At 59.9% G+C, this 106,721-nt stretch overlaps 5 protein-coding genes across 13 annotated transcripts; 4 read left to right on the forward strand and 1 right to left on the reverse strand.

Moving 5' to 3' along the window:
- Positions 1–6,305: 6,305 nt before the first annotated feature.
- On the forward strand, positions 6,306–36,724 carry CNTNAP1 (contactin associated protein 1). Of its 2 annotated transcripts, none has more exons than XM_039516974.1 (24): positions 6,306–6,456; positions 11,003–11,104; positions 11,445–11,638; positions 12,234–12,381; positions 14,452–14,655; positions 15,426–15,610; positions 16,110–16,253; positions 21,703–21,964; positions 23,052–23,201; positions 23,285–23,456; positions 25,468–25,574; positions 25,671–25,790; positions 26,297–26,500; positions 26,755–26,911; positions 27,544–27,671; positions 27,810–27,977; positions 29,398–29,616; positions 31,427–31,666; positions 32,276–32,503; positions 32,728–32,855; positions 33,164–33,257; positions 33,921–34,151; positions 35,177–35,224; positions 35,525–36,724. In XM_039516974.1, the coding sequence occupies exons 1-24, from the start codon at positions 6,348–6,350 to the stop codon at positions 35,716–35,718; spliced, it is 3,936 nt and encodes a 1,311-aa protein (XP_039372908.1). In that variant the 5' UTR covers positions 6,306–6,347; the 3' UTR covers positions 35,719–36,724. The 2 variants fall into 2 exon arrangements, with proteins under 2 accessions (XP_039372908.1, XP_039372909.1); XM_039516975.1 differs by having other exon boundaries at positions 35,528–36,724.
- Positions 36,725–37,544: 820 nt separating this feature from the next.
- Positions 37,545–60,930, reverse strand: EZH1 (enhancer of zeste 1 polycomb repressive complex 2 subunit). Of its 5 annotated transcripts, none has more exons than XM_039516711.1 (20): positions 60,831–60,930; positions 58,175–58,295; positions 57,459–57,587; positions 57,012–57,131; positions 54,045–54,165; positions 53,164–53,337; positions 52,309–52,411; positions 50,986–51,149; positions 50,010–50,101; positions 49,174–49,354; positions 48,416–48,612; positions 47,026–47,117; positions 46,438–46,478; positions 45,835–45,960; positions 43,632–43,810; positions 42,966–43,061; positions 42,136–42,217; positions 40,754–40,834; positions 40,381–40,465; positions 37,546–39,819 (listed from the first exon to the last, which is right to left on the reverse strand). In XM_039516711.1, the coding sequence occupies exons 1-20, from the start codon at positions 60,839–60,841 to the stop codon at positions 39,759–39,761; spliced, it is 2,256 nt and encodes a 751-aa protein (XP_039372645.1). In that variant the 5' UTR covers positions 60,842–60,930; the 3' UTR covers positions 37,546–39,758. The 5 variants fall into 5 exon arrangements, with proteins under 5 accessions (XP_039372648.1, XP_039372645.1, XP_039372644.1 ...); XM_039516710.1 differs by lacking the exon at positions 60,831–60,930 and adding an exon at positions 58,540–59,957; XM_039516712.1 differs by lacking the exon at positions 60,831–60,930 and adding an exon at positions 58,428–58,446.
- Positions 60,931–68,738: 7,808 nt separating this feature from the next.
- Positions 68,739–72,891, forward strand: LOC120392161 (receptor activity-modifying protein 1-like). Its single transcript, XM_039516716.1, has 5 exons — positions 68,739–68,821; positions 69,902–69,940; positions 70,357–70,383; positions 71,132–71,273; positions 72,508–72,891. The coding sequence occupies exons 1-5, from the start codon at positions 68,761–68,763 to the stop codon at positions 72,860–72,862; spliced, it is 624 nt and encodes a 207-aa protein (XP_039372650.1). The 5' UTR covers positions 68,739–68,760; the 3' UTR covers positions 72,863–72,891.
- Positions 72,892–75,879: 2,988 nt separating this feature from the next.
- RAMP2 (receptor activity modifying protein 2) lies at positions 75,880–84,465 on the forward strand. 3 transcript variants are annotated; one of them, XM_039517033.1, is made up of 4 exons: positions 75,880–76,181; positions 79,445–79,564; positions 81,327–81,429; positions 83,226–83,481. In XM_039517033.1, the coding sequence occupies exons 1-4, from the start codon at positions 76,115–76,117 to the stop codon at positions 83,479–83,481; spliced, it is 546 nt and encodes a 181-aa protein (XP_039372967.1). In that variant the 5' UTR covers positions 75,880–76,114. The 3 variants fall into 3 exon arrangements, with proteins under 3 accessions (XP_039372967.1, XP_039372969.1, XP_039372966.1); XM_039517035.1 differs by having other exon boundaries at positions 75,904–76,181; positions 79,448–79,564; positions 83,226–84,465; XM_039517032.1 differs by lacking the exon at positions 75,880–76,181 and having other exon boundaries at positions 78,396–79,564; positions 83,226–84,465.
- Positions 84,466–87,001: 2,536 nt separating this feature from the next.
- Positions 87,002–96,669, forward strand: VPS25 (vacuolar protein sorting 25 homolog). 2 transcript variants are annotated; one of them, XM_039516280.1, is made up of 6 exons: positions 87,002–87,258; positions 89,205–89,350; positions 93,695–93,748; positions 94,173–94,261; positions 95,322–95,397; positions 95,977–96,669. In XM_039516280.1, the coding sequence occupies exons 1-6, from the start codon at positions 87,017–87,019 to the stop codon at positions 96,090–96,092; spliced, it is 723 nt and encodes a 240-aa protein (XP_039372214.1). In that variant the 5' UTR covers positions 87,002–87,016; the 3' UTR covers positions 96,093–96,669. The 2 variants fall into 2 exon arrangements, with proteins under 2 accessions (XP_039372214.1, XP_039372215.1); XM_039516281.1 differs by having other exon boundaries at positions 87,190–87,340.
- Positions 96,670–106,721: the final 10,052 nt, after the last annotated feature.

Below are 106,721 nucleotides of genomic sequence, written 5' to 3' on the forward strand. Positions count from 1 at the left end.
GCTGCCTCAGTGCCAGGCTGGGGCTGCTGGTTTGGGGGCGCCCTCCTGCCGCTCAGGCAGGGGCCTGGCCAGGTGGCTTCAGCCCCCGCACAACCCAGCCCACAAGCCAAGAGCTGCTTCGCTTCTGAGTAACTAACGGTGTCCCTGCCGTGGGCCCGCTGCACCTGGGATTCTCTGTTCTCTCTTTCACCCTCCGACCAGGCCCTGCTAACAGGAAACAGCCACGTCGCCCACCGCCGAGCAGGACCCAGACATCCTCCCAGGCCCAGCCCCGTCTGGCTCCTGGCCCCCGCCTGCCCCTGGGTGCAGGGATGAGCTCCCTTCAGCCGGGCTTGGCTCCCTGGGGCGAGACCCCAGCTCCATGGGTGTGGGGGAGCCCCCAGCCCTCTGCACAGGAGGGCGGCCAATTGGGGCTGCCATCTCTGACCCTGGCTACCGGTTCTGAGCCCTCCCTCAGAGGCCACGCTGGGGCCTGCAGCTCTGGAGCCCTGGCCCCACAGACATCCCTGAGTGGCAGCCCGCTGGGAGGGGGTCTGGGGGCATGGCCAGAGCCCTCCTGCAAAGAGACCAGAGACCTCAGCCCAGAGCAGAGCAGGGCTCCTGCTGGACCGCGACTGGGGGCTGCTCTGAACGCCAGGGTGCAGACGGGAGAATATCAGGGCGGCAGCGACAGAGCTCATGGCAGGGCCGGGGGGGGGCACGAGGAGTGGGGGCATGAGGGGTATTTGCGAGTGACAATCAGCCCTCGAATCCCCCAGGTGAATGCACTCAGCTTGGCCTGAGTCCAGAGCTGTTCCCCCGCCCTGCCCTGCCCTCTCTCACAGTGCTGACTCGGGGAGCTGGCCTGAGCCCCTCATCTGCTGGGCACTGGGTCCCTGACAGCTGGGGTCCCCTTGCACTGTGCCCCTCTCACCATCAATAGCCGGGGGTGGGGGGCAGCCAGGGGCCGAGGGAAAGCCAGGGTGACAGTGCTAAGCTGCAGGGCCCAAGGGTGCTGAGGAGGCTGGGGTGGGATCCTAAGCCATGGTGGGGGCTGGAGGGGGCTGGGGTTCTTATGTAGGCCATGCAGCCCGCTTGCTGCAGCCCCCGCACTCAGCACGCCCAGGGACAGCTGACAATGGCTGTTTGGGAGCAGACCAGCTAAATCCCCCGTCTTTTTTGCACCAGTGGAGAGAGACAGGCAACTCCAAACCCGCAAGGCTTAATCTGCTTGTTGATTACAAGCCAGTCCCACATCTGTCACGGCGCCTGCTTTGCAAAGGTTGTGGTCACTGTTATCCTGCCCTCACTCCCCACTCTGCTGGGACCGAGCCTCGCGGCCACTCAGAGCCAGACCCTTGCTTATGGTGTCACTGGAAACACCCCGATGGCTGGAGGCGGGAGCCGCTGGCATGGGCTGCCCACCCCTCGTGCCCCTGCAGAGTCCCTGCGGCACAGGGCTGTGGCCCGCCAGCTGGGCCGAGAGGGCGGGTGTGTGGGGAGCCTGCCCAGCCGTGTCCCCAGGCAAGTTAGCATTGCAAGGGTTAATTTGTGTGGCCTTTCCCCAGCATAAGGCCTGCAGGGGCCTGACAGAGACTCCTGGAGCAGCCCCCGGCCTGTCCCCCGCTCTCTCTGAAAAGGGCTTTCCTGCCCCGGCTGCCCCCCCCCCCCCATCCTCACAGGCCCTGGGGGAGGGAGGGGGCGGTCGCTCTGCTCCAGAACAAAAGCCCAACTCAGCCTGTGACACAAAATGGCTCATAAATTCAGGCAAAGCTGGAGCCCAAGAGACTGGGACGGGGGTGTGGGGAGGGGCTGCAGGGAACATCCCAGGGGCTGTGAGGGTCTAGAGATGGGAGGGAATCACCGCTCTGGGTGGTGACCAGCTCCCGGACGTTGTTTATCGGGGCGGGAGTCACCACCATACCTGCCAGCCATGTCCTGAGACCCCGGGCACTGCTGGGCTTCGTCGTCCTGGTCCTGGTGACACCCTGGCCAGAGCGGGCCAGGCAGAAGGACCCGATGCTACCGCCACTGGCTCCTGCTGAGTCTGAATGGCACCTGGGATGTCAGACTTGGGGTCCTGCTGTCAGCCCCCTTGGGCCATTTCCCTTTGTTCTCCTCTCTCCTGACCCTCTCTCTGTCTCAGGCTAAGGAGAGTCTGGCTGAGCCGGCCCAGACAACCGCACCTTTTGCACCAGCTGTGAGCCTGCACCCAGAGGCAGCTAAATGCAATACCACAAGCAGCCCAACGCTGATACGAGTTTGCCAGGTCTCGGCGCAGCTGGTCAGACCATGGGCTGGGCCTGTGATTCTCCAGTGCTGAGGTTAAGTGAGGGTCAACGCCAGAGACAGAAGCTGCATTTTCTCTCTTAGCTGTTCCTTTCTCTCCCCTCCCCTGTGCGTTGTTTTGTTTTGTAGGGAACAAGCTCCCAGAACCCACCTCAGCTCCCTATGGCTCTTTTCCCCAAGCGGCAGCTATCACCATCTTTAACAGGCGGTGGGGGCTTTGCCTCGTACGACCTCTCTACCCTTCCAGGGGGGAGAATGCGGGAGCTGATTAGAACAAACCCCTCACTTAACGCTGCACATTTCAAGTGTCTGGCCTGGTTTCCGTATCTGTAACACAAGGTTAGAAGGGGAGCCACCCACCAGCGACGGCTCTCACAGGCCCCCGCGGAGCCGTTCAGGATCGCACCAGGGACTCATTACGCCTGGCTGGGAATGTGGGAAACATCTCACCCCTGCACTCTTCCCACCACGGCGTCTGACGCAGCCCAGCCCCGCTGCCTTGCACTCAGAGGCTCTCCGAGGCCCCTTTGAATCTGGCGGCCCCCCAAGCCGGCCTGGAGCACTCCAGCCCTGGCAGTGGATCGGCTGAGAGCCCTGCTCATTGTGCTGCGTCCTCTGTCTCCGGGGTGGGGCTGATGCTACTGCTAGGCCGTGTTACTAGGCAGGCGGGCTCCGAGGCCCTGCCACTGAGAAAGGGGGCGCGTGGGAGCCGAAGGGCTGTTCTCCGCACAAACGAGCCGGCAGTCCCCTTGGCCCCGGCTGTCGCTGCAATGCAGGAGCCCGGGAGGGAGCGCGTGGTGTGTGCGTCTCTCTGCTCCAGGCCAGGCTGTGCCCAGCTGGGCACAACATGGCAGCCAGTCTCAGCCAACAGAAATTGAAAGGTGCAGCACCCAAAGTGGGGCCCACGGCTGAACCCGTCACCGCCGCTGGGAGAGGGGCCCAGGGCAGAGCCCACCGAACCCTGGGCAGGCTGCACTCACATCAGCCAAATCCTTTGCCTGCCCCCAGCAGCTCCCAAGCCAGGATCCCAGCACACCGGGCAAATGCCTACCCAGGGATGGCAGCGGGCACAGTGCCCCCTTTCACTAGGGCAGTGCATACTGCATGGCTCCCCTCCCCCAGCCTCCATGGGGTGGGGAGTGGCCTGCACTGAGACACACAGAGGGGGGCTGCCGCAGCCCCGTGAGAAGGATCAAGGTCACAGGGTGCTGAAGGTTTGGTTTCCGGGTCAGACACGGCTTAGGGCTTGTCTGTCGGGCACTCAGTGTAGCCAGCATGAGTGCCATTGGCCTGTGAGCGGGGCTGTGTCACACCCACCCCCAGAGCGAGGGGCAGGCAGTCAGGCTCCAGATAGGGCCGGCCCTGCCCTATTCTCAGCTCCTTGCAATGCTCAGTTCACACATTACGCTGAACCAGTCACTGCGATTCCCATTGCAGCCCCCCATATCCCCTGGGTCTGATGCTGATCAGTGCTGAGCAACAGGGCTGCCCCGAGCCCCTCTCGCCCGTGTGGCTTGGCAATGCGTCAGTCCTGCTTCAGGCATTACCAGACAGAGCCCTCGCCGGCCGCTGTGCCCGGCTCAGCCACACGCGCCCGCTCCATAGCTCAGGACGCTGCTCCCTGCACAAACCTCTCCCACACTGGTTCTTCTCCAGCCCCCTTTGTCCCCTTCCCCACTGCTGTGTTACTAACAAAGCCAGAAAGGAGGGTGGCTTGGAAGAGTTTCCTGCCGTGTGGCTGCCAGCCCAGCCCTGGCTGTTCCCGTGTGCTGTGGAGCCAGCAGAGGGTGCACGAGATCGTCAGATGTTGTTCATCTGCCAGCCGGACATAAAGACGGGCAATGTCCAGGGGGGTTAGTTTCCCATGGCAGTGCAGATTATGCGGCACAAACATGGGGGCTTCTGCCCAGACTGTGCTCCAGGCAGGACTCAGCTGCATTCCTGGCTGGTGGGTTGTTTGCCCAGTCCCTGCTGTGTGCATCAGGCAGTGTGGAGGTGCTGCCTGGCCCCGGGCCCCTCCCTGGCGAAGGAGGAAATGAACCTGTGTGTAGCACGGAGGGGGTCTCTGGCCAGCCATGTCTGAGCCAGCAGGCAGGTCCCCGGGCCAGGCCTGCAGCACAGGAAGCAGTGCACTCGGCCCTGCTCCTTGTGTTTCTCACTCTCCCGGGGCCCTGCGACAGGCACCGACCTGCCCCAGCCATGCCAATGGCACTTCTGCCCCAGCACCAAGCCTGCGAGGCCCCCACCGGTTCACCCGCCCTCCCAGCATTGGCACAGCTGCACAGGGCCGCTCGCCCTGCCAGTGCCCACCCCAGCAACGGGCAGCACAAGACCCAGAGCTGGGGCTGAGAGCGACAGGGGGTGTCACCCTGGGGGAGGGGAGAGGAGGGAGTCTCCACTGTGGGGTTGGAAACCCAGACGCCTGCACGGCAGGCGTGGGACACATCTCAATGGAGGGATCCTCGTGGACCCCTCCCCCGCAGCCATGGCCTCGTGGACCTCCCCTCTCCTGTTTCCTGTGCCCAGCCCCCCTCCAGACGCATGGACACCCCCTTCCATTTGACATGCCCAGCCCCCTCCAGACCATTCCCTGTTCCCTCCCCAAGCGGGAGGCCCAGCCTGGACCCCCTGCCTCAGCAGGGAAGTGTCCTGAGGCCTCCCCTCCCTGACTAGCACTGGGGCAGCCAGGAGTGGGGGGAGGGGCCCTCAAGGAGTGGATACCTGTGGTGGGGGGACTCAGCCCCTCTTTCCCCTGAGCTGCAGTTCTCAGGCACATCGCTGTGACCCCTGGCCCTGTCCAGACAAGACTCCTCTGAATCAGGCACACTCCCCCGCCCCCCCGCCCCCCCCCCCCCGTTGTGTCCAGATGGCCCCAGAGCTCAGGCTGGGGACCTTGAGCAGCAGCCCCCAGACACCCCCAGAGCCAACAACAAGGCGCCCTGTGTTTGGCCTCGTCCCCAGCCCAGCCTCAGCAGGGGCGCGGGGGCAGCACCCCACAGGAGCTGCAGTGCAGGGGCAGGGGAGCTGCTAGGAAGAAGGCCACTGGCTCCTTGGAGCCCAAATGTTTGGGGGGGGAGCCATTTGGGGCCAAGCTTGAGTCCTGCGAAGGGGCTGGGCACCCACCTCCCAAAATCCAGACCTTGGGGATTGCACTGGGCACCCCAAATAACTGACCACTTCTGAAAACATGCTCAGCTGCACAGAAGTGTGAGCTCCCCACCCCCTTCTGCACCCCATCCTCCGCTCTGTGCCCCACCCCCTTCTGCACCCCATCCCCGTTCTGTGCCCCACCCCTTCTGCACCCCCATCCTCTGCTCTGTGCCCCCACCCCCTTCTGCACCCCATCCCCGCTCTGTGCCCCCACCCCTTCTGCACCCCATCCCCGCTCTGTGCCCCCACCCCTTCTGCACCCCTATCCTCTGCTCTGTGCCCCCATCCCTTCTGCACCCCATCCCCGCTCTGTGCCCCCACCCCTTCTGCACCCCATCCCCTGCTCTGTGCCCCCACCCCCTTCTGCACCCCCATCCCCTGCTCTCTGCCCCCACCCCCTTCTGCACCCCCATCCCGTGCTCTCTGCCCCCACCCCCTTCTGCACCCCATCCCCCGCTCTGTGCCCCCATCCCCTTCTGCACCCCCATCCCCTGCTCTCTGCCCCCACCCCCTTCTGCACCCCCATCCCCTGCTCTCTGCCCCCACCCCTTCTGCACCCCATCCCCTGCTCTGTGCCCCCACCCCTTCTGCACCCCATCCTCTGCTCTGTGCCCCACCCCTTCTTCTGCACCCCATCCCCGCTCTGAGCCCCCATCCCCTTCTGCACCCCATCCCCGCTCTGTGCCCCCAGCCCCTTGTGCACCCCCATCCCCTGCTCTCTGCCCCCACCCCCTTGTGCACCCCAGCCCCCGCTCTGCGCCCCCATCCGCCGCCCCTGGTGCCCGGTGCTCCCCGCCCGTCCCGCTGCAGACGCTGCCGGGGGCAGGAGGCAGCGGAGCACGCGCGGGGCCGGTGATCGGCGCGTGCAGCATCAGCACCCGGAGCAGCCGCGGCAGCAGGAGACGCATCGGGCTGGGCTGCAGCGGGGGATGCTCCGAGCGCTCCCCGCCGCCTCCGGCATGGACACCCGCCTGCTCTGCCTCCTCCTCGCAGCCTGCGCGGCCGTCCTGCCGCTGGACCTCCGCCGCTGCCCGCCTCGTAAGTTCCGCGGCCGCCCGCGGGATCTGCCCGGCTCCGCAATGCGGGACGAGGCGCTGCAGCGGCCCCGCAGCCCTGCTGCCCCGCTCCCAGCCCCAAACAGCCGCCAGCTTCCCTGCCCTTTCCCAGCGCCTGGGGCCCAGGCAGCCCCCTCCCCGCCCCGCTGTATAGACAGGGAAACTGAGGCACCGCGAGGGGAAGGGACTTTCCCAAGGTCACCTGGCCAGGTGGTGGCAAGGTCGGGGATAGACCCCCCGAGCCCTGCCCCCAAGACCCAGGGCCCCTTCCCCCGCTGGGGAGGGCTGGGATCAATAGTTCTTGTGCCATGGATCCAGCCCAGCCTGGTGGGTGCAGAGCAGCTGCCCCCCCCACTCCCCACTGCAGCACCTGCCTGCGCTCGCTGCAGTCCTGAGACCAGCAGCCAGAGACAGGCTGGGCCCCAGCTCCATCCCCTGCAGAGCTGCCCAGCCCAGAACCCCCAGCAGCCCACCCGCCCTGCCGGCAGCTGTGTGCAGAGCCCCTGCACCCTGTCCCCCTCCCCAAGTTACTTCTCCTCGGCTCCCTGGAGCAGCAGCAGCTGCTGCAGAAAAGCTTCCCCGGGAGCTGAGGGGCATGGGGGTGCCTGGCTGGTGTCACGGGGTGCCCCCTGGGTGCCCATGCAGAGCGATTTTGGCCCTGGCTGTGCCCAGGTGTTGTGACCCTCCCTGTGCAGTGTGGAGCCTGCATGCGAGGTCACTGCCACACTGGCTGGAGTGGGGCTGCAGGGGACACAGCGCAGCTGCCAGGGCCTCTCTTGTGAAGGAGGCTCCCACGCCGGGCCTTTGCTGTGGGTGGGGAGGGGGGCGCTCAGGAATACCCCCCCCCCCCAGGGCAGGAGCCCAGGCAGCCCCGGAGGAGACAGGACGGCCTCCTGGGGCTGGCGTGTTCCTGGCCTGCTCCACCCAGCCCCGGGACCAAGGGGAGATGGGCTGGGTCAAGGAAGCTGTTTCTCTGGCTGTTCCTCTAATGGTAAGGGGTGGGGATGGGGATGGGGGGATGGGAAGACTGGGCAGCTGGGGGAGCCTGCCCCACAACGGCCCTGGGATTTCTCCCCCTACAGGTGCCGCACGCAGGTACATGTAGCTGCTGGGCAGGACCCTGGGGGTGTTGGCCTCATGCCAGAGCCCAGCCTAGGCAGGGAGTGAATCCAGAGGGGCTGGCTGCCCAGGGTCTCCGGAGAGGCAGGTGGTGCCCGGGGCCATGCTGGTGGGCACATGGGCTTCTCCTGCCCTGCTGCCCTGGGGGGAGGATGGCCATGGGGGCCGGTCAGTAATTGCTGATCTGGGTCTGTTCTTTGGTCGCGCGTGTAGCAAGCCTTGTTTGGGGTCTCTGGGGCATCGTCTGCTCAGGGAGAGAGCAGGGCTGGGCTTGGGGCAGGGCTGGCCCCATCCCAGCGGGAGAAGCAGGCGGTTCCCATGGCGCTGCCAGGATCCACCCTCTGGCACATGGGCCGGATTTTCTGACCTGTTCAGCCACTTGGCAAGGCGGCTGCAGGGTGCTGCAGCTGAGCACGTGGCCAGGTCTGGCCTCGGGTGTGGCTCTGGCACCTCAGCAGTAGCCTGTCCTGGCTTGGAGCTGCAGAGCACGCCCAGGGCCCCTTTGGGTTCCTCCCGGCTGTGTGGCTGTGCCATGTTGCCAGTGCCGGCTGCTCCCCGGCCCGTCACCCTCTGGGGCTGCGCTGAGCCCTGCTGAGAGGCTCTGCTGATGCCTGGGATGCCGGCAGGTGGTCAGGGACCCCAGGATTGCAGCTGGGGTGTGTGGGGGCACAGCCCCTCTCCCATCGCGGATGCCTGCTCTGCCAGAGCCCGAGAGGCACTGGGGCCTCACTAGCCGGGTGTCCCCAGGGAGAGGTGCCCAGGGGTTGGGGTGCTATGGGTGCCACAAGGGGGCTCTGCAGAGCACAGTGGGGCTGGCTGGTAGCTCCCCCCAGGAGAGGATGATTGAGGTTCAGCGGGGCCCTGGGCCTGACTGACTCCCTGGGCTCAGCTGGGGCAAGGCGCTGGCCCCAAGCAGGGCTGGGTGCCTTAGTGAGGGGCCCTGTGCCCCTCCGACACCCTGGCCCTGAGCACAGGACGGGGAGGTGGGGAACCCTGTGTTCAGATTCCAGCACCAGCACTGACGCCCCCCATGCCATGGGGTGAGGGACGTGGTTCTGGACTTTCTCTCCCCCTCCCCTGAGAACAGCGCGGGGGGGTGTGTGAATGTGGAGCCTCCATCTCTGCTAGGCACCACCCCAAGCCTGTGCAGGGCCCTGGATCCTCCTGGGTAACTGCCCCAGCTGCTCCCCACCTGTCTGTGCCCCAGCCCAGCCCAGCCCCCCCAACCCTCCCCCACTGAGAGGAGAGTGTGCAGCAGGGTCCCCAAAGTGCTGGAAAATGGGGGAGGTGAGCGCAGCTCCTGCTGTCCCCCCTTAGCCCCTCGTTGAGCTGTGGCACAGGGCACCCATCAGCTGGGACACAGGAGAGGCTCGCCCGGCGGGTGCCCCGTGGGATCCAGCCTGAGGCCAGCACATCAGCCTGTGTGTGGAGCCAGCTGGGGCTGCCCCATCTGATACTGGGAAGGGGCTGCGTGGCCCCATCGGGAGATTTGCATAACCCCCTCCAGTGCAGCCCTGGGCTCTCCCCTGCCAGCGCCAGCCCAGCGGCATCCCGGGCCCCACTAGCCTGAGGCTAGCACCGTGGGAGTATGTTGGGTGCCTGGCTGACACAGCAGGAACATGGGGCTTCCCTCCCTCCCCCGGCCAGGGTCTCCCCAGAGCCACCAGGCTGGCAGCCGCCTGGCTGGTGCGGGTAGGCGCGGAGCTGCAGGGCGTGTCAGCTCTCTGCAGTGGGAGGAAAGAGAGAGGGTGGGTGAGAGCAGAGGGAAGCCGTGCTGCTCCAGGGAGCCCAGCCGAGCCACCCAGAGCCCTGTGTGAGGCTGAGCCCAGGAGCCCCGCTTGGGGCAGACCCTTCCTGACCAGCTGTTGTGCAAGCAGCAATGGTCACTGTCTCTGGCCAGGGTCACTGCTCCCCAGAGCTGGGCTTTCCCCTCCGCGTCCAGGTGCTTGGGACCAGCCAGCCTTCGTAGCTCACTGTGAAATCACTGTGAGAACGTGGCAGGGGCAGCGTTCCCCAGGGCGTTGCAGCCCTGATGGCTCCGGGGTAGCAGCAGGGGCTAGCAGGAGGGATGCACAAATGCTGAGTGATCCAGGCGTGTACCCCGATGCCCTGTATAGCAGATCACTCACTCACCGGAGCAGCGCCTCCTGCTGGTCATCCGGGAATTAGCTCGATTCCAGCCTCCGGAGCGCCTCTTGCTGGCTGGTGTCTCACCTGCCTCATGTCCCTCGCAGACCCCAATGCCCTTTACTCAGGGTTCTGCTCCAGCAGTTCCCCCTCACGCTGGGTCTCCCCTCCCACGGGAACCCCCAACCCTCTAAACCCACCTTGCCTCAGTGGCTACTGCCAGTCGTCATCCAGCCCCGCTCCCTGGGGCAGACACAGTGTAATGGCCACTCATCACTGGCAAGGGGGTTGGACCAGCTGCCTCTGCCCATCCCTGGGCTGCCCTGGTACCTCTTTAGGCCTTAAACAAGGCCTCAGGCTGGAGCTCCCCAGCTCCTCCAGCCTTTCCCCAGCCCTGCTCTGCATCAGGTGCCCTCTACTCCCAGGCCCGTCTCCACCCAAAGCTGGAGAGAGACTCTGACCTTAGCCCTTTTATCAGGGCCAGCTGTGGCCTGATTAGGTGTGGGCCCAGCTGTGGCTGCTTCCCCAGTCAGCCCAGCCTTCCTCCCTGGAGTGGGGTAACTGCCCCGCTACACCCTGCGAGGCCAGATTCCTAGAGACACCCTACCCCCTCGGGCCTCTAGCGCCTCCATCGCCAGGGCTTTGCAATGGGCCGTTCTGTCTTCCCTATGCCCCCTGGCCCGGCTGGGCCTGTGGCTGGACTCGTGTGCCTGTGGGTGCTGCATGGGGGCGGGGAAGGGGGTTGCATGTCATGACACAAGGACCTGAAGGGGCTGGGGATGCTGGTGAACTCGGGGGGGGGGGGGGGTTAGATGAGTTGGGAGCATCGCACAGGCTCAGCCCCCAGGTCCCACAGGGTCGGGGTGGGAGCCTGGCCCACCCTGCACACGGTCAGGGGCACTGAGGGGAGCCGTCGGGTGACCCTCTCCCAGCCAGGGCAGCATCTCAGTTACTCACCTGCGCCGGAGACCTGCCGGGGACGCGGCGACCGTGAGCTGGTCCCGTCTCGAGCTGCCGGGGACGCGGCGACCGCGAGCCGGTCCCGTCTCGAGCTGTCCTGTGGCCAGTGTCAAAGGAGTTAATGGGCCCCATCGAGGCCAAGGGCTGGCGGGGGCTGAGGGAGGGGAGGGGGGACCATGCCTTGCTGCTGCCCAGCCAGGGGGACAGTCCCAGCGGCTGCAGGGCTCTGGCAGCTCATTTGTCAGCTGGGGAGAAGCAGAAGGGCCAGGCTGGAGCTGGGCCAGGCCGGGCGAAGCGGCTTTAACGCAGCCTCTTCCCTGCAGAGCACTGTTACGACGAGCTGGTCGCTCCCCTTTACTCCTCTTCCATCGGTGCCTCCTCCCGCTACAGCATCTTCTACTCGTCCAGCTTCGCCCGGCTGCACAGTGAGTCCTGCCTGCCGGGCCCGGGGAGAGTGGGGCCCAGGGGCCTGCCCCAGCCACTGGGCAGTCGCTGGAGACCCACAAAGCCTGGCGCAGGAGGGAGGGTCCCCAAACGCCCCAGAGCAGCGCCTGGGCAGAGTGGGGAGGTTAGTAGGGTTCCTATGGGATCCCCCTGTCAGTGATGCCCTGGGGTCCCCGTGGGGTGGTGCGAGGCCCTGGGGCAGCTTGGAGGGCGTTTGCCCTGCTGCCCTTGGGTGGCTCTGGCCCCATTTCTGAGCTAAGCGGGGAGTGGAAAGGCCAGAGCCGCGGGTGGCGCCGGGTCTAACCATGGCCCCTGGCACAGGCAGCAGTGGCTGGTCTCCAGACCCCAGCGACAAGCAGCCCTGGCTCCAGATCGACCTGATGCAGAAGCACAAGATCAACGCGGTGGCCACGCAGGGGACGTACAACACGTATGACTGGGTGACGCGTTACATCGTGCTGTACGGGGACCACCCCAGCAGCTGGAAGCCCTTCTTCCAGCTAGGGAGTAACTGGGTAAGGAGCCACTGCTGCTACATCCGGGGGGCTCCCACGAGCGCCAGCGCCTTGCCTGGCTCCCGAGCGCCCCAGTCTGCTCGTGGCGCTGAGGGCCTGGGACAAAAGTCTATGACATCGTGCCAGTCGAAAGGAGGGAGCGGGAGCTGCCGACTTTCCTGCCCCACGACACAAGAACGAGAAGACAGTCGCTGACAGGGGGACATTCAAAACAGATCTAAGGGGAAACTCTCCCACCAGTGGGGGGTTGGCCTGTGGAACTCCACACCACAGGACGGTGGTGAGGCCAAGAACCCAATAAGGCTCCAAGGGGGGCTGGCCAGTTCTATGGCTAGCAAGAGAGTCCAGAGTGACTGCAGTCTGTGGTGACGAACGTGGGAGGGAGCGTCACTCCTCCCAGCCCCGCCACTGTGGGGGTCTGACACCCTCCTCTGAGGGGCTGGGCCCTGTCAGAGAGAGGCCACGGCCAAGCCAGGCCGAGGCTGGCCCAGGGGAGCGTGGTCCCCCCGGGTGGGAAGGGGCTGGTGGGGGGCACAGGGGAGGGGGAGCTGGGCGCGCTGCGGGGGCTGTGTGACAGGGGCTGTTTCTCCGCCAGACGTTCTTTGGGAACGTGAACGAGAGCGGGGTGGTGCGCCACGACCTGCACTACCCCATCCTGGCTCGCTACATCCGCATCATCCCCAGGGCCTGGAACCCGCGAGGCAAGATCGGCCTGCGCCTGGGCCTCTACGGCTGCCCCTACCGTGAGTGAGCCCCAGGCCGCCCGGGGGAGCCGCTGGCACTAGGGGGGGGGAGGCAGGCCTGACGCTGCGGTGAGAGGGCTTGGGGGGCTCCGAGCAATGAGCCTGGCTTGGCTGGGCGCAGTGTGGCACAGAGCCCCGGGGCCCCAGGCGCCATTCGGCCCATCGGGTGATTTGGAGCCCATGCAGCTCCCCAGGAATTCAGCTCTGGTCTCCCCCAAGTCCTGTCCCAACACCCCACTGCCCCCAGACCTCCCCACTGATCCTGGAGACCTGCTCCCCTTCCTCCCGCTGGCGCCCCCGAGGCTCCTGTCCCATCCCCTCCCTGCTCCGCCCCAACCCCTCCTCTCCTGCCCCACTCAGGACAGTTTCATTTTTTGTTTAATATTTAAATAAATCTGGTGACCAAAACACCAAATCAGCCCTGGAGAGCTGTAGACAGGGGCCATCCCATGGCCCCCCTTGTGCCCCAGGGTGGGCCTGCAGGTTTCTGACCTCAGTTTCCCTCTGAGTCCCCAAAATAATTCACAGTCACCAGTGTCTTCTAAATAATCTTCCCCCTCTCTTGGGGTCTAATCTACTCAGCTCTATCAGCTCCCCTTTCGCTTCAGGGCTTCCCAGCCCTTCTGGGGAGCTGGGTGCCCCCAGTCCTGGCCCACTGGCCTGGAGACTCTCCCTCAGCTTGGGGGGTGCACAGCCCTTCTTCCTGGGGCTGGTCCAGGCTGAGCTCTCCTCTCTGCAGCTCTCTCCTTGACTGGGCTGAAGTTACCTGACCACCTTGACCCAGCCCAGGGGGGTCTAATCACCCCAAAACCGGCCGGGGGAGCCTTGCCCCACCCCCTTTCCAAGGCTCCTGAGCCCCCAAAGGAACAATGGCCTGGGTTTTCCCTATACCTCCTCACCAGACACCAACTGGCCCATCTTCCTCTCCTCTGTGTCTGCTTTCGGTTATTCCAGACACCTGGAACAGGGTAACTGGCCCCTCACGTGATCTTAACGAGCCACTGCCTTGTTATAGAACCCAGAAAACTCCTTGCTTGCTGGCAGTTCGGATTCTTTGGGCCAGGACTCCCGGCTTACAGCCCAGGAGCTAGTCCTTCCATCGGCCATGGCTTCTGCAGCACGGATCAACCCCCTGTTCATCCCAATCGCTGAGGCGAACGCACAGCCCGAGCCCACAGCCTCTGCTCCGATTTAGGCCTGTGGATTGGTATAGCCACAGGAACGCGTCTTAGCAGTGTTCAATGTTTTACACTTGGGAGCTACAGTTTAGAATCCCCAGGTGTTACTCCAGCTCCGACGTAAAGGAAAATCCTACGGATAGGAGGAAATCAAATGGTTGAAATAATTACTATGGTGTGAGACTCAGGACCCTACGCTCCCTGCTGCATAGAGCATCTGACCAGCAGAGACCGGCTAGTCTGACACCGCCTGGATAACCTGGCCAGAGACTCATGAAACTGCAGCACAAACCTGAAACAATTAGAAAACCAAACGCCTTGTAGATGTTTGCAAACATCAAGCATCCCCTAGACAACTGGGAAGTCTCGTCTTACCTGGGTCGTACGTTCCAGTCAATGAGAGACAGTCCGAGTCCAGGCTGTGGGTTGTGGCTAGCAGGTTTGCTCAGCAGTTAGCACGGCCCCTGGAACACCCGGGAGCTGGGGTCGGGTCAGCCCATGCGATCCGAGGGAATGTTAAACTGGCTGCTTCCCGAGTCCTTGGGCTGGAGTTACGTTTGCCAGCTGCCTGGATTTCCAGTGGGCCGCGTTTGTCTGGACTCTGTTCCAGTCTCGAGCTTATTTCGATTCTTAGGCCTCTCAGCTGCTCCCCCAATAGGCCGGGGCTGGATTCTGCTAGGTGGGAATGCAGGGCCAGGGCTGAGAACTGCGGCTGGCACAGCGTCCCGGCCCCCCACGGCCAGCCTCGCCCCTATGGCTTGTGGCCCAAGGAGCCTGCTCTCTGCAGGGTCGGGCCCGGGCTCTGGCTCTCAGCAGGGAGGGTAGGGGCCAGGCAGAGGGGTGTGGGCAGGTTTGGCCAGTGCCCTGGATGACGTTGGGTTTCGTCCCCCAGGGTCTGATGTGCTGTACTTCGATGGGGACGATGCCATCTCCTACCGCTTCCGCGGGAAAACTGTCCGCACTTCCCAGGACGTCTTCGCCTTCAGCTTCAAGACGATGGAGCGGGAGGGGCTGCTGATGCACGGCGAGGGCTCCCAGGGGGACTACGTCACCGTGGAGCTGAAACAGGCCCAGCTGGTGCTGCACATCAGCTTAGGTGAGTCTGGGCCTGTCTGGGGAGCTGTGGGGCTGCTCTTTGCTTGGGTGGGGTACTGGGGATGGGGGGCTTGGACAGGGGTTGGGGGTTACACGGGGCTGCACAGTAGGGGGGGAGATTGACAGGGGCTTCTCTGTACTCGGGGGAGCATTGTTGGGGGTTCGGCAGTGGGATGGGGGTCAGCAGGGGCTGGCCTGTACTGGGGGGAGGATTGGGACCATGGGGGGCAGGCAGTGGGATGGGGCTCGGCAGGGGCTGGTCTGTACTGGGGGGAGGATTGGGACCATGGGGGGCAGGCAGTGGGATGGGGCTCGGCAGGGGCTGGTCTGTACTGGGAGGAGGATTGGGGCCATGGGGGGCAGGCAGTGAGATGGGGCTCGGCAGGGGCTGGTCTGTACTGGGGGGAGGATTGGTACCATGGAGGCAGGCAGTGGGATGGGGCTTGGCAGGGGCTGGTCTGTACTGGGGGAGGATTGGGGCCATGGGGGCAGGCAGTGGGATGGGGCTCGGCAGGGCTGGTCTCTGTGGGGGGAGGATTGGGACCATGGGGCAGGCAGTGGGATGGGGCTCGGCAGGGGCTGGTCTGTACTGGGGGGAGGATTGGGACCATGGGGGGTGGGCAGTGGGATGGGGGTTGGCTGGGGCCGATCCATACCTCGTAGGGGGGTTGTTGGCGGTGGGTGGCAGGAGGGGGGTTGGGATGACCCCTGAGCGGCACTGGGGAGGTTGGGGCCCCTCCCTGTCAGTAGGGTGACTGGCCGCCCCCCCAGGCAGCAGCCCGCTGCACTCCAGTCAGGGACACACGACGGTGACGGTGGGCAGCCTCCTTGACGACCAGCACTGGCACTCGCTGCGCATTGAGCGCCACGGTCACCACGTCAACCTGAGCCTGGACGGGGAGGTGAAACGCTTCCGCTGCAACGGGGACTTCCAGCAGCTGGACCTGGACACCGAGGTAGAGCCTGTCCCGTCCCAGCGGGGCCGGTCGGGGTCAGGGTCAGGACCGGGGGCCTGTTCCTTGGGGCGGCCTGGCTGGACACGGTGCTGCAGGCAAATGCCCAGTGCAGCTCTGCCCGGGCTCCCAGCCCTCTCCCAGGAGCAGCTGCTGAGGGGACAGAGCCCATCCTGTTGCTGTGCTGAGCACCGCGGGCAGCGGGGCCCCGTGGGCTCAGGCTGCACCCGTGTGATGTCCTCCGAGCTGGGACCAGGAGCTAAGCCAGTGGCAGATCACAACCAGGCCCCTCCTTGCCCCTGTGGGGCTCTGCTCTGTGCTGGAGGGGGCTACCGGGCAATACCCCCCGTCCCTGGGAGCCCAGAGGGACGCAGCCCAGACCCACTGGTGCTGAGCTCCCCACTGTTCCTCTCCCTGCCTGGCAGGGGCATGTCCCATCCACACTGGGCGAGCGGTGCCCCTGACCGCTGGGGCTCAGCCCAATCCTGCTGACTCCCCACAGCTGTTCTTCGGCGGCGTGATCAGTCAAAAGAATCGGAGCCTGGTCTATCGACAGAACTTCCGGGGATGCATGGAGAACATCTTCTTCAACAGGGTCAACATCGCCGACCTGGCCCGCAGGAGAGCGTCCAACATCCACTTTGAGGTGTGGGGCGTGGGCAGGCTGGGAAGGGTGGGGAACCCCAGGGAAAGGGAGTGGGGGTCCCTGGGGAGCAGGGGGAGTGCACATGGGGTCCCTTTGGCCTTGGCAGATGCTGTCCCAGGCACGCCGTGAGGCAGGCAGCTCTGGCTGTCAGGATGAAGCTCAGCGACCCGAGCCCGGCCATGGGGCTCGGATTGCAGCTGGCTACGGGCCAGGAACCGGCTGCTCCAGCGCTCACTCATCCAGCCCCAGATCGATAGTGCCAGGTCATCCTGGGCCTGGGGCCATCGGCTGCTGTCACCAGGCGACGGGTGCGAGCTCAGAGCGGGGGCCTCGGCTGTGGCTGCCTCATGGGTTTGGCTCTGGTGGCTTCAGGCTCGAGTCCAGCAGAGCTCTCTGTGCCTGGTTTGTATCTAGAGCTCGTAGGAACACATGACACCAGAGGCAAGTAACACAGACAGTCACAGGAGCAGGGTCCACTCTCTCTTATGGGTGTGATTAAAGTTACTAGCACAGTGGTAAGTGTCACTCAGCTAGATCTAGCCAGGCACCAGGGGTAGCGACAGACACACTCACATCCTCCTAGACAGTGTTAGGGGCTGCTGGGTCTCATGCATTGATCATCAGGTCCCTGCTGGATCCTCCCATAGGAAGCTCCTTTTTCCCCGCTCTGGGCACATCCGCTTTGTAATGTGGTTCTGCCCTCCCATTGCTATAGGTCGCGTAGGCTCCTTATTTCATTAGCACCGACGCACAACCTGTATCCTGTGGTTGAGACACGACAGCGACAGATGTGCCTCTACACCATTTTTGTGATTTAAAGTTAATCTTCCAGCTAATGTTTTGCAGTATTACCCTCTGTGCCCATAATCTTGGGGCATCGGGTTATTCTTCGCTCACTTACTTCTGTCAGCATTTCTTAGCTCCAAGGCCTAAATTAGCTAAGCTAAAATCGTGCAGGCCCCAGCCTAAAGGTCTTGCATTTCAGCCTTTCTTACTTAGCTACCTAATACAGGATTATTCCTTCTACACACTGATCAGTCTTATACTTCTATCATCCTACAACTTACCTCTCTTTAACATACATTGATTATCTAGAGCATGACATGGTGTTAATCAGAACATCACACAATTTTGGAATAATAAACTACAATCACTGGCTACATCTCCCCTCCCCCTTGACAGGGTGAGTGTCATCTCACTGCCAAGTGATAATAAGACAATAAAAGCCCTGCCATGTACATATTACACGACACTATGCAGCAATGATTAATACACAGCCAACGTCACTGGTCTAATGTTCAAAATCTCATATGTAACTTACCTCCAGACCTAAGGTTTCTGTGTAGTGTAACTCTAGACCCGTGCCATCATTCTGTACATATCAGGGGTTCGTTCTTCCTCAGGTGGTAGCTCTCTTACTTCTCTGCACTGGGGTACGCAATTATAATCATAGGGAGCTTCTGGACCTTGATGTGGGCTTGTGTTACGCATGTCTTCCTACACAGCCACGTCCTCATCTGCTTCTCTCACGAGCCCTGGCTGCTGCGACAGTAGTTGACAACAAGAGAAAGAAAACAGGCTGAATTACACAAGGCAGGGGTTTAACCCTTTCACATGGTTCCAAGTCTTCCTCCCACGTAACACAGTAAGGAAACTATGGCCAGTAATCCATCCCTTCCAGCCAATTCCCATTCCTCCAGGTGTACTGCCTTGGGAGCTGCCACTAGCTAACATTTCAGATACTGCTTGATTTGCCTTATTCATTTCATTACTCATTTCAATGAAATGTGACTCTTTTCTTTAGAAGAGTTGTTTGAGTGGTAAGGTCCGTGGCGGTGTCTATGCATGAAACGCTGGCGCACTTTGTCTAATAAGATCCCGATAATCAGGGTTACTAAGGATAATGGTTTCATTTTCAGAAGTGGGTATCGGAGACACCGTTGCGTGCCCAATCATTGCAGGTACTTGTGGTTTAAAACAAAAATTTGGAGTTTTGACCACACATCTGTATTGGCAGTGACAGAATTCTTTGCGATTGGTTACTACAAAATACTGTCTTCCTCCAGGATAGGCTATTCACTCCATAGGAGATCTCCATTTGGTTAGTTGTAGGGTGACCAGATGTCCCGATTTTATAGGGTCTTTTTCTTATATAGGCTCCTATTAAACCCCCCCCCCCCCACACACACACACACTCCGTCCCAATTTTTCACATTTGCTGTCTGGTCACCCGAGTTAGTTGTATCCTGGACATGCTATCTGTGTTGCATTCGCTGCCAGTAAATCCCATTGGTACATTTCCAGCTGACCACATAGAGGAGTTATTACCTCAAATTACCACAATTGATATGCTTTTTGACTCTCTCAACATCAACCTTAATCCAAATTAACATTCCTGTACCAAATAACCCCGTAGTGCTATTCAGAACTTCCCAAGGACCAATTCCTCATTTTCTTCTAGGATCATACAGGTTAGTTGGGATGTCCAGACCCAAGTGAGCAATATTCTGCACTCATAGTTGATAAGCAGTTATCCTGTCCACAAGGAGTACGGAAAAGAAAGATGCAACTTTAGTATCTCTACATTAGCTGAATTTACTCATTGCCAATTAGATACATTTAACACAACAAGCAGAGGTGCCAACTTTCCACTTCCCCTGGGGGTGCTCAACCCCCGCTTTGCCCCCACTCCACCCCTTCCCCCAAGGTCCCACCCCCAGCCGGTGACACCTCTTCCTGCCCCCATTCCATCCCCTCCCCCAAGCATGCCTAATTGCGGTGGATGGGAGGGAGGGGGCGGCGCAGATCGGCAGGGCTGCAGGTGGGTGCTGAGCACGCACAATTTTTTCCCCATAGGTGCTCCAGCCCCGGAGCACCCACAGAGTCGGCGCCTATGACAACAAGGAAATGCATGAATGGTACTTGGTTAATTAATACCCCTGGGATAGGTGTAGCTGTGAGACCACTGACAGGGCCTTCTTGCAACTCTGGACATTGCACTGAATTCTGTGACTCCTGGTCTCCCACTAGCATTGCCTGCACCTCTATTTTGAAGTATTTATTGATAACTTTTGTTCTATCCAAAAAACGAATTTGGATTCAGGCTTCGTTGTTTAGGTTACATATGGTCCTTGCTCCATTTCTTACTGGGCGTTGTCACTTGGTTCTGTTTTTCCACGATCCATAAGGAATTCCATCACTTATTGGCCAAGAGTGACTTCCACCCAACTTTACACCCTCCCCCCGCTAGATTCCTCCAGATCTTTTTCCCCATCTACAAAAGGCTGAAAATTCATTTTCTTCTATATGATATGCAAGAACAATTCCTTCCCCTACTACTCCTTTAATGGTTTGGTAAAATTTGTTATGAGTAGTTGGACCAAGTAGTTGACTGCCTAATTTTTTTGGCAGATAATGCACATACCTTCCCCCCCGTCTCTGGACCTATAGTGGAAAATCCTTCCATAATACACATTTTCGCCATCTTTCAATACTAGACGTCATTCCAATCTATACAGACCTGACATGATTTTGTACCTATGTATTGTCAAAGTTGTACTATTAGTTCATGCATTAAACAAAGTTTTATCCCAAGTCTTAAATATAAATTGTCCTTGTTCTGGTTGATAATCCCATTCAAAGAAAATTTCAGCTAAAAGGCATGGCATCCCATCTTGTCCTTCATCGGGTCTCATTCTCTCGCACCCAAATCACTGTTACCTGACCATCCTTAATAGGCAAGTCTGAGTCCTGTCCAATACAACAGCCTGATGTACTGCAATGATCGGTGTCGCTTATGGCTAAACAGTCTGTGACATAAGAACATAATGGCCAGACTGGATCAGACCAAAGGTCCATCCAGCCCAGTGTCCTGTCTTCTGACAGCGGTCAATGCCCGGCGCCCCAGAGGGAATGAACAGAACAGGGAATCACCAAGTGACCCATCCCCTGTCACTCATTCCTAGCCTCTGGCAAACAGCTTGTAAGGCAGCATTCAAGCAGAAGTACAGGATTAGTGTGGTTACACCCCACATGTTTTTTTCTTTTCCTGTGACTGGGCTGACTCTCACCGGCTCTTGGGTTACACGCTTTTGCAGTCAATGGCTCTGCTTCCTCTGCCTGTGGAGAAATCTCTCTTTTCCGGTACAATTTCAACTGATTTGCATGATAGAACTGATCTAATTTTCTGCTCCCATGTGAGATTCTAATTTTGTATACGGCGGCACAGAGTCTATCCACATTTGGCCCAGCCTTTCGGCTACATAAATTGTGTTCAGGTGCAGCATATGATCGGAGCATAACCTGGGTCTCCAGTTTCCCAAGCATTCTGTCTTTGGCTTTTATCCAAATAGGCTTTTGCCTTCCGTCTGGATTTCCTCAGTTTGATCGCTACCTGCAAGTGAATCGGCTTCCAGTGGTTTTGTAATGCTTGCAGAAAGGTTTCAGCTTGAACTCCCTCTAGCTGGGAGCCTCTGGCATGCCACAAAAGATGCTCTGGCATTCGCCCATCATCACCTCAAAGGGTTTATGGTCTGTGGAGGCAGCGGGAGTTGCCCTGAGTGACATTAAAATGAGTGGAATCAGAGTGTCCCAATTGTGTCCATTGGCATCTACCAGTTTCCACGGCATGAGTGTGATGGTGCGATTTGTTCGCTCTGTCATCCCTGGCGATTGAGGCCTGTATGGAAGGTGCCATTTTTGTTGCACTCCCAACAACTGTAAACGTTTTTGGAACACTTGCCCAATAAAATGTATTCCTCTGTCTGACTGCACCCTCGCAGGGAGTCGCCAGCGAGAGGAGACTTGTTCCACTAAGATCTTTGCTGTAGCTCAGGCAGTGTTTGCTTTCAAAGGAAATGCTGCCACCATTTGGAGACTGGAGCAGAAGGCCTTGGTTTCCTCTCGGAGTCTTCTGTAAGGGTCCCACAAAAGCCATGTGCAAAGCTTGCCATGGACCCGCTTAAGGGAGCATTTCTTTTTGTGGGGCTAGGATTGTTCTGTGCAGAGACCAAACCGTTTTCACAGCATTGTTGCACAATTGCCTTTGTGCACGGCCACCAACCCACTGAGGTGAGGCGCCGCATGGTTCTGTCTAGCCCTGGATGTCCTCCTGAGGGTGTGTCCTGCACCAGGAGGATCATTTCCCTGCAAGCTGGGATGGGACTCCCGCACTGGGAAACGCTCTCCAAGGTACATCAATACGCCCTCTTCTACGTACAACTCTGATTTGTACTTTCGATACGGGGAACCTTGCGACAATGATGTCCGGGTCCCTTGTTTGTCCCCTGATTTTGATCCCAGAGAGCCCCCGGGCAGGGCCGATGTGAACGGGCCTGCGATGCAAGTGCCCCACTCCTGCCCCGGGCAGCAAGAGGGGAAGCAGCAGGGCCAGGGGGCTGGATGGGGCTCGGCCGGCGCTCGCTCACCAGGCTTGTGTGGTTATTCCCAGGGCCACGTCAGCCACTACTGCCAGGACCAGCCCTACATGCCCATCACCTTCGCTGGCATCAACAACTACCTGCAGGTGCCAGGCATCCCGCGCCGGAACCGCCTCTCCGTCAGCTTCAAGTTCCGCTCCTGGGACGCCGTGGGGCTGCTGCTCTACACCAGCTTTGCCGAGCACCTGGGCTCCCTGGAGATGGTGCTAAGCAATGGCCAGGTCAACGTCTCCATTGCCCAGCCCGGCCGCAAGAAGCTGGAGTTCGCTGCAGGTTCATAGCTCCCCGGGCTGCCCTGACCTGCTGCCCCGACCCCGACCCCCCCCCCCAACGGTTCATAGCTGCCCAGGCTGCTCTGACCCCGACCCCGGCCTGGTTCATAGCTCCCCGGGCTGCTCTGACCTGCTGCCCTGACCCCGACCCCACCCCCCAACGGTTCATAGCTTCCCAGGCTGCTCTGACCCACTGCCCTGACCCCGACCCCACCCCCCAACAGTTCATAGCTCCCCGGGCTGCTCTGACCCACTGCCCTGACCCTGACCCCACCCCCCAACGGTTCATAGCTTCCCAGGCTGCTCTGACCCACTGCCCTGACCCCGACCCCACCCCCCCAACGGTTCATAGCCCTGACCCCAACCCCGACCTGGTTCATAGCTTCCCAGGCTGCTCTGACCTGCTGCCCTGACCCTGACCTGGTTCATAGCTCCCGGGGCTGCCCTGACCCCGACCCCTCCCCCCCACGGTTCATAGCTCCCCGGGCTGCTCTGACCCACTGCCCTGACCCCGACCCCCCCCCCAACGGTTCACAGCTCCCCGGGCTGCTCTGACCTGCTGCCCTGACCCCGACCCCGACCCTGACCCGGTTCATAGCTCCCCAGGCTGCTCTGACCTGCTGCCCAGCGCAGCCAATGGGACCCCTGCCCCTTAGCCCCCCAAGCAGAGCGTCATGAAGAACAGCCAGGCTGGGACTGGGAGCGACCGGTGCCAGAGAACCTCGGCCCAATGTTAATTACTCGCACGTTAACAGCGCACACCTTTGAGTTTGTCTAGCCTCCACTTCCAGCCATGGCCCCGTGTGGGACCACCCTCTGCTAGACCAAAGAGCCTGTTCCCAGCTATCAGTTCCCCATGTTGGCACTTACAGGCTGGGATCCCGACCCCCCTTCCCCTTCTCTTTGTGACGTGACCAAGGAGAGGGCTGGGGGAGGAGGGGCTGGGGGGATGGCAGGGCCTGTCTCCCCATGGCCACCTGCTGGGGGGGTCTCAGGCCCCGGCATCGTATTGTCCCGCCAAGGGGGTGCAGGAGGTGATGGGAACCAGCAGCCCACTCGCCCCCCACCCCCACTCTGCCCCCATCCAGGGTACCGGCTGAACGACGGCTTCTGGCACATGGTGGAGCTGGTGGCGCGGGATGGCTCGGCTGTGATCACCATCGACGACAACGACGGGGCCGAGTTCCGGGTGGCCCACCCCTTCCAGCTGCGCACCGGGACCCAGTACTTCTTTGGAGGTGGGTGGCCCGGGCCGGGGGGGCAGGCGGGGGGGGCAGGCGGCAGGCAGCACTCACCTCCCCCGCCCCCGTGTGTGTTCCAGGCTGCCCCAAACCCGCCGCCGTCACTGGCTGCCTGTCGAATCAAACGGCCTTCCACGGCTGCCTGCAGAGCATCAGCGTCGACGCCCAGCCCGTGGAGCTGGACCTGCTGAGGCAGGAGCGGCTGGGGAAATACTCCAACGTCTTCTTCAACATGTGCAGCATCACCGACAGGTACGTGCCCACCGGCCGGCCGCGCCAGGAGCCAGGCCGTGTCTGCGCTGGGGGGCCGGCCGGCCAGACGGCTGCCTGACCCGCGCCAGGAGCCAGGCCGTGTCTGTGCTGGGGGGCCAGACGGCTGCCTGACCCGCGCCAGGAGCCAGGCCGTGTCTGCGCTGGGGGGCCAGACGGCTGCCTGACCCGCGCCAGGAGCCAGGCCGTGTCTGTGCTGGGGGGCCAGACGGCTGCCTGACCCGCGCCAGGAGCCAGGCCGTGTCTGTGCTGGGGGGCCAGACGGCTGCCTGACCCGCGCCAGGAGCCAGGCCGTGTCTGTGCTGGGGGGCCAGACGGCTGCCTGACCCGTGCCAGGAGCCAGGCCGTGTCTGTGCTGGGGGGCCAGACGGCTGCCTGACCCGCGCCAGGAGCCAGGCCGTGTCTGTGCTGGGGGGCCAGACGGCTGCCTGACCCGTGCCAGGAGCCAGGCCGTGTCTGTGCTGGGGGCCAGGCGGCCGCCCGACCGCGCCAGGAGCCAGGCCGTGTCGCTGGGGGCCAGGCGGCTGCCTGACCGCGCCAGGAGCCAGGCCGTGTCTGTGCTGGGGCCAGGCGGCTGCCTGACCCGTGCCAGGAGCCAGGCCGTGTCTGTGCTGGGGGCCAGGCCGCGCCAGGAGCCAGGCCGTGTCTGCGCTGGGGCCAGGCGGCTGCCTGACCCGCGCCAGGAGCCAGGCCGTGTCTGAGCTGGGGGGCCAGACGGCTGCCTGAGCCGCGCCAGGAGCCAGGCCGTGTCTGTGCTGGGGCCAGGCGGCCGCCCGACCGCGCCAGGAGCCAGGCCGTGTCTGCGCTGGGGCCAGGCGGCTGCCTGACCCGCGCCAGGAGCCAGGCCGTGTCTGCGCTGGGGCCAGGCGGCTGCCTGAGCGCGCCAGAGCCAGGCCGTGTCTGCGCTGGGGGCCAGGCGGCTGCCAGACCCGCGCCAGGAGCCAGGCCGTGTCTGCGCTGGGGGGCCAGACGGCTGCCTGAGCGCGCCAGAGCCAGGCCGTGTCTGTGCTGGGGCCAGGCGGCTGCCTGAGCGCGCCAGGAGCCAGGCCGTGTCTGTGCTGGGGGCCAGGCGGCTGCCTGACCCGTGCCAGGAGCCAGGCCGTGTCTGTGCTGGGGCCAGGCGGCTGCCTGACCCGTGCCAGGAGCCAGGCCGTGTCTGTGCTGGGGCCAGGCGGCTGCCTGACCCGCGCCAGGAGCCAGGCCGTGTCTGTGCTGGGGGGCCAGACGGCTGCCTGACCCGTGCCAGGAGCCAGGCCGTGTCTGTGCTGGGGGGCCAGACGGCCGCCCGACCCGCGCCAGGAGCCAGGCCGTGTCTGCGCTGGGGGGCCAGACGGCTGCCTGACCCGCGCCAGGAGCCAGGCCGTGTCTGTGCTGGGGGGCCAGACGGCCGCCTGACCCGTGCCAGGAGCCAGGCCGTGTCTGCGCTGGGGGGCCGGCCGGCTGCCTGAGCCGCGCCAGGAGCCAGGCCGTGTCTGCGCTGGGGGGCCAGACAGCTGCCTGACCCGCGCCAGGAGCCAGGCCGTGTCTGTGCTGGGGGGCCAGACGGCTGCCTGACCCGCGCCAGGAGCCAGGCCGTGTCTGCGCTGGGGGGCTGCCCCAGGGCAAACCGTGGGGGAGGGGCATGGGCTTGTCCTCGGTGCCTAGGGCTGGGCCTGAAGGGACCTGAGATCGAGGTTCTGCCCTGCCGCCAGCTTTCAGCCCCCCCATTTCTGCTTTGTTCAGAGTGAGCTAGTCGGGGCAGGGACGTGTCTGCGCAGTGCCCGGCCTGACGGGGGCCGCGATCTCAGCCGGCATCCGTGCAGCGCTGCGGTCGTTAAGAACAGCTCGGGGCAGAGCGATCCGGTTTGAGGCAGGGCCTGGCTGCGCTGGGCCAGAGGGCGGGTTTGCCTGGGCAGCTCTGCCAGTGGCTGGAGTCATGGCCGGATAGCTGCACCCCCTGCTCACCCCGGCGTCCATGCGCCCGGCCGTCCTCAGCTGCATCTGTCCCCGCCAGGTGCACCCCCAATCTGTGCGAGCACGGCGGCCGCTGCCTGCAGTCCTGGGATGACTTCGCCTGCGTCTGCGACCTGACGGGATACAAGGGAGAGACCTGCCACAAATGTGAGCTCCGGCCCAGCCAGGGGAAGCTGGGGAGGGGCGGAGGGTGAGTTCCTGGCTTGCTAGTCTCATCCCAGCCTCCTGCTTTGCCTGTTCCAGCCCTTTACAAAGAGTCGTGTGACGCGTATTGGCTCAGTGGGAAAACGTCTGGGAACTTCACCATCGACCCTGACGGCAGTGGGCCCCTCAAACCCTTCACCGTCTACTGCGACATCCGAGGTAGCCGGGGTGGGGAGAGGGGGAGGAGAGATGGCAAAGGGTCTGGCAGGGCTTGGGATTTGGGGCTTTTCCCCTCTAGGGGGTGCTGGCCCTGATCCGGTCCCGGGGCAGGGACTGGCTGGCTCGGGGGGCAGGGAATGGGGCACAGGGCTTTTCCCCTCTAGGGGTCACCGGCTCTGACCCAGCCCCAGGCAGTGGTGACTGGAAGTCGTCCCCACATGCAGCACCTGCGTGGTGGGGTCTCAGCCCAGTTCCTGGAGGGCCGGTGACGGTGTCCATTGCAGAACCGGGCCCAAGAGCGACTGACCCCTGCCTGCAGAGGGGCCCTGGGGGCGGCCAGGGCTGAGGCCCATTGGTAGGGAAGGGGATTGGACCTTGTCACGGTGCCTGGGCTGCCCCCATTTCCCCCCACCCCTGAGTGATGCCGGAGAGAGGGGCTGGGGTGCAGGGACACCCAGGCTGCTCCCTCGCTGACTCCGTCCTTTCTCCTTGCGCGTCGGCCCCAGGGGATCGGGCCTGGACCATCGTCCGGCACAACCGGCACTACGCCTCGCGGGTGAGGGGCTCCAGCGTGGACCGGCCCTTCCTGGGCGCTGTGGAGTACTGGAACGCCTCGTGGGCGGAGGTGGCCGCCCTGGCCAACGGCTCCGAGTACTGCGAGCAGCACCTGGAATTCTCCTGCTACAGCTCCCGCCTGCTCAACACCCCCTGTGCGTGCCTCGGGGGAGGGAAACGGGGGGCTCTCTCTGCCCCGCCCCGGCAATGGGATTAATGGGCGGGTACCGGGGGGTCACTGCCCTGCCCCAGCAGTGGGGGAGGGCAGGGTCATGGGGTGAGTCTCAGGGTCCCTGCTCACCCTCTTGGCACCTCCCCTGGGCTGCTCTCCGTCCGCTCCCCCAGCCCCTTAGCCCAGCTCAGCCCACCCCCCTCCCCGCCTCACCCGCGGCTCTGTCCCCTCCCCCAGACGGGCCGCCCGTCAGCTTCTGGATGGGCCGCCACGACCAGCGCCATTACTACTGGGGGGGCTCCCCGCCGGGCGTCCAGCGCTGCGCCTGCGGCCTGGAGAAGAACTGCGTCGACCCCAAGTACTTCTGCAATTGTGACGCCGACCATGCCCAGTGGTGAGCCCCGCGGGGGGGGGAGCATGGGCTGGCTCTGGGGCACACATGGGGAGCAGTGCAGGGCAGTGGTGGGGTGCCTGGGGATGGGGTTGCTGAGGTGATGGGGCAGCGCAGGGCATGGGGGGGTCGGTGGAGTGGGGCGGCACAGAGTTGGGGAGGTTGGGGAGGTTGGTGGAGTGGGGCGGTGCAGGGTGCCACTGGGCAGGGGGGCGAGTAGGCAGCGGTAGTGGGGGCAGCTGAGTGGGGGCAGAGCAGGCTGTGGCAGTGGGGGGCAGAGAGGCTGTGGCAGTGGGGGGCCAGGCAGTGGGGGGCGGAGAGGCTGTGGCAGTGGGGGGCCCGGCAGTGGGGAGGGGAGAGGCTGTGGCAGTGGGGGGCAGGCAGTGGGGGGTGGAGAGGCTGTGGCACTGGGGGGCAGGCAGTGGGGGGCGGAGAGGCTGTGGCAGTGGGGGGCAGGCGGTGGGGGGCCAGGCAGTGGGGGGCGGACAGGCTGTGGCAGTGGGGGGCAGGCAGTGGGTGCGGGGGCAGTGGGGAGCATCCAGCTGGGGGTGGGGAAGGAGGGCAGGGGCGTGGAGTGGCCGGGGGGCTCCTGTCCCTCTCTGACCCCGGCTCCTTCACCCCCGGCTCGGCTCTAGGAGGACGGACAAGGGGCTGCTGAACTTCGTGGACCACCTGCCCGTCACCCAGGTCGTGGTGGGAGACACCAACCGCTCCCACTCCGAGGCCCAGTTCCTGCTGGGGCCGCTGCGCTGCTACGGAGACCGTGAGTGCCCTGCTGGGCGGGGGGCCCGGCCGGGGCCCTTGCACGGTCCCTCTGTCCTGCAGGGGAGAGGCTGGGCCCGGGTCACCCCCTTGCTGGCTCTGCGGGGCCCAGGTCTCACCCTGCCCTGGTCTCTTTCAGGGAACACCTGGAACACCGTCTCCTTCAACAGAGGCGCCTCCCTCGTGTTCCCCACCTTCCTGGCCAACCACAGCCTGGACATTTCCTTCTACTTCCGAACCACCGCCCTCTCCGGGGTCTTCCTGGAGAACTGGGGCTGCAGGAACTACATCCGCATCGAGCTCAACAGTAGGGGCTGGGCGCGGGGCCAGGGAGTCGCAGACGAGATCTTCCAGAACTTGGCTGGAGTAGTGGGGGGCTGCGGGACGGGAGTGAGGGGCACCGGCAGAGCCGTCGCAGGGTGATTGGGAGGGGCAGGATTTAGGGGCACCGGCAGAGCCGTCGCAGGGTGATGGGGGGGGGGCAGGATTTAGGGGCACCGGCAGAGCCGTCGCAGGGTGATGGAGGGGGGCAGGATATAGGGCACCGCAGAGCCGCCGAGGGTGATGGGGGCAGGATTTAGGGGCACCGGCAGAGCCGTCGCAGGGGTGATGGAGGGGGCAGGATTTAGGCACCGGCAGAGCCGCCGAGGGTGATGGAGGGGCAGGATTTAGGCACCGGCAGAGCCGCAGGGTGATGGAGGGGGCAGGATTTAGCACCGGCAGAGCCGTCGAGGGTGATGGGGGGCAGGATTAGGGGCACCGGCAGAGCCGTCGCAGGGGTGATGGGGGCAGGATTTAGGGGCACCGGCAGAGCCGTCGCAGGGTGATGGGGCAGGATTTAGGGGCACCGCAGAGCCGTCGCAGGGTGATGGGGGCAGGATTTAGGGGCACCGCAGAGCCGTCGCAGGGGTGATGGGGGCAGGATTTAGGCACCGGCAGAGCCGTCGCAGGGTGATGGGGGGCAGGATTTAGGGGCACCGCAGAGCCGTCGAGGGGTGATGGGGGCAGGATTTAGGCACGGCAGAGCCGTCGCAGGGGTGATGGGGTAGGATTTAGGGGCACCGGCAGAGCCGTCGCAGGTGATTGGGGCAGGATTTAGGGGCACCGGCAGAGCCGTCGCAGGGTGATGGGGGGGCAGGATTTAGGGGCACCGGCAGAGCCGTCGCAGGGTGATGGGGGGGGCAGGATTTAGGGGCACCGGCAGAGCCGTCGCTGGGTGATGGGGGGGGCAGGATTTAGGGGCACCGGCAGAGCCGTCGCAGGGTGATGGGGGCAGGATTTAGGGGCACCGGCAGAGCCGTCGCAGGGTGATTGGGGGCAGGATTTAGGCACCGCAGAGCCGTCGCGGGGTGATGGAGGGGGCAGGATTTAGGGGCACCGGCAGAGCCGCAGGGGTGATGGGGACAGGATTTAGGGGCACGCAGAGCCGCGAGGGTGATGGGGGGCAGGATTTAGGCACTGCAGAGCCGTCGCAGGGTGATGGGGGGGAGCAGGATTTAGGGGCACCGGCAGAGCCGTCGCTGGGTGATGGGGGGGGCAGGATTTAGGGGCACCGGCAGAGCCGTCGCAGGGTGATTGGGGGGCAGGATTTAGGGGCACCGGCAGAGGTGACTGGCAGGGGCCAGAGCTGGGATGGCAGGGGCTGTGGGCAGGACTCCGGGGGGCTCAGAGGGTGGGTGCTGCTGGCAGGGAGCCCCTGAGAACTGACCTCCCCCCTGCTTCCCCAGCCACCAGAGACGTGGTGTTCGCGTACGACATCGGGAACGGGGACGAGAACCTGACGGTGAGATCCCCCGTCCCCTTCAGCGATGACGAGTGGCACCAGGTGAAGGCCGAGATCAACGTGAAACTGGCGCGGCTGCGGGTGGACAAGCTGCCCTGGGTGGTGCGGCTGGCCCCACCCCAGAGCTACGTCCGGCTGGAGTTCGACAGGCCCCTCTACGTGGGTGAGTGAAGGGCAGAGCCTGGGGCCCCCGGGGCTGCTCCCAGCGCCCGGCTCAGGGCCCCTCCCCAGCCCGGCAGCGAATCCGGGATGCTCCAGCTCCTCCCCTCAGAGAACCCAGGAGTCCTGCAGCTGGCACGGCAGGCTAAGGGCCTCCCTGGCTGCATTGCTCCTTAGCCAGCGGGTGGGTCTCCTGGCTTTAAAGGGTGCCCTGGGACCAGCCCCGGGCCAGGGCCCCATTAGTGTGCTGGGCCCCTCGGGCTCCCCCACCACCCAGCAGAGCCCCTCACCCCATCCTCTTCCCTCAGTCCGTGCCGGGCCTGTCGGGGTGCAGCAGCCCAGCCCCCCCTCGGCCCCAGTGACCCAGGGTGCTCGGGGGGAGCGGTGCATCGCCAGAGGGCAACCAGAGTCGCTGGGCCTTTCAGACATGAATTACCCCTGGGGGCAGGGTGCCAACCCCCCAGACTCTCCCCCAAACCTCCTTTCATCCCCCCACAGGTTCTGGGCCCCCTTTCCACCCTCCTCTCTTATCATGGGCCCACCCTCCCTTCTCCACCCCCCCATGCCAGGGGCTCTGGGTGCCCCCCCCAGCAAGGTTCCCCCTTCTCTCCCCCCCCCCATGCCAGGGGCTCTGGGTGCCCTCCCAGCAAGGTTCCACCTTCTCTGCCCCCCCCATGCCAGGGGCTCTGGGTGCCCCAGCAAGGTTCCCCTTCTCCCCCATGCCAGGGGCTCTGGGGGCCCCCCCCCAGCAAGGGTCCCCCGTCTCTGCCCCCCCCCACGCCAGGGGCTCTGGGTGCCCCCCCCAGCAAGGTTCCACCTTCTCTGCCCCCCCCACGCCAGGGGCTCTGGGTGTGTCCCCCAAGCAAGGTTCCCCCTTCTCCCCCCCAATGCCAGGAGCTCTGGGTGTCTCCTTTTTCTTCCCCCAAGTACCTTGCTCTCTGGTTTGGAAGCGACAGGCACCGCTGGTGCCCCGCCCCGGTGGGGCTCTCAGTGAGCAGGGAGGGGCGGGCTGGGGCCGGGCCAGGCCTCAGTTGTTAAGAATCACAGACTATCAGGGCTGGAAGGGACCTCAGGAGGTATCTAGTCCAACCCCCTGCTCAAAGCAGGACCAACCCCCAAGTGGCTCCCTCAGGGATTGAACTCACAACCCTGGGTTTAGCAGGCCCCTGAGCTCTCCGGCCCGGGGATTGCTAGGGGTTAACTGCGTGGCACCCAGCTGTGTGTGGTTTGGTTTGATTTGATTCCCAGAGAGCTGCAAGGTGCCCGACCCTGCGGCTCTGCTCGGCACTGGCAGGGGCTCCATGCGTCCCCCTTTTCCCAGAATCCCCCAGGTTCTGACCGTTCCAGTGGAGAACTGCTCAGCTGCGGTGTTCAGACGTTACCACGGTACAGACAGAAACACAAGCCAGCCCCCGAGCCCACGCTCCTCTCAGCACTTCTTCACTCTCAGTGCAGGGCAGGCTAGTGGTGAGAGCCGGGGCTTGGGAGCCAGGACTCCCGGGGTCTCTCCCCAGCTCTGTGACGTTGGGCACGTCCCTCCGTCTCTCTGCCTCAGTTTCCCCATCAGGTGAGAATCGGGGCCTCTGCTGGGGGTGGGGTGTTCGCAGGCGCTGAGCCCTGAGCCCGGGTGCTAGTGAAGGTCGATTTCCCCGGGGGAGTCGGTGCTTTGGGGCTCTGCCGATCCTCCCTCGGCAGGAACCCGTGACCTCGGGGTCGACCGTCCAGCCCAGCCTGGCAGTGCAGGCCTTGCCATGGTGGGGGCAGCCAGGCCGCTGGCTCTTCCCAGGCCTGACGCTCTCTGTCCCCCGGGCCAGGCTCGGCCGAGCACCGGCTGCGCCCCTTCCTGGGCTGCCTGCGGGGGCTGCGCATGAACGGGCAGACGCTGAACCTGGAGGGCAAGGCCAACGAGACGCAGGGCGTGCGGGTGAACTGCACCGGCTACTGCCAGTACCCGCGGGTGCCCTGCCAGAACAGCGGGCTCTGTGTGGAGCGCTACAGCCACTACACCTGCAACTGCAGCCTCTCCGCCTTCGACGGGCTCTTCTGCAACCGCGGTGAGTGGTGCTGCGCCGCCCGGGGGCACGGACACCCGGCCAGAGGCCGGGGTGAGGGGCGGGCTGCCTAGGGTACGGGATGCCCGGCCAGAGGCCGGGGTGAGGGGCGGGCTGCCTAGGGTACGGGATGCCCGGCCAGAGGCCGGGGTGAGGGGCGGGCTGCCTAGGGTACGGGATGCCCGGCCAGAGGCCGGGGTGAGGGGCGGGCTGCCTAGGGTACGGGATGCCCGGCCAGAGGCCGCGGTGAGGGGCGGGCTGCCTAGGGTACGGGATGCCCGGCCAGAGGCCGGGGTGAGGGGCGGGCTGCCTAGGGTACGGGATGCCCGGCCAGAGGCAGGGGTGAGGGGCGGGCCGCCCGGGGTCAGGGACGCCCAGCCAGAGGCCGGGGTGAGGGGAGGGGCGCGCGGGGTCAGGGACCCCCGGCCAGAGGCCGGGGTGAGGGGCTGGGCGCGTGGGATCAGGGATGCCCGGCCAGGGGCCGGGGTGAGGGGCGGGGCGCCCGGGGTCAGGGACCCCCAGCCAGAGGCCGGGGTGAGGGGCGGGCCGCCCGGGGTCAGGGCCACCAGGGGCAGGCCAGGCCCCCGCACTCCCTCTGTGCCCCCCATGCAGACATCGGCGCCTACTTCGAGCCGGGCACCTGGGTTCGCTACAACATCCTGCCGGCCGAGCTCTCAGCCGCCCGCGCGTTCGCCAGCATCCTGAGCCAGCCGCTGCCGGGCTACAACCTGACCAGCGAGGAGCTCAGCTTCAGCTTCCGCACCGGCACCGCGCCCGCCGTCCTGCTCTACGTCAGCTCCTTCCGCCGGGACTACGTGGCCGTGCTCATCCGGGAGGACGGTGAGAGCCCGGGGGCGTCAGGCCGGAGCCAGGGCCACTTCCCCCCACGGCCTCAGGCTGGCGTCACCCCCTCCCCACCTTCCCAGGGTCTTGGCCCAGAGCTGAGCCCCCCTCCGTCAGGGATCCTCAGGCCCCTGGAGCCGGCCCCCAGACCCCTCCCCGCGCTGAGTTCTGGGTTGTTCCCGGCTGGCCCCTGCTCATCGCTCTGGGCCTTGCCTTGGCAGGGAGCCTGCAGCTGCGCTACCAGCTGGGCACCAGCCCCTACGTCTTCCCGCTGACCACTGCGCCCGTGACGGACGGGAGGCCCCATCGCATCAACATCACCCGCATCAACCGTACACTCTACACCCAGGTACTGCCGGGCGGGGATCCGCTCCCGGGGCCAGGCCCGCCCTGCGGGGATCTGCTCCTGGAGGCAGGGGCGTAAGGGGGCAGGTGGGTGCCAGGCAGGGTTGTTGTGATCCAGGGACACAAGACTTTCTGGCCGGGGCTGAGTTGCCAGACCCCGGACTGGCTCCCGTGAGGCCGTGCTGAGCTGAGGCAGTGAAGCTGCCGGGTCAGTGGCTGAACGAACTGCCCCTGCCTGCGCTCCGGCCCCTGGAGAGGGGTTGGGGGCTGCAGGCTATGGGGGGCTGAGCAGGGCTCTCACTCTCACCCCAGGTGGATTATTTCCCCGCCCTGGAACAGCAGTTCTCCTTGTTCGTGGACAGGAAGCTGGACTCACCCAAGAACCTGTACCTGGGGCGCGTGATGGGTAAGAAGGGCCCCGGGGCCCTGCCCCCTCTGCCCCCCGGGGCCCTGCCCGTCCCCCTCCACCAGCCCCCGGGAAACTGCCCGTCCCCCTCTGCCCCCTCCAGGGGAACTGCCCCGCCCCCCTCTGCCCCCGGGGCCCTGCCCGTCCCCCTCCACCAGCCCCCCGCAAACTGCCCGCCCCCCTCTGCCCCTCCAGGAACTGCCCGTCCCCTCCACCGTCCCCGGGAAACTGCCCTGCCCCTCTGCCCCCGGGCCCTGCCCATCCTCCACCGGCCCCGGGAAACTGCCCCCGCCTCTGCCCCCGGGGCCCTGCCCCGCCCCTCTGCCCCCAGGGCCCTGCCCGTCCCCTCTGCCCCACGGGGCCCTGCCCCCCCCCCCCCACCGCCCCCCTGGAAACTGCACCGCCCCCTCTGCCCCCGGGGCCCTGCCCGTCCCCCTCTGCCCCCCCTTGGGATCTGCGCTGCCCCTTGGCAGCTCAGTGCCCCTGGCTGTGGCCACCATGGACAGGCTGGGAACCATGCGCCCGCCCCCGGCTCGTGGAAGCTGAAACCCCCTCCCCAGCCTTGTGGGGCCAGGGTAGCCTGCTCCCCTTCCCCACGGGAGGAGCCCCCTGGCCCCTCCTTGCTCAGCCCCAGTTAACCCCCTCCTGTCCGTGCCCCTGCAGAGACAGGCATGGTTGACCCCGAGATCCAGAAGTACAACACGCCCGGCTTCTCGGGCTGCCTGTCAGGGGTGAAGTTCAACAGCCTCCTGCCCCTCAAAGCCATCTTCCGCCCCAGCGGGGGGCCGGCGCCCTACAGCATCAAGGGGGAGCTGCTGGAGTCCAACTGCGCCTCCATGCCCCGCAGCGCCATGGAGATCCCCCCCGACATGGACCCCTGGTACCTGGGCACAGGTAGGGAGGGCTCGTGCCAGCCCCGCCCCCCCCGACATGGACCCCTGGTACCTGGGCACAGGTAGGGAGGGCTCGTGCCAGCCCCGCCCCCCCCGACATGGACCCCTGGTACCTGGGCACAGGTAGGGAGGGCTCGTGCCAGCCCCGCCCCCCCCCCGACATGGACCCCTGGTACCTGGGCACAGGGAGGGAGGGCTCGTGCCAGCCCCAGCCCCCCCGACATGGACCCCTGGTACCTGGGCACAGGTGGGGAGGGCTCATGCCAGCCCCAGCCCCCCCCCCGACATGGACCCCTGGTACCTGGGCACAGGGAGGGAGGGCTCGTGCCAGCCCCAGCCCCCCCCCCACAGGGACCCCGGGTACCGGGGCACAGGTGGGGAGGGCTCGTGCCAGCCCCCCCCCCCCCCGCCATGGACCCCTGGTACCTGGGCACAGGGAGGGAGGGCTCGTGCCAGCCCCGCCCCCCCCCAACATGGACCCCTGGTACCTGGGCACAGGGAGGGAGGGCTCGTGCCAGCCCCCGCCCCCCCCGGACATGGACCCCTGGTACCTGGGCACAGGTAGGGAGGGCTCGTGCCAGCCCCAGCCCCCCCCGACATGGACCCCTGGTACCTGGGCACAGGTGGGGAGGGCTCGTGCCAGCCCCACCCAGCGGCACTGGGTTCTAGCCCCTGTTCTGGGAGAAAGGTGTGTGTGGGGGAGGGAGCCAGGACGCCTGGGTTCTACACCCAGCCTCAGCTGCAAGATGCATGAGCTGCGGGAAGGCAGCAGCCCTGTCGCCAGGGCTGGGCCCTGCAGCACTGGGGGGAGCTGTTCTTGCCGGGCAGCCCGTCACCAGCCCCAGGCAGCAGTGCAGTGGGGTGGGAGGGCCGGGGGCAGGTCCATGGCTGCAGGGTCCTGGCCCCACCACCTCCCGCTGGGCAATGGGCGGAGCTGTGCACCGTGTACCAGCCTAGCAAAGGCAGCGACACCCGAAGAGCCTGTCCCTGCCCCCCCAGCTGAGCCCCCGGCCGTGTCTCTTGCAGAGTTCCCCCACGTGCACGACGACGGCTGGATCGGGCTCATCACTGGCTGTAAGTGACTCGGCCGCGCGTTCGCACCAGCCGGCAGCAGGGCCGGGTGCTCTCTGCCGCTTGCCGCGTGCCAAGGGGCTGCCTGCAGGGGCGGTGCGAGGCTCGGGGCAGCGGGAACTCGGTTCTGGTTGCACCGGGCCGGGCCCATAGCTGAGCCGGGGGAGGTCGCTGGCCCAGCCGTGCGAGTGGGGATCTGGCTCCGGGGCCCAGCCTGTCTCGGGTGCCCCCGCCAGGCTGCGGCAGGAGAGGGGACCCGGCTGAGGGCTCAGACGCGCTCACGGCTGTTTTCCTCCTTCCCAGTAGTTGTGACCTTCTTGCTGCTGCTCCTGGCCGGGCTGCTGCTGCTGCTGTATCTGCACCACCACCGCTACAAGGGCTCGTACCTCACCAACGAGCCCAAGGCCGTCCAGGACTACCACGGCCCCGCGAAGCCCCTGGTCCCACACAAGGACCAGAACCTGCCCCAGATCCTGGAGGAGGCGAAAGGCGAATAGCCGCCGGCTGCAGGGGAAGGAAGGGGTTAATGCCTCAAACGCTGGCACCTCCTGCGCGGTGCTGGGAGGGGAACGAGCGCTGCCGGACCAAAGGGGCCCAGTAACCCAGAACTGCCAGAACCCAGCTCCCGGCTGGGGCGTCTGCTCCTTCCCCCCCTCCACTGCGGCTCCCCTGCCCACGGGCAGAGCCCACGTCTTCCTCCTGGAATTACGCTGAGCCGAGCGCTGGCGCAGTCCCAACCCCCTGCCCTGCGCACCGAGCGGAAGGTAGGGGCCACGCAGAACCCCCCGCCCCAGTCCCCCTGGAACCAGCTGGTGCAATCGCTCCTGCCCCCATGGACAGGATGTCAGGCGAGACGGGCCTGCCCAGAGACGCCATCTCAGCCCAAGCCTGGGGAGTGGGGCACGGTTGGGGGCTGCCAACCCACCTCCCCTAGAAACCCCGCAGCGGCCCCTTGGAGGAGACATGGGCCTTCCGTGGGGCCGGTTAGCAACGCTAGCAGCTAGATTTCCTGCTTGTTTGCTCGCTTAGCAAAAGCCATGAAGTGACCCATGCACTAGAGAGCACTGGAACACGGCCCGGCGCGTGCTCTGCGCCCCGGCCGCCACCTGCCATGGCACTCGCTCGTGCACGCCCCCTCCCCCCGCACTCTGCTGCTCTCATACAACCAGGGGAAGAGCTTTGGAGTCTTTCTACCATTTTTGTTGCTGACCGGTTGATTACACACACACACGTTTTTTTATTGTTTGTATAAAAAACAAGAAGAAACCAGAGCGGCTGCTCCGGGTGAGTGCGGCCTGGGGCACAGGCCGTAGGGTGCTACCTCTCTGCAAGAGGGGAGCCCTGCTGAGAAGAGCCGGCCCCAGGACCGCTCCTGTTCACGTGCTGCAGCGGGACAGACATGCATTGAGTGACCCAAAGGCCCGGCTTTGCTGGGTATTTTATTTTACAGCTGTTTTGTTGACTGACACATGAGGATGTGCAAATAAAGGCAGAATGACAGAGTTCAACACCCCCAGCCTCGGGTTTGCTTGTGCAGCGGGAGAAGGGGGTTTCCCTGCCTAGGGACACCGTGTGCTGGCAGTGAAATGGGCCCCTTTGCCAGCAGGGGGCAGTGTCCTACCGTGGGTGGTAGAGCCGGAGCGTAGAGGGGCAGTGGGGAGGTCAGAGCTGGGCCCAGAAGCAGCCTGGGGGGCCAGAGAGTGGGGCAGGTGTAGGTTACGCAGCTCCTTCCTTGAACCAAGGAAAGCTCAGAGCAAGGTCCAGGGGGCCCCATGCAGGAGCCTCCCCCTCCCAGCCTCTGCAGGTGGCGACTCACTAGGCTGGAGTCTGGATCAGTTGAAACGCCCGGCAGGGCCCCCACAGCAGAGTGACGCTGTGCAGGGCGAGCGCTCGTCCCCTTCCCTGCGGCTGCTGGTCGCTAGTCACTGGAGCGCCAGGCACGGCAATGCCCCTGCCCCCGTGGGCACAGCAGGGATCCCCAGGGCCAGATGTAACTGAACTGGGCCAGCCACTCAGACCAACAGCTCCTGCGGCTGCCACACGCCTGTTGGTCTGTGCCCATCCCTAGCACCAGGCGATGCTGCAGGAGTCACCGTGCCCCTGTGCTGCTGCTGTTAGCCCCGTCAGGCCTGCTCCGAGCTTGCAGGTGAGACCAGAACAATACTGCAGCCAGGTGCCCATGTCCAGGGCAGGGGCAGTTCTCAGCAGGGCCAAGCTGAGGATCGGGCCAGCATCCTACTGGCCACTCACCGCTCCTCTGAAGTGCTCTGGTGCATCCAGGCCCCAGCGCAGCAGGGCGAGCTCCCACTCGGGCTGGGGGAAGAACAGACGCTGGCAGCCAGGCCGGGGAGGACATTCACTACCACTTTATTGGGACAAAGATTACAAGCCACATCAGTTTTAAAGTGCATATAATTCACAGCAGCAGACCACACACACAAAGCCTCTCACTGCGCAGAGGGCAAGTCACTGGCTGGGAGGGCGGTATGGTGCCGGGGAGGGGTGGGGCACTCAGACAAGGGGGCCCAGGCACACACCCCTGCCAGCCCCAGGGAGGGAGATGGGCCTAACTGCCCTGCGGGGGAGCAGCATGGGCCTTGGGCCCCGCTCGGCTGCTAGTGGCAGGAACATGCCTGGATGCTTGAGAACAGGGACAAGCCTGAGCTAGTAGGCAGCAGGCCCGAGAGCCTGGCTCGCCCCCCACTTGGATGCACCGTCAGCCCAGAGCGAGAGAGCCTGCCCCCTCCCCCCAGGCACAGGCCAGCCCTGGCTTTCATTCCTGCTCCGGGACAAGACCCTGCCATCTGAACTGACCCCACCCAGCACCAGCTGTGCTTGGGCTGGCAGGTGTGTCCTCAAACCCAGAGCCGCCCGGGTCCCAGCTCCTCGGCTGGGTGGGAGGCCTAGTTTAAAGTGCTCACTTGATTTCGTTGCATGGGGTGCTGAGAGCAGACCCTGCCCTGCTCTCCACCTCCGGGGAGCCTGCCCCCCCGGTCTGCACTGCTGGGAGGGGGCCTGGTGCAACAGAGCTGCTGGCGGGCACCGGCCACAAGGTATTTACAGCAGGCAAAGCTCTCGCTGATCCAAACGCCACCTGAGAAGAGTTCTGTGCAATGGCAGGAGCTCCAGGCCAGAGCAAGGAGCCATGGGGGGCTTGTAAAGTGCCTTACGGGTACTGCTGGGGCAGCCCGGGCCAGGGGAACCTGCCGGCTCAACTGTGTGACGCTGGAGCACCCAGCCCAGCGCTGGGCAAGCAGAATGCTCTGCGCCACCTCCCGTGGGAGACCCACACTTCCAGCCCCTCTGCATCCCCAGCAGGCCTGTGCTGACTGGCAGCCCCCAGAGAGGCCCCAGCCCCCCTCGCTGGTCAGCATGGAGCAGTGCCGGGTAGTTCAGTGCCCAGCATTCGCAGCACTGCCTGGCTCTGGCATGGCAGCTGTGGGGCAGCCCCGCTCCAGGACAGGAAGTGGAGCAGGTTAAAGTGTCTGCGTCAGTGACATGCCTGCAGCAGCACCACTCACCTGGCTAACAGCACAGAAACCAGCAGGGGCCGAGAGCCCGTGGCCCGGAGGGACTGTCCCAGCAGTGCCCGCCTGCCTGGTACGGGCTGAAGGCTTGACACAGGAAGAGCCCAGGCTGCCCACCACTAACCCCAGGCACAGCGAGCTGGAGCTGCACGTGGCCTGTGGCGCCCCAGTTCTGCAGAGCAGGGGGTGCGCGACGCACCAGGCTCCAAGGGCCGGCCAGCACAAGAGGCAGAAATACACATCGTTCACCAGGCGTTCCGCAGAGCCTGGCAGGTGGGAGCTGGGGCAGGGCAAGGGGCCTCCCACGCTCCAGCTGGCCTCGCGTTTCCTGCCCCCTCCCGCCAGCTCCTCTGGCTCCTAAGGTAACCCCACCACAGACGCACACTCGGCTCCTCCTGGCACCATTGCGTCACGTAACCAGCGTGGCTCCTCGCCCCGGCGGACCCCTCCCCACACACTGTGCTGGGCAGCTCCCCCCTTTCGCCGGAGCCACGCTGCAGGGAGGCGGGACTGACCCTCGGTGGGGTCTGACCACGTGCTAGCAGCCTCGGCCCCAGCACTTCAGCATGGAAGGAAATCGAGAGGTAGCAAGAGATGCTCCAGGGATAAAAGCTCACTCCAATGGCTGCGGCAGGAGCAGAACATCAAGCACCCGCTCCCTGCTCCCTGCATGCAGGGGGTCGCTCCACCGTCCCTTGGCTCCAGATCCAGCTGGTCGCTCAGGCAGGTTTAGAAACAGACTGAGCATTTCTCAGCCATGCCTCTTCCTTCCAGTCTCTGGAGCTGTCCCAGCCCAGGAGCACCAGCGCCCACCTGCCCCGGAACCAAGCCAGGTTCCTGCTACCCCAGGCAGCGTCTGACTCCTGCTCCTGCCCTGGGCTTTGCTCCCAGGCGTCTGGCTGGAACGGAGCACTCGGGACACACAGCAACGGGAACGGGGCAGCAATGATGGAGCATGGAATGAACACGGCATTGGGGCAGACAGGAGCAGGGGCCGTGCCCGCGGGGGGCTAGATGATATCCGTCTCCCTTTCTATGCCCACGTACTTCAGGGCATCGGCCTGGCTGTACCTGCAAGACAGGGACACTGGCACGTAGTCACTTCCCCAGCAGCCCGTCTCTCTAGAGCAGTGGTCACCAACCGGTGAATCGCGATCTCCGGCGGCACAGCGGGGCTGCCACCAAGACAGCCTGCCTGCCTGCCCCAGCCCCACGCCACTCCCGGAAGTGGCCAGCACGACCCCGGGGGCAGGGTCTCCCTCCGCGCACTGCACCCCAAGCCCCAGCCCCGACCCCCCTCCCAGAGCCAGCACCCCATGCTCCTGCACCCCAACTCCCTCCCAGAGCTTACACCCCTCACCCCCTGCCCCAGGCTCAGCCCAGATCCCCCTCCCACACTGTGAACCCCTCAACTCCACTCCAGAGCCCGCACCCCCTCCCCCAGCCCAGTGAAAGTGAGTGGGGTGGGGAGAGCGAGTGACGGAGAAGGGGGGCAATGGAGTGAGTGGGGTAGGGTAGATCCTGGGTTGCCCTTAAATTCAAAAAGTGATCTTGGGTGCCAAAAGGCTGGAGACCCCTGCTCTAGAGATCTCCCCACCACGCACCCGAGTGGCCAGGCCCCGCGGGGCTCACCTGTAATCAAAGAAGAGCTCCTCCCCAGCCTGGATGGCCCTCTTGGCAAAGATTCCTATCCGGTGGTCTCCATTCACCATCACCACTGCGGCAGAGAAAGGGGTCAGGGCTCGGCTCCCAGGCCGGCTCTCCCCCAGCACCATGGGACTCGCCCGGGGCCCTGGCTGGCCAGCAGGCTCTGCCCCGGGCGCTCAGCTCCCACTGAGCAGCAGGAGGGCCTGGAAACCCAACACTCGGCCTTTCTTTGGTGCTCAGCCCCCTCCAGAGCGCACAGCCCCAGAGGATGCTTCCAGGAGGCTCAGGAGACCCTGCGTCACCCAGAGCGACAGTCCGGGATTCCCTGGCTGGCTGCGGCTGGGCGCAGAGCTCTCACCTTTGGCGTAGCAGTTGGGGTTCACAGAGTGGTTGGCAAAGCGGATTTTGTTTCCTTTGCGGGTGGCATCAACAACGAAATCTATTAGGAAAGGAAACCACAGAACCCTGAGATTCCCGGCAGACCAAGATCCCACAAGCTCCGGGGCTCGGCATCTCTCCCCCCCATCTCCCCCCACTAGCTCCGGGGCTCGGCTCAGCTGACTAGCTCCGGCTCAGCATCTCCCCCCCCGCTTCCCCCACTAGCTCTGGGGCTCGGCTCGGCGTCTCCCCCCTCCCCCCGGGGCTTGGCTCGGTGTCTCCCCCCACACTAGCTCCAGGGCTCGGCTCCACATCTCCCCCCGACTAGCTCCGGGGCTCGGCGTCTCTCCCCTCCCCCTCTCCCCCCACTAGCTCCGGGGCTCAGCGTCTCTCCCCCCCTCCCCCCACTAGCTCTGGGGCTCGGCTCAGCGTCTCTCCCCCTCATCTCCCCCCACTAGCTCTGGGGCTCGGCTCAGCGTCTCTCCCCCCCTCCCCCCACTAGCTCCGGGGCTCGGCGCCTCCTCCCCTCCCCACTAGGCTCCGGGCTCAGCGTCTCCCCCCCGCTTCCCCCACTAGCTCCGGCTCAGCATCTCCCCCCCCGCTTCCCCCACTAGCTCTGGGGCTCGGCTCGGCGTCTCCCCCCTCCCCCCGGGGCTTGGCTCGGTGTCTCCCCCCACACTAGCTCCAGGGCTCGGCTCCACGTCTCCCCCCCGACTAGCTCCGGGGCTTGGCTAGACTCAGCGAGTCGGGTAGCTCTGCCCTGGAGCCAGACAAGCACAATGGCCTCTGAACTCAGCTGCTCTTCAGAGCTGGGCACACAAAATCCTCCTGGGCTCTGGAGGGTCTTTGCCGTAAGGAATTTATTCCTCAAGAAAAGCCAGCTGGGGCCAGATCCCCCAGCTCACCTGAAACCTGTCATGGAGTCACGCCCCTCGCCTGCTCCTACACAGATCCCAGCACCACCAGGGGCTGATCACATTCGCTGCCTGTTTCTACAGCCCGGAGCCAAGCCATGAGCTCAGGAGGCAAATCCCTCCGGCCTGCTTGGGGCTCACAGCTTTGCCTCTCTAGAGTTTGATTCTGTCCTCAAAACCACTGAGCAGCCACTGAGCCCCCGGCGCTGGCAAGTGCCAGGCGGTCACAGGGAGCTCGGACGGTGGCATCACAGAGCAGCCTGGCTGCAGAGGCAGGCGTCCAGCAGCTGTGGCGATGGGGAGACACCCAGGTGATCCCAAAAGCACAGTGCCTGGACCAAGCCAGTGTCCAGCCTCCAGGCGCGGCTGCTGTCGGCTCCTCCCTCCCCACAGCCAGGCCCTGCCCTGGGTGACGCGAAGGAACCCAGGTCCCCCGCTGGGAAGTTACCGTTGTTGAGGTTGAAGAGGAAGCTGGACATGTACTTGTCATAGACCTTCCCCCGCCGGTCGGCCTCGTCCTGGGAAATAAGCTGGGAAATGGGCAGGCGTTACGCTGAGTGTCCCGGGGGACGGGGCTCTCCAAAGCCAGGGAACAGTCCCCTGCATCAGGGCGGAGGCTGCTGGCTGGCCTGCTCAGGGAGAGCCTCCCTCTGCTCCGCCGGCCGGCACGCGTACCACAGCCTCCCTCTGGAGATGGCCGACCACGTCGAACGAGGCCTGGCTCACAGCTACACTCCTGCCATGCCGGGCACCCTCACGACGCGTCTTCCGAGGGCCAAGAGCTTTTACCCACCGAGACGGGAGCAGCTCTCCCATTTACAGCCCTCGGGCCAGAGCTGCGAGGATACCGAGCACCCACAGCTCCCAGCTAGTTCAATGGGCGGCCCCCGCCGCAGACCTGGCTCAGGCTGGACTCCTGAAAACTCGTTTCCCCAAACCAAGGCCATTTCCACCATCTGCGCCCAAGATCACCCAGTGAGTCTGGGCCAGGACCCAGCCCTTCCCCTTCCCCTTCGCTAGGCCCCTCGGGGTTAACGGGTTTATTTATTTAAGCCTCACTCGTTGTTATGTACCTCTGAGGGTGGGGAAAGCTGAGAAAAATCTTCTAGTGGTTTCCTCTGACTAGCACCACATGAACTGTGCCCCACACACACGAGGGCAGGGACTGCTTGTTAACCGGTGCTGTGAAAGCCATGGGGCTGCGGCCCCAAGAACGGTAGCTACGCACGTCTGCGTCACCCCAGACCTGTGGGGACGGGCCGAGATGGCTTTACTAACCTCACCACAATATTCAGAGATAAATTCATTCTTCTGCACAGATTCCTTGATGAATGTCCCCCAGCCAGCGACATCTGATGGAGCCAGCAGCAAATGCTAGAGTGCAAGAGATTTCGGCTGAGTCTGCAGAGCTGCTGCCAGCAGTGTGCGCAATGGAAAGAAAACACCCCGACATCATGCAGACAAGCCCAGAGTCCCCCGGGAATCGGCTCCCCTGCCCCCTAGTGCTCGTTTATGCATTGCTGGTATTACTGCTGCGTCCAGGAGCTTCGACCCATCGCGCCAGGTGCTGCACGCCCAGGTGGACACAGTCCCAGCCTCAGGGAATTACCATCCAAAACACCGAACGCCCCGGACAGGAGGCGGCTACGAGCTGTTACTGTGAGCAGCCGCCCCAGCTCCTTGCAGCTCCATTAGTTCTGTCGAACTCTGGCCTGTTTTCTAAGGATCTCACCCCTTCCCCTGAGTTCTGTTCCCTCTTGTGCCTCCCCAGGCGGCTCCTCTTCCTGCTTCACTGTTAGTTCAAACCCGCCTAGGGAACAGCCCAGCCACCGCCCGCCCCCTTCAGCTCAGGCCTGATCTCCGGGCCAGTGGGGACAGAGCAGCAGGGGTGGATTTTCTCCAGCCAAGCTGCTCTGCACACTGGGGGAGGGGCACAGCAAATACCTTTTTGAGGCCCCGCTGGATGCTGCAGTTCTTACAGGAGACCACCTTGCAATCCCAGTGCTCCGACGCCCCGCAGGTCAGGCACAGGTCAGGGTCGCACTCCCGCACGGCCAGGTAGCACGGACACTGCTTGGTGTTGCACTGGGTCTTACAGCGGCAGCCCGGGAAGCGGTTCTGACCTGCAGCGAGAAACACCCAGATTACACAGCTCAGGCTAGAGGATCCCTGCTGGCCTCAAACCCCAGGGACACCCCCCAGCTGGAGGGGCTGCTCAGCTGCGGAGTGGCCCGAAGAACCCGCAGTGGATTCGCTCTCCCATCCCAGCACTGCCCATCAGGCCTGACAAACTCACTACACCCAACCCGCTGTTATTCCAAAGGGCGTGGGAGGTGTCCAATGACCGCTCACATCAGACCGAACCTCATACTCATTGCGGGAGGTACATCCGGGTGGTATGTCAGGGGCTGTGCATGTGCTGAAAATCCGTCCCGAACACGTGCTCTGGAGGCGGCGCTGACAAATGAGTTTGCTGCCAGGCATCGGATGCTGATTCACCTGCCTTGGTTCAGATGGACATTAACCATTCTAAGCCAAACACATGGAGCTGTGTTTGCACCCCAAGTCAACAGGAAAGGGGCACACAGGAAACCAAGCAGTGGGGCAAAGTTTTATCTGGGGGCGCACAGCCAAAGGATGCACTTCAAATAGTGGGGGGCAGAGTCAGCACCATCCCCCATCACTGCGGAAGCAGGAAGGCGAGCGCTGGGTCCTGACTATGGGAGGTGAGAACTTACTTCAGACAAGGAATTCAGCCGGTTCAAGTTAAAATTGCAAGAGGCGTGTTATACTCACACGTGTTTCCAATACTCACAAGTCTTTGAAACGCTGTTCTTTGTTGATAACCTGATCCGTGGATTTTATTTTAAATCCGTCTCAGTGCTGTGGTATTAAGTCAAATGCGAACCCTCAGCTGAATCAAACAAGCTGGTGCGTAGCCTGTTCCCTTGGGACTAGGGAACCTGGTAATTACCGACAGAGTTGGATACTACGGGGGGAGTTTTGGAGGATTTTGGGGACTAAGCGTATCGAGTGTTAACTTGCAAGGCAAAGTGGGGGCTGGCATAAGAACATAGTGGTCAGACCAAAGGTCCATCTAGCCCAGTGTCCTGTCTTCCAACAGCGGCCAGTGCCAGGTGCCCCAGAGGGAATGAACAGAACAGGGAATCACCAAGTGATCCTGGGGAGATTGTCTGGGGGTGTCAGAGAACCAAAGGGTTAGAAGAGACTGCAAGGGTCATCTAGTCTGACCCCCTGCCAAGACGCAGGACGTGTTGTGTCTGACCATCCAAGAGAGGTGGCTATCCAGGGAGCTGACCAGTGAGAGTCACTTGGTGAGGCGGGGGGAACACGCTGAGAAAGCATCCCATATGCGAAGACAGGTCGGCCTGCCTTTGGCCAGAGCTGCCCTGCCAGCCCACCCGATGAGGGAACAAAGGGAGGCGGGGCTGGGGCTCTGCACCAGTAAACACATGACCTGGTTTTCAGGTTTCTCAACCATAAGGAAGTAGAGACAGCACTGCAAAGGGAATAATGCAACCCCCCAGAGAGCACCACTGGCAGCAGCAGGCAGGCATGTTCCCCACCCCCCGGCAGCTCGCTGGCAGTGCAAGAGAGCGACGCTACCCTGGGAAGTGTTTAGAGCACCCCAAGTTCTGCAAACAAAGGGGCGCGTCAGCACAGCAGTATGTGGAGAGACCCCTGTGGCACAGCATGAGAGCCAGGGACATTTCTCTTCCCTCTACCCCCCCGAGAGATTCCAAACGCAGATGACTGGCCCCAGGCGGGGGATGAGGATCTAAGCAGCGCTCTGGGAACAGAACTGCAGCAGTCGAGCGTCGGAGGCGCGCTCAGCACGTCGAGCTGCTAGCAGCGCAGCAGGGGCCTGTGGGGCACTACACACGAAGGTGCAGATGTGAGTTTCACTACGGAAGCCTCACTACCCGCTGACAGCCCACGCTTTACCACAGAACACACCACTTCCCCTGGCCTGGGCAGACTGCTAGCCAGTCCTTGTGCGCTTAGATTCCAGCCACCCTGCATAAGCTGCCTGGAGGCGGGAACGCGAGGGAGCCGCTGTAATGCCCCGTTAGCGCCTCTGTGCCGGTGGCAGGGTGACCGGCTTGGTGCCCAGCTGTGTCCTTACAGTCAGGATTGCACTGGCAGAACTTTTCACAGAAATTCTGAGTCATGATGCAGGGACAGGAGCTGTCGCAGGGGTGGTCGGGGTGGTCGCAGGGCTGGTAGTTGTACACCTGGGTAGGTGAATTATCTACAAGAAGAAGAGAGGAAATGCCCTGGTTACAGCCCATGCCCCGCAAACACCCACGGACGCGGAGTTCCTGTGCGCCAGGCTCTGGCGCATCAGAGCCTGTCATTCCCAGTTCTGCCAGCAGAGGGCAGGCAGCCCATCAGCACGCACCTTGTGCTGAACGCCTTACGGACACTGCACTGGGATCACAAGCCCATGATCCATGTACTTCGCTCCTGATCAGCCCCCATCATCCCCCGGCACTTGGAAATGAGGGTGCCCAGAACGCTACCGCCGGGACGAGGCGGATGGGAACTTCACAGGTATCCCACATCAGCCAGACAAGGCGCAGCCAGGCAGCAACAGCACCGGCTCCTGTGGCTGCTGCTGGCCTGTCGCTCACAGCTCGAGCTGGCCGGCTGGAGAGACTAAGTGCTACACAGCGCCCTGATGCTTCTCAAACCCAGGCCTCAGATCACGGCCAGCACCGCACGGTACCTTTCTTCAGCTGGATCTTCCTGCAGTGCGCAGCCCACAGCCTGAAAGAGAAACAGATGTGGGACTCAGGCGCCTACCTGAGGCATGTCCAACAGCGCGTCTGTGCCTGGACGCTCGAGGCTCCCAGTCAGCTCAGCAACTGGAGAGGTGAGATCCCATCGGCAGCCAGGCTGTCAGCTTCATGCACTAATAACCACCAGCGACTGGTCAGAACAGAACCCGGCGTCTAGGAGAGACGCTCCTCAGGGCAAACCCTAGCGTCAGGCGAAACCCCACGGGAGACAAACAGCTCGGCAGGATGGATTAGAACAAGTGCACGAGAAGCTGGTTAGAAGCCAACCATCTTCCAACCGGGCCTTGAGGGGACTGACTCTCACAGGCAGCTGTTCCTGCTAGCGCCATGGGTACCAGGGCCCACGGATACCGCAGCAGCGGCAGAGAGAAGGCCGGGGGCCAATTCCCAGCCACCAGCACAAGCGGCTGTGAGGATGGGGAGCGTGCGCAGATGGAGATTAGCAGGAACACTGGCAGGGTGCGCAGAGGCTCTGGCTGCATGTTAAGAACAAAACAAGCTTGCTGAGCACTTGCCTGTGCTTCCTTTTCTTCTTCTGGGACGGATTCATGAGCTCGCCGGTCGGCAGTTTCATTATAAGGGATTCTTTCACCGCAAACTGGAAGACCTACGAAAGAGCCCGGCTCGTTCACATCCTACCCTGGAGGGCAGGCCCAGCTCCCACAGGCCAGACGCCCGCCCCTGCCCTCGGAGCCAGGGGAGATTGCTGCTGCTGTTCCTTTGGAAAGCAAACCCCTCCCTCTCGCCAAAACACGTTGCTGGGGACGATCAGCAGCTCGCAGCTCCAGCCTGACGGCAGGGCAGGGACAGCTGTGTGCAGTGACAGGCTGCAGCTAGCTAGGCTAGGGGCTGCAGCGATTTTCACCGTATGGAGCGTGTGCGCGTCCAGCACTGAACTTCACGTGCCTAGAGCTGAGTGATGGAAGCTCATCCTCGTTCCCACGCTACTTCGCTCCGCCCCTGGTTCCACACGCAGGTGTGAACCCAGCCAAGACGGAAGCGTGACAGCACGAGCACATCGAGTGGAATCCAGCACAGGGCCTGGGGTCCCTAATTCTTCAGACGGGAGGTGGGAAAATCCCCAAAGGGCAGCAATAGGGATTCCAGGCTGGGAGAACACACATGGAGCGACTTTGCAGGTGCTAAAGGGTGTGAACGGCATTTTCAAAGGGCATCCAAAAAACCCACCCACAGCTTTCTGCACACAGGCAGGCTGGAGCCTGAGCCGCAGGCAGGGAGCCGGCGGGTACTTTTCTATGCACGGCCCTCTGAAAACCTGGCCTTGCCCAGGAAAGAGAAGAGTCAGGGGATCCAGGCCTTGGAAACCCCTTCGAGTTTACTCCGCAGCCAAAGGAAGCGGAGCACGCAGGCTGGGCTGAAACCAGAGCCAAGCAGTCAGGGCAGTGGGATGGTGGAGGCAGACTGAACAGCGTCATGACACACTGGTTCCAGGCACCAAATCCTCAGCTCTGCAGAGAATCAGGAGCAGGCTAGTGGGTCGGAGGCAGGGGCAGAATCCAGGGCCTTGTGGTGCTCTCCTTAGGACAAGCAAACTACTCTGCAGCAGCACCAGTGCAGGCTCCTCCCTCGAGACCGTGACTGGCACGTCAAACAGGAACGCTAGGTGTGCGGGACGCTACAGACCAAGGAGGCAGCCGGCATCCTCCGAGGCGGAGCAGAGGGAGCATCAGACCATGGCACTCCAAGGAAGCAATTCCTCAGGCACCAGCCACCCGCACAGCCTGGGCGGATACACAACGCGGTTACCTCACTAGGCCCCTCAAGGCGGGTTTCCTCCGGTCTCTCTGTGGCACAGAAGGCAAAGCAAGCGAGAGCACTGCTCCCAGGCTCCCTCCCCTCCCACCCCCCGCCTAGGAGTGGCCACGCCAGGATGCCAGGCCCTACCTGCTTGCAGGTTTTCGTTCCCAGCAGCCTGGCTATCGAGCAGAAGTTGTTGAAGTAGGTGCCATGGAGCACGCGGAAGAGCGACTCCTCGGCCCCCGTCCACTCGACGGGCTCCTGTGGCGCTTCCATCACAAAGAGCTGGGAGGAGGCAGGGCTGCCCTTCTGCTTGGTGGGGGTCTGGCTTCGGGAGTTGGCCTCTACCAAGATCCAGATAGGAAACAGCAGTCAGGGCAGCAAATACACAGACTCCCACGCTGGGGAACCTGGATCTGCCAGGAGCCAGCCCCTCACTCCCACGGCCCCCTCCCTATTCCTGCCTCGAACGCCTCCCACCCGTGGCAATCTTCCCAGAAGAGCTCCCGCCAGGGCCCAGCACCACCTCCTGCAGGTCTGTCTGTGCAGGGCAGCAGAGAATAACGTGAGCTGCTCCCTGTTCCATGGCCCCCAGCAGCCTGAGCCCCAGCCCAAGCCATGGGCACAGCCGGCAGGGCAGCACCCTACCCCCGAGCCCTCTCAGAGGCGGCCTGACTTGTGGTGGCCAGACACACGCAGCCGTGGATTGATGCATGGACAGAAGGGGGCACTCTGATGAGCCGTTTGCTCCTGTTCCCCCTGCCTACCGGGCCAAGCCAAGGAGCGGGAGGAGCTGGGCTACCCGGTGCAGCCAGGAAAACCTGCCTTGGCGACTCTCCAGTGCTGGCTCTGCAGATGGAAGTGGGGAGAGTCCATGGAAATGCGGAAGCTCCAAGGCATCATACCTGAGGAACTCGAGGCCCAGTCGTTGCCCGTGTCTCTGTCGCTGTCTCCCTCCCTCGTCTCAGCCACGGAGGAGGACGAGGGGTTTGAGCTGGAAGCACTGACCACATGGTGCCTACGGCGCCGCCGACCTGAGCATTTGGACCTGGGATTGTGCAGCACCGCAAACTCCTTGGCTCCCTCCTGCAATCAGACAGCGCATGGCACATGAGAGCCACGCAAGGGACGCAGCGAGCTCCGTTCCACAGGCCCAGGGCTCTGCACTGCAGCAGGGACCCTCAGCTCTCGGGGGGGTACCACAGTGAGAGGTGCCTACAAACCCTGTGGGTGATGAGTCCGTGCAGTGAGACGCCTCCTGGTGAGCATCTCACGCTGTGACCTGCCCATCTCCGCTGCCCCCGGCCTCTCCTGCGGGGCAGTGCCCCTGCTACAAGTGCAGCATCAGCGAGAGGGTGAGCTCACAGGGGCAAAGACCACATCCCCTTGTGTGCATGTTCCCCAGCTGGCTCATCTCATCTGCTGCCGAGCCATGTACTGCCTGCCAGTGCCCCTGGCTGTGGGGGTTGGGGACTGGTGGCTGGATTTAGGGAACACAGCTGGGTTATTTTAAATACAGTTTCCCATGCTGAGCACTGCACTGTTGTGGTACCACCCAGCATCGCAGGGCCTCGCCTGTTTGAGACCAGCTAACGCTCCATGGCTGAAGGTCTGTTAACATGGGTCTCAAGTGAGGACTTGCGCTCACCAACTCCTGTGTCTGACCTTGGAAGCCACTGGAACAGTACAAAGGCCCCAGCCGGACCTGCAGATAAGGAAAGAGGGTATCCCAGAAACCTACCAGCCAGAGGAAACAGTCTGTCCCGCAGGGATCTGGCTCGATTTTGATCTCTCTGTTCTTCCGTTTATAGACATTAGGAGTCGCATGGAAAGCTGAAAAATACAAGCCACCTTCATCATATTAGCACCAGGCACCTTCCAACTGAGAGGTTCATTTGTCCCCACAGTGGAGGAGGCAGCAGACAGCCCAGCATGCATGGCGAAAGGTGCTGAAGTGCAACGCTGACCAGACCCCATGGGCACTGACCAGGAGTCCTACGCTACCAGGGAACTTAACCACGTCCCCTGGCCACCCCACACTCACAAAGGAAGGAAACGTAGATCTGTGATGTTGGGACACCCGAACACCTCCCAATTCCTGGAAAAGAGACTTAACAGGAAGTTTTACTTTTAAACTGACACACACACCAAAGCCCAGTCATATTCCAGTGTTTAGTAACAGAGTCTAGCTGAAGAGACTCCAGTAACTCCGCAGCGACCCCCAGGAATAGGAAAGCGCCAGGTCTAACTGGCAAAGCAATGCTCCCAAGGCTTTAGCACGACAAGCTGGAGGAAATGGCCCAGCGACTCGTTACGACAAAGCACTAAAACGTGGGGCAGGGGCAGACCACAGTGAGGTGTCAGCGTAACGTGTGTCAGGTCTGTGCTGTGCCATGTCTGCCGTGCACAATGGGGGCCTCACACAGCAGGACTGGGACTGCAGCTAAGCCTTCTGTCTGTGGGGAAGACACAGACTCAAGGCCACTTTAACAATGCAAGTAGGTGCCCATCCACATCTTTAGGTGCCTGAATGCCTTTGTCAATCTGGCTCTCTAGTATTGCAACACTATCTAGCGCAGAGCACCAGGAAAAGACACAGGCACCCGCCCGGTATAATGTGGAGTGTGGGCAGCGGGATCATTGGTGTGGGGCAAGGTAAAGAAAGGGGTGGAAATGGTGGAACCTCCAGGTGAGTTTCCAGCTGAGTCTCAACTTACGATGCAGAAAACAGTCGTATTTGAAGCACCGCCTGCAGAAGAGCGTATGGAACGAATGCAGGGACTGCTCCCGCTGGACGGACTTGGCACATGGCCCATCAATGTTTGGAGTGCACTGGGGGGGCAGCACGTTCGGATCAGACTGTTCCGTAAGTTCCCTGTACCTGGGTTAAAAGAAACCATGCATGGACACACTGCTCTATGTTTGCAACCAGCCGCTCGGCTCTGCGCGCTGATCCACTCGCTACAACCGGGCTGAGTTCAGGGTGTTGAAACAGTCAGAACTTCGGTTTTCTCCTAGCAAGCTCCCATTAGGCTACTTTCATTCTGTTCCCCGGAAGCCTTTGTACACTGTTTCCCCATCTCCCGTAGAGACCGTTTGTGACAGACATGGCAATTTACTGCAATATCCTGGGAGACCTTATTGAATGAAGTTTACGCACCTTTGGGATCCACGGTATGAAATGAATGCTTTATGGGCCAGGATCGTACGAAACCTCTCCAGGGGGCTCAATGGACTATACTGAACAATGGGCCAGACAAGCATGGACTCTTGCAACAGCGTGAAGTGGTTTTCCTGGGGAAACAGCTAGTGGGAGGTAAATGCAAATTCCCCACCTCTGGTTATGCCTTTGGAAGCTACACCCTGAGGGGTGGGCCATTGTCTGCTGATCACCTGTGACGTGAGGCCAAGCTACATGAACTATTCATGGTTGTTCTGGTTCTGAAAATGAGACTTGTAACCCTGGGGAAAACCCAGCTGTGAGTTTTGAAGGACTGACACTACCAGAGCCCAAGGTTGGAGTTGGTGTGACCTCTAGTAAGCTTTAGTCTGTGTCTAGTTCTTTTATTGTTTTTAGCATGTCTTCTCTGCAACGCTTTCACCTTAAGAATAAATGTGCTTACTTATAAAGAGTGTGGGAATTTGTAACTGTGGCAATTACGATGCTCACTGCCTCTGGAGAGAAAGCAAAGCACAGACGGTGGCCTTTTAGGCAGTCTGGCTTACTGGGGAGGATTTCATAGCACAGGCAGGGAACTGTGCAGCCTGGGAAAACCCATCAGGAGGGAGAGAGAGAGAGAGAGAGACATGGGTCTCTATCTAAGAGAGGTGACGGCTGAGGAGCCAGGAGCCTAGCGTAGGTGCCCCAGAGGGACCACGGAGGGGGAATGCAGGTGCCGTTTCCCTGAACTCTGACACTGTCCATGGGCAGATTCGAGTTTACTGCACCAGTCAGACTGGCATACTATTATTTGCTGAAGTATCTTTGTTAAAAACTGGAACTGATTCTGCTAGACAGTTTAACCAGTGATGTCTCCTACCGCTCTTTCATGTCTTCCGGGAAGCCGTTCTCAGGAAACATTGAAGAAATAGCACTGAAGATCATGTCATTTGGGAACTGCTTCTTTGGACACTTTTTGTTGCCTAAACCAAAATGACAGAAGACTCCTGAGTTAAGCAGGACTCGAAAGCGCCTTTCCCTGTTAGGGGTCGAGTTACTCCAGGGATGCTTTGGATCCCATTTTAAAAGGCAGCGAGATGATCACACAGTTATCCAACAGAGAATCCTTCCTCAGTCCAACAGCTAGGATAAGGAACATGCCGTTCCAGTGGTGCCCCTTCTACCCACCAGCAATGCCATCAGCGAGACCAATGATGAGTCACAAGGGAAAAATTACTAATTGGTGCTGCAAGGGGACTGAGTGCACAAAAACCCTTCCCCAGATGCCCGAGGGGATGTAGAGAAACAAGGCTCTGCTTGGACTCAGGTTTTACTCTTGGATGTTTCACAACCAGACTAAAATATGCGCAAGAAGATGTGTTAGCTGCGATTGCCAGGATCTTACACACGATACTTTGGAGTCTCTCCAGCTGAGAGAGAGATTCTCTGCTACTGGTATCACTCAGAGCACCACATACAGCAGTCCGAGATGAAATCCACCACTAAAGCTTCCTGAGATTACACAGCACACGTGAAAATCCCACTGTTTGAGCTTCCTCCCAAGGAAACACTCCGGCTAGCATCCCAGGGGGAGCAAGGCCAGGCCACGGAGCTTTCTAAGTGGCATTTCACTACCCTTATTAGCAATCAACACGATGAGTGCAGGAGGGCACAGTGACTGCTGGGGAGGATGGAGGCCACCAGACACTGTGCCAGCTTCTGCTGCCAAACCCACCTTCCATTGTGGTTCGCTTTCTTTTTCTTGTGACTGGCAGCTCCTCCTTCCCATCCTCCTGTTTACCCTCAGAGTCATTGAGCCCTTCCTCTTCCTCATCCGAGTACTGATTCAGAGCGTCAACAAGCTCCAGGAACACTGCGTCGCTGATAAGGACGGACCCTGTTATCATCTCTAAAAGACAGAAATATCAGCTGCTTCGTGGGCGTGCTGCAATTTTCCAGCCTGGGGTTTGGTGGCAAGCCTAAGTCAGCCACGGGACAGACTGCTTGTTAGGAACAGCGCTTTCATGACAGGATTTTGCCAAGGCAGAGTGTGTTTGGGGAGGTGGGAGAGATGTTGACTGTGCATCACTCTTAGTCACACCTGGCAGCCAACACATGGAGCAACAGAGCCAGCCCCTCTTCCCGGCCGAGTAGTAATTGCTACAGGCACAGACACTTACTAATTAAGCCATTTGGGGCGTGGGATGGGAGCCAGCTTTCCAATGTCTCCTACCTCCAGGCAGGGCCTTGTGAGGGGCTAGGCAGCTCGGTGGGAAAACACACGGGCTTTTCACCACTGAAGAACTGGATTCAAGTCTTGGCTCAGGTCACAAGTGAAATAAGTTTGCTGGTCTCACCCTAACCCTTAATGGATATCTGCCATCGTTACACAAACGGCAGGGAGAGGCCCAGGGCTGCCTTGGCAGAGCTGAGGGCAGGGAGACAGGACCAGGCCAGCAGGGCACTCTTGTTTTACATGCTCCCTATTCTAGGGGACTCTCCGCAGAGGCTGGTTATTGCTACTGCTCTTTGCCTCCTCAGCGGCTCAGAAAGCCCGGCCACGCTCCCTGCTTGCAAGCCGTTCAGAAATGCAGAGCACCCCTCTGCCCAGGTTACCTTCCTCGCCGTGAACTTTCCCGTCGTAGTTATTAATTAGCTCTTCAATGAAGGTTTCATCTTCCTCCTTCACCTCATCTCCCATGTAGGGGATATTGCACAGCACGGTCTCATCCTCCACCTGCAACAGGTCAGGCAGCAAGCGCTCACTGACAGCCAGTCAGAGGGCAGCCTTGGGGCTGCTCCTTCCCGTTCACACACGGTTCTGCAAAGACTCGCTCGTCCCAGACTTCACGGCTACCCTGCACACTGTGAGGCGCTCTGTTTATAACACACCCCCTGCCACAACAGAAGGGTCGTGTCTCCAGGGCCCAGAGACATTCAGAGACACAGGAGAGAGCCGAGCAAGTGGTCAAATCAGTATCAGAGGGCTCATGAGCAGGGCAGAACTGGGTTGGCACAGAACGAAGAGCACACGGTAACTCATCCCTGTCTGAAGTACAGCGCACACTAGAGGAGCATGCTCTCCTTACAAACAGCGGGGACAAAGGCTCTCGGAATACTCCACTGCTACACTCAGTTCTCGGACGTTCTGCCAACTGACATCTCTCCATTCTGCCATAGCTGCTCCCCACTGGCCGTAGTGAGTTATTGCAGCAGGCAGATCTGAACACTCTTGCAGCAACCCAACGGCCAGTAGGAAATAGCTGCAGATTGACGTTTAATAAATAATAATAATAATAATAAAAATTTAATAAACTGGAGATATACCAATCTCCTAGAACTGGAAGGGACCTTGAAAGGTCACCGAGTCCAGCCCCCTGCCTTCACTAGCAGGACCAAGTACTGATTTTTGCCCCGGATCCCTAAGTGGCCCCCTCAAGGATTGAACTCACAACCCTGGGTTTAGCAGGCCAATGCTCAAACCACTAAGCTATCACTTCCCGCTAAATCATTTTAACCAAGTCACAGCATTAATGCTGTGCCAGAAAGCGTCATTTAATCATTCTGTGCCATCCTGTTCTCTCAACAGCAGCACCGTTGGGGGATCAGCCACAAAGGTAGGCGCTGCCTAACTTATTTGTTGAATATTTAATTATTTTAAACTAGGGCTGTCAAGTGATTAAAAAAGTTAATCGCAATTAATCACACTGTTAAACATTACCAGAATGCCATTTATTGAAATATTTTTGGATGTTTTCTACACTTTAAAATATATTGATTTCAATTACAACATAGAATACAAAGTGTACCGTGCTCACTTTATATTTATTTTTATTACAAATATTTGCACTGTACAAAACAAAATAAATAAATAAATAGTATTTTTCAATTCACCTAATACAAGTAATGCAATCTCTTTATCATGGAAGTGCAACTTACAAAGGTAGAATTATGTAAAAAAAATGGATTTAAAAATAAAACAATATATAACTTTAGAGCCTACAAGTCCATTCAGTCCTATTTCTTGTTCAGCCAATCGCTCAGACATACAAGTTTGTTTACATCTGCAGGAGATACTGCTGCCTGCTTCTTGTTTACAAAGTCACCTGAAAGTGAGAATAGGTGTTCACATGGCACTGTTGTAGCCAGCTTTGCAACATATTTACGTGTCAGATGCGCTAAAGATTCATATGTCCCTTCATGCTTCAACCACCATTCCAGGGGGACATGCGTCTCTGCTGATGCCAGGTTCTGCTCGATAACAATCGAGAGCAGAGTGGACCAATGCATGTTCATTTTCATCATCTGAGTCAGATGCCACCAGCATTTTCTTTTTTAGTGGTTCGGGTTCTGTAATTTCTGCATCAAAGTGTTGCTCTTTTAAGACTTCTAAAAGCATGCTCCACACCTCGTCCCTCTTAGATTTTGGAAGGCCCTTCAGATTCTTAAACCTTGGGTCGAGTGCTGTAGCTATCTTTAGAAATCTCACATTGGTACCATCTTTGTGTTTTGTCAAATCTGCAGTGAAAGTGTTCTTAAAATGAACATGCGCTGGGTCATCATCCGAGACTGCTAGAATATGAAATACATGGCAGAATGCAGGTAAAACAGAACAGGAGACATACAGTTCTCCCCCAAGGAGTTCAGTCACAAATTTAATTGATGCATTATTTTTTTAAATGAGTATCATCAGCATGGAAGCATGTCCTCTGGAATGATGGCCGAAGCATGAAGGGGCATAAGAATGTTTAGCGTACCTGGCACGTAAGTACCTTGCAATGCCGGCTACAACAGTGCCAAGCAAACGCCTGTTCTCACTTTCAGGTGACATTGTAAATAAGAAGCAGGCAGCATTATCTCCCATAAATGTAAACTAACTGGTTTGTCTGAGCGATTGGCTGAAGTAGGACCGAGTGGACTTGTAGGCTCTAAAGTTTTACATTGTTTTGGTTTTGAGTGCAGTTATGTAACCAAAAAAAAAAAAATCTACATTTGTAAGTTACACTTTCACAATAAAGAGATTGCTCAGTACTTGTATAAGGTGGACTGAAAAATACGGTTTCTTTTGTTTATCTTTTTACAGTGCAAATATTTATAATAAAAATAATATAAAGTGATCACTGTACACTGTAACAGAAATTAAAATTTGAAAATGTAGAAAAATATTTAATAAATTTAAATTGATATTCTATTGTTTAATAGTGCGATTAATCGCAATTAATTTTTTTAAATCAATTTTTTTTAGTTAATCATGTGAGTTAACTGTGATTAATAAACAGCCCTATTTTAAACAGAAACAATTCCATAATTTAAAAAAGAAATCAGCCACTAAATTCAGGCACTGAACCCTGCAAAGGCAGCAGTCAGGCTTGGCCGGCCCTCGAGATTTCAGGGGAACTGGCGACCCAGCTCTGCTATTGGGGATACAGCATAATGCGAGATGAAAACATTCCCTTCCAATGTCTCGGGAGCAGCGCCAGACTCAAAGGGAGTAGGCTGAGGAAGGTATCTGCAACCTCAAACATGTAGGGATGACGCATTAATCGTCTCAAAAGTCTCACACCACAATGCACTCTCACCTACCATGAAATTCTGCTGAAGAGGGGACCAGGAATACATAATAGGCACCAACGCTACTGTGTTTAGGGACCTCATGAAGATGGTCTGGTTTGGGAATCCAGGGAAATTGCTCTCGACGGTACACTGGAGAACAAGCAAACACAGGGACAGTAAGGAAAGGGCAGCTCAGACACAGTGACTGCAGGACAGAAACATACACCTGATCCCATCCCACAGGTACAGCTACTGATCTGCTGAACTTTACGGTCACTCACAGTCTTCCCTGGACATTAGCCACAGGGCTTTCTTTTTGCCCCCATTTCTGCAGCCTGGGGGGAGTACAAGGCACGGTAAGAGACTGACCCGCAGAGAGCGGAGAAAGGTACAGCCCTCATCAGCCTTCCCTGCAAAGCCCTGGGTTGTGATCAGCTCGTGGGGCTGCCCTGCCATTTCCACCTCATTCTCCTGTACCTGTTTCAGGAAAGGGTGCCCAGTGCCAGGCTTCATTAGCGGGACTGGCTGAACTCGAAGCTTCTTCCAGTCTTCATTCAGAATTTGAGTTTTTTCTTGAACCTTTGCAAAATTGGCCACAAACAGAGCCTGAAATTAGAAAGAGAAGTGCTTACAATCCTCAAAGCAAGTTTAGACTCAGATTGCTGAAATCCCTGCTGGGAATGTGTGACACACAGCAGGCTGTAGAGTCAACACAGCTGCCACTTTCAGCAAAGGCAAGGAAGGATATTATTCCCATTTTACAGGGAACTGAGCTTCAGAGGGTCTAAGTGACTTGCCCAAGGTCATACAGAAAGTCTGTGGCGGAGCAGGGCCCTGAACCTAGACTCTCCAGTCCCAGGCTAGTGCCCTGATCACCAGATCACTCTGTCACAAGGAACACCAGAGAAAGATTCTCTACACCCCACACAGACACTGATCACGGTCTAGTCTAACAGCAGAATGTGAACAATTAAAAAAACTCCACAGATTATAAAGCCTGAAGGGTCCATTCCCATGGCTCTTCTCTGAACTCTTTCCAATTTTTAAACATACTTCATGAATTACAGACACCAGAACTAGACACCGTGTTCCAGCAGCCGTCACAACAGTGCCAAATACATGTACTCTCCCTACTCCTATTTGATATTCCCCTGCTTATACATACGAGGATTGGCCCCAGAAAATACATCTACCTTGGCTCCCATGTTTGCCTGAAACCTCTTGAGTTGCCGAAGACGCATATATTCAGACTTGACTTTCCTTTTCCAGTAAATAATGCACTTAGAAGTTGGAGGAGTTGGAATTTCCATTTTCCTGAAAAACACAACACAAAGGTAGCACCCAAACGACAGAGTGCTTCTTCGCAAACACAAGGCGTTTCCTAACAAAAACGGTGTGCTGCGATTCTCAGTGCATCACCAAGTTTATCGGGCAAAAAACGTTAACTGCATGCGCAGGCCACACTGGTTCTGTCTGTTCAGGGAATAATTATGGTGCAAACCGTACTGAAGAGGCCACTGGGTGCTCAGGACAGAGCATTCATTGGCAGGGGTCTCACCTATCTGTGCCCCTAGGATGGCTGGTCCCAACAGCATGATCCTGGGTGACCTCCTTTTTGACTAAATATTCTGAGCAGCTCCTCTGTTCCATTTGCCCCGGGCAGTAACAGACTGAAGGCAAAGGTGATGCTGGCTTCATTATACACAGACTGGAATCACAGCTTGTGCCTCCAAGGCGACCCTCCTAGGTCAGCTGGGATCTTTCCCCCCTAGCATATTCCTCACAGTAGAGACCAGGCCACAATTCTTTGCTTCTCCTCCTCAGGAGCGCACAGCAAAGGGTTATTTATTAAAGATGCCAAACGTTCTCTGAGGCAGCAAAAAATCAAAACTAAGAGCCAATCGCACACACACCAAGAAGAGGCTCTGGGGCTGTTCCCAGGGACTGCAGGGTTACAAAACATACTTCTGCAGGGTTAAACCTCCTTAAAGTTCACCCAGTGCCAACTACGCACATTTCCTCTGGACCTAGTCTTAGGGATGGGAGACACGATCACAACATGCATGTGACAAACCTGGCTGCAGGACTGTGAACGAACCTGCTCTGCTATCTAATGGAAGAAAGGGGGGGTCTCTCTCTCTCTCTCTAACACACACACACAATGTAGCAACACTATAGGAGGCTCTGATCTCATGCAAACTATAGATGCAAGCCTGATTGTCCCAGGAAGTCAGGTTAGCCTTTGGAGGGAGTTACAGTCCATTCCGGCTCATCATTTAACCCTTCTGTTTGCACTATTGTTGCTCCAGTTCACCCAAGAGCCTGGAGACATAGGCAGGGATCTGATCCCCTCACTTCCAAGCAGAGCCACTTCCCGTTGTAACAGTATGGAAGTCTTTGGACAAGTAGGAGTCTGAGGCATACAAGTAGGTTTTCAGGATTATACTTTTGTTTTCCTTTTATCTGCTGGGATTTAACTGTCTGATTCCCCTTGGGGTACAGTTTCAAAGTTATAGTTCCCCAGCATTCAAACATCTCTTTTACAAGAGGTACTGCCATCCAAACCTAAGAAACCAGACCCCCTCAGAAGCACCCTGGGCAGCTTCCCTACTGCCTGAAATAAGCCTCCTGTGGGTGATGGGGTTAAAATAAACTACAGGGCACAAACCACAGAGTTAGGCCAAGAAAAATATGTTCAAAGGGGCATTTAACTGTAATTAAGAGTAAGCAGCAGCGTCAGCCACAAGCACAGGGGAGCGTTATGTGCCTCTGTGACAGTGGGGAGCATCATTTGGCCTCAGCCCATGTTCTAGCCCCAGTAGGTCAGGGAGCGAAGGAACGATGTCAAAAGCAGAACAGGCACCTATTGCTCAGACACACGTTTTAGTTACAGATTCCAAATAAAGGAAATATGACGGGTGATGATGCTGCCCCGTTAGCTGGAGGCAAAACGATGGGACGCAGCAATCTGAGCCCCCGGCTCAGCAACTCACCAATACTCCCCCCAATTGCAGACACCCCCTGTCCCAGCACCCCACTACCCCAAACCTCACATCGCAGACATCCTTAAACAAACCCCACAGATGAACCCCAAACCAATCTGCCCCACACCACATACTCCCCACACCCCAGCCAGACCTGCCTGTCCCAATGCTCCCCACACCCAGGGGCTCCCCAACCCCCTCTCCCACAGGGTGGTCAGCCCATATACCTGCTCCCCACACTGGACAGGAGACCCCAGCACAGAGCGCCCCTCCCCCCAGGAGGGGACCAGCCCCAGCGCCCCCCAGACCATGCCCCAGGAGAGGGCCAGACCCTCCTCCCAGCCCACGCCCCTCCCCCAAGAAGGGGGCCAGCCCCAGAGCCTCCCCCGGCCCACGCCCCTCCCCCAGGACCGGGCCAGCCCCAGACCCCACCCAGCCCCACGCCCCTCTCCCAGGAGGGGACCAGCCCCAGAGCCCCCGACCCACGCCCCTCCCCAGGAGGCCAGCCCCAGACCCACGCCCTCCCCAGGAGGCCAGACCCAGCGCCCCAGACCCACGCCCCTCCCCCCAGGAGGGGGCCAGCCCCAGCGCCCCCGACCCACGCCCTCTCCCAGGAGGGGCCAGCCCCAGAGCCCCCGGCCCACGCCCTCCCCAGGAGGCCAGCCCCAGAGCCCCCGACCCACGCCCTCCCCAGGAGGCCAGCCCCAGAGCCCCGGCCCACGCCCTCCCTCCCCAGGACCGGGCCAGCCCCAGACCCCAGACCCACGCCCCTCCCCAGGACCGGGCCAGCCCCAGCGCCCCCCCAGCCCACGCCCCTCCCCCCAGGAGGGGGCCAGCCCCAGCGCCCCCCGGCCTCGTTACTCACGCCTCATCCATCGCGCTCAGGTGACCCGGAGGCCGCAGCACCCCCGCCTGCTCTGCGCGTGCGCCAACCAGTTCGCCCCGCCCTCGCCGCTCACATGCCCTGCCCCCTTCCAGGAGGCTCCTCCCCTCAGAGCCGTGTCCGCGCTCAAAGCCCGGCCCACTTCCTAAAACCCCGCCCACGAGGCTGCCGCAATCCACGGCCCCGCCCACGTGACGAGACCCCGCCCCCTGCAGCGAACGCCGTCGTCTCACCGCCTTGGGCTGTACCAAGCGAGGGGAGGGGGGGAAGGATCTTACCGCTAGGATCGGGAGGGGAGCGTGGGCTGTACCACTGCGGGCAGGACCCCTGAAAAACATTAGAAACAATCCCCGCCGTGCCCTGGCCTCAGTGTCTGCCACCCCCTGCTCTAACCCAGTAGATAGCCCCCCCCCGGGATAGAACCCAGGAGTCCTGGCTCCCCCCCCCGGGATAGAACCCAGGAGTCCCGGCTCCCCCCGCCCTGGGGGATAGAACCCAGGAGTCCCGGCTCCCCCCGCCCCGGGGGATAGAACCAACCCAGGAGTCCCGGCTCCCCCCGCCCTGGGGGATAGAACCCAGGAGTCCTGGCTCCCACCCCCCCCGCCCCGGGGGATAGAACCCAGGAGTCCTGGCTCTCCCCGCCCCGGGGATAGACCCCAGGAGTCCCGGCTCTCCCCGCCCCGGGGATAGACCCCAGGAGTCCTGGCTCCCCCCCCCCACGCCCCGGGGGATAGAACCCAGGAGTCCCGGCTCCCCACGCCCCGGGGGATAGAACCCAGGAGTCCCGGCTCCCCACGCCCCGGGGATAGAACCCAGGAGTCCTGGCTCCCCACGCCCCGGGGATAGACCCCAGGAGTCCCGGCTCCCCCCCCCCGGGGATAGAACCCAGGAGTCCTGGCTCTCGCCCGGGGATAGAACCCAGGAGTCCTGGCTCCCACCCCACGCCGGGGATAGAACCCAGGAGTCCTGGCTCCCCCACGCCCGGGGATAGAACCCAGGAGTCCTGGCTCCTCGCCCCGGGGATAGAACCCCGGAGTCCTGGCTCCCCCCCCCCCGGGGGATAGAACCCAGGAGTCCCAGCTCCCCCCCCCCCGGGGGATAGAACCCAGGAGTCCTGGCTCCCCCCCCCGGGGGATAGAACCCAGGAGTCCTGGCTCCCACCCCCACACCCCGGGGATAGAACCCAGGAGTCCTGGCTCCCACCCCGGAGATAGAACCCAGGAGTCCCGGCTCCCCCCGCCCCGGGGGATAGAACCCAGGAGTCCTGGCTCCCACCCACCCCCCACGCCCCGGGGGATAGAACCCAGGAGTCCTGGCTCCCCACGCCCCGGGGGATAGAACCCAGGAGTCCCGGCTCCCACCCCCCACCGGGGGATAGAACCCAGGAGTCCCGGCTCCCCTCGCCCCGGGGGATAGAACCCAGGAGTCCCGGCTCCCCCCCCCCCCGGGGATAGAACCCAGGAGTCCCAGCTCCCCCCGCCCTGGGGGATAGGCCCCAGGAGTCCTGGCTCCCACCCCCCACTGGGGGATAGACCCCAGGAGTCCCGGCTCCCCCCGCCCTGGGGGATAGACCCCAGGAGTCCTGGCTCCCACCCCCCACCGGGGGATAGAACCCAGGAGTCCCGGCTCCCCCCGCCCTGGGGGATAGACCCCAGGAGTCCTGGCTCCCACCTCCCACCGGGGGATAGAACCTAGGAGTCCCGGCTCCCCCCGCCCTGGGGGATAGACCCCAGGAGTCCTTGCTCCCACCCCCCACCGGGGGATAGAACCCAGGAGTCCCGGCTTCCCCCCCACGCCCGGGGGATAGAACCCAGGAGACCTGGGCTCCCAGCCCACCCCCACTGGGGGCTAGAACCCAGGAGTCCTGGCTCCCTGCTCTAACCCATCTCAAAATCCCAACCTTGCTGACAACCCACATGGGGTCAGTTAGGTTCCACATGATTAAATTTCTGTATTTTTTTGTTTGTTTTTTTTTAATTTGCAAATTACATACAAATAGTACGTTAGCAGAATGTTACGCTGGCAAAGCCAAGCACTCACACGTTGTGAAATGCCAGAATTCAAGATTGCTTGTGCAATCTTACCTCAGCCCCCATGTGCATTGTAATTCGTGTTACAGCCTTTAATGACATGATCATGCATTATTTTTTCCAGTGCTTGACTTTGCAGCTTTAGTGGGCTTTGAAGCTAGTTATTGGGGATGTAATAGGGTATGTCCAGCCACAAACCATGCAGAGGACAGATTTCCAGGACAAGTTTTGTGGAACGAGTGGGAGCCGTAAACCCTGGTTTGGGTGACCGGTAAATGATTTCCAATCTGCGGGGCAGTTTCTATGGGCCTGACGACGACCGGCCTGGAAGATTCACAGGAGAAGGACTTGCCGAGTTTTTCTGCTCTTGTTTTTAATTCTTGGAGAGCAAGTTCTTGTTGAGACAAAGGGGATTTAAAGCCTTTCCTGGTTGCTGGCTCTGTGAGAGATCGACAGCCTCCTGATGTGATGGTAACACCAAATGCTTGGATTTACTCCAGTGACAACATGCACTTTTGTTAGAGTTCACACTGGCCCCTGTGGAGGATAGAGCTCATCTTGTTTTCTCATGTGTGCTGCCCCTCTGTTGGTAGCATTAGAGGGCACATTACACCAACTTCTTCCTGGCTTCCTCTGAGGGTGACCAGATGTCCCGATTTTTATAGGGACAGTCCCGATTTTTGGGTCTTTTTCTTATATAGGCTCCTATTACCCCCGATTTTTCACACTTGCTGTCTGGTCACCCTACTTCCTCTTGGCTTCCAGGTGCTGCCTTTCATCAACAAAGCACAATGTGGCTTGTGTGCTGGCTATCTGAGAGAGCCAGATCAGCCAGGACACTCGAGCGAACAGAATCAAGCATCTGGGGGCTGGATGCAGGTTGTTCTGGTGGTTGTCAGGCTTGGCTCTGGAGTGCACTTCCTCCAGCGGTCTGACAGAGCTGAGTTTGTTGATCTTTCGGGCATGGTCAAGGGCCCATCTGTTTCCTTTGGCTTGTGTGGGAGGGGCGGAAGGGTTGGCCGGGCTGCTGTGTCAGGGATTCTTTTCCTGATAGGTTTTTGTTCCTAAGCTTCTATACTGCATGTTGCCCTGGTGCCTGGAGAATTGGAGATGGGGTATTGGGAGCATCCGACACACACAGTAATAACTATGCCAGGAAAAGGAATCGCACATCACATCCGCTTACTCCCACCCCCACCCTTCACATGTCAGGCCAGAGTCACAGCTCAGCTCCTGGGAATGCAGATAGGCTGACCAGATCGGGACAGTCCCGATTTTGGGTCTTTTTCTTAGCTAGGCTCCTATTACCCCTCACCCCCATCCCGATTTTTCACATTTGCTGTCTGGTCACCCTAAATGCAGCTGAAGGCCGACCCCTCCTCTCCATACTCCTCATTCTGCTCCTTGTTAACTGCAGCCTCTGCCCGGCAGAAGCTGGATATTGTACCGAGTATCACTCCTGGCCTGTGTATTTCAAAACCCCTGTGGCCCCTGCTCAGCACTCAACATGCACCTGACACATGCTAAGCTTTCCCCAAACCTAACCCACAGGGCTGCAGCATGACATAAGTCATGCCTAGGCCTCATGCTGGGCCCTGCCTGGGATGAGGGGCTGGCCCTGCCCAGGGGTGAATTTCCCCCAGAATGAGGAGGTGAGAGAACTGGGCACTGGGGAAGGGTGTCAGCCATTCAGTTGCTGGGTAGCGAGAACCGCCCTTCTCACCTGCATCCCGCAGGGGGAAGTCAGGAACTGTCTCAAGTTTTGTAATCTGCCATTAAGAGAGTCCTACTGGAAACCGGAGCAGCCAGCGCTGAGCAAGCAGACAGGACGGTTTCATCCTGGAGGAGCCTGGCCCCCACTCAGAGCAATAATCCGCTCCCTTTCATTGCAGAAACGCTTCACTCTTTGCTTTGGGGTTGGGTTTCCAGCCCAGCAGAACAAATGCTGATTAGCATCAGCTCATGTTGCTCTCCCAGGGAAACAGGAATTATTTGTGCTACGGTATCTCCAACAAAAATCTCCCCTTGTTTATATTTTGCTTTATCTTTATTGGCTTCAAAGCCCTGTTTTTCTTATGACCAGTTTGATATGGCTGAGCAGGGGGAACGTTTGTGCCCCTCAGCACGTTCACGCTGCGAGAACTGGGCACGGCACTATTCATGCTGCCCTTGCTCCGGGCTGTAATGCCCTCGCAGCTCCCCAGTCTGCACCGAAGTCAATGGGAGCTTCTGCCTTTGACTTCATTGGGGACAGGAGTAAGATTCTCGTGTATCTCAGAGCCCTGCTAGCTCACAGACCTGCAGCATGCAGGGGCAGGGGGTTGGAGCCCTCCCATAAACCAAACAAACCTACCGGCTCTAGCTGTTCCTGAGGCCCCCAGCCCAGCTGGTGCCTAGTGACTTGTTATCACGTCTGTTCCTCCTGTGAGAGAGCTCTGCATACAGATCAGATCCGAGCTCCCTATTCTGCCAGCCGCAGGGATCTAAATGAGAACTAACTCAAGATTAAACAGCAGGCACAGCCTGAGCAAGAAGTTAAACACAGCTGCTGAAAGGGAAACAAAGGGATTGTGACTCCCAGCCAGAGGCCACCCTTGTATTCCAGAATCATTCGCCTGCAAGGGTGCCCCTGGCTTTGGTGTTGGTGCCAGGGGCCTCTGGACAGGATCCCCTGGCTGGGGAAGCACCAACCTGCATGTGGAGCCTTTTGGGGAATTCCGTGGTATGAGAGGAGCAGTTTGTGCTACCCTGGGCTGAGACAAAACCTCTTGTGCAGGGCAGGGAGTCCCCATGTCCCCCACACTCCTCATCGCAGGGGTTGGTTGTGCTTGGAAATGTACCACAACAGCTATTCTGGACTGAGCCCTCGTGTGGACACCCTTATTCCAGAATAGCTCTGTTAGTAAATTCCCAAGTGTGGCCAGGTTCTCAGTGCAAGTGATCAGAGAGAGGGCGAGGGGGGGTGCTGGAGGGAAGTGGAGAGATCATTAGCGGCATTGTGTCTGCAGGGCCTCCCGGGGCTTGGTGCATGGCTGGTTAGAACCTCAAAGATAAGAATGGGGCTATGGGATCCTTGTCCAGTGTGGGGTGCAGGCTCAGAGCGGCTCCGGCATCTCTGCCATGAAGGGGAGCACAGAGCGGGAAGCAATGAACCGCTGCTGGGGCTGGGACAGGCTGGCTGCACCGGCTGGCTATGAGCTGAGCGGGAGGCTGGGCTGGGGCTTGGATTAACCAACCTTTGCAAGAACGGCCACACGGTTTCTCTTCGGCCCGGCAAGTGGCGCCAGCGCAGGAAGCGCTGTGTGTGTGTGTGCGGCTCCGAGCCGGGAACACGGTCCCTGGGAAAGCCTCTTATCTCTGAGAGACGGTCCTGCCCTGCTGCTGGGCTGGGCTGAAGGGCACAGCAAACTGGCTCGGGTAAGAGCCTGGCTTGGGATGCAAACGAGAGCTAGAGGAGTTCCTGGAGGACAGGTCCATCCATGGCTGTTAGCCAGGCTGGGCAGGGATGGTGTCCCTGGCCTCTGTTCGCCAGAGGCTGGGAATGGGCGGCAGGGGATGGATCACTTGGTGATTCCCTGTTCTGTTCATTCCCTCTGGGGCGCCTGGCACTGGCTGCGCTCGGATGACAGGACACTGGGCTAGATGGACCTTTGGTCTGACCCAGCATGACCCCACACCTGAGAGGAAGCCAAGGCACCGGCAGAGGGGCTCTGTGGAGCCTGGGGAAGTGGATTCCTTGGTGTCCCTCACTTGGATAGAGTTCAGCTTTGCACCTGTACCCCACCTTCCCCCCAGGATCTCCTCACACTCAGCCACCATTCAGTAGCGAACCCCGCCTCAGCGCTGCGGAGTTCTCTGTGAGAGGCCTCAGTTTCCCCAAGATGCCACCATGATTCCCTGGCAGAGCTGGGAGTGGAACCTGAGCCCTGGTCCCCCTCTTCCGCCTCAAACACTTGACCCTGCTGCACTCCTCCCTTAACCCGCTCCCAGCGGTGAAATGCCCAACACAGCAGCCATCACCCCCCCGCCAGCACTGCCTGCCTTCCCTGGGGGCGGGCGGGGGAGGTCACTTCCCTCTCAAGTTGCCCTGGTAGAAGCTTTCCCTGATGTTCCTTCCTCACCCTGCCACCGCGGTCTGAGCCGGTGAGCGAGACCAGCCCTTCCCGGTGCTCCCGCACAGACTGCCAGTACGTCCCCTGCACTCCCTCCTCCTGGACTGCATGCGAAGGCCAGATGCTTATCTGCTGTGAGTGGCCGTGTTCCTCTGGTGACGTGGGTGGCACTGAGCCGATTCACTCCAGCCAAGGGTCTGGCCCCCTGGGCTCTCTGTGCCCCCCCTTATCCCTGTACTGTTTGTTGTCGCCCGTCTTTGTACGTTTTGTTTGGACTTTTCCTTCCCCTCTGGAGTGAATCAGGGCCCTGCTGATGGTCCCGGCTTTACCTGTTGCTTTTGCACTGCCCGGAATTTCGCCCACAGGGAAGGGGAGACGCTCCCAGCTGCTGACACTGATGGAATCCTGCCCCTTCTTCTCGGGCACCCTGATCTGAGCTGGCCCTCTCCCTGCTCGGTGGCGCATGCAGCTGCCCGGTCAGCAGTCCCAGGGCATAGCTGCTAGGCGTTGTGGGCTGCAGCTTGCAGGCAGGATTGCGACGTCTGGCTGCTAACGGAGAGTGAGCTCCCCTCTCGCACAATCCCTGACTTATCATGATGCCCGTTCTCAGGAGCTGGAGAGAATCCTGGCCCAGCCCAGTTAGGTTCTGGTGCCGCACATCACCGCAGTATTAAGCACCCCTATATAACGTGTGTAGCTGGGGGTGGGGGGCAGAGGGGTCCAAGCATCAGTTTGAACTACCTGGAGCCCGATTCTCACCTGCCCTCCAGCCCTCCTATGCTGCTCTGCCAGAGTCCTGGGGCGTTAAAGCAGGGAGAAATGGCTCCCCCACTTGCAGCACATGGGCTCCGCACTCCCCTGCTCACAGCCCTGATGTAAGCGGCATGTTGGGGGCACTGCCAGAGCACATCACACTGCGGCTCTCCGAGGGCATTGAGCGGAGCACTAGCTAGAGCCCTGAGGCTGCTCTAACTTACTCCTGGGGGGTGGGGAAGGGCCCTAGACTAGAGAGAGTGCAAATGGCGCTAGACAACTCCCCATCCCCGCTCCAGGTGCAGGAACCTGGTCCCAAAACATCGTGTAACAACCAGCTGAAATCCCAGTAGGGCCAGCCCAGCTCTGTGTCTTCCTGCGACCAGACAGCAAGTGTGAAAAATCGGGATGGGGGGTGGGGGGTAGGAGCCTAAATAAGAAAAAGACCCAAAAATCGGGACTGTCCCTAAAATCGGGACATCTGGTCACCCTATTCCCACGGGAGACAGATTTGGTACCAGGAGATTTTCCATGGGTGGGTTTCTCACCCCCCAATTGTCTTTGTTCTGTGTGGCTGCTCCAGAGCCTGGGCAGTGGCTGCTCTGCTCCCCTCAGCCAGTGCCCCAGCTCTCCAGGGGCTGGGGCTGTTTTCCTAACAAAATGCATCCGGCAAAGCTAGGAAGACATTGGAGCGGGTGACCAGAAACGCATGGCACCAGTCAGCCATCAGCCCTGGAGTGCCCCCTAATGCCACCCCCTGCCCCATCCCAAGCAGAGGAACCGGCTCCCTCCCTGTACAGTTACCCGCAGCCTGGAGATCTCACTTGACCTCTTATCTGATGACTTTGGAGGCTGGAAGAGCGGATGTTTTCCCTGCCCTCTTCCCTCCCATTGGCTGGGCGGCCGCCAAGAGCCCAGGCACTAGATGGGGCGATAAGCGGCTGGGGGATATCTGGGGAAGGGCCCTGCTGTTCCTCTCCTGGGGAACTCTGCGCCCTGGCCCCGCAGGCGGGGAGAATGCCTGTCCAGCCCCGGCACCACCTCTGCTACTGGCTGCTAATCCCTCTCCTGCAGTGGGGTAAGGGCCAGATTTCCCAAAGAGCCCAGGCCTGGCAGCTCCCGCTGGGCCCCTTGCGGTCTGATCCCCAGCGGGTTGGATGCTGAGCCTGACGCCAGGCCTGACATGCTGCCCGGGCAGAGAGAGGCCGACCCTGGCAAACTGCCCCGGCTCCAGCTGCTGCATTTGTTTCTTCCCCCTGCCCCGGGGCAGCTGCTACTGCTCGGCCCTGCTGGTGGGGATGGACTGAAGGGAGCAGTGTCCCCTGGGCTGGCACCCCCCGGGGACGGTCCAGCTGCCTGGCACTTGCCAGCATGAAGAGCCCAGCCCCTCGGGGAGCCGCTGGCTGGTCGCCAGCCCTCCCTGCTGCCCTGGAGGGGCGGGTGCCCAGTGGGTGGTTTACGGCCAGTCGGAGGCCCTGGGGGCCGATCAGCGTTTCACGCTCCCAGCCAGGGCCTGTCTTGGTGCTGAGTAAGCCCGTCCCGGACCAAGGCACCGAGAGCCACTGGGGCTGCGCTGGGGGGGTGGGGGGCTCGGGAGGGGGTCCTGGTGGGCTGGCGCTGGGCTCTGTGCTGGGCCATGGAGCCCGTATCCAAGGTCCTTGGGGGGGGATGGGAATGGCCCCCTGGGGGATGAGCGGGTGTGTGCCAGGGAGGGACACGCGGCGTGGTCAGTCCCTGGGCATTTCCATCCTCTGTCTCCATCTCCGCCCTGCTAGACCCGCGCCCCGGCTCCGCCCACCCCTGGGCCTCGGAGCAGAGTCAGGGCCATATTTGCTGCACACCTTCCTCCGCCCGGAAAATCCATCTGGCTTCTCAGGAACCAGCCCGTCGGATGTCGGAGCCCGGCCCCCACAGACAGCCCGGCTACAGCCACGGGCAGGGGGGGGGGCACTGCCTGAGCGCATGGCCCTGCTCCCCACGGGGGGGTCTCCCAGGGCCCAGAGGGAAGCCCCAGCCTGGCCCTTCGGCGTCTCCCTGCAAAGCCGGGGCCTCCCCTGCTGAGCTCATCTCAGCCTGGGCAGGCGACAGGGCTGGGTGTGGAATGGCCTGTGGGGCCCAAGCCCAGCCCTGCCGTGACCCCTCTCGTCTCCTGCTGCAGGGCGCGGGGAGCTGACCTACGGAGACCTCGAGGATGAAAGTAAGAGCCCCCTGTATTCGCCTCCCAAGGTGGGACCCCGGGAACAATTCTGGGGGCCTGATCCTGAGCTCCCTCCTTCACCCTGTGCCCCCTCCGGTGCCCCCACTCCTGCCCCTGAGCTGGGCGCTGTCAGGGATGCTGAGCCACAGGCGTCTGGGGGTCTCCCCCCAGCAGGAACCTGGTCCCCCATAGCTCCCACACAGCGCTGAGGGCACCCAGCTCCATGGGGACCCCCTGCGGCTGGGGTCCCTTCCTGGAGGATTCCCCAAGGTCTTGGCTAGCGGGTGGAGGGAGACGGTGCCCACTGCTGCTGATGGTGCCCACACAGCTGAGACGGGAGCTGGACAGATTCACCCTGGCCAGGCCCCGCTGGCTCGCCCCCTCCCTGCACTGATCCTTCCCCTTTGCTCTTGCAGGTCATTACCTGTATTTGGAGGAGGACGGTGAGTGACGCCCCCCTGCACCCATCACGCCCAGGTGTCGGTCCCCCCAACAGGGCTGGGGGGCTCTGCACGGGGGCACCATGCACCACACTTCAGTTTCCATAGCAGGCGCTTCGCTCCGGCGTGACCTCAGACCCGGTGTGGGGGGTGCACCAGGGCTGGGCAGAGAGAGGGACACTGGGCCAGCCTGCAGGGCTCCCTGCCCCGCTCCCAGAGCAGCCGATGGTGCCTGGAGCGAACGGGCACTGGCTCAGCCTGGGGGCAGGCCCCAGACCCGGTGTCACAGCACCGTGCCAGCAGCCTGCTAACACTGAGGCTTGTTCTCTGGGCCCTGGCCCTGCTAGGAGGCAGGGAACAAAGGCACTTTCCTGGATCCACCCAGCGCGGCCCAGCCCAGACTGTGGGAGCTGAGTGTCTGGCCAGGCCCCTGGGATCTCGTGTCTTAGCTGGGGCTCTCAGAACAGCCTCTCCGGGGAGCCAGGGGCTGGTTCTGATGCTGCCGGGCTGAGGCGAGGGGCACGCGCTGGACTCCGCTGGGCTGTGGGAGGGGACGGGAGCTGCGCTGCAGGGGACAGAGCTAGTGAAGGAGCTGGGAAATGCAGGACGGAGCTGCGGGTTGGGGTCCCTCATTCCCCCAGCCCATGTGCCTTGCCAGGAGCTGGGGTAGAGCAGGCTAGGCCGGCATGGCAGTGCCAGAGCTCTGCCACAGCTCCTCCGGGGGGACTAACAGGCAAACCTCTTCCCCTAGGCCCCTTTGCCGAGGAGGGCGGGTCGGCCCACTGCAGGGACACCTACCTGGAGTGGATCTCCCTGTACTGCTGGACCACCTTCCACGCCTCAGTCATGGCCACGCCGGAGTGGAGCCGGTGTCAGTGGGAGCAGATCGGCAGGTCTGGACGCCCGTCCGCCCCAGACAGAGCCTTGCTTCTGAGGCGCTCTGGGGCTGGGAGCCGAGTGCATGCAGTGCCGGGGCACAGGCAGGCGCCGGGGCAGGGAATTGCCTTGCTGGGGTTTGCTCTTAGACAGGCTCTGGGACCCCGAGCACCCCAGCTCGGTAATGATCCCATGGGGGAAGGGGATTTTCAAACGAGTCAGCGCTGCCGTGTGGCCTGATTTCCTGCACGCAGCTGTCAGTACGCTGTGAGCAGGGCGCATTGTGCAGTGCCTCTGGCGCGTGTGGCCTCCCGCGCACAGGGAGGTGTGCGGTGCACCATTGGCGTCCCATGTGTGGGAAGGTGTGCGGCGCACCATCAGCGTCCTGTGTGCGGGGAGGTGTGCGGCGCACCATCAGCATCCTGCGTGCGGGGAGGTGTGCTTTGCACCATCGGCGTCCCGTGTGTGGGAAGGTGTGTGGCGCACCATCAGCGTCCTGCGTGCGGGGAGGTGTGCGGCGCACCATCAGCATCCTGCGTGCGGGGAGGTGTGCGGCGCACCATCAGCGTCCTGCGTGCGGGGTGGTGTGTGACGCACCATCAGCGTCCTGCATGCAGGGGTGGTGTGCGGCGCACCATCAGCACATCAGCGTCCTGCGTGCGGGGAGGTGTGCGGTGCACCATCGGCGTCCCGTGTGTGGGAAGGTGTGCTTTGCACCATCAGGGTCCTGCGTGCGGGGAGGTGTGCTTTGCACCATCGGCGTCCTGTGTGCAGGGTGGTGTGTGGCGCACCATCAGCGTCTTGTGTGCAGGGTGGTGTGCGGCTGCCTGTGGCCTCCCATGTGCGGGGTGGTGTGCGGCGCACCATCAGCTGCGTGCAGCGTCCCGCCTGCGGGGAAGGGGGTGTGGCGCACCATCGGCTGCCTGCAGCCTGTGTGGGGTGCGGTGCACCATCGGCTGCCTGCAGCCTCCCGCCTGCGGGGGCGGAGGGGAGGTGCACCATCGGCTGCCTGCGGCACGGGCTGCGGGCTGGTGGCTGCTCAGCTCCCAGCAGTGGCTGCTGTGCAGGTGCCCAGTGCATGCGGTTTGAGGCGCATGGGAACCCTGCGGGTGAGTGGTGCCCCATCACTGCCGTTACCGGGTGCACAGTCAGTGCCCGGCTTGAGGCTTGTTTGAGCCACCTCGCCGGCTGCTGCTGAGCCCCACAGACCCGGCCAGGCTCAGCCTCACGTCTCCTCCTCTCCCTCCCCAGGACCTACAGCGACCTCTCCAACTGCACCGTGCTGATGGCCGAGGCTCTGTCCTGCCCCTGGCCCAGCCCTGCTCTTGACTCCTTCTTCCTGCAGATCCACATGGAGTATTTCACCAACTGCACCGTGCCTGCCAGCTCCCAGCCCAGCCAGCCACCTCTGGGGCCCGTCCTAGCCATGGCCGCCGTGCCTGCCTGCCTGACCCCTCTCCTGGTTGCTCTCACGCTCCGCAAGGCCAGGGAGGCTGAGCCAAAGCCAGATTGGCCCCTCCCTGCGGCACCATCTGTGCTCAGCAGACAAAGGGCTTCTTCTCACGCAGTCCTGGGCACCAACTGGAAAGGGAGAGAGAGTGTCTAGTGGTTGGAGGGTGCCGGGAGCCAGGACTCCTGGGTTCTCTCCCTGGCTCGGGGAGGGGAGTGGGGTCTAGTGGTTGGGGGGGTGCTGGGAGCCAGAACTCCTGGGTTCTCTCCCTGGCTCGGGGAGGGGAGTGGGGTCTAGTGGTTGGGGGGATCCCGGGAGCCAGAACTCCTGGGTTCTCTCCCTGGCTCGGGGAGGGGAGTGGGGTCTAGTGGTTGGAGGGTGCCGGGAGCCAGGACTCCTGGGTTCTCTCCCTGGCTTGGGGAGGGGAGTGGGGTCTAGTGGTTGGGAGGGGGTGCCAGGAGCCAGGACTCCTGGGTCCTCTCCCTGGCTCAGGAAGGGGAGTGGGTGTGATGAAGTGGGAATGTTCTTGATGTGTTCCTTGAATGCTGAGTGGGGAGTATTGACCTGGGAAGGTTGCAGGGGAGTTGTGTTGGGACGGCTGCCTTGGGGAAGGGAGGAGACCTGAGCATGTAACATGAGAACCCAGGATGGGGGTTGGAGGCCAGGTGACACCTCTTCCGGGGGAAACTGGACAAAGGACACAAAGGCTGGGGGAGGAGCCGGGGAGAGGCTGAGTGAGAGGCTGGGGGAGTTTTCAGTTTGGAGCTGGCTGGGAAATGGAGAGGTGCCCTGATGGGTCTTGGGCTCCCCAATGGGGCTGTGGCCTCCCTGGGGCCCCAGATGGACCTAACTAAAGGGGGTCCTGCTGTCTATGCCTGCAAGACCTGTCTTGGACTGTGCTGCTGTCGTCCAAATAAACCTGCTGTGTTACTGGCTGGCTAAGAGTCCTGGTGAATCGCAGGAAGCCGGGGGTGCAGCGCCTTGTCTCCCCCACACTCCATGACAACGGGGAACTAGTGGGTTTGAGTGGGGGCAGGGCTGGGAGCCAGGACTCCTGGCAGGGGCGGCCCCAGGCCAAGCGCGTGTTTGGGGCGGCATGCTGCAGGGGGCGCTCTGCCGGTCGCCGGGAGGGCGGCAGGCGGCTCCGGTGAACTTCCCACAACTGTGCCTGCGGAGGGTCCGCTGGTCCCACGGCTCCGGTGGACCTCCCACAGGCACGTCTGCGGGAGGTCCACTGGAGCCGCGGGACCGGCGACCAGCAGAGCGCCCCCCGCAGCGTGCTGCCGTGCTTGGGGTGGCGAAATGGCTAGAGCCGCCCCTGACTCCTGGGTTCTATCCCTGGCTCGGGGAGGGGAATGGGGACTAGTGGTTAGAGTGGGGGGGCTTGGAGTTCTGTTCCCAGCTCTGCCCTGGACTCCCTGAGCCCCTCCCCTCGCTGTAACAGGGTGGAGCAATGCTGCCCGGCCCAGGGGGCGGCTGGGCTGGGGAGGGGGAGTACCCAGGGCCCTGCGGAGGGGAGGGGGGGCTGAGGGACAGTGGAAATGTTGGTTGCTTTCCGGGCCCAGCAGTGATTAGAGGAGCTGAACCCAGACCCCTGCAGCCTTGGCCTGTCCGGAGCACTCAGCCAGTGCGGACACGCCTGGAGCAGGTCCCAAGTTCAGTGGGGCAGCGATCGCAGGCTCTGCCCCACTCCCCCAAGCTGGCTTCTCCTCAGCAGGCTCCAGGCCCTGCTGCAGCCGTCCGCTTCCCCTGCCCAGACTCGAATCCCCCGGGGCAGGAGCCAGGAGAACGGGCTTTGGCTGGCAGAATGTGGGGGGGAGAGGGTGAGCTCTGGAGCCGCTGCTGGGCCAGGCGGAGGAGAATCACATGAGCAAGTGACAGCATGGCCCTGTCTAAACTCCAGTACTACAGCTGACATCAGTGGGTGTTTCCTGGCAGGGAAACTATCCGCCGAACTCAAGCCTCGGCTCCAGACAACAAAGAACAGGATCCAGGGGCTCTAACCCCGAATCCACCCCGGGCAGCTTCATGTGCTGGGGCGTTATCCGTTCCAGATGCGGCTGCTTTCCAGTGAACGGCTGGGAGCTTCCTGGAACACGCTCCGATAGTGCAGCCCAGCACTAATTGGCCAGTGACTCAAGGACATTTCCAATGAAAGCCCAACACACAGAGCGATAGGATCTTCCTAACCGCAAGCCTTTTGCCCTGTAATTTACACACAGTTATGGGAGTTCCACAGACTGACTTTTAAAGGGGAAACACTGGAATCAAACGCTGTCTCAGGCCACAAGTGACATGAGTTTGGTTGGTCTCAGCCTGATCCCTGCAGGAGTGCATCACAGACCTACCGCAGCGCCTGGTGTAATTCTGAAGTGTTCACTTCTGCTTGGGGCGCCCAGGGCTGGGACAGCGGGGGGCTGCGGGCCGGGAGTGAGGGGCACTGACAGAGCTGTGTGCGGAGGGCACCCAGGGCTGGGATAGCAGGGGGGCTGCGGGCCGGGAGTGAGGGGCACTGGCAGAGTTGTGTGCGGAGGGCACCCAGGGCTGGGATAGCGGGGGGCTGTGGGTCGGGATTGAGGGGCACTGACAGAGCTGAGTGCAGAGGGCACCCAGGGCTGGGATAGCGGGGGGCTGCGGGCCGGGAGTGAGGGGCACTGGCAGAGCTGTGTGCGGAGGGCACCCAGGGCTGGGATAGCGGGGGGCTGCGGGCCGGGAGTGAGGGGCACTGACAGAGCACATTTGTTTTCACTAAGCAGCTGTTAGCACCCCACCCCCACTTTGGAGGGTCCCGGTGGCACTGTGAGGCCTCCTGGCACCCCGGGCAGATGCCCCAGTGCTGCCCCATCTCACCTCTTTCTGCGGGGCGGTGGGGGGACTGGCTCTTCCCCAGGCTGATGGGGCATGGGCAGGTGGTGTTTGGGCACATTAGCCAGGCCGTGCCCACGGCCCCGCGAGTCCCACAGCTCGCTAATGGCAGTGCCCATCCTGGGCTAGTGCACGTTCTGAGTTCGCTCCTTGGAGCCAATGGATTTCACAACCCAGCCCAGACGGGATTAAAGGGAAATATACAAGTAAACAAACAGTGGGCCTCGGAAACGCTGCTGAGCGGTGGAGGGAGCGGAGCCTCTCCCACTGGCCCCAGCTGCGAGGGGTGATGCGGGGAGCCGCCCAGGGCTGGCGAAGGCTCGGTGCCCCCGAGGAGCCATGCCCAGCTGGCGGAGCCGGGCCCGGCAGGCGGACTGTTCTGACGGGCGTCCCACGGGGAGGTCTGGTTTAAGGCAGCACTGAGTAATCTCATTTTTCACACGTCTTCTGTAGTCACTACCAGCCCTGTCAGAGGAAAGGAGTTGCTTCCTGTTATTTCCGTTGAAATAGTTGTCCTGACCATTAGCAGGCAGGCTTTTCAGGATGGCACTTTGCAGACAGACCGGCTCTGGCAGGCTCTGCCCTGGGCTCCTGCTGCTGCTGCTCTGGGGTAAGTGCTGCAGGCTGGCTGGGTTTGCTCCAGCTCCCAGGAGTTTGGGGTGGGGAGTTTGCAGCTTTGGGCCACTTGACAAAGCAAGACTTGGCTCCAGCTTCTGCAAGCCAGACCCCCCTGGAGCCCCAGGGTGCTCTGTGTGTGTTGGGGGGGGGCATAGCTAGCGCTAACCCAGCCCCCAAGGTCTAGCTCCCTAATGCACAAGAGGGCCCGGGGCAGGCACTGGCTACTGGGCTCAGAATGACCCCTCCACCCTGGACTGTGTGAAAGGGGGGCTTGAAGGGAGGGGTCTGCAGCCCTCACCTCAGGGACCTGAGTGGCAGGGATAATGCCTGTGCGGAGGATAAGGCCTTAGGGACCCCCCCTCCCATGCTGGGAGCCCAGACTCCTGGGCTCCAGTCCCAGCTCTGGCCCTGGCTGCCTCTGCATCCTTGGGCAGGCCCCTGCCCGTTCGGTGCCTCAGTGTCCCTGTGGGTGTGATGGAGCTGGGGTCCAGGAGGGGCTGGGGGATTGGTAGCTGGGTTTTGTGCAGCGCTGTTACACTGCATGTGACTGTGCCCGGGACCCTGCTCGTGGAGGGGCAGGCGCGTGTCTGCAATGAGATGCAGCTTCCTGGGACTGGCTGGGACGCCCCTGGGTCCTGTCAGCGCTGCCACTGGCACCTGGCGAGCGGCACGTCACCACCAGACGGTCCTCTTGGCTCAAGGCCTTTGGTTCTTCCCTGCTAATTAGTGGCACAAACATACACAGACCTTAACGAAGCTCAGTCTGGCAGAGAATTCCCAGTCAAAGCTGGAAAGGCCCCAGGACGGAGGAGCCAAAGGGGCTCCATGAAACGGCTGCCCATGGGCTGGCCTGAGAGGTGCTGGAGACAAGCCCGTGAGGGCTCCTCGCTGGACGCTGCCTCGCCCCGGGAGCCCAGAGCCGTCGCTGGGTTGGATTTGCTCCTACGTGGACATGCTGATGGGAGCAAGAAGAGCCGGTCGCTGTGAGATCCTGCAAATGCAGGAACAGATGGAGAGACAGCAAGGGGCCAGTCCCAGCCCCCCAGCCCAGCCCCCAGCCCCCCTGAGCCCCAGTCCAGCCCCTCTGAGCCCCGGACCAGCCCCATTGTCCCATGGATCAGCCCCAGCCCCACTGAGCCCCAGTCCAGCCCCCGGACCAGCCCCTGAGCCCCAGACCAGCCCCTGAGCCCCGGACCAGCCCCAGCTCCACTGAGCCCCAGACCAGCCCCAGCCCCTGAGCCCCAGACCAGCCCCTGAGCCCCGGACCAGCCCCAGCCCCACTGAGCCCCAGACCAGCCCCCAGCCCCACTGAGCCCCGGACCAGCCCCACTGTCCCATGGACCAGCCCCCAGCCCCACTGAGCCCCAGACCAGACCCTTAGCTCTGCTGAGCCCCAGTCCAGCCCCACGGACCAGCCCCCTGAGCCCCGGACCAGCCCCCAGCTCCACTGAGCCCCAGACCAGCCCCAGCCCCTGAGCCCCAGACCAGCCCCTGAGCCCCGGACCAGCCCCAGCCCCACTGAGCCCGGACCAGCCCCACTGTCCCATGGACCAGCCCCAGCCCCACTGAGCCCCAGACCAGACCCTTAGCTCTGCTGAGCCCCAGTCCAGCCCCACGGACCAGCCCCACTGAGCCCCGGACCAGCCCCAGACCCCTGAGCCCCAGTCCAGCCCCAGTTCCACAGACCAGCCCCCCGCCCCACTGAGCCCCGGACCAGCCCCAGCCCCACTGAGCCCCGGACCAGCCCCACTGTCCCATGGACCAGCCCCCAGCCCCACTGAGCCCCAGCCCAGACCCGTAGCTCTGCTGAGCCCCAGTCCAGCCCCCCGGACCAGCCCCGCTGAGCCCCAGACTAGCCCCCAGCCCTCCTGAGCCCCAGTTTAGCCCCCAGCCCCACTGAGCCCCGGACCAGCCCCCCACATCCCTGCCATGCCACAGACCAGAGCCCCTCCTCTTGTAGCCTGTGAACGCCTGGCCAGACTCTCGTCCTGCCCTGGGGACGAGCTGGGCTGATTCCACCTTCTCCTCGGGGGTCTCCAGCTCCCAGCCTGGCCCCAGACAGTCCGGGGGTGCCACAGGCTCACAGAGCCCCTATTTACTGCCCTGACCAAGGACATGGACTCAGCCCCATAGTCCCTGTCCCAGTCGGGAAGGGGTGGGGGGAGGGGGAGCAGCTGGGAAATTGAGGGGGGCCCAAGGGGGAGCCGAGCAGGTCGGCCTACAGAGTGAAGTCTCCTGTTTGGGGCCCCAGGCCCTTAGCACCCTCAGTGGAGGACACTCGCCCCCCCCCAACGTCGCAGGGACTCGGAGACCCCCAGCCACAGCCAGCCCCATGGAAGCCGCTACCAAAGTGGTCAATGGGGCTGTCTATGAATTGCCCAAGCTGGAACTGCAGGGGCAGTGAGCCAGGCTGCACCAGCCTCTGCCCCACTCTGCACCCCCGGACCAAGGGGGAGGCTTCTCCGCCCCACGGCATGGCAGCTGGTACCATGGGCAGCCTCCACGGAGAAGCCACGGACTGCACAGGCCACTGAGGCCAGCTCCCCGCTGGCCCCAGAGGTCCCAGCCCCACTGCACTGATGGGGCAGTGTGTGGGGAGCTGGCAGCCAGGGCAGAGAGCAGAGGGAAGGGCCCCTGAGCCCTCTGGAGTGGGGTGGGGTGATCCCCGCCTGGGGAGCTGGGCTAACCCAGGTGCAAAGAGAAGAGGCACTGGTGGGAGGCGCCGTGTGGGGCTGGAGCTTCTCCGCCCTGCCAGTGGCTCTAGCCCGCACCCCCTTCGCTTCCCCTTTCTGCTCCCACACCCACCTCTGCTGCGGCTGCCTGGCTGGGCTGTGGGCGTGTGGCGTGTGCTCAGGCCAGCGCCCTGACAGGGCCTGGGGAGAGCTCACGCTGTTCCTTCTACCCCGGTGGCCTTGCCGCCCTGACTGGCTACTGTGAGACACGCCGAGCCAGGAACCCTGACAGGCCCCGGGGAGCGATGGAGCCGCCAGGGGTGGGAAGGGCTGGAGCCGGGGTGTGTCGGGCTCAGGCCAGCTTCCAGCCCACACAGACCACACCCGCGCTGCCCCTTCTCTGGTGTCTCCTCTAGAATCGAACCTCCCCCCTTGTGCCCCGTCCTGATTCCTGGTTAAAGGGACCCAGGGAATGGCCCAGGGATGTTGCTGCCCCCCGCGAGCCCCCCGTTTGGGGCAGGACACCTGGCCGGGCAGCAGCAGACCCGTGGGTTTTGTCTCACTGAGGTTCCCCCTCCTCCAGCAGCTCTCGGGAGCGAGCTCCGTCCCGCAGGCACCGCCACCCCCCCAGGAGCCAACGAGTCTCTGGCTGAGCTCCAGAACCAGATGGAGGTTGAGAACCTGCTCCTCAACCTGACTGCGGGTAAGTGCCAGGAGCGCCCGGCCACGGTGGGGGCAGTGAGGACGGAGCTCGCCGTGCTGCGACCAAGCCGGCACTCCAGGGATTCCTCCCCTGCCGCTGGCTAGCAAGTCTCCGCCCAGTACCCGTCTCCCTTTGTCAACAAACGGGCAGTGCAGCTGGGCCATCAGCCCGGGCATCTCCTGGCTCCGTCAGCGCTGGTGGGGGCTCTATGGCTTGTGTGGCCTGCCCCACCCCGCGCCCTGCAGGCCTGAGAGCTCCCAGGGAGGAGACACTACAAGGGCGGGACCGGGGCCCTTCTGGGGAAATTGGTGCCTTGCACGTGGCACCTGGAGACAGTGGGGATGGGCACAGAAACATGCCCTGAGAATGCCAGGGTCCCTGGGCACAGAGGTGCTGCTGAATCCCTCCAGCCTCGCAGGCCCTCTCCCCAGGCCACCGCCTGGTGCCATCCAGCCAGTCCCTCAGGCTGGGGCTTTGCCACTGGGCAAGGTCCATACTGCACTGTCCTGCGTTGGGGCCCACCCTCAGCCCTGTTGATGGAGAGCCTTGAGCTGCCTGCAGTGACTCTGGAGCACGAGCACCAGCCTCAGGGCAGCCTGGTAGGAAGCAGGGCACCAGCGCCGGATTGGCTGAGCTCCATGCTTAGATCTCACCAGCCTGTTACCCAGCGTGAGCTCCTCCGGCACCATAACAGCCTTACCGGGGAGTCGCAGACAGGCCCTGGGATACCCCTTGTCTGGCCACCCAGGGGCACCTGCCTGTGTGAGAGATGGTCCCTTGCACCAAGAATCACAGCAATATTCAGGTCACTTACCACCTCATATCTCACACCAAAGACAACGCTTGTAGCCAAGCCGATAATAAACTACATGAAGTATTTCTTGTAACTAGGAAAAGGAAACGAGAGTTATTCACAAGGTTAAAGCAGGTAAACACACATGCACACGCTTATGTTTCAAAAGGTAATAGAAGCTTTAGAACTAATCCAGGCTAAGCAGCTGGGGAAGCCCGTGCTTCTGCCTAGAAAATTTGCCCCCAGAGTCCACGCAGCATGGAGATCCAGTTCCTTCTTGGTGGGGGGTTTTATTCCCCTCTTCCCCCTGCTCTGAGCTGCAAACTCAGCTGATGAGAGGAATCCACTTGCACGACTCATCTCCGTGGGGGGTCAAGAGCAGAGCCACAAAGTCTTCTGTCCTCTTTAACATCCCACAATAGTGCGTCTGGTGTTGCTGGACCTGCCCTCCCGGACAGAATGTAACACCCATGCTACAGATCAGCACTTGGCACTAGTGAAAGTCTCTTTCCTGGCTGGGGATTTACACAGTCAGAGAGGCTCTCCATATGGCCGCTCAGCTATTCCCTTATAGACGTACGTGAGATCAGTGCCGTGAGCCACTCACAAGCTTCCAATAATCACAAAACCCATTCTTATAGCTCTGCTGCCTGCTTGAACCCCACGAACACCCAGGGGAGCCAGCCTGAGCCCCGCTGGGTATTTGACAGTCGTCGGTTGAGACATGGGGACCTTGGCATGAGCTGGCACCTGGCCTGCCAGCGTCCCAGAGGGGGCCGCCTAGAGCCACCCCGCTGGGAGTCGGTGTGCGAGCAATGGGGAGGGGTAGCTGGGAAGGGAACTCCAGGCTTGGGCAGGGGGGAGCTGCTTGAATCAGTCAGAGAGCAGCCTCGCCAGCTTTGTCCCAAGGGGTGGGCACTCTGACAGGCCCCAGACAGCTGCCAAGCGCTTTGGTTTTCTTCTTTCCAGATGAAAAGTACAATCTGAGAGCCTTCCTGTGCTGGGCCAATTTCAGCTACTGGATGATGAACGTGACCAGGGTGCAGCTGTGTGAATGGAGAGTCATCAGCAGGTACCGCAGGGGCCGGGGGATTGGCCAGCCCTGGGCACGAAGCTGCACTGTGGCGTTTCCTTGTTGGCTCCCAGCAGAGCCCTTTCCACCATGCACCAGCCTGTGAGCTGCAGAGAGCCCCGGGCAGCCCAGCAGAGCCGCGGGGGGCAAAGCACACAGGGCTCTCAGCCCCGGGAGGCTGGGAACTCAGCAGAGGGCAGCTGCCTCTGGGTGATGCGATGTGGGGTGGCAGGGGTGTGCATCCCACTGGCTGTACCTGGGCCCCACTGAGCCCAACTCCCATCTGGGGCTGGACAGAGCACGGGGATTGTTTTCTGCAGGGAACTTTGAATGAAAGGGAAAGGCTTGTTTTGTTCCCGATTTCCAATGCACCGACTCTAACCGAGCAGAACTGTTAGTCTCCAGCCGTGTGGCCGCCAGGACGTGCCAAAGGGCATGAGGTGTTTGGGGGACAGGCCCGGCTGCTTTGAAAAGCCCGAAATCCCCAGCAGCCCCACCCGAGCAGCCCAAGGGTCCAAGGTGCTGGAGCCTCTGTCCCCAGGCTGGGGCAGGCCGCCCTGCCTCCTGCCTGGCACCTGCGACCCGCTGGCCACTTGGACCTGTGAGTCCGCCGAGCACTCGGGTGTGTTCATGGGCACTGATTTCCAGAGCCGTTTGGAGCAGCTAGCTCCACAGGGTGGGGGTGAGGAAGGGGGGTCGGGATAGGGATGGGTAGGGTCGGGATGGAGAGGTTCAGGATGGGAGGGGGGCGGGGCGGGGAGGGGAGGTTGGGATGGGGACGAGGAAGAGGAGCGGGAGGGGGACTCCACCTGGCAGGCAAAGCTGAAACACAGGGTGGGTGTCCTTGTAGCTAGTTCCCAAGGCAGGCAGAGCTTCGTCTGCATCTGCCTCTCAACAAGCCCAGTCCCGGCGGAGCCCAGAGCTGTCAACTCTAGCCTGCTCCCCAGGGGCCTGTGGCCCTCGGCCCGGCCTGCTGAGGAACCCAACCAACCTGCTGCTTTGCTCGGCACAGGTCTGGCTTCAGCATGGCCTGTGGCGAGCCGAGCGTGGCTGAAACATGCGGCACTTGCGTGTTCCCTGCCCCCTGCTTCTCTCCAGCCCCCGGCGCGCTCCCATGGCAGAGCTTGAAGGCGTGTGCCTGGCTTGGTGCGTGCCCTGTGGCTTGTGGGCAGGGCTGGGCTGGGCTGTGGTTCTAGTGGGTAAGGAAACACACCGGGACTTGGGTCCTGGGTTAATTCCCGGCTCTGCTGCATGATCTTGGGCAAGCCAAGGCCCTTCCTGTGACTCAGTTTCCCCATCTGCACAAGGGGGCTACGGAGGCTGCCTCCTTTATGCAGCTCAGTGGGTGAGAGGAGCCAAACTCTAGTATTATTATGCACCCACCAGCCAGCCCCTGGCAGCACGACCCAACAGGCCAGTCAGGGAGTCTCACACATGACAACTGATGGGCTCAGTTCCCTGCTGCCTACGCCTGGGTTCCCCATTTCCACCTGTGCAAAGCGGCTGAAAGAGCCGCCGGAGCATGCCTGGTGCCCGTGGCTGTGTGAGGTGCAGGGTAGCGGGGAGCTGGGAACAAGGCAGTTGTACACTGGGGGCAGGACTCCCTCCAGGGGGAGGCTCCTTTACACCGCTCTGGCAGGGCAAAGCAGCCAGCACTGGGGAAAGGGACCGTCCTGGCACGGCGAGCTGACCCGTCTCCTCAGCTGCGGTTCTTGCTGGTCCACAGCCAGTTTGTGGCACTGGATAAAGCCCCGGTCCCGTAGGAAACTCCCCAGCTTGTCCCCTCTCCCCCCCAGGCCATACAGCAACCTCCGCCACTGCCTGGAGACCTTTGCAGAAGAACAGAATTACAGCTACCCCAACAGCATCGCCGAGGAGTGCATCGTCCACAGCCACCGCACCTACTTCCTGAACTGCACCCAGGAGCACCCCACGTTCCTCGACCCACCGGAGGACGTGCTGCTGGCCCTCATCTTCGCCCCCATCTGCCTCATCCCTTTCCTGGTCACCCTGGTGGTGTGGAGGAGCAAGGACGGCAAGATGCAGTCCTGAGTGCCGCAGGGCTCCAGGGTGCCAGAGGCATCGCCAATGTGTTAGAGAACCAGACCTGGCTTGAACCTCTGACCCAACCTGACCTTGCCCCATGGGAGCCAGCCCCAGGCCTTCGCCTGCTGGCTGAGCTCCAGCGCTGGAGAGGCTGGAAGGCCCGGGTGCTCCACCCCTACCTCTGCAGCACTCGCTTCCGGCTGGGACTGGAACCACTGCTCTGCTCCCACCACTTCCAAGAGCCGGCAGGGGCTCCATCTCGCAGGCCTGACTGCCAGGCCCAACACTTTGGAGACACTTGGAGAACCAGCCCAGAGCGGCCCCCTCTGAGCCCCTGGAGCATCCTCCATCTCTGGCTGAACGCCCAGGGTTTGTACCCGCTCAAATGAGGTTACAGCGCTGGGCTTCCAATCCCAGGCCTCTGACACGGGCAGGAGGAGAGAGCCCCGTGGGCGACTCTGCTCTGGGTCTCACGCCGACGTAAGCCCCTGCTGGGGTCCCACTCGCAGCTCACCACAGCTTAACAGGTGCAACCCCCTCCAGGAAAAGGGCTCTGCTGAGTCCTAGCAGCCCCAGCGCTCCTGTGTCGGTCCCTGAGCTGCACTGAGCAGCTGGCGGGGGAAGCCCGGGTGGACTGACTTACAGAGCGGCTCTAGTTCCATGTGAAGAGGGGTCTCGTCCTCCAGAGAACCCCCTCCCCTCACACAGCTGCTTTGCCTTCTAGGCCTCACCAGCAAGCAGAGCTTGCTGTGCCAGGGCTGGCGTCATGGCTGCATGAAGGGGGCCCCTCGCCGAGAAAGCCTTGTTTCAGGACAGGACGTCGTGCCAGGGCAGTGGGTTTCCCCTGCCCTGTTTATGGGGCTCTGACGCCTGGGGCAGGCTCCCTCGCCATGTGACACCAGAGGCTGCGTGCCTCTTTTACTGGCTTTTTCTGATCCCCTTTGAAAACAGGCTTCCTGGTTAACCAGCTGGAGATTAAAGACCTTTCCTTCCCGAGCCCCAGCGCGTCCTTTCGCCATTCGGTTTCTTGCCTTAGCTCCTGCAGACACGTGGGAATTAGAGACAAACCCCAGCCCTTCCCCCCGACCAGCTGGGCAGTGCCCCCCCTTGGTGCCCGGGGCCACAGTCCCACCGGGAGTTGGCTGCAACTTGATTCTGTCTCCCCTTCAATTTGTGGCACTGAGCAGGGACTCAGGGCCTTTCATAGGATCCTCCAGGGCCAGTCGGTGGCTTACAGGCCTCTTGTCCCATGGCACGTTGCTGGGTGACATGTAGGCCCCGTGATTCCCTCTCTTGGATAACAACACTGAGTCCAGCGACTTGCCCGGCGAGCTGCCAATGACCTCGTTGGGCAGGGGGCTCCCTGATTGCCTTGGCCTGGGTCCCTCAAACAAAGCAGCACCAGGGAAGCGCTGGGGAGCTGGGGCCCCTCCCATCAGGGCTGGAGCCAGGCAGACTCCAGGGTCAGGGTGGGGCCAGGTTCCCTTGGAGCAGTGCAGGGAGCAGGGCTAGGAGAAAATCGGTGCCAGCTGAGGCCTGCACAGGTTACTTGTGGGCAGGTCTGTGTTTGTGCATGACCCGGCCACGCCTGCGTCTGTGCACATCTCGTTTGCAAAGACAGGCAAGCCTATGGCAATCAGTGTGTGTGCGCACGCCTGGCGACTGCGAGCCTGTGTGTGTATCTGGGGAGGCCCAGCCTGTTGGGTGGCTCCACTGTAGCTAGCTCTCCAATCTGGGGAGCCAACCGGGCCTCTTCTCTCTTGCCAGCCCTGCTGCTCTCCCTGGCCTGGTTGCTGGGCAGCCTATGCCCTGAAAACGCTCCTGGTTTAAATGTCAGAGCCTCCTCCACGCTGAGCATGGGACGTGCCCCTCCTGTCCGCCTGGGCTGCTGCCAGCTGGGTGGCACCCGGAGCCAAGGGCTAGGGGAGCCCCTGCGCAGCAGCGTTCGCTCTCGGATCCAGACGGGCCAGGTACTGGCTGCTCTGCCCTCCTCATCGGGCACACGGACTGCCCCACCCAGAAGGAGCCTCGGGTCCGAGCTGCCCAAGTGACCACTGCACTGAGGACAGGGACAGGCTCCAGCTCCCAGGCAGCTGGTGGCAGCTGCAGCTTAGATGGAACATTTGGAGGTCACCGTTCGCCTCACCGCAGTGCCCCAGCTCAGCCGAGCCCAGCCCCGTCCCTCAGACAGTGCCATGCAGGGTCAGTCACCTCATCCCCCACCCTGTCTGCCAATGCACCATGCTCCGGCTGGGAGGGCAGCGCTGCCCCCTAGTGACCAGTACACCCCAGTGCTACCAGCTCTCCCTGATGGGACACAGCAGCTGCCCCTGCTGTACTCCCCACCCCAGGGTGATCTGGAGGCCTGGTGGGGGCAGGAAGGGAGCCAGGTGGCAGGGAGAGGGCTAAGAGGTGCAGCTAGAGGCACCAGAGGCTGTGGGGAAGAAGCAGGGTGACTCTGGAACCACCCAGGGGAATCCTACGTCTGTGCAGCAGCCTTTGGGGCACCCAGTCAGGGATGAGGCCACGCTGGGACGGACATGCCTGGTGCAGGGACCGTGGGGACTCGCCCCATTCCAAGCACCTGGAGGGGCCATCCCTCCCAATGCCAGTCACTGAGAGCAGCAGGTGCCCCTCCCACAGGGCACCAGGGGACTCGGTGAGAGGGAATGAAGCAGCCGTGGCTCCATGGGAAGGAACGGCGAACAGGCAAGGAGCTCAAGGGCACCTGGATGGGTGTGGGCAGAACTGGTGGGACCAGTTTGAAAAGTGCCCACCCATGACACTGCCATTCCTCCTCCCCAGGATGGCAGCTGTGTCCTGTCACATGGGATAGGGCAGTTAGACAGAGAGACAGTAACCACTCAATAGAGAACGGTCTGCCAGTGGCGGAGGAATGGAATTGCTGTGCAGCTGGGCACATATGCCCCAGCCCTGCCCCTGCAGACAGGCCTCTGGGATGGAGCTGGGAGCTGCTGCAGCTGCATTTCCAACCCGGCCAGGACGAGAAGAAAAACTGAAACCTGATGATAAACCCTCTTCCCAGGATATTCACAAGCTGGTTTCTAACCCCAAGATGCTCATTGGCTCATTGATATGCCAGGCCAAACCCCACAAGCCAGGATCCAGATGCCTCTCCCAAGTTATGAGACTGATGCTTGGTACAGTCACCCCACATGCACACAGCTAGGGCCCCTCCCCTTGCCTGCATCTCTAGAGTATCCTGGCTGCCCTGAAGCCTGAGGCACATGTCCAAGTGCCCCCCAAGGCCAAGGTGCTTCATGGCCCTTCCAGGGCAGCTTTAGGTGCAGCTTTTAATGCTCTGCACAAACATTTGTGTATCCTCACGCTGCCCCGAGCAGTCAGTCCCGTCCGCGCTGTGCATATGGGGAAACTGAGGCAGCAAGAGGCAATGTGATGGGCCCAAGATCACACAGCATGGCACAGACCCCTGACGTCCTGGCTACCAGGCTGGGGCCTTCACCACAGCTAAATACAGCTTTGTACAGACCGTCCCACCCACCTCCCGCAGCCATAGTTCATGCTCCCCTCTGCACCCCCAGGCCCAGTGTCCCCCGCAGTGAGGGGTTTTTCAAGGAACGCAACTGGGCTCTGCGGCGTTGCCCGCTGGGGTAGGGCCGCCCAGACAGACGGGGAGGCCTTCAGTTCCCCCGACCCCCACCCTGGGCGGAACAGACCCTGCCCGGAACCTTCCTTCGAGGCTGAGGGCAGGCCGGAAGCCCATGAAGCGGGCCGGAAGTCAGTGCAGAGGACCGGAAGTCGGTGAGTGGTGGTTCCGGGTTCGCTGGGCGGCGGCGATGAGCTTTGAGTGGCCCTGGCAGTACCGCTTCCCCCCGTTCTTCACGTGAGTCCCCGGACAGGCCGCCGGATCGGGCCCCCAGGAGCCCCCCGCCCCTCGGAACCGCCCACGGCCCCACAGGAGCCCCCTCCCCCCCGGGCCGACGGGGTCCCCCGAATCTCCCCCGCCGGCCCCGCTCCGGGCAGGCCCCTCCCACCCTTTGAGCCCCCCCGCCGCGCCCCCTTCCTCCTGTCACCCCAAGGCCGCCCGGTGCCGGGCCCCGCTCTCTGCCCCCCGCGCCGACGCGCCCTGTGGCGTGTGCATGGACCAGGGCCGGGGTTCCCTCCGGCGCCCCATCCCCTGCACTGTGCCCCCTTCCCCCCAACCCCTGCACGGTGCCCCCCCGGTATTCCCTTCCTGCACCCCAACCCCTGCACCTCCCTCCTGAGCCCCTAACACCTGCACTGTGCCCCCCCGGTATTCCCTTCCCTTCCTGTCACCCCAAGTCCGCCCGGTGCCGGGCCCCGCTCTCTGCCCCCCGCGCCTACACGCCCTGTGGCGTGTGCATGGACCCGGGGCCGGGGTTCCCTCCTGCGCCCCAACCCCTGCACTGTGCCCCCACCCCCAACCCCTGCACCTCTCTCCTGAGCCCCTAACACTTGCACTGTGCCCCCACCCACTCCCAACCCTGGTATTCCCTTCCTGCGCCCCAACCCCTGCACCTCCCTCCTGTGCCCCAACCCCTGCACTGTGCCCCCTTCCCAACCCCTGCACTGTGCCCCCTTCCCCCAATCCCTGTACCTCCCTCCTGCACCCCAACCCCTGCATTCCTCTCCTGCACCCACGTGGGGAGACTGACCCACCTGGATGCACAAAGCAGCTGGCATTGCCGCTCCTCTGCCCCAGGCACCCCCTGGGCTGCATAAGGAGAGGGTAGGAGAGCAGCAGCTGCTGATGTCTCAGCACAGCCCAGGTGGGGAAGTGACCTGAATGCAGGGAGCCCTGGTGTGTATGTGTTTGGGGGGGGGGGGGGAGAGTGTGTATGAGTGCACTGTCTCTTTAAGAAAGCATGCAGGGTCCGGAGCCTGAAGGCTTGTGTTCAGACACAAGCAGCCTCAGGACCCAATAGGCAGCAGCACACACAGATTCCCCCTGTCCTGTCACCCGAGCTCAGTGGAAATCAGGTGCATGGGTGAGGGGGACACCCTGACATCAGCATCCACCCCAGCAGATAGGACGCTGCTCCCCATCTGGAGTGGGGAGGAAGGGCGGGACAGGAACATCAGCAGCTGCACATGTGGGTCGGGGGGGGGGAAGCCCCGGCTCCGGAGGAGTCACCTGATCACCTGGCTTGGACGGCTGGTTGTCCAACTGCCCCCTGCAGCTCCGGTCTCTCCCCCCTGCCCTGCCCACTCTCCAGCGCGGCTGCTCACCTGCCTGCCACCTCCATCGGCCCAGCTGGCCCTCAGCAGGTCAGGTGGGAATCCAAACCCTGTGCATGGTACCCTCTTTGCACCTGGGCAGGGGGTTGGACGGCCCACCCCAAAGCTGGACCCTTGCAGGGGACCCACTTGATCTGTGCCACGGGGGACTGAGTTCCGGCCAGTGAAGCAGATGGTGAACTGGCCACAGCCTGGTTAATGTCCTGCGAAAAGTCCCAGTACATCTTGGATTACTGAGCGTACCAGCCAGGTGGCATCTGGAGTGGGGGCAGGTGTCAGGAGCACTGCTGGAGGCTTGCCTCTGGATTCATCTGTTGATGTAGCTGCTGTTTGTTGAAGCTTCAGGTTCCATCGACATTATGGCGAGGTTTGCATGGAGGAGTGGCTTGTCTGACTGCGTTTGTCACCCCCTTAAACCTCTTTAAGCCCAGATCCTGATGTTCCTGCAACCGGATGTTGATCAGAAGCACCTCTGTGTTTGTTTCTAGGTTGCAGCCCAATGTGGACACCCGGCAGAAGCAGATGACAGCCTGGTGCTCCTTGGTGTTGTCTTATTGTCGAATCAACAAGCAATACACGATGACGGTCATGGAGGCCCAAGAAAGCCCACTTTTCAACAACAGGAAGCTGCAGCGTATCCTTTGCTCCCATGCTGTTTCAATGCCCAGGTTGCTGTGGTGGCTTTAATCTAAACTAGGACTGTCAATTAATTGCAGTTAACTCACGCGATTAACTAAAAAAAATTAATTGCGATTAAAAAAATTTAATTACGATTAATTGCAGTTTTAAGCACACGGTTAAATAATAAATACCAATTGAAATATATTAAATATTTTGGATGTTTTTCTACATTTTCATATATATTGTATTCTGTGTTGTAATTGAAATCCAAGTATATATAATTTTTTATTACAAGTATTTGCACTGTAAAAATGATAAACAGAAGAAATAGTATTTTTCAATTCACCTCATACAAGTACTGTAGTGCAATCTCTTTAATGTGAACGTGTAACTTACAAATGTAGATTTTTTTTGGTTACATAACTGCACTCAAAACCAAAACAATGTAAAACTTTAGAGCCTACAAGTCCACTCAGTCCTGCTTCTTGTTCAGCCAATCGCTAAGACAAACAAGTCTGTTTACTAACGGGAGATAATGCTGCCCTCTTCTTATTTACAATGTCACCAGAAAGTGAGAACAGGTATTTGCATGGCACTTTTGTAGCCAGCATTGCAAGGTATTTACGTGGCAGATATGCTAAACATTTGTATGCCCCTTCATGCGTCAGCCACCATTCCAGAGGACATACTTCCATGCTGATGATGCTCGTTAAAAAAAATATTGCATTAATTCAATTTGTGACTGAACTCTTTGGAGAGAATTGTATGTCCCTTGCTCTGTTTTATCTGCATTCTGCATATATTTCATGTTATAGCAGTCTCAGATGATGACCCAGCACATGTTCATTTTAAGAACACTGTCACTACAGATTTCACAAAACACAAAGAAGGTACTGATGTGAGATTTCTAAGGCTAGATACAGCACTTGACCCAAGGTTTAAGAATCTGACGTGCCGTCCAAAATCTGAGAGGGACGAGGTTTGGAGCATGCTTTCAGAAGTTTTAAAAGAGCAACACTCTGATGCGGAAACTACAGAACCCGAACAACCAAAAAAGAAAATCAACCTTCTGCTGGTGGCATCTGACTCAGATGATGAAAATGAGCATGCATCAGTCCACACTGCTTTGGATTGTTATTGAGCAGAACCTGTCATCAGCATGGACGCATGTCCCCTGGAATGGTGGTTGAAGCATGAAGGGACATATGAATCTTTAGTGTGTCTGGCACATAAATATTTTGCAACGCCAGCTACAATGGTGCCACGAGACTGCCTGTTCTCACTTTCAGGTGACATTGTAAACAAGAAGTGGGCAGCATTATCTCCTACAAATGTAAACAAAGTTGATTGAGTGATTGCCTGAACAAGAAGTAGGACTGAGTGGACTTGCAGGCTCTAAAATTTTACACTTTTATTTTTGAATGCAGTTGTTTTTTGTACATAATTCTAATTTGTAAGTTGCACTTTCATGATAAAGAAATTGCACTACAGTACTTGTATTAGGTGAATTGAAAAATACTATTTCTTTTGTTTTTACAGTGCAAATACTTATAATCAAAATACAAAGGAATAAAGCGAGCACTGTACACTTTGTATTCTATGTTGTAATTGAAATCAATGTATTTGAAAACATAGAAAACATCCAAAAATATTTAAATAAATGATATTCTATTACTGTTTAACAGTGCGATTAATCGCGATTAATTTTTTTAATCACTTGACAGCCCTAATCCAAAGCAATAATTTGAGGTGTATTTTACTGTCTCTGTAAAGCGTGTTAGGTTAAAAAGCAATCGGTAACCACTGGAGGGGAATCCTGGAGGACAGTTTGGGTTGGGACCAGGGTGTGCTGAGTGGCACAGTTCACTACAGTAGTAGATGGCTGCTGTGTCTAGGACTCCATGAATGCAGCGCAGGGACTCTCACTTACTTCTGGCAGTTACAGAGCAGAACTGTTTGCAAGATGCACATTCTTCCAGATCAACAGCTCTGCTCCTTGGCCCCGGACCAGCAGGCTCATTCCTGTTGTTAGCACTGCAGCGTTAGGCAGTAAATAATATTGTATCAGGGGCAGGGTGTTCTGCACTGTAATCCTCCTTTGAGGAGTCGTGTCTCTGTGCTGCTGTCTGCATGGACATTAAACTTCACAAGGACTCCATGTAAAAGGAGGGTTTTTTCTAAGTGTCATTGGCCAAAATTCCCCCTTCCAGGACCAGCTTTAGGGAAAATGGTGCCCTGGGTGAATTTGAATTTTGGAGCTCCTGGCGCCCATGGGCGCCCCCCGTCACCATTGCTCTGGCCCCCATGGGTGCCCTATTACTCCTGGGCTCTCACCTCCGGGCCCCGTAGCCTCTCCCCAGTGCTTAATTTGTTTTGAAAGAGGTAAGGGCTAGCTGAGTGGCCAGAGAGCAGCAGCTGCTGGCTGGGCGCCCAGCACTGAAGGCAACGCCACTGTCAGCAGTAAGGCAGAAGTAAAGCTGACATGGTGTGTTGCCACCCGCACTGCTGCTGTGGCTCATGGCGCCTAGCACTCAGCCTGCGGCTCAAGGTGGGCTTCACGCTATCACATAGGGGCTGCATCTTGCTGGAGTCCACAGCCATCCTGCAGCCTTCTGGCCACTCCTGGCTCACCAACAGATTTTGGTAGGAGGGGCAACTTTAACCGTGATTCCAGGGCCTACTTAGGCACCTTAAAACTCTAGGTTTTTTTTCTCCAGATAATAACAGTGCTTCTGTCAGCTAATTTCTATCTAATTCCTATATAAAGAAAATACAAACACCAATTAAAGCCATATTTTAAGTTTAGAACAATCAGGAGATAATACAGCAAGATATTCCCAATCCCTAACCTAGAGATGTCAGTTCTGGAGCTTTAACACAGATCTCAGAAACACAAGTTTGATACTTTGTACACTGTCTTTAGTAGAGAGAAATAAAAAATACATAAAATTTGCTTACTTTCTCTACCAGACAAACTCTGCGTTACTGCCATTATCTACTCTGTTTTAGTCAATTGTTTTTCACTCCACTAAAAACATATTTACTTAATTTTAACAAACGTGATTGCGGGTTTTTTTCTATTTTATCAAGAACGGGAATTTATTTTTCTAATTATTTTGGCATTTATATTTACCGATCACAATCACGTATGTGACTTACGAATATCTGACTCCATCATGACTATTAGTATCCGACTTGGAACCACATTTATTTTTGTACAAATTTTAAGTTATTTTACAGATAAAACTAAAACTACAATTTGAAAATAAGTGACTTTCAGCTGCATAGTGTCTGAAGTTATGTGTTTTGCTAATTTTTTTTTAACTGGCACTGCTAAGGTGAGTAAAACCAAAATCTACATTATTTGATTGTACCACTGTACACAATATGCTAATATGCTAATAAAAGAAATAATAATTACTCCAGCCAGGACAGATTAGGCATTTTAGAACTCACTACTCAAATAATTAAATTTAAGCATAAGAAAAAGAAAATTACAAAATGCACAGACCAGTAAAAAAGTTAAAATAACAGCACAGTAATCTTTAATGAACTTTGAAAGAATAAAATGACAGAGAATATATTTGCATTGGGCATTTTGACGGGAAGTACCAAGAGGTAACAACAATAATAATAGAAGTGTGTGTGTGTGTGTGTGTGTCAGCGCACTGTCTCTTTAAGCAGAGCACTCACCACCAGCCTGAAAGCTTGTTCAGACAGCAGAGGCTGTAGATGGCGGTGGAGCAGGAAAGGGGAGGAGGCGCTCCTCTGTTCCAGAGCAGTTACAGAGCTGGTCCAGCTGCCCTCCTGCAGCTCAGGTTGTCAGTCTGCCCTTTCTAGATGCTGCCACTCACCTGCCTGGCTGCCTCCATAAACCCAGCTGGCTCTCAGCAGGTCGGGTGAGAGATACCACGCAGTGCACCTCTGTGCTCTGCAGGGTGCCCTGCTGAGCACGACGCCCTGGGTGATGTCCTCCTTTGCGCACCCCTAAGGCTGGCCCTGCTCCCTTCCCCAACTTTCATCCAGCCTGCTCTGTATTTGTCATGTGCTGCCATCCACCCCAGAGGTGGCTGTATTTTGATAGGAATGTGGTTTTTGACTTGTATGCGGTTTGTCAGGCTCAATGGAATCCTCAGTGATGAAAGGTGCCATGGAAATCTTACATGGATATATTATTGTAGAGCTTTGCTTATTTCAGTTATTTAGAATTGTGTCAGGGCATGCTTTGCTTTCGCTTCCTTCCCCCAACCAGTTTCTGCTGTGAACAGTGTTGGAGATGGTCACACATCTGATGTCATCCTCTGAGCTTTGCCTGTGCTGCTAAATTGCACTGAATGTTTCCTTAACCCAGAACCAGGGAAACTCCCCATGGAATCCATACAAGTGGTGTTAGAAGAACTCAGGAAAAAAGGTGGGTGAAAATCTCTGCCGAATTGTCTGTGACTGTTCATGTTGCCTGTGCTGGGTGCATCAGCAAGACCTGGGTCTAATTTCCCTCCTAGTGCTGAGAGTCTGTCTGTGCGACTGTCCCAAACCAGGCTGGGCATGGGCTGTACCATTCCTATTGGAATCTCCCTGAGTTCCGGTTGTTTTTCAGTGTTGTCTCTGTTTTCAGAGTTCCTTGTCCCTTTCCTTATGCTGCACTGGGAGAGGGAGAGTCGGGCCCAGAGGCAGGAGAGATTTTTGATTTGAATGTGGGGGTGGGTAGGAAGCAGGTTTGAGTGACAGGATGGGGTAGAGATGGAGCTGCATACATACATAGCGTCCACCTGTAATGAGGTGTCATTCTTGATTTGGGGCCCTTTGGTAAATACACCATTTCCATTGCGTTTCAGGGAACCTAGAATGGTTAGACAAGAACAAATCCAGTTTCCTGATCATGTGGCGGAGACCAGAAGAATGGGGGAAGCTCATCTATCAGTGGGTGAGGCCACAGAAGCTTTGATACTTTACAGACCATGGCCTCATTTTTATGCGTGTGTGGAGGGGGGGGGGGGGCAGCTCTCTGGTTCAGACCCTTTTGCGGCGAGTCTGAAATAATTGCTGATTTGACATCTCACCCGCAACCAGCCCCTTCTAACTGCCAGTCCCTCAGGTGGATGGACGCTGCCAAATGGCCTGGCTTGTGATTTGTGAAAAATGCACCTGTCAAATGTTGGTGCCCTGATTCCCCACTGCCTTTACCTTTGCGGGTCCCATTTCCCTCTGCTGCAGGGAGGTGCAGGGCTCTCGCAGTGGTGCACACCTTACATTGTGTAAAAAGTTGTGATTTGCAAGTGAATACACGGTTCACACCCATCTCCCTGTGAGTGTGGTTGAGAGTTCAGTAGTGAGCACAGAGATGCTGTTGCAGTCCCCTCCATGACACAAGTTCTCATTGTAAAGAGTTGGAGACAGGCTGCAGGCAGGGCTGCCCGCCAGGAGCGCTGCGCCCGCCTCCCCAGCGCGGCGCCCTCTCCCCCCTCCCCCTCCGGCTCTTCCCTCGGCTCCGGGGCGGGGGGCTGGGAGCTCTGGCGCCATGCCTGCCCGCTGGGGCGCTCCGGCAGGCGGGGCGCGGACGCCGCGCCGCTGACCCTGCGGGAGCCCGCCCGGGAGAGAGAGAGCGGGGCGGGGGAGCGCAGACCGCCCGCGGCGGCCGCGCTCCCGGGTCCGCTGCCCGACCTACCCGCACAGGCATGCGGGAGGGAGCTCCACGGGCAAGGAGCCCTCCCTCCCCGCCCCAGGATGCAGCGCTTGCGGCCCGCTGGTGCCTAGAGCCGCCCCTGGTTGGCGAGAAGGAATAAAGGATGGTGGGACAGCAATAGGGGTTGGACTACTTTCTCCACAGTCAAATCTCCTTGTCTGAGGAGTTAGTTTGTTTGCCAGTAAATACTGACTGGGTTCCACTCCATTGAAATGAAGATCCAGCAGAGATCAGTGCTGGGAATCTTAATTGTTTGTAAGACACATAAGTGAAATTCTCTACATCGCTCTTGTTTTTCCAGGTATCTAAGAATGGCCTGACCAACTCTGTATTCACACTCTACGAGCTGTCCAATGGAGATGACACAGAGAATGAAGGTAACATCACATCTTATGTGTTCTGGGGCTGCTTTCCAGAGCACAACAGTATTGTAAGAACAAATAATTTGTACTGCCAGGTGACAATTTTAATGGTGAAATTCTTTACAATTGCTTGTAGTTGCTGCATGCTATCTCTGTATTTTGGGGCTCACATTGATCACCACTGAGAAGCGGGGCTGTAAGCTTTATTCGCTACCCACCCTGAGATCTTCGTATCATTAGTGTGTTATCCCTGCCTGTCACTGAGCCTCTCTCCCTTCACCATACCAAAGCTCTACCCTCTTGTTCTTCTGGCTCCAGGGGGCTGAGTTTTCCTCCTTGTGAGATCTGCCTGGCTCCCTTGCAGAAAGCTGCATTATCTGTTCCTTCTCTGTTTAACAGCACCCAGCTTATCTCTTTCTGACGCGGTGGCTTGGATGAATGTGCTCTTTGTTACGCTCTTGGGGTCTGTGAAAGGTGCTCCGTAAGGCACCTCCTAGTTTGCCATCATTAGTCGCAGACTGCTGTGCGTTGTGTTGGTTTTGAGGTGTGATTCTTGTGGTTTCTATTGACTGAGGGTGTTTCATCCTTCCCTAGAGTTCCATGGCTTGGAAGAGTCCATGTTGCTTCGTGCCCTGCAAGCCTTACAACAAGAGCACAGGGCTGAAATTATCACACTCGACGAGGGCCGAGGCGTCAAGTTCTTTCAGTAGGCACCTCCTCCCTTCCCATCTCCTCTGACTGCTAAAGTATTTCTAGCTTGAAAGGTTCAGTCTTCAGGCGTGGAATCGAGCAGTGACTGGAAGCAGCTGCATACTCTGGCTTTCTTGGGGCAAGGAGAAGCTGTGAAGCCTTCCGAAGATATGACTTTTTCTTAGAAATCTTCAGAGATCTTCTGTCTTTCTCTACTCCCTGTTGATTCTGTTTATCTGAGGGGTTAAAGCTGCTCTAGGTAGATTCAAGGGAACCGCTCCAGCTATTGACCCTAGTTCCTGAGAAAGGAGCTGAAGAGCAGGCACTGGCAAGCCAATCACGTGGCTCTTCAGCTGGAGGCTGGTTAGTTGAGTTTGGCTTTCAAAGGGCAGATCTCTCGCCCTGTTCCAGTCACAGAGTCAGGCTCTGCAGAATGCGACGAGCAGAACCACCGAACTGGTGACAGCTTTTGAGTTATAAAATATGTCAGCAGAAGAATGAGAAGCGTCACTGTGAAGCAGACGGAACCGGGTGTGGTGGGGGTGGGTGCCTGGGAATTCATTTGGCATAATTAAAAGAAGGTGTATTTATAGAGCAGCACTGGGTGGTTTTTTTGCTTCATCGGTAATGAAACTGAGGGTTGCTTTTCTGTCAGATTAGTGGCCTTACATTGTAATTCTGCGTTGAAAAGGCTGTGAAGATGGCAGCCTACCGGGGAGAGGGGAAGGATTCCCAGCGAGTCTCTCTTGCTGATTCCAAATCAAGTGGTTTGTCTTTGTAAGTGAAAAGATGTCTTTTCTAACGGCCAGCCCCACAGACAGTCTGGGCTCTTTCCAGCCCGTGTCCCAGGGTGTGCAGCGTCACCAGGGCACTGCTGCCTGTGGCCAGAGAGATTTAGCAGGTGTGGCAGGGCTGCTCTGTAGCAGTGATGGGTAGTGGGAGGGGACAGTTGGTGTTCAGACCCTCTGCCCAGGTGACGATGGGTGAAACAGCAAGAGCTCAGCTCGATTCTGCTGGACAAGTCGGAGCTGTGTTTTCTGGGGCAGCACGGGACAGTTTGCCCTTCCCTGCCCTTGTCTAAGCGGCATTAGGTTCAGCTGCAGCCTTTGCTGACACCCCTTGTCAACAGCAGGTAATTTTTAGAGCTGACAGGGTGCTAGAGCCCGGCCTGAGTTTGTGGGGCTGGTGGAAAGAAAACCCTTCAGCCTTGTAATGGGACCTCATGTGACTTGGAGTCAGTGATACACGTGCCCTCGGCTCACATGCTGTCCTTCCCACAGGTGTGTCTGTGTCGACCTGCACTTGGGGGCTTTGGTGTGACACCTCAGCTCTCGGGCCGTCTCTTACTGCTGCCCTGAGTGCTGCTTTGCTGGTAGGAGGCCTGCAGCCTAGGCTCAGAGGGAATAGCTCTGGCCTCATTCCTCTGCACCAAGCCAGGCGGTTTACACAGGGCTAATGCAGTGTCCAGTCCTGTCTGGAGCTGATCATCTCTCCGCAAGGACTTTACTGGGCTGCGAATAAACAGCAGGATAGCACAGTGCCCTTGCATCCCCCTCCCCCAGCAGCCAGGACGTCTTGTTTCTTGGACAGTTAAAGCCTTAAACAATTGGTTTTATGAGCCGTAACCTTAACCCTTTGCTTCCCAGTGCTGCCTCGTTGTTCCTCTTCATGTGGGGGATTTTGACGGCTGTTTTGACAAAGTGGGTTGTGACTCCTTATTTAAGGCGCTGATGTGTGGGCATGGTGCTCTCATGTGACTTGCCACCCACCCCATCACATCTCCCCTGAAACTCACAGAGAGGCAGCTGAGACTAGGAAACGTCTTGGTCTGTTTCCCTAAGGTGCTCACAGTTTCCATCTCCCTGCAGCTGACGCAAGTACTGAGCAAAAATAGTCCCCCTTCAGCCGGAGCCTGGTAATGAGTGGGTAAGGAAACCAGACCCGAGCCCACAGCCCAGCGTCACTGTGCTGGGGGCCGGCGCCCTGTGCTGGCGTCTCTGGCTCCCGTCTGGACAGAGCAGCAGTGGGTGGTTGTGCTCCCGAGCTTCAGTTGAACAAGTCTGGTTTGTTTGCCCAGCAGAGGGAGCCGGTGCACTCCCTGCAGAGCCCGCATCCATCAGCCAGTGCCTCCAGCCCCGCACGGCCCTAAGACAGTGCCCGCTGCTCACTAGTCTTTGGCTTCCGGCCCTCCCCCAGACTGTCTGCAGACCAGATGGGTGCTAGTGAAGATCTCTGCTTCAGGGTCGGCTTTGGTTCCTCCCTGTTCTCCCCGCACATCCAGGCTCCTGCCAGTCTCTGCTGTTGGCCCTCTGTCCTCACAGCTCACGCTGTAACTCCTGTACCCTTCCCCTCTCCAGCCCCTGTGCCCTCCTCTCTCCGCTCCCTTCCACACACGGCAGCAAAGGTTCTCTTCCTTGGTGGCTCTGTGCCCGGACAGCCCCGGCTTCCCCACATGCCTGTAGTGGGGATGGTACCAGCAGGGTTACAAACCTTCTTGTCTGTGACCCTGAGCCATGAGTCTTTAACAAACAGGCCCAGGGTGTTTGTGTGTCTGTCTTGTTCACGTGGCTCAGACCTGCTCCGGGCTTTGCATTCCTGCTAGAGCTGCCTTCCCTGTATGTACCCTTGCTCTCCAAGGCTGAGTCTGTGTTCTTAATTAAACAAGCTGCTGCCTCAGGAAAGAGCTGATGTGGCTTTAGATAACCCTGTAGCCAGCACGCTGGATTCCCTCTTGACCAGAGTGCTGACACCCCTCCCTGCCCGGTTCCAGTCTCCCAGCTAGCTAGTTGCTCTGCCCCTCCCAGGATGACAGAGTAACCAGGCTGCCTCACAGCCTTGGAGGAGGGGGAGTGTCCCCTCCATCACATCCAGTCAGATCTAACCTGGATGGCGAGTTCCTTGGGGCAGGAACTGTCTGTATGCTCTGACCAAGGCCCTGCCCAGTGGGAGGCTGTATGGAAATGTCCGGCCTGAGGGCCTGACCAGCTGCCCGTCCTGTGGAGGAAGGACTAGACTGTCTGAAGGGGCCTTATAGAGCAGCACTGTGCATGGTGCAGTCTTGTGACTAAAACTGCTGCGGTCAGCTGGTGTCGCCATGTCCCCCGGAGCCCAAAGAGCCTTGCTGGCCACCGCCTGCCCTCGCAGGATCCCAACGGAGCGGCTGCTAGCCGTGGCAATACAAACAGAGCCGGCGGCGGGAGGGATAATAACCAGGCTTTTTATTGTCGTCTGACATTGATTGTTTGGCATCCTTATCTGTGTAGCGTGCTTGACTTGGCAGTGACATGAGAAGCAGCCTGGCTTGCGTGGGTTGGAGTTGCTTGCGCTAGAGTCGTTTTGGGTTGGGAGCCCCCAGGTGCTGCGTGGAGCTGGAGGAGATCTCGTGCAGGTGCCAGGAGGGAAATAGCTGTGATTGCTGTGCTGTTAGCTAGGTGAGAATTGTGTCTCCAGAGTGATGGACCCACTCAGCCAAGCCAGGGGTGAGACTAGGTGTTTGGCTTCCCCAGCTGCCTGTTTCCTCCACCTGCTGTGCTGTGTCTGACACCTAGACTGCAAGCTGTACCGTACCCGCCAGCTGGATTGCCGTGGGTTGTTCTCTGGCCTGGGTTACACAGGAGGTGATGCTAGATGGTCCCCTCTAGCCTTAACATCTATGGAAAACATCATTATCGTTATTTCCAGATAAGGCCTGGAGAGCAGAGACTAGCCCATGGTCCCGCGGGAGGGAACAGAACCCAGGCGTCCTGACATGCCGGGCCGGCTGTAACCACGAGACTCCACTCCCTTCCCTTTATATTTCTTCACAGCTGAGGAAGAACTCCAGTGGTCTTCTGTATGTAAAGCAAACGAATTGGTACACACGGAAAGTACAATCTCCGCCCCTGAGCTCGGAGGAAGGAGAACTGCAGTGTGTGCTGCAGGCCAGGGTTGGGAATGAAGCCCGAGTGGGGGAGGGGGAAGAGCAAAGCTGGAAGAATCACAGCGCCTTCACGTTGGGCTTGGCCACAGAAGTGTCAGAAAGTTGCCCAAAGGGGCTAGAAAAGCGACCCAGGAGCAGGCAGATAACAGGCAGCCAGTTCCCACAGCCCTGCCTACACTCAGTAGTGGTCGAAACAAGATGGCGAGGCTACCTCTGCGGTGGTCCCTGGCAGGAGGGTACTCTGCCTGTACGGGGCTTCAGGCAGGGAGCCAGCGAAGCCCAGCTGTGCAGAGCCTGCCGGTGGCTGGCTGTGGGGATGGCTGCCAGGGAGAAGAAGCAGTAGGATCAGGTTTCACCCATTCTCACTGTAATGACACAAGAGTCTGGGCTCCCACTGTGCAGCAGCCGCAGGGGGTGGGGGATGGGGGGCCCCACGCTGAGACTCACAGTGTGGCGCCTGTTTGGACCCTCCCTGTTCACATTGTGGGGCACTGCTCCTTCGCTGGCACTTGGGATGCTCCCAGGGCAGTGGCTTGTCAGCTTCCAGTGGAGGCTCTGCTGCTGCCCAAGGGGCTGGAGTTAGGCAGGTCTCTGGGCTGATCAGGTGCCCTGCAGCTCTGAGATCACAGCTGCAGCTGGTCACACTGATTACAGGCTAACTGGCCAGGGGAAGGTGGAGTGTAAGGGACCCTGGACTGAGATAAGGGCACTATCAGGCCATGCACACCCAGCTCAGACCTGCTCCTGGGGAGGAAAGACGCTTGGGGCTTTTTTTAAAATGCCATTGGCTATGATCAAGTGTCGTTTCAGTTTGATCAATTCTGACCCCTTGTCTGTGGGGAGCCCTGAGTCTGCGCTGGCCCAGAGCTGTGTTCAGGGCTGGAATGATGCGTCTGTCTCTAACTCCAGGCTAAGGAAGAGTCAGGAGAAGAGTTTCCTGGCTGGAGTTGAGGGACCTCCCTGGGTAGGTGCTTTAGGGGCCTGATTGTACATAAGATCAGGGCTGGAGCTCCAGGAGGAAAGTGACCTGTGTCACATCAAGAACTGAGAATGGGAAGCTGAGAACTCCCCCAACCACACCCCTGGAAGCACATGGCTCCCTTAGTCACTATCTCTTGCATCTGAAGAAGTGGGTATTCACCCACGAAAGCTCATGCTGCAAAACGTCTGTTAGTCTATAAGGTGCCACAGGATTCTTTGTTGCTTTTACAGATCCAGACTAACACGGCTACCCCTCTGATACTATCCTTGTCAGGAGCTCAGGGATTCCTCTCTAGCAGGGGGTGGCATCACCAAGCCCCCAGCGCACGCAGAGCAGGGAGCACATCCTGCCAGGAAGCAGCAGCATGAGGCAAGCATGACACTGCATCTTGCCTGGGTAGGCGAGTGACTCTGCTGTGGACGTGTTGTGCAGCTGGGACCTGCTTGAATTTTTCTGATCACGCACAGTTCTCCTGACATCCTGAGTCTTGTGCCAGTCTGCTCCGTCAGCCTTGCCAAAGGGTTCAGATGAGCCCTGGACTTCGAGGCCCATCTCAGCAGTGGTGTTAATTTTGAGTCTCTGATGGGATCTGTCCACCCCCAAGATACACACAGCAGAGTCCAAAGCCTTCCCCATATGTGCAGAGGCTGGGGCAAGCTCAGGACGCTACCCCCAGTGCCAGCCCAGCCAGATCTGTGGTTCCCCAGAGCGTGTAGTTGATTGAAATGTGAGTCCCAGTCTTGTGCAGGGGAGGCCTGGGGACCATGACCAGATGCTGAGAGGTGCTGAGTTCAGTGGGCGCTCAGACCTCCTGCCTGCTCAGCCTCATTGCAGCCCCTCCGTCTCCCTGCCATGAGCTCCGAGCTCAGAGGAGAGGGGTTCTGGCAGCCTGGGAGCTAATAAGCAAGACAGTGGAGTGCTCAGCGGAGCAGCGTTCCCTTTGATTAGTGACCTAATCCCCCAGGAGAGCGACAGCCCAGCTGGCAGCCGAACACATAGGAAAATAGGTTACATTGCTTGATTAGAGCGGCCCTTCAAAGAGCAGGGCTGGCACCGGCACGGGCACTAGGGGACACGGAAATGTCACCCTGATAAGACCCCGAGTGTTGTGTACAATCCCTGAGCTCTAGGGACCAGCTCTCGATTAAGGGCTGGGAGTTTCCATTCTCAGCCCACGTCAGACTCCCATGTGGTGCCCCAGGGTTAGGTCAAGAGGAGGTGGCTGGAAGGTGCCCGTCTCAGGCTGTATTGTTCTGGCCACTGTGCAGCAGCCACACCCCTTTCAGCTGTAGTGAGTTAGAGGCTGGAGTCTGAACTCCTTGGGACATCCCCAGAGGTGGCATGATGGGACAATGCCAGGGGAAGCTCCCTTTGCCCTGTCCCTCTGCCAGCATGATTTCCCCCTCACCCGCTGTGACCTCCTTGGGTGCAAGAGGGGTGTTCGTTCTCCATGTTATCAGGGCTTGCCCCTCTGCTGAGGTGCTGGCAAGAGGCCTGACCCCCAAAGGGGCTTTTGTGATGGGGACACCTGGCTGCCAGAAGCTGAGCTGAGGTCCCCACCCGATTCAGTGCACACAGACCCCTGAGCCCTGGCAGCTGGGGTGGCTCCCAGCCAGCTCCAGAGATGTCCCAGTGACTGGTGCCCCAGTGCCAGCCCTTCCCTGCAGTGTTAACACTGACATCCTGTGAGCTCTGGAGCTGACACTGTATCCCAGGAACTCAAATGCCAGGTGGGCTCCCAGTTTCCCACCTGGTCATCAAGCCTGGGCTGTGTGCAGCCTTCTAGACCCACTCTGGATTTGGTCCCATTTCCATGCACTGGGCCAAGCCCCACAGCTTGTTTAACGACATTCACCCAGTGCTCGGTGGTGGTGTCAGTGCTGAGAGAGGAGAGGGAATCTGCTTGTCCTCTGCCTGGGGCGTCTGACAGCTGTGCCAGGGTGAGCAGCACAACTGGCCCTGCCGTGCCTGTGCCACTGGGAGGTGGCAGCAGTCCTGACTTGCAGGGTTTCTCTCGCAGAGGATAGAGTTCCTTCCCCATGTTATTTTGGAAGCAATTGGTTTGCACCAGTTGGTGCCAAGATCAATATCCTCCTCTCCCTCCCCCAGCCCTGAGCTGCATGTTCTAGTGTCCCTGTCTCTGAGCTGCAGATTATTCTCACAGGACAGCTGCAGAACAAGCCACAGGGGCTCCCCCACCCTACCTGTGTGCATCTGGCTGAGGATCCCTGGCTTTGCTAAAAGCCACCGCCAGGATGGGAGAAGAGTGGAAGCAATTACTGGCCTTCCTGAGCAGGGAACTTTATAAATCTGCCATATGCTGCAGGAGCAGGGAAGCTGCAGCCTCATTCCTGCAGCTCGGCCGGGTCCTAGAGGGGAAGGCAAAGCTTGCACCAGGCATGCGGCTTTCTCTGGCTGCCCTTCACTGCGGGCAAACACCCGAGTGGCTCTGTGCCCAAACGGGTATTTGGCAAGTGAATTCCCTGGGAAGGGAAGCCGGGCCAACGCGTATCTGAATGCTCCACCGAGCACTGCTTCCGAGAGGGAGCTGTGCGAGGGGCAGGGATAACCTACCCCCTTGTGGTGGAGCTCAAGAAAAATGTCACCTTGTGTGTGCTTACTCTGCACAGGAGCGACCATCATTCTGCCGAGCTGAGTGCCCACGTGTGTGGTCTGTCACAACGAGGCCCCCGCTCTGCCATAAGAACAGTGTTTGCCGCACTGGATCAGACCATTGGTCCAATCTGGCACCCTGGCTCTGGCTTCAGAATACAGTGACACCCTCCTCCCCTGACCTGGGCATTGCTGAGGGGGCAGTTATTCCACACAGCCATGTTTCTGCAAGCTACCTGTGCCTGTTCTCCCAGCAGCACGTGCCCCTGGGCAGCATAGGGGTGGGGTGGTTTCTTCTCCCAGCTCACACACCCATGCTACACAATTAACAATTTTCAAGCAAGGCGAAAGGGCGGGTCTCAGCAAAGGGGGTGTTGGCGGGAGAAGTCGTGCCCAATCCGCTTGGTCACTGAGCAGGGGGGAGGTGAAGCTTTCAGAAGCCTGCCAGTGTTCAGGGGATTTGCAGTTTGATCCTGGACCTATCCAGGGCTTCTGCAGAAACAAGGTTTCATTAAATGTTTCTCGACCCCTCCCCCCTACAGTTAAGGGGATTTGCAGTGCTGCACGTTGACTAGTGCTGGGTTGTGAACTTTAGCCGCTGCTCCAAGGATCTGTGTATATTGTCCTGGAAATGTGGGTTTAGTGGCTTTAATCTGGGTGGAGGACACTGCTGGGCTGAAATAGTTTCTCTTATCATTTAGTAGAAACAATCTGAGTTTAGGGGAAATAAATTAATCTAAGCTACAATTGCTTTGTACACCTCTACCTCAATATAACGCGACCTGATATAACACGAATTCGGATATAACGCGGTAAAGCAGTGCTCCGGCGGAGGCGGGGCTGCACACTCCGGTGGATCAAAGCAAGTTCGATATAACGCGGTAAGATTTTTTGGCTCCCAAGGACAGTGTTATAGCGAAGTAGAGGTGTATTGTGTGTCAATGGCTCCACGGAGCTGTTAAACAAATGGAGCGCACCCCCCAATTTAAACGTAAAGGCAACAGGAGCTTGTCCGTGTGCGAGATAAGGGCTGCTGGTCCCGGCCATACACTCGTTAATAGCTCATAGCTTAATGTCTTTATTACACACTCACTTTGCTATTGTCACCAGTAGCTAAAGCAGAGCTGGCTGCCATGCTGAGGCTCCAGACAGACACAAGGGCCCGATACCTTGAATCACAGCTGCATAAAGCAGGAGTCGGTTCCGGCAACTTGCAAGAGAGAGGCAGCTGCTGCTTTCCAGTAAACATGATGCTCTGAAGCCTCAGGTTAAAAGCGGTAAGTAAATGACTAGAACAAGCACTTTGCTACAGCACAATTACACCTGCGTCACCTGCTGCCTGAGTCATTTCACACCATACTGGAGAGTGGACTGCAGGGAGCAAGCCTGGGAGGGCCAGGAGCTAGCTGGGACCCAATCTGACTTTCCCAGCTCTAGAAGGAGAGGAGAGGCATAAATTAAGCTCCCTGTAAAGGATCTGGTCTGATCAGGGCCGGCCCTAGACCAAATGGCACCCTAGGTGAGGAGCATCTTCAGTGCTCCCCTCCCCCATTTGTTAAACTTTTGAATACCTTATTTTTTAGTGCATTTGTAGCCCATTTCATGAGTTGGATGCATGATTTATCCTTCTCCCATAAGATGATAAATTTGCACGACAGGATCTGTACATCTATTTATTCATGCCATATGTAAGCACATAAAAGTAATTTGCTTCCTCTAAATTTATAGAAACTTTTTAATTTTAAGAGTAACTGAAATGTACTAACGTCAAGAAATTGAGCTGTGCACCAACATTGGGTGGACATAACAACATAAGAACAGCCAGACTGGGTCAGACCAAAGGTCTATCTAGCCCAGTATCCTTCTTCCGACAGTGGCCAATGCCAGGTGTCCCAGAGGGAATGAACAGAACAGGTAATTATCAAGTGATCCATCCTCTGTCACCCATTCCCAGCTTCTGGCAAAACCAGTATTAAGTAGTGTTCCAGTAGGTGACAGCCTTAGAATGTTAACCCTAGTCCTTTAGTGCCAAAGGTCGCTTTTCTTGTCTTTGCCCTTGTGAACTGAAGCAGTGTCAGATCCAAAGACAGGCCGATGGCACTTTCAAGCGCTCAAATAGCAAGCGATGTCAGTCTCTCATTAGCCATCGTCCATCAAAGATATGTTTTAATGAGCCTGAGCTTTGAAAAGCTGCACTCACCACTCCTGACTGTCACTGGCAGCGTGAGCAGAATCCTCAAAGCTATCCACACATTAGGAAAAGTGTCCTCCAGCTCTGTATCATGCATGAATTGGAGAACTTGGAGTGGAAAGTGCTTCCTGTGTGGCAAAATGGGATGGCTGTTGTCCAATTCGACATAGAGGTCTTTAGCATTGATGTTCAAACACTCCCCGTGTGTTAGCGTCCAGTGAAGGTCCAGTGAATTGTTCAAGAATCTTTTCCTGTCCACCGGCAGCTTACTAAGGTCATACAACCCTCCCCCTGTCCCCTCGAGTCTTTTCATGGTGCTTCATTTGTCCGAACCTTTCTTCAATGGACACTCAAGCAGTGTCAATGAGCGAGCAAAAAAACTCCCTCATGAATTTTTCTTCCAAGCTTCCCATCAGCTCATCTCTGCTCTCGTAACCAAACTGTCTCTTCTTCTGATGAATACAAGGTTCCTTGAAGACAGGCTCGAATCCTCAGTTTTCCACCATTTCTTTGGCACTAGTGATGGCATCTTCAAATCTGTTGTCTCTGTAGGCCACAATGAAATCAAGGCAGCTTCTCATCAAGGTTGCGATGTCCATCAGCTGAGTGTGTAATGCCCTTGCTTGCAACGTTTTCTTGGAACAGGATATTGGGCCAAACCGCAATTGAGACCAAAAATTTGAAGTCAGTGACCTGGTTTGCCAGGCTTTGCGCCTCATGTTGGATTCTGGCCTTGGCTTTACTCAGCTGCACCGGTTCCACCAGGATGTCATAACCCTCAGTCACTTGGTACCTCAATGGCCTTATGCTGTCCACGTGGCTCTCCCAGCGAGTGTCACTTAGTGGTGTCAGGGTTAGATTTGTAACAATGTCCGTGAGGATCTTCTACCTGATAGATGATGCTGAAAACAGGGAATACATCCTTTGCAGTTGTCCAGAGAGAG

Source organism: Mauremys reevesii, linkage group 27 (genome assembly GCF_016161935.1).
Source record: "Mauremys reevesii isolate NIE-2019 linkage group 27, ASM1616193v1, whole genome shotgun sequence".
Lineage (NCBI taxonomy): Eukaryota > Metazoa > Chordata > Testudines > Geoemydidae > Mauremys > Mauremys reevesii.

Bases quoted from the DNA above. Each gene is read 5' to 3' on its own strand.
- LOC120392161 (XM_039516716.1), top strand. From the start codon at position 68,761: ATGCCTGTCCAGCCCCGGCACCACCTCTGCTACTGGCTGCTAATCCCT. The intron at 70,384-71,131 runs GTGAGTGACGCC...CTCTTCCCCTAG, and splicing joins CCTGTATTTGGAGGAGGACG to GCCCCTTTGCCGAGGAGGGC. The intron at 71,274-72,507 runs GTCTGGACGCCC...CTCCCTCCCCAG, and splicing joins CAGTGGGAGCAGATCGGCAG to GACCTACAGCGACCTCTCCA.
- EZH1 (XM_039516710.1), bottom strand. From the start codon at position 58,679: ATGAAGCCAGCATCACCTTTGCCTTCAGTCTGTTACTGCCCGGGGCAA. The intron at 58,296-58,539 runs GTGAGACCCCTG...TGTGTTTTTCAG, and splicing joins CATCCTAGGGGCACAGATAG to GAAAATGGAAATTCCAACTC. The intron at 42,218-42,965 runs GTTAGTAAAGCC...CCCATTTCCCAG, and splicing joins TCTCTGAATATTGTGGTGAG to CTTATTTCCCAGGACGAGGC.
- VPS25 (XM_039516280.1), top strand. From the start codon at position 87,017: ATGCTCCCCTCTGCACCCCCAGGCCCAGTGTCCCCCGCAGTGAGGGGT. The intron at 89,351-93,694 runs GTATCCTTTGCT...ACCCAGAACCAG, and splicing joins CAACAACAGGAAGCTGCAGC to GGAAACTCCCCATGGAATCC. The intron at 94,262-95,321 runs GTGAGGCCACAG...TTGTTTTTCCAG, and splicing joins GGAAGCTCATCTATCAGTGG to GTATCTAAGAATGGCCTGAC.
- RAMP2 (XM_039517032.1), top strand. From the start codon at position 79,345: ATGTTGCTGCCCCCCGCGAGCCCCCCGTTTGGGGCAGGACACCTGGCC. The intron at 79,565-81,326 runs GTAAGTGCCAGG...TCTTCTTTCCAG, and splicing joins GCTCCTCAACCTGACTGCGG to ATGAAAAGTACAATCTGAGA. The intron at 81,430-83,225 runs GTACCGCAGGGG...TCTCCCCCCCAG, and splicing joins GAATGGAGAGTCATCAGCAG to GCCATACAGCAACCTCCGCC.
- CNTNAP1 (XM_039516974.1), top strand. From the start codon at position 6,348: ATGCTCCGAGCGCTCCCCGCCGCCTCCGGCATGGACACCCGCCTGCTC. The intron at 16,254-21,702 runs GTGTGGGGCGTG...GGTTATTCCCAG, and splicing joins CGTCCAACATCCACTTTGAG to GGCCACGTCAGCCACTACTG. The intron at 34,152-35,176 runs GTAGGGAGGGCT...TGTCTCTTGCAG, and splicing joins CCCCTGGTACCTGGGCACAG to AGTTCCCCCACGTGCACGAC.